At 39.6% G+C, this 124,617-nt stretch overlaps 5 protein-coding genes across 8 annotated transcripts in view; 2 read left to right on the top strand and 3 right to left on the bottom strand.

The window, feature by feature from the left end:
- Window positions 1-7,133: 7,133 nt before the first annotated feature.
- On the bottom strand, window positions 7,134-48,625 carry pcnx2 (pecanex 2). 2 transcript variants are annotated; one of them, XM_086259117.1, is made up of 40 exons: window positions 48,487-48,625; window positions 45,163-45,365; window positions 42,761-42,878; window positions 42,629-42,665; window positions 41,226-41,749; window positions 40,948-41,136; window positions 39,298-39,780; window positions 39,029-39,206; window positions 37,438-37,588; window positions 37,166-37,308; window positions 36,701-36,779; window positions 36,296-36,431; window positions 34,571-34,713; window positions 34,144-34,297; window positions 32,287-32,319; window positions 31,764-31,935; window positions 31,537-31,647; window positions 31,224-31,315; window positions 30,305-30,414; window positions 29,837-29,945; window positions 29,291-29,383; window positions 29,032-29,182; window positions 27,809-27,950; window positions 25,875-26,052; window positions 25,170-25,278; window positions 24,954-25,083; window positions 23,605-23,663; window positions 23,259-23,474; window positions 22,927-23,180; window positions 20,756-20,989; window positions 20,275-20,378; window positions 18,381-18,525; window positions 18,037-18,267; window positions 16,151-16,308; window positions 15,922-16,038; window positions 12,724-12,896; window positions 10,112-10,278; window positions 9,940-10,014; window positions 9,606-9,782; window positions 7,134-7,533 (listed from the first exon to the last, which is right to left on the bottom strand). In XM_086259117.1, exons 2-40 carry the CDS (start codon window positions 45,345-45,347, stop codon window positions 7,360-7,362), a joined length of 6,234 nt encoding a protein of 2,077 aa, XP_086115243.1. In that variant the 5' UTR covers window positions 45,348-45,365; window positions 48,487-48,625; the 3' UTR covers window positions 7,134-7,359. The 2 variants fall into 2 exon arrangements, with proteins under 2 accessions (XP_086115243.1, XP_086115242.1); XM_086259116.1 differs by lacking the exon at window positions 48,487-48,625 and adding an exon at window positions 46,669-47,134.
- Window positions 47,620-77,157, top strand: map3k21 (mitogen-activated protein kinase kinase kinase 21). 3 transcript variants are annotated; one of them, XM_086259120.1, is made up of 11 exons: window positions 47,620-49,345; window positions 65,487-65,667; window positions 65,805-65,953; window positions 66,375-66,550; window positions 68,318-68,558; window positions 69,146-69,268; window positions 70,101-70,196; window positions 71,590-71,740; window positions 72,927-73,021; window positions 73,121-73,951; window positions 74,040-77,157. In XM_086259120.1, the coding sequence occupies exons 1-11, from the start codon at window positions 48,553-48,555 to the stop codon at window positions 74,411-74,413; spliced, it is 3,210 nt and encodes a 1,069-aa protein (XP_086115246.1). In that variant the 5' UTR covers window positions 47,620-48,552; the 3' UTR covers window positions 74,414-77,157. The 3 variants fall into 3 exon arrangements, with proteins under 3 accessions (XP_086115246.1, XP_086115245.1, XP_086115244.1); XM_086259119.1 differs by lacking the exon at window positions 70,101-70,196; XM_086259118.1 differs by lacking the exon at window positions 70,101-70,196 and having other exon boundaries at window positions 73,118-73,951.
- Window positions 77,158-78,101: 944 nt separating this feature from the next.
- On the bottom strand, window positions 78,102-85,382 carry il22ra2 (interleukin 22 receptor, alpha 2). The gene is made up of 6 exons (XM_086259115.1): window positions 83,179-85,382; window positions 81,972-82,086; window positions 80,570-80,754; window positions 80,001-80,146; window positions 79,114-79,271; window positions 78,102-78,647 (listed from the first exon to the last, which is right to left on the bottom strand). The coding sequence occupies exons 1-5, from the start codon at window positions 83,240-83,242 to the stop codon at window positions 79,122-79,124; spliced, it is 660 nt and encodes a 219-aa protein (XP_086115241.1). The 5' UTR covers window positions 83,243-85,382; the 3' UTR covers window positions 78,102-78,647; window positions 79,114-79,121.
- Window positions 85,383-87,353: 1,971 nt separating this feature from the next.
- On the bottom strand, window positions 87,354-107,138 carry ifngr1l (interferon gamma receptor 1-like). Its single transcript, XM_086259114.1, has 7 exons — window positions 106,860-107,138; window positions 94,727-94,844; window positions 93,254-93,438; window positions 92,653-92,825; window positions 91,656-91,821; window positions 89,581-89,711; window positions 87,354-89,441 (listed from the first exon to the last, which is right to left on the bottom strand). Exons 1-7 carry the CDS (start codon window positions 106,918-106,920, stop codon window positions 89,064-89,066), a joined length of 1,212 nt encoding a protein of 403 aa, XP_086115240.1. The 5' UTR covers window positions 106,921-107,138; the 3' UTR covers window positions 87,354-89,063.
- Window positions 107,139-115,151: 8,013 nt separating this feature from the next.
- Window positions 115,152-124,617, top strand: part of LOC147316006 (uncharacterized) — an 11,596-nt gene continuing 2,130 nt past the window's right edge. The window contains exons 1-2 of the mRNA XM_086258078.1: window positions 115,152-115,225; window positions 124,269-124,617. The exon at window positions 124,269-124,617 is cut by the window's right edge and continues 2,130 nt beyond it. Of these exons, the coding sequence (XP_086114204.1) occupies window positions 115,152-115,225; window positions 124,269-124,617 (423 nt within the window). The remainder of the gene's footprint in view (window positions 115,226-124,268) is intronic.

Genomic DNA, 124,617 nt, shown 5'->3' with positions numbered 1-124,617 from the left:
TTGTTGCCAAAGTAGGGGTAGGCAGGTGTTTAAACAGCAGTAAGTGTTTAAAGAAAAATATATCCGTAGTTTTTATGATCTGAAAAAGAACTTCACTCCTGCATCTCCTCTGGGCTTGTGATGCCTGTGATAAAGAATTTTGATCAACTACAGGTCCTTACAGACCAAATCACACACGGGAGAGCTTTCCTTTAGTGCTTTAACTAAAATCTAATGAATTAAAATCTACTCGACTACTCAACTAAACAGTAACCGGAAACAATATCAAAGTGCTACTACAAAAAGACTTAAAGGCAAACTTCTCCCACTTCTGACCAGATTGGGTGAGTAGTACAAGACGAGGATGAAGAACAGCGGATAAGGTGGTACAATGGGCTAAGCCAGAGACTTAACGTTGGGGAATGTGAAACCAGAAGGGGAGTGACATACAACCATATTCCTATGCTCGACCTGTTAGTGGGGCTTGAAAGAGAGAGGGGAGAGTGGCAGGAGGAGGGATGATTTTTCTTTTTTTTTTATTCTGTAATTGTTTTGTCAACCCCCCCCCCCCCCCCCCTTTCTTTTTTTTTTCTTTTTTTTTCTTTTTCTTTTTAAAAAAATCCATATTTCTGCCTACTACAACTTCAGGGTTAAAACAAAATGTTGTTTAGAAGTAGCACAAGTCATAGAGTTAGCAAACACACTCAGTAATGTCAGTCGCACAGCAAGTTCGTTAGCAATAGCTAACATTAGCCACTTTGTCACAGAGGCCTAAAGACTGCTCGGTGAACGCTTGGCAAACTGATCGCTGTAGAAAAAAAAACTCTGATCAATTGGTGAGCAGTTGCTGGCCTGTATGTCTTTCAAGACATACAGGAGCTACATCTGTGTTGTATACGATCAATGGCTGAAGCAACACGTTTCAAAAGGTGCAGCTTTTACTTTGAAGGCGTTGCACTCTTTACAGTTTTAAAACCTCTTGGCGAGTAGTCGGCAAACGCAGACAAGTCAGTGTCACGCAAACTTAGGGCAACTGTAGCAATCTACTCATCGTATACTACTTTGCTATCAGTTTCAGAGATGGCAAGCAACATCCAGAATCCTCTCACACCTGGTTTGAAACTGCTCCTTTTTCCACTGTGACTGATGGTTGCCAAGTGGTCTCCAACTGGTCTCTACGCCTGTGTGACAGGAGTCTTAGTTACATCCAAACTTTGAGTATACTGAGTGGAAAGAGTTTGTTTTACTGCTTATGAATATAATTGTTTTATCTCTAAGGGTGAGACCGTGTTATTGACTCATTCAAAAGTTGCATAGTCTCACTTTATAAGGGCTTTGGAGCTGGCGCAAACATGGAAACAAGCTAGCCGAGTCAATGACAGTATCTGCCTTTGAAGTGTGCACTGTCCACACGCAAGTCGCAGTAATTCACTCTAACCATTCAAATAAACCCCGCTCACCATGAAGTATTCCATATTTTATTGTGATTATCTTTGTTGTTTGTCAGTAGACTCTCCACGAATGTTGTGAATTATATGATGAAATGAGTGGCAACACTGTGGCAACAGCAACTTATTTTTCTATTCTTCAACTTACTGTTCTTTTTGTAGCCACATCCAGTCAGACTATCACTGTGTTTATACAGTAGCATCGATGTGGAGCAGAAGTGGGCTTTGTGTTTGTTAAACACTCCACTAAGGCAAAACGATAGACTAGTCAGTTATAAGTTACTTACGGGACCATTTATTCAGCTCTAATGAGCCACTTTTAATGTTCAGTTGAGGTTTGATTCAGATCTAAATTATTTTTTAACTTTTTTTTTTTTTGTCAGGAAAATTTAGCTCCTTAACTGAAATGGAAGTGACAGTAGGGTGTGTGTGTGTGTGTGTGTGTGTGTGTGTGTGTGTGTGTGTGTGTGTGTGTGTGTGTGTGTGTGTGTGTGTGTGTGTGTGTGTTTTCCTTCTTTCCACAGTGCATCATGGCTAAAGAAAGGTTTATTAATTGATGTCGGTTTTGTGTGTTCCCTCAGTTGGATTTGGTGCCTCTTTATGCTTCACAACAGACCTCAAGATCTTGTTTTCTTGTCTGTCTCACTCTCCCCCTGTCAGGCTTACGCTTTCTCTCTTTGTGACATCACATATAAAACTCTGTTATTAGCCGTTAGTGGAGAGACGGGCCAATTTTACAGCAAAAAATTGCACTGATGTTTAATTCCTCCCTCATATTGTCTGTTTTGTACCTCTTCTGGAGGTGTTTGTGCTACTCTCGGAAAGAGATTTTGTCCGTGCGGGTACTGCTCGAAGTTGGTTCTCAACAGTTTTAGGCAATCACTTCTCTCTTTATTGATTTAGATGCCTAAGCCTCTTGCTTTATGTCATGCCTTTGTAGATAGATCACGGTCATCGAGAAATTATCTGCAGGTGAAAATGAAAAAAAGAATTTTACCGTCACTTTAGGCGATTAGAAAAGTGACATTTTTTTCTATTCAGCATGCTTTGTGCTAAATAAATGAAATAATTCAGTTATTTGCTATAAACGATACTGTATGAGTATGTATTCAAGTACTGCAGTATGCAGACAATTAAAAATATGAGAAACTCTTTTGAGAGGTTCATATTTTTCTTCTAGTATGTTTGACTATAATATTGATGGTTATGGGTACTTAATTCTTGTTTTGAGTGTCTCATGAATTACCCGAATGATTAAATGAACATCTTTGTAGTAACAGATATGGTCAGTTATTTCCACATGCATGATTTGAAGAGAGATTTACCAGGACAGTGCTTTTTAATCCAGAGTCAGGCTCAACTTTTCGCTGTTTTTCACTGGTTGCTTGACACGTCTCTTGAGCGAGATCCTGATTGCTTTATTTTGACAGGTGAAATTTAATCTTTGTGGTCACTAATGGTCCAGAAGGTGGTCTGGGGTGAGATGTATATTAAATTTGGAGCCTCATCCTGCCGCACTAAACAGATGTGACCTCCCTTTTCAGAATTGAAATGCAGAGATGAGAATAGTAGCCAGTTTAAGGGTGAAGTCTTAAGACAATAGAAAGCATCTCACTGTCTCCAGTCTTCAAGATGACTGCTTGTATGTATGACTTTGAAATTTATCAGAGGAAACTGATTGTCAGTTCTTAACTGTAGCATGTAAAGACTTTTATATCTTCTAGTTTAAACCCAACCTCATGTTGTAAAATAGCACTGGAGGGACTCAAGTCTTGTGGCACACAGTGATTTAAATCTGTAGTCCAAGAAAGAGAGAAAATTAAAAAGTATTAGGGAGTTTAGACTTTGTGAGAGATATTCAGTCATGCTTGTACTGGCATTTTTTTTGCATGATGGAACAAGACAGACAAAATATTTGCATCCAGTTTAAAAACAAACAAACTAGGTTTAAAGAAAATTGCAGGGAGGAGTGTCAAAAGGAAAACGGATGATATATACTTGTGTACTTTTTTTGGTGAGATTTATTTGGGAAGATGGGAAGAAACTGCAAGCCTGACCTGAGGTTATTAATGCTGCAGTCACACTAGGGAAAAACGGGGTTGGAGACTGAGGCATGACCAAGATTATTGCAACCGTGTGCCGTTTTGGTACCGTCTGCGTGTATTTATAAATTAGATGCCAATTTATTTGCAAACCAGAGTGACTCTAGTCAGCCTGAGTTGACTGCTGGTATTTCTTTATTTTCAATGCCCTCGCGTCTTGCTTTATGCCATGTTTTCTGCTGGTGAAATGGGTTGTCTGGTGGATGAGAGGCCGCTCCCCAATAGGCAACCTGTGAAATTGCCTCATACTTGAAAGTGGGTGCTGCAACCACTTGCAATCAGTCTCCAACCAATTGCAAAATATTCAGTGTATTCACCAGGGGACCATTGGTTTAGTTTTATTTTTGCCATGTTAATTTTTCCTCTAGAGTGACTGAACCATAAGCTAGAAATAAACCTCACATAAAACCATTTTTTTCTTTTTTTTGTAATAGCAGCAGGCTCCAGTTTCATTCTTGCAGTCCCTGTTTTACTCTCATCAAGAAAAGAAAATAAGCCTATTTGCTGAACGTCATACAGGTTTCTTTACGAATAAACAGCCTAAAAAAATATAGAGCTTTGTGGAATTCAATTAAATAAATAAAAAGAGGGAAACTCGAACTGCAAATGTCCAACTAAGTACAGAATGAGTATGTCTCTGTGGTGGATGAAATGTGCCAAAATAATAATCTACCTTCCACTTTAGTGGAACGGGGTGAAAAGAATTGTTGGAATATAAAAAGATCCTGATGAAACGCATTTCATGAGCTTTCTTTTCATGTTGCTGTTGTGGGTTTGTGTCACTTCTGAATCATTCACATGTAATCCAGCTACCCAACATGTAACCAACAAAACCATAATATAACGGGCACTGAACCTTTTGAGATGTGACTGATGTGGACTGCAAGCAACCAGGTCAGCTCCCAGTAAAATTGTACAACTCACTCACAAAAGAAGCTTGCTATTATTTTAATTTTATCTTTACTGTTGCTGTTAATTTATTCCAGTCAGAAGTTTTTCTGTCATTGTTTTTCTTTTTAATCTGAAAAGACACAAAAAAATGTTGTTCATCAGCCTTTAAGCATCATGTTTACACGGTGCTCAGTCTTGGTACACTTTGATCTACGGTTCTGTCTCTGTCTTTGTTTACACAATGACATCTTGCATTAAAAGAAAACTCCAACTTATGGTAACTGCCCTTGAATATCTGTAATTTAAATCGTGCTGCTAGAGAAAGAAATCTAAATGTAACAACTTACAATAAATACTTAATAGATTTTTGCCAAATGTGACTGTGTTTTTCTTTGAAGGTGTGGGAAATGAAGACTCTGATTTAAGGGACTCCAAATTGATTGTGTGAGAGACAAGGTCTGAAACAAAAGAAATATCCAGTGAGCAGCATTTGTGTGGACCAAAAGTCCTTGATGCCAGAGGTCAGGGTGATGATAGGAAGGCGGCTGTAACTCAAATAGACTCTCCTTCCAACCAAGGTATGCAGAAAAGCATCTCGTTGAACCTTCAAGCAGATGGGCTGCAGCAGAAGTCCGCAGTGGGCACCGCTGACGAGTGATCTGAGGCTACGATTGAGTTATCAAAACTGGACAATAGAAGATTGGATAAACGTTCCCTGGTCTGTGCCTTGATTTCTGCTGTGACATTTGGATGGTAGGATCAGGGTACATGATGAAGTGAGCGGCAAGTCGATGCATTTTTATTGTAATTTCCCTTTTATTAATTATGGCAGCAGGGTGTGGTTTCCCGACTCAGCTGTAGGAGGGAGAGAGGTGGGGCATTTACGGGGTGGCAAGGACTAAATTCAGTCTCTTATTTCATCAATTTATCATTTTAATCCAGAGTTAAATATCTTAAGTAACTATCAAGCAGGTGTACAGCCAATTGTGTGTAGGGATTCATGGATGAACTCCCTTTTGTAGATTTTTAAGCCTGTTCCTTCATCTTTATACCTGAAGCTGGCCAGTTTTCACTTGTCTGGTACAACAATACAAATAGTTTTCCAGGATCAATCAGGAAAAAAGGAACCATTTTAAAATCCAGACTGCAATCTGTCCACATAGGAAATTGTGCAAAAGTTTTAGGCCACCACTTATTTCTTTATATTTTTCTGGGGAAATGGGTGAAGCGGTTTGTTGAAACATGCAACGTATATGGAAATGCACGATATAAGGCAAAAACACAGTTTGTGCAATCCTAATGAGTTTGAAAGTCTATAATGGGTTTGACTACTTTTATTGTTTAACATAGCGTGAACTCTCTCAGGTCATCTGTCTCGTAATTTCTTCAAGTGGTCTTCAGGAATAGTTCTTAAGGCCTCTTGAAGAACATTCAAAGCTTTTCTTTGGATGTTGGCTACCTTTTGTTACATCCTCTGTAAAAATTATTGCAAATTGCTTCAATAATGTTGAGGTCTGGGTTCTGAGGAGACCAATCTATGACTGATATTGTTCCACTGTGTTTTTTCTGTCCAGGTATGATTTTAAGCCAGATGAATCAGCTAAAAGGCCAGATTCACCTCTCAGATCCTCTGCCTAGTCTTTGCTAGATTTCTTGTATTTTGCTTAAGGACACTGCTTTCAGATACTGGTCATTTTCTTGCATTTTTTTTTCTTTTTAGGTCCGATACTTCTTCTTTTATCCCCCACTTGGACAGCTTCCTCAATTTCTTTCAAGGACACGCTGCACACCCTGCAGAGGCTTTTCAGCTAATAGCTCTTAGTCAATCACCTTGTTGGTTCAAAAGTACCAAATTATGTCCATAAAATTGACCATAATTAAAAAAAATGTATTCAACAAAAGAAATGGGAACAAATTACATGCTTTTGCAGTGGTTGCTGGTAACAAAGTGGCTACACAGAAATTAAAATTAGTTCTTTGCTAAGATGTCACTGATTCAGCTCTTGAAGTAGATTACTTTTTTGTGCTTGAATGACTCATAGATCAGTATTAGGTGGTGCAGCAAAAAAAAAACCCAAAAAAAACATTCATCTGAAAATGATCAGGTAAAAGAACAGAACTGAAAAACAGTGAAAAAGCAGCCAATGACCAAAGAAAGACCTCCAGAAAGCTTGGAGAACCTGCTGGTCAGCACTTTTACATGGTGCTGTACATTTTAAAACCTTAATAAATAAAAATGGCCAAATAAGTCTTTTATTCAGATTTAAGGGCTGTTTAATCCTATGTTGTGTTATGTTTCTTTGCAGGCTACTCTTAACTTACAAACCAACCATTCAGCTGAGAACTGGAAAGTCCTTTTCAGGTTTCAAATCCATACCTCGCTCAAAACGAGGCATACATTATTTTTTAAATGGATTACGCATGAAGTCAAATAGTGTTTAACAGAGTTTTCGGGGAGATCATCTGACTAAAGGCCAAAAGGCTAGTAATCACATGTTGGACTCAGACATAATGTAGTTGCTTTTTTGAAACAATTCATGATCATTTAAAGTAAAATGTTTAAACAACCTAATACACGGGGGAGTTTTGGCATCTCTGAGTAAGACTATATAATTAACCTGTGGCATTTTGATAAACTATACTTCCAAAAATAAATATTTCCTTCTGACACCCAGATTTAAATGAGACCTGTTAACCACAGAAAGAGGCCACGTCGTTTAAAAATGTCTTTATTTTTATCCTCTGCATCAAAGACTGTGTTTTCAGACTTTACATTCAGACAACAGGGTGAGACCACATGCTGAGGACAGAGGAGGCAGGTTTGTGTGCATGGGTGCTCTCTCATACAATCTTCTTTATTTATGTGTGTATAACTCTTCATACAGTCCTGTCTGTATGTGGGCATGAGTATGGGCACTGTCACAGATGTGTTTTCTCTCTCAGACAGTCTTTTGATCAGTTGGGTCTGGAACTGTTGAGGCAGATGTTGAATCCTCCTGGGTCTTGTCTAATCCCTGGCTGCAGCCCTGCTCGCTTAACTGTGTGTCGTCTTTCACCGTGACTGCAGCGTTGGAATTGCTCGCGTCTATACTCTCATATGGCTCTGATGTCCACTGAGGAAGAAAGGAAGAGAGAGGAGGCCGGTTTCAGGCACAGGAGAGCATTCGCTGTTTGTATAAAGCAACTAGCATGTTCGAACACAACAAGAATATCAGACGGCAACTCTGATCGTACCACTCAAAAGTGTCAAATGATGCATGAGAGTAAAAATCTGATTTTCACTTTGTTTTTTTCCTCTATTTTAATTCTTGACTTCACAATTTGGGCTCCAGGAGTACAAAACAACCGAAATGAGTCTCACTTCTTCAACTTTTTTCAAAACTTCAAACAGTAAAAATATGGGACTCTCTCCACTGGAAAAAAAAAAAAACCCACACAAACATTTTTTGCCATGCACAAAATTTGGGGTTATGTTAAAATTTAGACTTAATAACTTAAATTTAAGATTCTTTTCTCTGAAGTTTCAGTTGGCAAGTCTAAATTTGGAGATAATAACCTGAAATGTTGACTTCTGAATCTTAAAGCAATTGTTTTTCCAGCTGCTGAAACAGGCTTCCACAGATTGATCGGTAGGTTTAGAGCAGCCTGAAGCCTGAACATTTGGCTCACAGAGACTCCTTGTAAATCCACTGACATCCTTATTTGAAACCCTGGTTATCTTTAATATGAGCATCCACCTGAATAACAGTGAATACATGGCAGAAAATAAGGAAAAGCAGAATACGGGACTGTGAATAAATATACGCCGCCCCCCTTCCTGATGCATTAGTTTTGTGCATATTTTCACACTGTTGTTTCAGACCATCAAACTAATTTTACTATTAGACAAAGTCATACAAAATGCAATTTTTAAATAATGATTTCATTATCAATCAACCATTTTTAAAAATTACCCCCTTGAGTGGAAGCTGAGTTCCATTTCACTAGCAACACCCAGGCCTGATTACTGCCAGACCTGCTGAATTTTTAACAAATCACTTAAATAGAACGTGTCTGACAAAGTGATGTAGATTAAAAAGTCTCAAAAAGTAACAAATCATGCCACGATCTAAAGAAACTCAACTATAGATGAGAAACAAAGTCATTGACATCTATAAATCTGAAAAGCTTAGAATAGCATTTCTAAGGCTTTGGGACTTCAGCAAACCACAGAACCATTTTCCACAAATGGTGAAAACATGGAACAATGGTGAACATTCCCAGGAGTGGCCGGCCTACCATAATTATTCTATATTCTATTCTAGAAGTTCACAAAAAAACTCAGACCAACATCTAAAGAACTCCAGGCCTCACTTACTACAGTTAAGGTCAGTGTTTGTGATTCAACAAAAAAGCAAGAGACTGGCCTTGGAAAACGTCCAAGGACAAAACCACAGCTGACCAAAAAGGCTCATCTCACATTTGCCCTAAAACATCCTTAAAAAGAGAAACTATTCTGTGGACAGACGCGACAAAAAATGTAGTTTTTTGGAAGGTTTGAGTCCCATTACGTCTGGAATAAAACCAACAACATTTTATAAAATTAACATGATACCAACAGTCAAACATGGTGACAGTTCTGTGAGGGTATGGGGCTGCTTCAGGACTGGGACTATTTACTGTGATTGATACAACCATGAATTTTGCTCAGGTTGTCCTTGAATCTCAAATATATTTGGATTATGCAGCAGCAAGTTCACCTCTGAATGGCTCAAAAAATCAATTACTTTTTCACACAGGGCCAGGTAGGGTTTTCTTTCCCTTTACTATATGAAATCATCATTCAAAAACTGCATGTCGTATTTACTCTGATTTTTCTTTGTCTAATATTAAAATTGTAAATCCAATTGAATCTTCTCAAACAATAAAAATGAGCTGTGCTTTTAGACAGACACTGGATGTGAGAGAAATATCAGTCTCTTATCTATTGGCAAAAACTGCAAACAAGCTCCTCAAGATGTTGAACTTTTCCCTTAGTATTTAAAACCTCTACAAAAGCAAGACAAGCAAGTCAAACTAGGAAAAAGTGTGCACTTGTTTTTCTGTATATGTGTACATCTAACTGCTGCCTACCTAGTCTAATCTGTGTTGTGGAAACAGTCTTAAGTGGGTGCAGAATTCAGACAGTGCTCTTTTCCCCACCCACCTGTGTGGCTCTGCTGCTGGACCTATGTGAGGGCCCGATGGCAATGTTGACACTGGAGGATGACTGTGTATCGGTGGTGTTGCCCCCTTCAGCAGCGGACAACCCGGAGATAACCAGGCCGCTGGAGAAGCTACGCTTCCCAAACAGCAAGCTGAGTGTGGATGAAGATGAGGAGACCTGGCACCACAAGGAACGGAGATATTGCAGTTCTGTTATAATGTCATACAGTAAACACTAAGGTGATTTATAGGAACATCAAGAATCTCAGTTTTCAGATCTTCCATCTGTCGGCCATGTGTTTAGGCATGCTGCATTAGGAGTGTACAGTTCCTACCTGACTGGAGCGCTGCTGATGCTGCGCTGCCTGAAGCTGCGCGCTGATGCCACCTGCTCCTGAGAGACGAGGGACCTGGAGACAGACAAAAATCCTCTTTACACTCTTAGTAAGGGAGCACAAAAGCAGCTGCAACCGAGAAAAGTAAGCTTTTTACAATGTGTGCGTATACCTGGGAGAATATAGAAGCTATGGAGGTGTTAAAGGACAGCTGACTGTTAGACAGACGCTGGACAATCCCGTTATTGGAGCCCGAGTCCAGGATTGGGCCAGACTGGCTGCTGACAGGGGGGCGCTGACTCTGGGGCTGCACTGATCGACTGCGGTACTCTCTCCTGGCTGTAGAATTAAAAACGTGAACATTTGTAATGAAACGCAAGATTTAATAACCTAATGTACAATTTAAAAAGCACGTTATATTTGACTTCAGGATTTTAGTTTAGCTATGTGGCTCTCTGTGGTCTCTTAAAAAATAAAAACACTGGTACATCTACGTATTTGGACACCACCATAAAAAAAACAACAAGATGTTAAATGAAGACTTTCATTTTTCATTTTAAAAGAGTTTAGCAAAAGCATTGCAGTGATGTGGTGATCAAAGTTGTTATAATGTTAACATAAGTAAATTGGGTAAATAACTTTCAGAGTTGAACTAAAACCATCTAAAACTATAGCCAGTGAAAATTTCAACGCAAACACATGTTTTGGGTTGTTGGAAGACAAAGCGATGACACAGAGCAGTTTTGCTGCTCACTGGTTGAGATTTTGTTCCAAAGAAAATTGTCTTTTTTCACGATTCCTTCCAGGTTGGTGAGAGTCCCAGCTCCAGATGCACTGAAGCATCTCTACAGCATAATACTCCCACCATGTTTCACTGTGGGGATGTTATTTGTTGGATTGTACGCCTCTTCCTTCCAAACATGTTTTCCAAACATGAGCAGCATCTCTGTGGCCAAAGACCTCTAGTTTTGTCTCATCTGACCAAAGGGCGCACTTCTAAAATGCTTGATCTTTGTCCAGGTTGTTCTTAGTGTACTTCAGTATGACTTGAAGGCTTCTCTTCTGAAGAAATCAAGATTTTCTTGCACCGAGTACATACCTGTGCAGGTCTCCATCGAGACTACAATTCCCAGCCGGTCTAAGTCATTTACTAATGTCTTGGCAGTTGTTCTGGCGTCTTTACACACATCTCTCAGTAGTTTTATTTCCAGAGAATTTAAAATCTTTTGCCTCCTATCTCTGCCAGGCTTGTTCTGTACTGTGTGGCTCTCTTTGTGTTTCTTGATGATACTTTTCAATCCTCTTCTTTACACTTGGAAAAAAGTGACAACTTTGTATATCCATCTCCTGCTTTGTGAGTATCGAAAATTATTTTTCTCAAGTTGAAACTGATTTCCTTTGTATATGGCACTATGACACTTTCTCAAGTGACAGCTCAAACCCTTACTGAAGTTTTTTTTTTTATACTGTGTGTAAATTGTGCTTTAGAGTTCAAAAGTTGACCTTATTTTTACCTCATAAGTAAGCAGCCTGGTCATTAGTTACATGCGAAAAACTGAGTTAATCCCATGCTTGTAGAAACACCTTCTGCTGCATGAGTGACTTTATCGGTTTCTCACATAATTGTGGAACAGTTTTGTCCCACTCTTCTTTACAACATTGCCTCGGGTTATTGAGGTTTCCAGAGATTCATTTTTGTCCCACACAGTTGGGTTGTAGTCTGGACTTTGTCCCATTTTCCTTAATTCTTTTCTTTTTCGGGCATTCTGTTGGAGTTTTGCTGCTGTGCTTAGGATCGTTGTTTTGTGGAAAAACCTAATTTCTTTCAAGTCATAGCTATTGGATAAAAAGCCTCATATTTGATTCCAGAGTACTTTGACACACAAAAGAATTCATAATGGACTCAAAAACCGCAAGGTTCCCAGGCGCTGTGGCTACAAAACACACCAAAATCATTACCTCTTCGCCACCGTGGTTAACAGTTGTTATGAGGTGTACGTTCTAATATGCTGTGTTTAGTTTTTGCAAAACATGGTGGTTTCGATTATGACCAAACATCTCCACTTTGTCCTTGTCTCTCTACAGGACATTGTTCTGGAAGTCTTGTGGTTTGTTCAGATGCAACTTTGCAAACTTAAGCTGTGCTGCCAGTCTTTTTCTAATCATACTGTCATTAACCTTAACATTTAACATGGTAAGTGGAGCCTGTAGAGTCTGAGATGTTCACTCGTCATTCACTCCTCGAAGATCGTGGCGTTGTGTTAACACACACCTGAAGGCTCCAGACCATCAAACTGCCAAAACATCTGCTTTCATAGAGGCAGCCACACTTGTTGATGATCAATTAATGAAATGCATTTGATTAACAGCACCTGGATCTACTCAGTACGACCTTAACGCTACTGGAAGCAGTGCAAGTGTACTTAGTTTTTCATGTGATTGCACAGAGTAGTCTTTCCTGCAGTGGGAAAACCTCTCCCAGTGAAAATTTAGTCTGATTGTATAGAACTATAGGAAAATGACCCTATTGCGTAATTCATCTTTGATGCTAGTAAACACTTTTCTGATAGGTTTATATTCCCTTTGCTTGTTTCAAATATAATATAAAACTACATATTATTTTATAAAGCAGGGTCAGAGGGTAGGCAATGTGACAGACTATCATTTAGGGTGGGGCTTAGATTTGAAAAGTTACATAGCTTGACTTTGGTTCGTGTGATTAAAAACAAACAAAACCCAAGCATTATTAGGTTTACATCGAGATTGTAGTAGAAGAATTTGTACCAGCGTTGCGGTGTCTGTGGCTGTGTGCCGTCCTGGCTCTGTGCTGGCTCAGGCTGTTGGATGTGACAGAGGATGGGCGGTTGTGGCTCAACGATGACGACCCACCGGCACCGCAGTCCACATCCTCCATATTCATGCCGCTGTTACAGCTGGTCAGGTTGTCCTTACGCACCCTGCAGAACACAAGCACACAGCTCTGATTTATTTATTCATGTCCACATCAGTGCAAGGGATGCACACAGGCAAGGGGGACGTTCAAAAATTTACAGAGCCTTAACTATCAGCACTGCTTAAACCACACACACACACACACACACACACACACACACACACTCAGAGATGTTACGTAACTGTGCTAACATATGTGGTGGTGGTGGTGTTCCTCGTAAATTAGTTAAATGTGTTCTGGCTGGGGAGGCTTGATCCATCTCCTTATCTCCTTTTCTACTTAGTCGAATTAAGACAACACCTTTCAGTCAAGGCGGATGAAACAGGCTTAACAAACTAATCTAATCTGAAAGCAAAACGCTGCCCCAAGAAGCTTAAGGGCGAACTGCGCAGTTACAAAGACACACACCATTAGCTGACCTGCAGAGGTTAATGCAGCGCCTGTACAATAAGCTCTACCGAAGGTATTGTGTAAATGATGGAGAGAGAAACAAAAGGCAGGATGAAACTGGGGCTGAAGGAAGAGAGAGCCAAGAGAAGGAGGTTTCTGCATAGCAAAGCAGAGAGTTAAAGCTTTCAGCTTCCCGCTTACTCTGTAATCCAGCTGTCTATTTCTCTCAAACATGCACTCGCACTGTCCCTGTACATGTATTTAAAACTACATCAAGTTGGCAGAGAAGCCTCTTCGCAGCACTGACTACCTCCAAGTCAATATCTGTAAATCCACAGAGCAGGCAAGGCTCCCACTAAGCAGGCAGCCAGAGCATTACACTGCAGTTTGCATCTTATCCAGAGTGATTTATACTAAATGCAACCAGCTGAATAAGAGCATTAGGAAGCTGGCATAAACTGCTTTATCCCAACTTTTTCCTCTTTTGTCCCGGAGACATAAGGCCTTCTGTAACAGCTCAGAAATATATATAGATATATATCAGATTTCTGATATGTAATCCAATCCAATCCAATCCAATCCAATTTTATTTATAAAGCACTTTAAAATACCCAGCACAGGAACAAAGTGCTGTACAGAAAATAAGTTAAAACAATAGAATAACAAAAAACAGCAAATTAAATAAATAAAACACATAAGACATAAAATTAAAACAGCCCTATGTTAAAGCAAAAACAAGATAAAACAGCATCGAATCACCTAAAAACAACTAAAATAAAAATAAAAAACCAACATCTCACGTGGTGTCAAAGGCCAAGGTAAAGAGGTGGGTTTTCAAGAGTGACTTAAAAACAGATAAAGAAGTGGCCTGTCTAATCTCTAAAGGAAGCTCGTTCCACCGTTTGGGAGCTGCTACAGCAAAAGCACGATCTCCTCTAAGTTTACGCCCAGTCCTGGGTATCTTCAGGAGCAGCTGATCAGCTGACCTGAGAGAGCGGGTGGGTGTATAAGGCTGTAGCAGCTCAGAGAGATAAGATGGAGCTAGGCCATGGAGAGCTTTAAAAGTAAATAAAAGAATTTTAAAATGAATCCTAAAAGAAATGGGCAGCCAGTGAAGTGAAGCTAAAACAGGGGACATGTGCTCAAACTTTCGAGTGCCAGTTAAAAGACGAGCTGCGGCATTTTGCACCCTCTGTAGATGACTAATATATAATGCACTGACCCCTATATAAAGTGCATTACAGTAATCCAGCCGAGTGCTAACAAAGGCGTGGATCACTGTCTCAAAGTGCTGCCGTGAAAGAATTGGCTTTATTTTTGCCAGCTGCCTGAGGTGAAAGAAGCTAGATTTTACCACGGCCTTAATTTGATTATCAAACTTTAGATCACAGTCCACTTTGACCCCCAGGTTTGTGACAGTTGGCTTAACATACTGTGCCAGGGAATCTACATACACATTGGGGGTCTCAGTGGGGCTGCCAAAAACCATCACCTCTGTCTTTTTATCATTGAATTTTAAAAAGTTAACAGACATCCAAGCCTTAATGTCATCGAGACACTGAAGTAATGGCTGTGTAAGGTATCTGCCTTTTTTCTTTAGAGGGACATAGATCTGACAGTCATCAGCATAAAAGTGGAAAGCAATGCCGTGCTTTCTCAGTACAGAACCAAGAGGAAGCAGATATAAAGAGAAGAGGAGGGGGCCTAGAACTGAGCCCTGTGGGACACCACACAAGAGGGGAACACACGGTGTGTGACTTACAAAATGCTATTAAGTAGATGATGCATTTTAGAAATCGCCTGGAGAAAAACAGAGAATATATACTTATTAGGAGTAACCACAATACTTTTGTACTCATCTCTGTTCTTATTCACCTCTTTGAAAGGCAGGCAGCTTCTGTGGCAAACTAAAGGGTTATCAAGGCAAATAAAAATACAGTCTTTGAAAACACAGAATAAGGAGACGATTTCAAACAACGAGTAAGTAAACAGTGCATCAAAACAATGGTCAAACTAAAGCAAAAGACAAAATGATGGTAAAAAGAGCTGCTGAGACTTAGAGGCATTTGTCAGTGAATTTCAATGCATACTATATCAAGAGGAAAATCCATAACATCTGCAACTGATGCACATGAAGCAATTGCACCGTCACAAACTGCAACTGTCCACTGGGCATGTGATGGGCCACACTGACCATGCACCGTGTGCCGGAAAACTACTACAACTTACTTTCTGCGGTCTTTGCAGCAGATAATTAGCTAGTCCAGAGATTCAAATCTTCTCTCCTGAAATGATTTTGTCCCAGTTTCAGAGATGAAATCAACTAGATGATTAGAAGAAATATGAAAGTTTTTGTCCTCCAAATATTCCAAATAAAGAGTGTGTTATTCAAGACTCCTCAGAGGCTCATGTTCAACCAGACTGAACCCATGACCTTCAACTTACAGCATCATCTTCTTACCCATCAGAGAGAACTAAATAAAGTCTGTTTTCTGTTTATCTTTAGCATGTGAAAAAAAACAACTAATTTTGAAGCACAGTCACAGGAAGAGATTTGGAAAAGGCTGAGCCTGGAAGGCAAGGATGAAAAAAGAATAACAAACTGCACTTTCTACTTAAGTGGGACAAAATGTACTGACCGCAGCCATTTAGAGCAGAGCCAGGAACGAATGGCATCCAGGCTTAAAGCCCCTCCTCCAATGCCGCGTAGTGTACCGTGTGTTCCTGCGTATGAAGTTGTCAGAGGTGACACGTACCTAAAAAACACAAAAAGAAAGAAAGTTAAACAGAGAAAACGTCTATGTGAGTGGGCTAAATACTTCTATTGAAGCAAATTAAGATTTTTCTGTGTAATAATTTGGCACGCACATGGGGTAGCCGAGTGGCTGGTCACAAGAAGAGTTGACCATGTTCCTCAGTGCTTGCTTTGAGTTTTGGATGCTGCCTCGCTCCGGGTTTCGGTTCCTTAAAAATATCAACTCCTGCTGCTGTCCTGCCCAGAGGCCTCGCACACACTCCTTATTGATCTGAAGAGGTACGGAAAAAATAGAAACAATCATACAGGAGTACAAAGTCCAAACACGAGAGAAGATCCAGAGAACATCTTGTTTGTTTTATACAAAAAGCAATGTGTGAATATGACAATGCTGTGGCCTTATAATTAGCATGTTTTAAGGTGCTTGTGTGAGGATTTTGTAACATTTGGGCAGCCTTGGGCCTTAGGGTCATGGGAATGAACTGTTCCTTTGTAATCATCATCTTATTTTAAGTGGTGTAAACTTTCAAATTGACCTATTATACTGATTTCTAACTCCATGTCAACCAGCCTCTGGAATAATTCTGGATATGTGACCACTCTTCTTGGCAGAATTTGTAGACTTCATTTACATTGGTTAGTTTCTTGGCACAGGACCTTCTTTGAAGTGTAGTCCACAATTTTTTAATACGGTTGAGGGCAGGGCTGTGGGAAGATTAATGTTAGCTTGTTTTATCAGTTCCAAAATGAGTTTTGATTTGCATTTGGGATATTTGTCCTGTTGGGACAACAAATTGTGTCCAAGTTTCAGTCATCCAGCTGTTGACATGAGATGATATAAAAATTGCAACAAAACAGCCCTAGACCGTGATGCTACCACCACCATGCTTGGCAGCTGGTACAGTGTTCTTGGGTTTGAAAGCTTCCCCTTTACTCCTCCAAACGTATCCCTTGTCGTTGTGGCCAAATAGCAGAATTTCTCTCTAACCATAAAACATTTTGTCAGAACATATTTGGCTTGTCCATGTGGACAGCTGTAAATTTCAGTTAATCATGAAGGTGCTGATTTTGGAGCAGGAGTTGGTCGGTGCCCTCAATTTACATGCAGTTTAGTGACAAGTTTGAGCCTCGGTGGTTCTTAGGATTTGCCTGAAATTCACGTTTTCTCTCATCTGAGGGTGACAGATTGGGTCTTCTTCAAGATCTTGGTAAAATAGTGATACCTGTACTTGTACAGTCTTGGAATCTGGAGACCTTCCCAACTTGTGTAAATCTACAATTCTCCTTCTTCACTGAGTTCCTTGGACTTCCCATTTTTTCTGAGTATTGGTCAATCCAGTGAGTGTTGTTGAACAAATCCTTTTTATGCTGGCAAAGAGAAACTAAGATATGTAGTCAACCATGATCACCAACGTGAAGTTAATAAGCTTTGGCCTAGTCGAGTTAAACGACGCTGAAGAACTTTTAACGCCACTGATTAAAATATTTAACTGAGTGTTTGCATATATTTGAGCCTTTATATATACTTTTGACCCTGTGTGGATTAGAGAAAATCCAAAATAAATTCATACTTCCAAATCTTGTTTTTTTTTAAGTCATTAAAGAAGTATGCTGTACAATCATTCCACCCTGGAAAAAAACAGCTCAAAGAAATCATTAAAAGCCCAGAAATACCATGAGATGATGAGTGTATGTTATCCAGATGTGCGCATTTTCAAAAGTCTGTTTGACATCCTGAAGGGAAAGCAGCAACTCCAGAATCAAAAGGAGTTTGAACAGAAGAAATTCAAATTTGCGTGATTTATTTACACTAAGATTAAAAAGCAAAAAAAGCCACGATTATGTTCTATCATACATTTGGAAAAGTGATAGTGTTGGTTTGTTTATTGTCAAACCTTTGAGACCAACCTTCTCCTCATAGGTAGGCAGGATGCTGTCACACTGTGCACACAGCATTTAGCTGTTTAGTCATTCAGCCAGAAAATTAAACGTATTTTACCTTGATGACCTTGAAGCTGAGGTGGCGTTTGTACAGCATGATGATCTTGTACTCGTCCGTGCCATCATCAATCATGTGTCTCAGAGTGAGCAGCGTGTCACGGCTTGACAGCACAGCCTTACGCCAAGCGGGATCGCTCTCGTGGCAGATTACGAGGTTGCTGCGGTAGTTTGTGATGGCTTCGTACAGGATAGACGCCTCCTCGGTCTCTTCCAGACAGGTAAAGTGATCCTGCAAAAGCAGGAAGGTCATCATGAAGTGTTGAAGGAAATGTTTTCTCTATAAGGTGTATTTCCAGTACAGTTTGAGACTAAAGGTTGAAAAGCTACATGCTCTCGCTTTACCTGATGCAATTTGAGGCTCATTCTGACTGCAGGAGCCACCACCTTCTGGAGGAGGTCGAGATCAGTGAAAACCCACTCATCCTTAGTGGCGATGCGGAAGTCGCCTTTAAACAGGGTGTTGAAACCGTACAGAAATGATTCAAGACTTTAAAGAGGAAGGGAGGGATTTGAGGGGGGGGGATAAAGGAAACACAAAGATAGAGAAATAAAGGATGGATTATAATAACATATTTTAGATTAGATTACAAGACATAATAACACTGCAGAGTCAGAGGTATGTTTGAATGACGGGGATGTTTAAAGATTTATCCACTGGCTCCCCCTTCTGGCGTTTCTGTTTAGCACCGGGTAATATGTACAACATGAGACAGACGTTCCAATAATTTGTGCATGTAATCTCAAATGCAACAGAAACATTTTTACTGTGTTTTAAGATCAATTTACCATAAGCATTTAATTTCATTGGTTTCCATTCATTTTATTTTAATGGAACAAGTTTATCTACTGCCAAAGTGCACAAAGGAGAGGAAGCAGACTGAAGAGGTCGACACTCTAACAACACACAGGGTTTTAAATTTAGATTCAGATTCAGATAACTTTATCAGTCCCGAAAGGGCAACTTGTTTGCAACTTACCCACAAAACCTACATATATGGTCAAACACACAATCTATAGTATATACACATTGTCAAGGTAGAGATCAGCAAAGAATGAGGTCAAAGCAAAACAGATTCTTAAAGAATAAATAAATGTATTAAAAATAAATAAATAGACAAAGAAGAACAAATGCCTAAAAATGAACAGTCACGGAAAAAACTCATCTAAATGATCCCTGCAAGTAATCTAATAGCTGAGGGAATGAATGATTTCACCTCCTAAGACCCGAACTCTTTCATGGCATGCATTTTATATTTTTCTTTGCTATTTGGGTTGATTAGGACCTGATGAATGTGAAAGCAAAGAATTACCAGATTGTTTTTTTACCTAATTTTTGTTTTTGAGAAAAATGAGATCCACATATGAGGACATTTGTTTCAAATTTTGATAGAACAGTGGCAGTATAATGTCCTCGTAAGTGGATATCAGGCCCTTGTAGAGAAAAATTAAGTATTGTGGTCTAGACATCCCAAAATGTGATGTCCACATATGTGGACACCAGGTCCTAGGAGGTTAAAGTATTTGTTAACAATTACCACAACATCACTGTTGACGGTGCTTTTCCAGTGTCCTAAAACACCCTTCAGCTAAAGAAATGACACATAGTAGCAAATAAACCAACTAAAAATTCATAATATTCCCATAGAAAAGTCACACCTGAATAGATTTTAAACACAGTCAAACATTTCTACATGTTTACAACTGAAGCACATTAAGCAGTTGTAACCGTCTTACTGTTACATGACGGCACCTCTGCCTTTCTTGTGTAACTTCAGCTAATGGAGGCACAAATAAACACTTTGCTCACACCGAGTTCTATGAAAGACTAATGGGCTACCAAATATTTGCTCAAAGTGATGAGCATAAGCCTATGCTGTATAAAGACCTTAATAATATTTCCACACAGCTCACTTCACAGAGGGATTTGCAGGCCAGCCAAACCAGTCACGCACTCTAATATTTCACTGGACTGCCTTCAGCTTTGATAGCCTATAACTGTCACAGCATTTATTTCTGACCACAGTTGGATTTATTTATTTATTTAGTCAAATTCTTTCATTGATGATGGGAGAGTCAGACTGCTGCATGAAGTCTTCTCTGCCAGCTGAAACATATTGATTAATGCAGTAATTATGCAACAGAGGGCTTTTATGTGTTCGCTTTGTTAAATCCAGGTGGTGACCATTTTTGTGGCCAGGCAGTGTATGTGTGCTGTTTTTGAGTCAGACAGGCTTACCTGTTGGACATGTTGTGTGACGCAGTGCCAAGGGATCTCCTCCCCAGGACGGAGAGAGCATAAGACAGAGTGACCAGAGGAGAGTCTTCATCGCTGTCCACAGGCTGGATATAAGCACAAACACACGGATGAAGGCAATGGCATATGGGCCAGAGATAAAAGTAAGTACAGATTCAAGCATTATGAGTGCTATATGGCAATTTGCAGCAGTTTATTTTCACTGTGCAACTCTTGCTTTCTTTCTTACTCATGTCAGATTTCTAAACAAGTAAAAGCAGAATGACAATAAACAAAATTCCTTAAAGGAGACGTAAAACATTACTGTTTCCAGCTTCTCAAATCTGAAATATATTCTAGTTTTTCTTCTTCTTTCAGCATTTTAAGCATTTGGGCTTGTGACTATAACCACATTAAGTTGCAGCAGAGTGTAAACTGAAACTCGCAAGACGATGTTTAATAGAACAGTGTTAAAGGGACGTACCGTCTCCATTTTCCCAGCACAGTGCTGGATCCACTCCAGGTAAACGTTGCAGAAGCTGGCACGCGTCACCCCCTGCAGGCAATGCACATAGTCCTCATCGATCTTCACGCTAAAGACCTGAGGGTCGCGCTCAATGTGGTGCCACTTGGTGTAGGACTGCAGCGCCTCCTGAATGGTGGCATCCTTGAGCCATGTAGACAGTTTGGGAGAGTGGACCAAGTAGTAGATGATACTCTGAAAAGGAGATTGAGAAAGAATGGGTCAGTAAGTAAAAACTTAATACTCACTCAAAAGGAAGACGTGCTCTTGTACGTACTGCATTGCTTAGGATGTCTAGAGTCCTTATTGCCATGCTGCTATTTGTAATGGTGATTAATGCATAAGATGCTAATTAATTTGTCATTTAAACTGCTTAACCTTTGTGCAGGCAACTCTTTAAGAGCCTTTTGAGACGAGCTGAATGTTCAATTTTCAGCCTGCCTCTGAAGTGAGGCTGACTGAATGCATCAGGGGTGAATGCATTATTAAACCGTGCAGGGTTCCCTTTAATAGCAGAGATTCATTTGAATTTATTTGACATGACAAAATCTGATCTTAAGTGGAAAGCAAATTCCCACGTAAGAACAGTGACTGCAGGTTTCTCTGGGGTCAGTCACATGTTGCTGTCAGCGAGCAGAGCCTTTTTGTCCATCATCAGTGTCTAACCTCACAAATATGCTTCTGGAAGAAGCATATTTGTGGGCCTGATCTCTGATAACAACGAGACGGCCTACCTGAAGGAGATTAGGAATCTGGAGAACTGGTGCCAGAGGAACAACCTCCTTCTAAACGTCAGTAAGACAAAGGAGCTGATAGTGGACTTCAGCACTAAGCAGGAGAGGAACTACCAGACCCCCGTCATCAACGAGTGCCCAGTGGAGAGAGTGGACAGCTTCAAATACCTCGGAGTTCACATCACGCAGGACCTGTCATGGTCCTGTCACATCAACACCGTGGTGAAAAAGGCCCGACAGCGTCTCTACCACCTCAGACGCTTGAGAGACTTCCAACTGCCCTCCAAGGTGCTCAGGAACTTTTACTCGTGCACCATAGAGAGCATCCTGGCGGGAAACATCTTAACCTGGTTCGGGAACAGCACCATGCAGGACAGACGAGCTCTACAGAGGGTTGTGCGGTCAGCTGAGCGCACCATCCGCTCCGAGCTCCCTGACCTGCACTCAATCTACAGCAGGCGGTGCTGGACCAAGGCCAGGAAGATCGTGAAGGACCTCAGCCATCCCAACAACAGACTGTTCTCTCTGTTGAGGTCAGGAAAGCGATTCCGCTCCCTGAAGACCAACACAGAGAGACTGAGGAGGAGCTTCTTCCCGCAGGCGATACGGTCTCTCAATCACACCACCACACAGTACTGACCCACACATACAGTTCTTACACACACACTGGACTTTCTGGACTTTGGTTTTGCACAACACTGGTCACTATATTCTTCATTTCCGGTTAATACTTGTACAGCTGCTGTTATTGTGTATATATTTATTTATATTTAGATTTCTTCATACATTCTTATATAGTTCTATATTGTGTATTGTGTATTTTGTTGTACAGTTATTTTATTTTCAACTTTAATTTATATATTTATCTTTATCTTATTCTTCCCAGTTAAATTTACCCTTCATTCTAATTTGTGTTGTACAGTTATTTCATTTTTAACCTTAATTTATATTTTATTCCTTCCTAGTTAAATTTACCCTTTTTAATTTTTCATATTTATTTCCTTTCTTATTCATAGCCTTTTCCTTTTTTTGTTTTCTTTAGGTCACGAGCAGTTGTCCAAGCATTTCACTACATATCGTACTGTGTATGACTGTGTACGTGACAAATAAAATTTGAATTTGAATTTGAATTTGAAGAATGTTCAAAAATTCCCATAAACACACTCCGAAATCTTGTGGAAAGCCTTCTCAGAAGAGTTGAAGCTGTTTCAGCTGCAAAGAGCGGGCCAACACCATATTAAACCCTTTGGATTAAGAACAGGATGTCATTCAAGTTCGTGTGCGTGTGAATGCAAGCGAGCAAACACTTTTTTAGCAATATAGTTTGAAATGTTTTGATGCCCTGTAAACGCACATACTCTGTGAATCTGGAAGCTTCAGGTTGGAGTGTAAATGTACCTTCAGGTAGTAGGTGATGAGCAGCTTTCGAAGATCGTACACTTGCAGCATGGTGGCAGCATTGTTCTCACTGATGCTGTAACCCTCCAGCAGGTACTTGGTGGCCATCACTTCCCAAGCCAGCCAGCGCAGGTTGAAAGCAGCGTTGCATGACAGCATGTGAGGCAAGTGGCCCGGCTCACAGCAGCAGCATGCGTCATCTTCCTCCACGCCCTCTGTGATGGCCTCCACCTCGCGCTGCTGACAGTACGTCCCTGGGATAGAGACATGGAGTCATAAGTAAAGCAATAAGATACCTTTGCCATGGACGCGATGGGATGGCTGTACTTTACCTCTGAACTCTAAACCCCTCAGCTGGAAGGTGACCAAACCATTGCCAATCTCTATGAGGTGGACTAGGGCGTTGAGGTAGTCAGAAGCCAGGATGAAACAGTCCCCAGCGCTATAGTTGCCCCATCGGCCCAGCATGAGGTCACCACAAAGCGAATGCTGCAGTGATCGAGTCAGGTACTCATAAAAGATGGAGTTTAGGTTGTTATCGTCGCAACCTGCAAAAGAAGAGCCAGAAAAACAGATCAAATGTGCTTGCTGCCTTATCTGATACTAAAATACAAGATGCTCTTTGTGTTGGGGGAATGAAAGAAATTAAACTGATTTGATAGTCCAGTTAAAGCTCACCTGTCTCCTTGTCCACCTGGGACACCAGCCTGCTGTTGGAGTTATCAATACGTTTTGTGCTGCAAGGAACACACAAAGAAGCATATCTGTGCAACACTGACCAAATGTTTTTCCCGTATGTGCTTATACATCAGGTTAAAAGCTGATAAAATATATCATGCAATCCCGTATGAAGTGTCTCACTATAAAACTACTGTATGCTTTTATTTCACTTTATTCCTGCTCTGCTGTGACTGTTCTGCTATACTTTCTGTGTCATGTTGCATTGCTGCTCATCTGAGCTTCACTGTGACAACTTGAGCAAACACTTCCTATTTCAACTGACTCCAGCTGAGGTGATGCTGTCAGTGATTTCAAGGTTTCAGGTCTAACACTGACAGTGTCACCTAAATATAGTCGTGGGGTAAGCTTGCACATGAAAGCTCTGGGAGTATTTCTGGCGTGCTCTCAGGGTGCTGAATGCGTGCAGTCTCTCACATCAATAAGTAAGAGGGAACAAAGACACTTTATTGTGTAAGCAGCTAAGTGTGAGACAGAAGGGGAGCTCAGTTCAAAAGACAAAGATTGATTGCTTCTTCAGTAAATAAAAAAACAGATGTGCAAATTACAAACTGGAGAAGGAAGTCACGACTCAGTATTTATCCTACCACGTAAGCCCATTTAACCACGTAAAAGCCTAATCAAAGACAACTTCTACATGAGCTATAGGGCCTGGACACCTTGTAGTCACTGAGTTGATCATGTGCTCCTCTATATATCAAAGTATTGTGGAGTCAAATGTGAGGCCATGTGCTGTAGCGTTCCAAAGTGAAATGCTGTGGGGGCACTTTAACAGAGTGGGCCAAAATTCCTCCACAGCAACGTGAAAGACTGACAAAGTCATACAGAAAATACCTCAAGTTATTGCTGCTAAAGGTGGTACTATAAGCTACTGAACCCTGAGGTACAATAAGCTTTTCAAAAAAATTGCATAGACATGTGAAAAATTGTTTTTTCACAACTGCAAATCATTTTTTTAACACAGCTGGGTATTGTAGTTTTTAATTAAAATGACTCTAACTGATGAGGACTATTTTTAGCCACATTTGCAGCTGGACTGTGCAATTCAAACGTGTAAAAAAAGGACCATGCAACAGAATACAAGTCTACCTCATTAGTTTGTTTTAATTAGAAACGACAGCTCTGCAGCACAGAGGGAAAAAAGGCTATTTTAGTAAAAGCTAAACATATTATTTATTTTCATGAGCTACACTAATAATGACCTGTTCTTTAATTTTCAAGAATTCCTTAATCTGGACCATTTGAGAGACTGACGGCACATTCACTTAATTTCCTCATCAGGCCCTTACTTGTAGTTTCTCTCCCAGAACTTAATGGGCCTCGGATAAGAGGAAATGAAGATGGCACTGCCCAGGAAGGGGGCGAGTGGAGTGTAGAAAACTGTGGTGAGCAGAGTCTGGAGCAGCAGCATGGCTGAGTCTAGACGCACACACACGCCAGTCAAGGAAAGAAAAAACAGGCACTGATACACTTTCACACACTTGCAGGTCTTAGAGAAAGGATACGAGGCACAGCAAATGGCTGAGCAAAGGCATGAAAAGCGCTGCCCCAGGCGATCTGCCAGGGAGCGATGTAAACCAGGATGAAATGGAGTTTCAGCAGCAGCTCGCGCATCTGGACAGAAAGGGAAGCACACAGTCAATCCTCTGAGAGCCGCACAGTAGCGACAGCCTTATTTAACTGCCTAGCTTCATATACGCTCTAATTATTCTGCAAGGTTCACGACAGGCACATATTAACAGAACACAAAAGGGAAGTCTGTTGAAGGTTTCATATTTCAGTCACACTTTCTTTGGTTTCTGTCAATGGCTGCACATAAAAACACACAAAAACACACCTTTCAATCGCAAATAAAAACATGTTTTTGTTGCTCTCAATCAGCTTGAAGTTACTATTTTTATTATATTTTTGAGAATCACTTTCAAAAGGTTTGTCAGCAGATTTAATTTTGATTATTGTATTTTCTCAGACTTTACCAGAGCATGACTAGCACTCTCTGTTATGAGTAACTACCCTTTGCAAAATTGATGAGTAAATTAGCAGTTAGCATTCAAGTCTCAGCTGTTGTGTATAACAGTTTCTTTGTGACCTTGTTTCTGCTTATCACAAATGTGTGCTTATTTCTATACCCACTAAGTATTGTATACGTGTAAGATAACCTCCTGCATTCTCTCATGTGGTCCTCCAGAAATCATCGGTGGCTCTTTTACCTTGTGGAACACAATGGACATGATGAAGAAGTCCAGCAGGAAGCTCTCAGAGGCACGTGGACAATCGAAGTGAAAGAAAATGAGTGTAAAGAGCAGAGTGAGAAACTGGAAGCTGGGGTTGCAGAAGGATGAGCGCAGGAGTTTCAGTCCAGCGACTGTCGTCAGGAGAACATCACAGCTGAAGAAAGCACAAACAAGGGCACAAAAAAACGATTAAATCCCCCTCCTTAATGGGCTCTGTACTATCTTTTCATTATCTAAGTGGATAAGCAGTCGCACCAAGCTGACTGTAAATTTTACCAGTTAACCCAGGACGTCACATAAAAGGATTGATGTTGGCAGAATCTGATCAATCAAAGATCTACCGTATAAATAAAGTAAATGCTGAACCTTGGCCATCTTTGCTCCAAGGATAGGGTTAACCCTTTGTATACTCCTTCGTCAAGTGTCAAGATGCAAGAGCATCTTCTTAAAAATGTTTGCTTTTACCTTCAGTGAGATATTGTGTGGCGATGGCTATCGTTTACGAACACTATTTAAGGCTGTGATGAAGTGTGAAGATAAATAACTTCTGTAGGTCTCATAGTGGACATCATGTTCAAAGAGTGCCGTGGTCCTTAGTAACTCTTAAAACCACAGAAAGCAGAAGCTCCATCATCAGTGCTTGTAGTCAAGGACTGGGTGGTGTTGGTGTGATGCTGTTGTTCCATGATGAGTGTGTCTCAGAAAAATGTGATGCTTGAAAACAGAATGGAGGAAACCTGATCAATGCATTTCAGCATGTTGACCCGGATGAAGGGCACAGGCCAAAATGCTGTTCTTTATACAAGTGACGCTGGAGACGTGACTTCTTTAGGCATTTGTTTTTCTCTATGCACCTTGGAATTAGGTGAAGTTAAGCTAGAAGCTTCCATTCTGTTCACAAGCCAAAATGGTGAATGTGTAAGTTAACAGAGTTTTCACTGTTACAGCTATATCGTTAAGATGTTGTTTTGACCTTGTCCTTTCAATTTGGACTGTAAATTAATTCTCATACAGCAATAAAATTCCTATAAAACTGTTTGCAGCCAACAGGGGAAAAAAATCAAGTTCCATCTAAGAATCTAGATTTATAATTGCAGCTCATCACGGAAACATAAAGGCATCAGACACTAAAACTTTAGACCCGCCTACTATCCCGAGGGGTCTCCCACAAAAGTTGATGTGATTTTTCAGAGAATTAATTGGTCAGTAGGAGGTTAGGTTCGGAGCATAAGTTACCATGGCAATATACCATGGTCAGTAAGAAGTGAACCACCACCTTTGTAGTCCAGCAAACCCAGGGTTAACCCTGAAGTTACCTGGTTAAGATGAAATCTTAACCTTCCCAGTGCATACTTCTGGATCCGGTCTATAATTGTAATAAAAACACATTCGGCACATCCACTGAATAAACCAACTACTACTACTGCGAGTATCATCACATTTTGTAGAGTCACAATTGAGAATTATTAGATTAGCTTCAATAACATCAGTGTCAGTCATTCATTGTTTTATGGCTGCTACTTGGTCTCCTATCTGCAATTTTAATTAGGTGGAATTGTCAAACAAATATTATTTGTTGCCATTTTTCAAATTCCACTGGACTTTTAATAAGCAAAAGGAAAATTATTATTATATTATATTATTATATTATTATTATATTTGAAAAATCTGCAGCCGACTGTCTGCCTGTTCTGCAAAGCCATGTTTTGAACCGGTCACAATAATACACATGCATTCAGTGACTCCTAAAAGCTGTGCTCTTTTCTAAACAGCAACTTGGTGAATGCCTGCGTGTGACCTCTGTAAACTGTAGCTACAAAAACATAGGTTACACTAGAAAATAATGATAATTAAAATCCAGAATGTGGAATCTTAAATGTGATGCTGTATGTTTTCTGTGGTCCACTTACTGGATTCCCAGCTTCTTGCGGTGACTGAGAGCAAAGCCATCATTAGTGAGCGCGCTCAGCACAATGGCGGGGTACACCACGTATTTCTCAAAGCACAGCAGTCCCACGTACAGGCGCTCAAACCACATAAGCACCGCGTCCTCTGCAACACATGACAAAATTGAAAAACCCATGAACGGAGCAGAAATCACAAGATTCCAGAGCACAGTTAGCGGGGACACATTTTAAGTTTAGAGTCTGACCCGCTGGTGGCGCTACAGCAAAATCCATCCACCCCGGCTCATTTCACAAAAACATAACGGCAAAGCAATACAGCAGTTATGTAGATGTTTCAGTGTGGGCTAACCAACAGACACAGCCATACTTTAGGTTTCACCACCATCGTGAAAAATCAGCGTGACTGTGTATAAGCAGGCAGGGTGTAGCAGTGCAGACCATTTCATTTATTCCCTCCATAAATTCAATTCAATTAATTCATATAGTGCCAAATCATAACAACAGTTGCCTCAAGGAGCCATCATTTAAAACCCATGTATAGCAAACGATATGACATAGTACTGGATCTGTTATTTCTCTTGTAAACACAAACTACTGACTGAAAATAAAGAATAAAAAACACGAAACAATACCAAAAAGCTACCTTTGTCTGCTTTCTTATTCAGCAGAGGTCATCACAGCGAGTAGCTCCATGTTTGATATGGCAGAGTTTTTTACACCCGTCTCAAAAATATTCTAAAAAGTGTCATCTGCTTTTGATTTTTAAACAAAGTTTCTTTTTTTTCCTTTCCTTTTGGCCTGCTCAAGCCATGCCTGGACTTGCACCACCTTACTTATCTGAGCTAATTGTGTATAGACCAGCAGGCCCTCTTCACTCTCCCAATGCTGATATACTTCCCTAAAGTGCTCTTATCTCCAGAGTGGCTTCCCATTACATGATTCTTTTTGAAGAGACTGAAAACCTGCCTTTATTTAATTCATTACAAGCCTTTACTCTTGGGCCCATCAGATTTCCACTTAGCTAATGTTTTTTAATGTGGTTGTGATATTATTTTAGCGGTATATTTATCCCATGTACTTGCATTAATTAGGTAGCGGGACCATGCTGCACACAGTGATTGTGCACTTTTATAACCGAGTGACTGATTGCTGTTACGCTAACTGTATGGTTTTGCTATTTGCACGCACATACTTCATTATTAACTACATGCAGTAGGGAAACTGACCTCTGGGTTCAAACTGGTAGTACTCCTTGGTCTTGAGGACTGGGTGGGAGATCCACAACCAAGGGTGATGCTTCCTGAGCTGGGGGATCAGGTAGTGGGTTACAAACCCCACAGTCCCCGCCAGAGCATACAGCACTATGGTCACAAAGGGCTGCACACATGGGTATATAATAAAAGAGACATAAGATGAAATTATTGTGCCAGAAGTAAAGATCAAATGTAGAAGGCAGTGTAAAAAGCAGAAAACAAGTTGAGCCACCTTGAGAGACAGAAACACGGTACTCGCGGTGATGGCGAAGGTTAGGATGTAGGCAACGGAGCACACAATGATGTCCGACAGCAGAATTTCTTTCTGCAGAGCACAAAAGTAAGGGACAGCTGCAGTCATTCATAATCCACATGAAAACGCATATCCAGCTCATTTAGGTGTGCGATTATTCCTGACTATCTGCGCTGAGCCGCCAGTTTTTGGAGATCAAAGGCACAGGAGCACGGGAAGAGTTAAGCTTTAGAATCTCCATTAATGCTGTAAAAGGCGACGGGAGGTTTGCGTTCTCTGATGCATAATTCCCTTTAATCACACATAGTGATTGCCAGCAAACACTGATTCATCATCTCACCTTTATGCAGTTTATGCCTGCTCACGCTGTATAAATTCAGAGATGCACAGAGATAATGAGGATTGATTTTCTGATAATTATTATCCCAGATTAACCTGAGCTAACAGGGACAGGCCTGTAATCCTGGGGCTGATAATAACCTGAACCTCACCATCTTCCACTAATATGAAGATAAATATTGTTACCATGGAATTCTGCAGTTTCTCAGGTAGAGGATCTTTGATGTTTGTATCATCCTCTTCCTCTTCGTCACTCTCCACAAGCGCAGGCATTATCTTTGACTTGATTAGAGATCTGAGAATAAGTATTTTACACATTTAGATTAGTAATGACCGATGATAATAGGCAGCTAATAATAACAGAATTTATTTATGAAGCTTTTTAACAGCTTCAAATAAAACTTCTGAAGAATACAAATAAAGTGAGTCAGTGACAGTTTTTTAAATAGTATAAGTAGTATCAGCATGTTTCATCGGAGTTATCAACCATCTGCTTCCAGTTCCTTGTGTCAATGATTTCAGCTTTTTCAGCTTTTTTTAAATAAAGAACAAGAGGCTGCTCGCAAGCAAACACACACCCACGCACACACACACACACACACACACACACACACACACACACACACACACACACACACATCGCGTGATACTTACAGAAGTACAGAAGGGTCACTGCTTTGTCGGCTGAGGTGATAGGAAAGCACCACTAAAAGGCCACAAAAACCAGAGAACAGGGCTGGGGTGTGCTGCTCATCCCATGGTTCCTATAAACACCAACAAACACACACACACAGCAATGTGAATTGTGAGTGTGTGTGACATGTGCTTGACTAGCAACACCTGTGTGTCACAGTCTTGGGTCATGCAACCCAGTGTTTTGAGTTTCACTGTATTTTGTTATTCATTTATGTTCTAGCTTAGCTTATCCAGTTATTTCTATTTTGCCTAGATTGCTGTTATAGTTCATTGTTTTGTAGATTCCCCTTGTGTTTTCACTCTGTGTTTTGGTCTCACTTACCATTCATATTGTCATGTCTGTCTCATCTTTTTTCCTGTTTTATTTTGAAAGAGTCTGGTGTTCTTTGTTCATTGTATTTAGTTTCACCTCCCCTGTCCCGTCATCAGGTTCATGTGTGTCAGCTGTGTCCTCGTGTGTCTCCACTTCTCATGATCACCTCGTGTGTGTATTTAAGTCCTCGTTCATTGTCGCGTCGTCTGTGTATCTAGTCAGCGTCTAGTTTATTTCTGCGTCTGTGCTTTCTGCTTTGTTTGCCACCTTTAATCCAGCAAAAATAAAGGCTCGCTTTTCGTTTCAAGTTCAGTGCTGTCTCCTCCACTGTGTTTGCACCTGGGTCCTCACACTTCCACACACAGTCTGCCCTCCCTTGCAGACCGTGACACTTTGTTTAACTGAAGATTATTTAAAAAATTCCTGTACCTGTACTACATGCTTCCCTCTACTCCTTTAACCATTTAGGTGAACACAGCATTAGTTCAACAGGAAAGGAAAAAAGTACGAAAGAAGAAGATAAGTAATGTTACATCCTCTAAGTGCTCTTCCTCTGTTTCCTACCTTGAGAGCGCCGAAGCAGAAACCGTAAAGCAGAGACAGAGCAACCAGACTACGCAAGATGCTGTACACTGCAGAGATGAGACTGGTGGCAGCTGAGACACACAAGTTAGAAAGGTTAAAAATACATACAGTGGTTTAAAATGGCAACAAACTAACTCAGAAGATACTTTTTACTCGATGGCCCTGAAAATCTGTTCTGTCTTTGTATGTATGTTTATGAATAAACAACCAAAAGTTACAGTTTATAGTGAAAATAGGAACTAGGATCTGAATTAGCTAACACGAGCAATGCTAAAATCAAGAGATTAGAAACCTGTTCCTCCAAAAAAGTGCATGTCAATCTGCTCCAGCAGGTAGATGGTAAAGGTGTTGATCTGAGGGAAAAGGCCCACCAGGAAGGTGATTGGGAAGCAGTAGGTAAAACCTGTTTAATGCATAAAACAAAAGACATTTTTATGTATTTATCAAAGGAAAGAAATACTGTTAGCATACTGCAAGCAACTGCATCTGCATGTTTTCTCCTGTTGCATTTATCCCTACCCACTAGGAGGTCTCGTAAGAAGCGCAGAACATCATAGCAGACGATGGTGACTCCATAAAGGCTGGAGACCGGCAGATCCTTCCTCCTCAGCAGCTGCTCCAGCACCCAGATCAGAGCACAGAAAATGCAGAAGTAGGCCGCTCGGCTGTAGGCCACCAGTTGGTTGTGACCCTGGAGACATAGAGGGATGCCACCTGTAGGGGTTTACCCTGATTTCCATCACAGTAAGAACTAAACACCTTCCTGTGTTTTCACAGTAATATGACACAACTACCATAGCGTCAAATAAGGCAGATCCTCTGTAGCCACTCTGCATGTTCACCAGTCAAAGCTCAGCAAAATTATTCACATGGAAAAAAGGAACTGTTTTGAAATTCATAACATCATATATCAAAAACTGCCACACTGAAGAGGAAGAGCAGTCACACGCACACACAACAAGGATGCACGTGTTTCCAAATTATTAGTGATTATTATACAATCTTTTCAGTATTTTTTTCAGTAACAAAGAAACAAACTTACATGGGTTGGTGAAGCTGCATCTGGTTGAACACTCTGCAAAACAAACCCATAAAAGCCAGTTTGAAAACAGCAGCAATAATACCAACTTTAGTCTGACAACATCCATCCACCAATCCTTTCATCTACCCATTCATCCATTTTCTGCTGCTTATCTGCGTCATTGGGTTATCTGTGTAAGTATCCACTGTAAAAGCTACGATTTAGAACCTCGACTTCACTTCAGATCAATCCTTGACTGCTGTTGAACTGGAGATGGCTGTTCATGTCTTCATCTCCTCCTACTTAAATTATTGTAATTCACTATTTTCTTATCTGTCTAAAGCATTTACCAATTTCCTTCAATCTTTCCAAAATGCGGCTGCAAAGCTTTTAACTCACACGCACAAATTTTGATCATATCAGCCCATTGTTAAAGCACCTGCAGTGGCTTCCAGTCAGGCTTAGGTTTCAGTTACAAACCTTGGTTCTTACTTGTATGGCCTTGGGTGAAGCCCCCAACTATATCATCAAATTACTCCACCCCTATTCACAATGCTGGATCCTTAGGTCCTCGGATAGAGGTTTTCTTGTGATCCCACATACTAGTCTGAAAACTAAGGAGGATTATGCATTTCAAATCTTAGCACCAAAACTGTGGAATAGCTTAACACTCTCTCTTCATGTTCGGGTCATGTTTTTGTGTTCTCTGTTGTTTTATTTGGTTCATGTGTGCTCATTCTGACCTCACATTAGCTGTCTTTTTTACCGATAGTCTGAAAGGCACTTTATGACTGCTTTCTTGCCTCAATAAATACATTTTACTTTTACTTTACTTTTACCCCCAGATCTTCCTCTCACTAACCAACTCCTCTAGCTTTTCTGGGGGGACAGCAAGGAATTCCAAAGCCAGCTTGGAGATGTAATCTCTCCAGCGTGTCCTGTGTTTGCCCCGAAATCTCCTGCAGGGGGGGACATGCCTGGAACATCTCACTTAGACTGTATCCATGTCAGATGCCTGAGCCACCTCAACTGGCTCCTTTTGATGTGGAGAAGTAGTGGCTCTACTCCTAGTCCCTTCCAAATAACCAAACTCCTTACCCTGTCTCTAAGGCTGAGCCCAGCCACTCTTTGGTGGAAGCACATTTATTCAGTCACCAAGCAGCAGAACACCAAAGCCTCTGCTTTTGACTACCACCTGACCAACAGGAGGGCTGGACCATAGGCCAGAATGAGCCACCTGGGTAGGCCCTGGCCACCAGACACTCACTGATGAGCTCCTCCAGCAGACCTGGTTCCTAGTATCCCCAATCCAGGAAAGTTAACATAGCCCAGTGTTGTTTTTTTTCTATAGAGATCCTATGAATCACAGTTAATCTGGCCATTCACTCAGGGCCTGTTTGCCTTTGGAGATCCTATATAGCACATAACTCCAGGGATCACCAGGACATACAAATCTCTCCACCATAATGAGAGGGCGATTCATGGATGAGAAAATATGCAGCATAACATAGTGGGAGTTTAGTGTCTGAGGTAGGTCATCATTTCCTTGTTTCTGTATATATCATATTTCATTATATTTGACTAAATATTCTCTCTGGAGGCTGGAGGGTCTATAAAGCAGTGACTGACTAAATTAGTGTGCAGGCTTTGCTGCATTTCAGCAGAGAGGAAGTGAGTGGGAGTAAACAGGAACTGGCAAGTCTGAGGTCAGTTTTACTTTTTGTCTATATTTAGTGCCCATGGCTAATATTTTGACCTCACACTTTATTCCTTAAACGCAGCACAAGCTGTACCTATTAATGTGGCAATTACATCATGTTGGATTTTGTCCTCAGTTTGATATACAGCATCTTTATCCTGGACTGAAGACTTTTTTACCTTCAGTAATGAATAGTGGCAGCTGGCAATGACCAGACAGAACTGGAAGATCCAGAAGTCTTTGAAGCACCCATGGTTGAGAAGCACAAAACCCAGAAAGGAAACCAGGAAGGCCATGAAGACTGCAACTAGATTCTCCAGAACATCCTGGTTTCTATTATAAAAAAAAGCAGCACATGCAAAAGGCAGAGACAGGTCACAGCAGAGCCTCTAATACCTTATTAGGAAGGAAGAGTGCAAAGAAAAGAAGTGACTCAAAGAGAGACCTGATGCTGAACAATGTTCTTCACCACACAGTGAAGGATACAGGAGATATAAATACTAACGTGACATACAAAAACTCATCTCTAAAATTTTGTATGTAAACTAGATTTTATTTTCAAAGTGTGAACAGCTGGAAGATCTTACAGCAGGTTTTGTGTGTTACCTGTCCAAAAGGGCGAGCAGTGTGAGTCGGTCATATAAAATGTTGATCCACTTCCCAGGAAACAGTTTGAGTTTGTAATAAATTTTCCTGGCCGGCTTCTCCTGAGTGGACGTCTCTGATGAGTCATCCAAAGAATCCTCTTCCTGACACATACACACACACATGCACACGGACATAAGCAGCTTACACCGACTGAAATTTCAGTGCAATAATACAGAAAACAAAAACAGTCTGCTGTTTGAAACCTACATGATCCCGCATAATTCAAAATGCAGTCTTTTTATAACCAGATCTCTGAAAATGAGGTGCAGTACCGATTCATTCACAAATCGTAATTTGATGTTTCAGCTTCAATAACTGATCCAGACAGCTTATGTCACTCTTGCTCGTCTGGGTCCAGATGCAATAAAGACTGATTCAGGATTGACCTTCTTGCTACTACAACAGCCTGACAGAGACAAGACATTAATTGGATTTAGCTAAGTTAAGTGGGCCATTCTAATGTGCATATAGAATATATATATTTTAAAATATATGCTGCCTAGCAACCTGTCCAGGGTGTAACCGCTGCTCACTCTATTACAGCTGACAGGCTCCTCCTAAGTTGAGGATGGCACGAGCAATCCTACCTGAATAAACAGTTAAGAAAATGGATGAATTGCTATTACTAGTAACCACACTGAGAAAAGTGTAACAACAGTAGAGACAAATAGCATATAAATATGGGACTGTTTATGTTTATGTACAACAAACTTAATTTAGATGTATGTATGATTAAGGGATCACGTCAACCATCCATTTTCTAAAAATGAGTGTACGCATGAAGTGTAATGAAAAACTGGTGTGTTTGTTCAATTGTATATACACCCGTGGAGTAACAGGGGACTTCATAACTTTCATAATGGTTGCACATTTACATCTATTATGGGTTATCTATGCATGTAAATAACGTACGTGACAAGAAGGCATACAATTACATGCTGGAAAAAAGCTACTCATCCAACATTAAACTTTTGATGTAGTCCGTAAATACACGACACTTGACTTCATAAGTTAAAATGTCTAATGTGGTAATAAAAATCTGAATTTGGAGACATCAAAACTGGTTGCATATTCAATTCAATATCTGCTAAATTAGATGCTATTGTCATGTAATTACAATTATGCTTTTATATGTGCATAAATGTTACAAATGGGTCATTTTAGCCTGCTGGTAGGTGGTTGCTAAGCAACGTGATGACATCCCAATAGTTAACATAAATATGAAGGATTTAAGTTGTGACTGTGCGCTAACTGTGGCTGCTCGACTGCTATGGTATAGGAGGAGTTTATAGAGAAACAGGCAGACACATATGGTGTGTTATATTAAGAGTTACTGTAAATTAAGTACGTGGATACAAAAAAAACCTGATAAATTTATCAATGGATTCATTTCATCACCTGGTTAAAGTACCTCAGGAGTTTTTTTTAAAGAAGGAAGCAGATGTGTTGTCAATCTCACATCATTTGGGTTCCTTATAAAACATTTACAAACCCCTTTTGTAACCTTGTTTATTCTCAGGCTTCTTGTTGACTCCCTTTACAACATTTCTTGAGATTATTTTCATATCAGATTTATTATAAATTTGATGTTACTGGGTTGCAAAGCATATATATATATATATATATATATATATATATATATATATATATATATATATATATATACAAAAAGGAGACAGACACCTGGAAGATCTCGGGGTGCGTTCTTCGTGGCCGAAGCCTGTGTGCAGGGATGATGCGTCGCTGGAAAGGGCAGTCACTGTGACCGCCCGCAAGGCCGTCCTGACACTCTGAGTTGGAGGAAGTCGACAGCAGGTCACTGAAGACACACACAGTGGAAGTTGATGTGAGTATGTGGAATATACTTGATTATACAGGCAGAGATTACGGTTTAGCAGAGGATGGAAACGGGCACTGACATAAGATGATGTTTAGAAAAGCTCATGGGAGCAGTTACAGACAGCATGCAGGTAGAGAAAGAAGGGAAAAAACAACAGAAAAATAAAAATTATTTATAACAGACAACTTGTTGCAGGCAGATGAAGAGGGGGACGGGTGGAGGGTGGAATGAAGATATAACAACAGTACCACATGTTGCCGGTAATGAGCTCTGCTCCTAGCGGCAGATTGAGAGCTCTCTCTGCATACAGCTTACGAGGCCTGTCTCCTGGTGACACAAACAGACACATTGAACTAGTCAGACACGCTCTATTTTGATAATAATAGCTTGGATTTGTTTAGCATTGCAGCCATCTGAGACTGAAGGGCTGAAAATCTTGGAGCCATTCCAGGAAATTGTCATATAATCTACAAGCTGCTATCATTGTGTGTGTGGGAAGCTGCTGGCAATGCTTCCCACACACACAATGTATTTGCACAGAAAATCATAATATTATTAGACCCCCCCAGATACTGACTGAGGATATTAACAGCACATGGTTGTTGATTGTGACTACAGGCAATTCAATTGTCTCCTGCATGAAACACATGAAATTTCTAAGAAGTAACAAAAAGATAAGGCAGTCTAAACGCTGGACAAGACTAGCTACTTACGGTGTACAGTATGAAAGGTGTAGGCCTCTTCTTTGTTGGTAGCCTCTGGTCTGCAGATGACCTGCAGCATGGAGCTCTCAGATTGAGACGTTTGCGAAGGAAGGGAATCGTAATCCGGATCCTTTTCTCTGTCTGTCTGTGGACTGCAGACAAGAAACAGAATCAGCCAGAGATCCTGGATGCTAATAGATTATATAAGTGCTGTAAACATGTGCTTATATCTGTGTGTGTGAAATCAGCTGAAACATGTGAGAAGTTAATGGAACGCTTACCTGTCAGGAGAGACTATTGGGATCTGTGTAGGTGGTATAGCCTGTAGTGTGTTGGTAGGCAGACTGGTGGGTGGTTTGGGTCTCTCTGGTTTGTTGTCAGTGTTGCTATCGGTTACTGTTTCATCTTGTTTCGAAGTTGCACTTTGATTTTCTGTACATGGATTAAAGGAAATCATTTTAATCAAATGCACTTTTCCAACCTTTTTCTTCTATCTATCTATCTATCTATCTATCTATCTATCTATCTATCTATCTATCTATCTATCTATCTATCACACCACCATCTCTCACCTGGAAGTGCAGGGCCGTTACGCCAGGCTGCTCTTTGTTGACTTTAGCTCTGCTTTCAATATGATACTCCCGGACAGACTAATAGTTAAACTGCTGGAAATTGGACTTCCTTCTACCACCTGCCGCTGGATCAGAGACTTCCTCTCAGACCGTGTACAGAGAGTTAGAGTGGGGCCTCATCTTTCCTCAGCCCTCAGCTCTCCACAAGGCTGTGTACTGAGTCCCCTACTGTACACTCTGTACACACATGACTGTGTTAGTTCCCACCCAGACAACACAGTCATCAAGTTTGCAGATGATACCACCGTGGTGGGGCTCATCTCAGGGGGAGATGAGACTGCGTACAGAGCTGAAGTTCAGAGGCTGTCAGATTGGTGTGTAGATAACAACCTGGACCTCAATACCACCAAGACAAAAGAACTGGTAGTTGACTTCAGAAGGAGGAAGTCCGAGCTGCAGCCTGTCAGCATCAACGGGGAGTGCGTGGAAAGGGTCTCCAGTTTCAAGTTTCTGGGTGTGCACATAGACACAGACCTCCAATGGAGCTCTAACACCTCTGCGGTCTTAAAGAAGGCCCAACAGCGTCTCCACTTTCTAAGAATCCTCAGAAAAATGGACCTGAAGAAGGAGCTGCTGACCGTCTTCTACCGCTGCTCCATTGAAAGTGTGCTGACATATTGCATCGGTGTGTGGTTCTCCAGCTGCACCACAGCACACCGAAAGGCACTCCAGAGGGTCATCAATATGGCCCAAAAAATCATTGGACATCCTCTTCCCTCCCTGAAGGACCTGTACAGCACTCGCTGTCTCAAGAGGGCACGCAGCATCCTACGGGACTGCACACACCCAGGACACCGGGTGTTTAAGCTGCTGCCGTCTGGCCGGAGGTTCAGGCTGCTGAGGTCCCGAACAAATAGACTCAAGGACAGCTTTTACAACAGGGCAATAGCCCTAATCAATGTAAATAGCTGACCTGACTGCCTACCTCCCTGGACGTTTTTAGGGGGGAGGTAACAATGTTTAAAATAATAACAATAATAATATTTATATTTATAACAAGGTGCAATAATAATTAATGTGCAATAATAACAGTGTGCAATACACATACACTTATTCTTCTTTTTTATACTAAGTTAATATACTGTGTTGTGTTGTTTGTTGCGTTGTGATGTGTCATTTCGTGTCGTGTTGTGTTATATGCAGTGCCGACGTAGGACAGTTTTCCAATTTCATTGTACTACTGTACAATGTATGACTGTGCAATGACAATAAAGAGTTATCTTATCTTATCTTTCTTTACCTTCGTCTGTAGCTTCAACTTCCTCTTTGTGCTCTGGCTTCTCCTCTTCTTGTGTACTGCCACCTCCCCCTCTGGTACTCAGGGATCCCAACAAGGAAACAAACTCCAAGAAGTTTGATTCATTGGGAATCTGGCCCTCCTTTGCCTCCAGGTCTGATTTGGAACTGGTCATGGTAGCCTGACAGACAATGAGAAATATTTGTGAGTTTTTTGGGCGGTCATTTCTCAAATGGACACAGAAATACAAAGGGGCAAATCTATCAACATACCGTGTTGTGTGAGCGGCCTGAAAGCAGAACTGCATCTTTCCCGCTGTCCATGCTCAGCCCTCGGATGTGAGTCCTCCCACCAGGTCCGTAGCGACCCAGAGTTTGGGGCAGGCGCAGGAACCCTTGTGAGTCCACGTTTGCTTCCAGAGAGTCCGTGTCATCTGGGTGGGAGTGGACGTCGATACCCGACGAGCTGTTATCATTTGTCAGCTGTGGACTAGGTGTGCTGTCAGCGGTGATTTGCAGACTAAGACGTTTCTGCTCTGGATCTGCGCACTCGAGCATGGTGGACTCAGAGCTGGTGGTTTCTCTGCATAAGTGGAACTCTTCACTTGGGCTTGTAGTCATGTGCTGTTTCGGGGTGGGGTCGTCCTCTGAGCAGATCACTTCCTCTCCCTCTTCCGAGTCCTGCTTCTCCTCCTCGGGGGAGTCGAAGGTGATGACAGGGATTTTGATGTGACTTTCTCCTGCATCCTTCTGAGCCTTGCGGGGTACACAGAGACATGTCACTTGTACTTTCCCTCGAACGTAACAACACCTCTGACATAAATCAACCGGCATTTAACAGCCGACAAACTGAACACTATAACACACACAGAATACAAAATCTGATCTTCTGCATATATTTGGAGACTTAGAAATATGTCTACCTAACAAACACTGTCAAATTCTTTTGCACTTTGAGTTTCATACAGCAGCTAAGAACCAAACAAATAGTAAAGGTACACAATTTCAAAGTAGATAAAATAATAAAGAAATACAATGAAAACACAAAAAGACATTTAGATGCTGAATCAAATTTGAATAAAGGTCTGATTTCGCTGGGAAAAAATGAGCTTTTATACTGTTTACTGCTATCTTTGGTCATCTACAGCATGAACCTGAGAGCACTGAAGGAGATTGGTTTAAAACAAACCACTAAGGAAATTACTTAGACTACTAAAACTGGGTTAAGAGCTGTCCAACACATTAGTAAAACCTGGGAGCAAAGCAGTGAACCACGATCTTCTGGAAAGAAATATGTTGGAAAAACATCTTCAATGATGAACAGAGATCACTTCAAAGTTTAGTGAAATCACATTGTGAAAAAAATCAACAGCAGCACTCAGGGTTAGTTTAATCGTGAAAGTAAGAGCATTTCCACACAAAGATAACTTAGGGATTGGGACTACATAGCTGTGGAGCTTTAAAGAAACCACTTATCAGAGAGGCTAGTCAGAAAGAAAGGTTTCAGTTTGCTAGGGAGCATAAAAATGTGACCCTGACTGGGTGCATCAGGGTAAGAAGAGGTGGATGAAGTGATGATGGGGGCTGTGTTATGATCTAGGGTTGGTCAAATCCAGGTTCAGCAATGATATTTCCCTTAAAAATGTTGTCAACTGACAACATTTGTTATTACAGTTCTCTTCAGCTGACCAAAAATGTATTTTAACACTTAGGAGAGATGCCAAGGTTTCTACAGGTTAAAAATATTGCTGGTTTTCAATGACCTGTGTGCCTGTGACATTTAAAATGATGAAGTCACCGTGATGCAACTACAGTTGGGTAGTGGAATGAGATCATTTTAACATTTTAAAAGCTATGTAAATAGGGACAACACCAAGACACAAACATTATGTGTTTAAAAGTAACTGAGTAATTGATTCTGACCTGTGCATTCTCCAAAAGGCTCTGCTTGACGCTCTCTTCCAACTGAGCAGCAGTCTGAGGATCACAGCTCATAGTGATGATGATCTTGACTGTGTCGCTGTCGTCCAAGTGAGCTGGCACAGGTCCGGGGCCAGAGTTGTCTACCAGAACCACTTCAATCTCATCAGAACAGTATGTCTCCTCCACAGCCTACTCATAAAGAAAAATACTCGTAATAAACCCGGCCCTTCAAATTCAAATTGATCAAACATGTCTTCTTACTCTTTTATGAGGTCTACCTGTGTAGGAGGTTCTGGGATTTCAATGACATGCTCCTGGTCCTCATGGGGAGTCTCCAGTGAGTTGTTGTTGGCATCTGAGGCCTGTTTATGCCCCTCACTCTCCTCCTCACTCTCATCTTCACTTCCCTTGGAAGAAGGGAAACCTTCATCGGCTATTTCTCTGTCTGCAGTCTCTTTATCCTCAGAGTCTTTTTCCTCTATTCTGTCTTGCTCTGACTCTTTCTCTGCTGTCCTTTCCTGCTCCGACTGCTCTTTGTTAATCCCTGTCAAAGATCCCTTAATGTCTATCCCTTCTTTCACAGGTTCAGTTTCAATTGTTTCTGTATCAGTTTTCTCTATCCCACCCGCAGATTCAGACTGGAGCTCCTCTTTTTCAGCTTGGGATGGGGGCCTCTGCTGGGCCTGCAGCAGGGGGGCAGCCTGATCGGGATTGGGGCTAGAGAGATCATCAGGAGATGGCTCTGGGCTTGGCTGCAAGCCTCCCTCCACAGGCCTCTCCTCTGCAGCAGTTCTGTCTTTCTCTGGAATGAAATGCAAATTCAATTTGTTGATTTTAAAGCGTAATATTAATAAAAGCCACAATAAAGCTTTAAATCCTACAGTGGAAATAGTATAATACCCATATTAGTTGGCTGCAGCAATAACACACACAATTCAAACTATTACAGTAGATATCTTCCCATTGGGGAGGAAGCTATAGATTCATCCTTCTACTATTAAAAACAAATGGCACCATTTTTGCACAATAATCTGGTGCATTGCACCCGAGGATTTGGATTTCTTTTTTTTTTCTTCCTTTTTCAATCAGCTGACTGGGCTCTTACTAATCACCAGTCCATTAGGTCATAACTTCACTGAAAGCAGTCAGCTGCTCTTGTTGGCCGGCTGCTAACTCTGTGATGTTTCCTTGGGAGGAAGTTGTCGGCCTGGATCGTGTAAGAAGCCATCCAATACAGTAGGGAAGAGGAACAGCTTTCTTTCAGCACAGACTGATTTTGACAACACACTAAACAGGAAACAGGTCTGTTACAATGAACCTTTCATGAGGGTTAAATGTGGAACTGCAGTTTTAAACTGCTGCATCCTGTCTTCACAGTTTTTGCATGCTTATCTCTTAGTCATATTGTTTGTGCCATTTTTAACATCCCAAATAACCACAAGGTAGTCTATTGGCATTGCTTCATACTTCATACTTAGTGTCAGTCTGACTAAAGTTTCACTAGGTTAAAAAAAATGAAACACTACAATTTGAGATGACTCGATCATTCCAAAACACAAAATCAATCTGCAGTTTACAAATAGTCACCATGGGGATGAATACAGTGCTATAGAAGAACCAGTCCATTTGTCATGTTTTTTTCCTTTATTAGTTAACTATCTGTATCTTAGATTAGCATTACCTTCCACGGTCTTCACCTCATCTGACTTTGAGCAGTCCTGTATGGAGGACAATTCAAAAGGTTGGGATTACAATTTAGACATAACACAGTATCCTCACACTGCCAGGTGTTAATATTTAAACCTTCTCTCACCACCCCAATCAGTCCCGGGTCAGTTTCAGTCTGTTTCACCGTCACCTGGATCACTGAACTGGGACGCTTCCGAGCCAACGTAGTCATGGCAACACTGTCAGGGACTGTGCTGCTCTTCCTAACGGCCAAAGACATGAGATGAAAACAGACACAGTTAAGTAAGAATGTGAATAATGTAGCACATTTTTTAAATACAGTGATGTACAGGTTAGAGATACAGATGAATAAAGAACACACAAATATACTGCTTTATACATGTAAATGAATTAAAACTCAATTTTAGTCCCAATGCAGTTAAAGGAAAACTCTAAAAACTGATGTAAAGACATTTTTTTGTTTATTTTTTAAAGCTGTTTACAGACTAACCCTAATGGTAAACACATAATCACCTGCTGATTTACTACGATTGTATGAGCTGGGTCACCAAGAGGTGGAGCAGGATTCAAAAGTGCAGAGACATAAGAAACGGCAACACTTTGAAGTGCTATATTTGTGATAAGCAATACTTTAAAATTAGAGAAAAGGAACCTTTGAAGAGCGTCTCAGGATTTCCGCCACAGAGAGGCCTAAGAGGTCTAAATTAAGTTCTAATAGAAATATATTACCCTCAAAAAGTCCCTTCTCAGCGGTCAGGGCTTTCTGAAAGTTCAAAAACTTGAGCTTGTGGAGCTCAAAGTGCCAAACAGTTCCAAAGGTCATACGTACAATTGCTAGAAAAAATATGCTTGATTATTTTAGAGGAGGTGTTTCAAACATTTTGTGCCCAAAGTCTACCAAAGGGCAAATCAAAATTTCAGCATGCATCGTATCTGCCTTAAACAGTATCTCTATCATCTAAATTCTTCTGTCTCTTTTGGACTGTACTGTACGACTAAGGAAATCCTGGAAGCCCATTTGAAGCATCTAGACTTAGCATAAAACCCCTTTGCAAGAGTGTTGCCTTTAAGTTTCTTTTGCTTTGCAATAAGCTCGACAAGCGTATGTCTTTCACACAATCAAGTATCCTTTGCTGCCCCCAATTCAGGTCCAGAGTTGTTTTGATCTTTCTCTAAGAAGGGATGTTTTTCTGCCTCACAGCAGACTGTTTGGGAACTGCTTTAAAGTGTACTGCAGAAATGGCTGATTACATTTTTAAACACAACATCACACTTTGCCCTCTCATTCCCAGTTCAACAAACCAGACAGAGAGAGAGAGACGGAGAGGCTGGAGAGTGGTAGTCAAGTGAAATAAAAGGTGAATGAACAGAGGGAGCAGCATTAATGGAAAATCAGAAGTAAAGCAGAAGTAAAATATGTTTTTTTTTATACTGGGTATGTTCTGAAATACAAATAAATATGCTCACACCTCCACTCAACCCTGCAGGAAGGTGCCAAATTGAGTGTGTGTGTGTGTGTGTGTGTGTGTGTGTGTGTGTGTGTGTGTGTGTGTGTGTGTGTGTGTGTGTGTGTGTGTGTGTGTGTGTGTGTGATTGTGTGTGTGTGTGTGTGTGTGTGTGTGTGTGTATGCATGCTGCTTGTCAAACAAACAGCCAAGATGTAACCTGGTCGCTACGATTTTATATAAAGTTTCACATGTAAAAGCCATAAAACAGCAATTGATACATCAGCGGACAGAGAAAAAATGAACAGTGTGAAGAAATCCTGCAAGTTCCTTGGGAGGGAAATTTCGAGGAACAAGTACCTACTAAAACGTTGCAAGATGTCAACTGATTTGGAGTCTATAGTTGACATAAGTTAGCAGAGACAGAGACAGTCTATGGAACTCATTACATCAGTGCACCATTTTTAAAGGTGTATTTTAAATTCTATTTTAAATTCTAAAACACACTGACTCTTACAGATGAAAAAGTAGAAAGAAATACTTTCGTTTGTATTTCCTTTTTCATCTCAACTCAATTAAATGTAACACATTCACACAGAGAACAAGATTTTTTTTGTCTCTGTGCAGATCAAGTGTCTCAGTGAAGGGGCTGACTGAAGATCACTGACCTCTCCTCATTAGCTCGCTCACTCACCGAAACTGTACTTTGAGTCTTTGAAATGAAGTAGAGAGAGTGCATCCCACTTTGAGACACTTGATCATGAAAGTAATCCCATCTCAGACAGAGGGAGAAAAGCACAGAGACACATAAAGAGAAAGAAAGGCGGGACTAAAATGGAGAGTGATGCTTGGCTATGTTTAGTATTGGTGGTATTATTTTAAAATTGGGTCTCAGGCCTAAATGTATAATTTCATGTTAATAATTAAGCTGTGTCATTAGGGATTTATACCTCTGGCCTAGATCTTGTGTTGGTTATCCGAGTAGGGGAGCAGCTCAAGGCACAAGGAAAATTTTTTCTTGGTAGTTAAATATTTACAGCTATTTCATATTTATCCCACTCACTGCATTTTTGGTTTTTACCTGATGCTGGGGGGCAGGCAAGAATCTGAGGCATTACTTTTCTTCTCCTGAGCTTTGCTGAGGTCAGAAAGGCTGCTGCGGACCACTGCCTCACCCTCGTCGAACATCAAGTGCAGCCGATAGTTGGCGAGCTTGATAAGGACGAAGAAAACAGTGATGGAGGAGCAGTAGATGCTCAGAGCCATTGTAGTGGGAGGCAAAGCCTGTGGAGAAGAAAGGAAGAGCTTAGTCATATTGAAATCAGCATTTCCTGAATCTCCTGACTCCACCAGGACAGAGTTTGATTTAATTCTTCAAGCTTTAGCACCACCAATTTCTTTTGATTTATATTGCAACACAGCCTCAGCACACTGCAAGATCTGATTTTGATATATTGGTAGATTAATAAAGTTTACTAGTCCACTGGGGAGAAATTGCCTGTAGCAAAGAACAGGAATATCAAAGGCAAAGTATCATGCCAATCATGAGTCATAATGTCCCAGAGAGAGTTCTTGCTGTTTTGAATGTTTGCTATTGTCCCTCAACTTCCTTCCATCATTTATCCTGCGCTGAATACGACCTTCACAAAAAACGCTAAAAAACTTGAAATTTGAAACACCTTCCCTTGGAAAGCTTGTGTTGTTTCTGCAGGGGAAGCAGTGGATGTTTTCACACAGTCTAGAAACTGTCAGCAACAACAATTTAATATAGAATCAGTGCCAAAGTGTTTACCGTCTGAGGTGTCAGTCACACATCACCATCTGCCTTAATAGCTAAGATATGTGACTGGCTAATTTCGGGATCATCAAAACAGATATAATCAGCAATATCTTATCTTTGATAAACTGCTTACAAAAATGTACTCTGTGTACAATAAGCTGCCATTGCACTGTTTGCACAATCAAGTCACATTACCCTTTCAGTATTTGTACTGTTTTGCCATAATGTCTCCTATTAATTGCCTATTCACAGGTTAATGTGTTTGACCTATAGGTAAGCTGTATGGCAGGAACACAGAGGTCACTGAAGATGTCCCTTCAAAGACGAAGGGGTCAAATTTGGTTGTATTGTATTGTATTGTAGTGGAGGTTGGGCAGTAAAAGTCGAGACTATATATAACTGGGCTTTCCGCCTCTATTAATCACCATATAGCATGAAGCATCATCAGCCCGTGTATTGTCACTGGGAGTAATGCAGCCAGTGTCGCACCTTTATCAAAGCCCATGGCATGAAAATATTAGTGAACCACATTTCACGCTTTCTGGCTCCACCACTGTCACATCCAGGAGCAGCCATGCTTTCACTTACTGCATGCGGGAGAAAAATACTGCGACAGTGCCCTTTTTCCTGGCCTTGTGTTTCCATCAGCTGCTACATTGCGTGATATTCCATTCTCCTACAGCTTGTGGTTGTTGTTTTTTTCTCCCAAGGATAAACAGGGGCATTATTACAATTTTACCTAGGTAGTGTGGGCACCTTACACCCCACGCACGGCCTTGAACGTCACGTTCCTCAATAAAAACTCACCAGATGGAGAGACAAGGGCAACATCAGGAGGAATATCCACAGATAGAGGTGACATGAGTTGTTGAATTTATTCTGGTCCGGGTCGTGGTACCAGCCCCCGGTCAGGGATGCCCAGACCCCCTGACGGAGGGTTTGCACAACCTGTGAGCCCATCTCCCCTCCTCTCCCCTCCTCTCCGCTCAGGTTGGACTGGCTGATGGTGATGATGATGATGATGCTGGTGCTGCTAGGCTACAATGAAATGATCTCCTCTATCTAATCATGCATGCTACTGTCGCTACGCCTCCATGTTGGCGCGACGCAGCTTGACTCTTGAGTCTTTCCTTTCATGGCTCGGTCTTCCTCAGCGTTGTCCTCTCGTCTGCCGTTTCCCATCCCAGTGTCGATGCGTGCATTGCTGCTGCTGCTGCTGCCGCGGTCCTCATCATGTTCGTCTCTATCCTTCCTCTCTCTCCTCTCAGGCTTGCCTGTACAGATGCGCAGCTCTGACCACCCCCTCCCTTCTGTCTTTTTCACTCCTCCTCTCTCCATATTCATCCATGTCCATTATGCGAGTTCCACCTTCAATCAAACACTTTGCGACATGCAATCAAGCCACGTTGTGCATTACATACAATGTATTTGTAGCCTTGTAGCCTGTACAGACCATGAATTGCGCACAGTATTTAAAGGTTTTAGAGCTTACGTTTAAAAATAATGTACAGCGGTGCAAACATGCAAAACATATTATATTATATTATATTATATTATATTATATTATATTATATTATATTATATTATATTATGCATGTGCACGTGTCTTTTTGTGGTCCACTATCGTTATAATTTCCCTGAAGGCGCGCTCTCTTCATGCATTCCTACAGTGACTCCTCCCCCTCCCCCCTGCTGCTGCTGCTTTGGTCACGTGTCAGGTGTCCACCAATGAGAGCACAGCGCAGCTTGCAACGGGAGCACCAGCCGTGTCCCCTGATCTTGTGTCCAGCCACTGCTGGGTCCGACTCCGTCTGGCGAGAACGTTAGCGGGATCTTGTTTTGATTAAAGTTGACGGATCTTTTTCAATTTCATATTTTATACCCTGTATTGTTTGTGTGGAAGTACAGGATATATACTGTGGTTCCCGAGTACTTATCCGTTGGCTGTTTTTTCCCCGCACATCACCGAAAGAGAAATAAACTTTGGAATTAACCGATCTCAAAGTGGAGAGGAGCAACTTTTCCAACAGGCTGACCTATGCTAAGCTAATCAGCTAAGCCAGAAGTCTGGAATGCAGTTGAAATTCCAGTTAAAAGTCCACAAAGGAGCGCACGAACCGTCCGTTTCACTATTCGGTGACTATATGAGATTTACTAGAGACTCTCACAGTGAAAGCTACTCCGCGGAGCCTCTCCGTATTTGGTCGGAATGGACGCTGCAGGTGCACCTCTTGAGGCACCTGCGAAAACTTGGTAACTTGAGAGCTAACTTTAGCCTTTTCACGTTAGCATTCAGCAGAACCAGACAGTGTTTTGTGATAGCTTTAAATTAATTTAGCTTGGCAGTTAATTGTTATTTTTCGCTTTACTGGCATTAACCAGGAGCTTTAAAAAGCGTCGTTAGCTAACCCGTATTTCGGCTAACTTAGCCGGCAACCTCGCTAGCTAGTTATTGACCCTCACACTTGTACCGGAGTGGCGACGTGGATACAGACGCGCTCTCCCACGGGACTTTGGACACAGTTTGACCACGGCGTGGAGTGCACAAGGATACCCCCTCCTCTGTTTTCATCGGATAGTGTCTTATATGTGACAGCATGAGGATTTCAAAAAGTTACAAGTTACCTTTTTAAAGTTTTCATTTTGTCCAAAAAGCGCTGCACCCTATGGTGTCGCTACGGCCACCGAGAAATGGATGTCTCGCAGGCCGCTTTCCCAAACGGTGAAGGGCGGCCGGGCGGCGGTGGGACCGGGGAACATGCTTGGGCAGAGTCCCCCTCAGTTCGGGCTTGGGCTCACTCTGCCCCGCTGTGCCCAACTCGATCCCTGTGGACAGCTGCTTATGACTACGAGGCGAGCGGCGAGGACGAACTCAGCCTCAGGCGAGGTGATGTAGTAGAAGTCCTGTCCAAGGACGCTGCGATCTCCGGGGACGAGGGATGGTGGACGGGGAAAATCAACCACAGGGTAGGGATTTTCCCTTCCAATTATGTCACCTATCAGCCCGCTATATACCGTCTCCCAGCTACAAGTGTGTCGACGGGGGTACCAGAGCGAGTCCCGAGCTCGCCCGTCCAGATCCCTTTTAGTGAACTGGTATTAGAGGAGATCATAGGCGTGGGTGGATTTGGTAAGGTTTACCGGGGCACATGGAAAGATCAGGAGGTCGCTGTGAAGGCGGCTCGGCAGGACCCAGATGAAGACATAACGGCAACCGCCGCCAGTGTTAAACAAGAAGCTAAACTTTTCTCGATGCTTCAGCACCCCAATATTATTAAACTGGAAGGGGTGTGTTTGGAGGAGCCTAACCTGTGCCTGGTCATGGAGTATGCCCGAGGCGGGACACTGAACCGGGCGCTGACCGGAAGGCGAATCCCTCCACACATCCTGGTCAACTGGGCTGTGCAGATTGCACGCGGGATGCACTATCTACACGAGGAGGCCGTGGTACCCATTATCCATCGTGACCTGAAGTCTAGCAACAGTAAGCAAAGATCGATGTGTGTGTTTGTGATTAAGACAGATAAATTGAGGTAACATAACTTGCAGAAGGATATTTTGCACTTCATCTTTTAGTCATTTATGTTATGTTAGTTATGCTTTGGTTTCATTCTGCTCTGTCACTCTTTAGGTGTTAACTAACTCTTTTAAATCACTTGTTTCATGTTTCCATCATCCCAGAATATGTGTCAGTGCTGTTTTGAAACTCCACATGTACCAACCTGTCACACAAATAATGATAGTTTACCATTTCCTTAGTCACATGACACATTTGGAAAGGTTCACTGTATGTTTATTAGTTATTTGGAAGCACAGCATTGTGACTGCAATATGAGGTTGCCTATTTCCCACAGCTGCCATAGTACTGCTCTGTACTCATGACGTCTTACAGTTTAAGAAGTTTGTGGTTTATGAAGTGGTGGGGGATGCTATTAAGAGGATGTGAAATGAAGTCAGTTTGCTCAGCTGGGCTGCTCCCTCTTGACTCATTCCTTATCCTTTGACTAACACACACACACACACACACACACACACACACACACACACACACACACACACACTTGCTTTCCAGACCCCTCTCCACCAGCAGGTGAAATGCTGTTCAAATAAATTCGGAGATTTAACAAACATATTAGGTAGACACAATCTGTCAACATTATCGGGCCATGTCCTTCATCACCACCTGGCAGTAGCAAAGTTCATAGGTGGAAAAAGAAATCATATGGAAGTTTGGTTTAGGCTTTTTAAGAAATATAACCTTTACGTAATGGATTTTCAACAGAACTACAACTGCTATAAACATTTGGTTTAGGAACAAAAATTCTTGAGTAGGTCTCACTTTTGAGCCTTTAAAAAATAACAGTTCATTTAGCTGCACTTGGTACAGTGTATTGGGCCAACTGTGCCGGTTCCACCATGGACTGGTAATTGACAACAGGCCAGAGAACTTTCCCAGGACTGAATAATGAATGGACAGGTCTTGATGAGAAAAAGGTTCTGACTCGCATACCCACTGACACAGGCTGCTCACTTCAACTCAGGTGTGTTTATGTGTGTAATTTGACTCCAAACACTTTTGTGACCGGAGACGCTTATCAACCCTGGGCCATGTGGGGAACCGCTCCAGTGCACTGATCCCTTATCTCCAGCTCTGGGAAGCAGTGTGTGAACACAGGGGCGAAACCTGTGAAATGTATACATACCAGGCCCTCTGTAATCATAGGTCAGGATTTGTGATTGGATTTTAAAAAGAACTGTGATGCACAAAGTCCCATGTATGCATGTATATGTTGTTATTGCTTCTGTTTCCAAATTTTTTCAGTTATTGGTATTATTAATTTTTAACAGCTTTATGATAAACTACTTAATATAAAATGTGCTGATTTGGGTCTCTCTGTGGTTCGAAGTTAGCAGATACCACTAAAGATGTGATAAACGTCACACTCCTCTCCGCTGATGTGACAACCACACAATCTTGTGATCTACTTCATTGGTCACAGGCATGGAGAGTCTCCTAGTCACAGAAATGCTTGAGCAATGTGGTATGTTGCGGTGGCATGCCGTAAAGGCTAAGACTATGGCAAATGTAAAGGGAAGTGACAAAAGTAAGAAAATTTGTACTAAAGTGCTCTAACTGAGGCATTTTTTTGCTATGGCAATTAAAAAAAACAAAAAAACTTTTAAAAAGTCATAAAAGCACAGCTCTGGCTTCCTCTAACAGTCCAGTCCAAAGACATGTTAACTTAAATTAACTTGTGATTCTGTATTGCCCGTACCCCGCCTCCTGGCCTATGGTAGCTGCGATGCCCCCCCCCCCTCTCCCTGCTCTGATAAGGGCAAGCGGAAAGACGATGGATAAAAGCACATAAGCTGTGAAATGCTACAATAATAACATACCAATGTGTAAGAGCGCTTCCCTACAAATACATATTTTCAATATATGCAATTTCAGTTCATGCTGTTTTGGTTGTTTCTATTGATAATCAATGTTGCCTATGGATACTGTTAACTTATTAATAATAATTTGGACTATAGCTGTAAAAAGAATTAAGTTACTAGCTTTTGTAGCCATCAGTAAAACATAATCATCACATTATTTTGAAATGCGTTTCATGTTGATGTGTTTTTGTGCATGTGACACACTTGATTAAATGTTATGAACAGTGTAGAAGAGCCCCACCCTTCAAGCAGTCTTATTTAGGATGAAGCTTTGTGTTAATTATAGGGCAGATGGAGAGAAAGGATTTAACTGCTGTTTAGACTGTTTGAGCTAATCGGATGTTTGGTGAACATGCACAAACAGACTCCTCCAAACAGGCACAGTGCTGCTAACGCAACTCTTTATGTTTGTCCTGCCACTTCACTGTGACCTAGATATAGCATAGGCTTTTAGGAGGACCGTTTAAACTAAAATTAGGAGACTTTGATTAGTGTGTTTCTGCAAAGTTGAGGTATAATGAAATTCTGAACTCAGATCTCTATCATATAGCTGAATGAAGAGCACAATAATAAGCAATGCCTACACTAAGAGGACAGAAAATTATGCCAATAGTCGATTTTTCAGAAGTCTGAAAATCTGAAGTCAATATAAAGTGTACTCTAAATAAACTGAGAATGGATGGCACTGTATGTGTTTGTTTAGAACTAGGGTAGCAAGTTCACAAAAGACTCTCTCCTAAACACAAATAGAAAAATGGCACCCTGGGGCGTGTTGGGTTGTTTTCCCAGTTACAAAAAAAGAGGGGGAGATCCAGCTTAGGAAAGTTGTTGCATCTGCTAATGTTCCCAGTTGTCTGTTTGCTTTGGCATTATGTGTGCTTAGGTCAATCAGAAAAGCATCTAAACATTTGTACTGATCCACATTAATGGCATTTGATACCTGTTGTGCAGTTTTTGTCATTTTTAATTCTGTTGTGTTTTGAGTTGTTGATTTTGAGACATTTTGTTCTGTCAGACTGTTTCATTGTCTTCTCTCAGTTTAAACCAGGACTTGTACAAGTATACACTAAACTTTTCCAGCTTTACTCAACTCTCTGTCTGTCATTTATCAACTTGGAGTGTACACATGCTCCACACAGGCAAACATACAGCTATTTGATCAATGATTAGCCTGTAAAGTAATATGTTGGAAGTCAGCAAGATTTGCCCAATCTCCTTTGTGTTTTTCAACCTAATCTGTAAAATCCCAGCCTGCAGGGAGGAATGTTGCTAATGAGGATAAAAGCTTAACATACGTTTACACAATGGACTGGTCAAGCAGCGGTTGCTAGGCTACTGTGGCCAGAAGAATGGCTAGGACTCGGAGGGTCTCAAAGCCCTCGTTTTGTTTTGTTCCGTTCATATTTAATCTCCCAGAGAGCAGCGGTACTCTTTTATTGCCACAAACTAAGGGGGTTTCCCTTGTTACTTCGTTATTTTCCTCCTTGCTCCATCCTCCTCCATCCACTTGCCACTTCTTATTTTTTGTGGCTGCATTTGAGCCAACATTTGTTTTTGTGGTTTTTTTTAATCTTTAAAACATTAGCGTTATAATTTAAGCAGAGAGTTCTTCTTTAGCTTTGTCCATGCTCACATCTGTGTGTACCATAGTTGCCTTTTCATCCACAAAAAAAGAAAATGGGGTTTGTTGTGGTGACATTTATGGAGTTTACTATGAAACAACCCTGCGGCTTGTTATGTGCACTGGAAATTTTCCAGAGTAGCTCTGTGTTGGGCATGCAACTTGCATGTTTAGGGTTTCTAAATGTAATTTGTACTGTATGTCCACTAAACAGACAGGGACTTTTCCTGGCTAAAACAGGGCCTCTGATGGTTTAGCATATATCTATTCAATTCTGGTCAAGAATGCCAAAGTTTTATGAGGATAAGTTTATGGCTAATTTTGGTTGGAATATTTTGCCGTTTTCACCCTTATTGTGCTTACTTTGTTTAGTATTATTCATTAGATTCATCCAGGTCCTCCCTTTTTGTGTTCTAGTCCACTATGACTTGCATAATTTTCCTAAAGTTTGAGCAGGTGGATTCCATAAAGCAGCAAATATGAGCAGGAAGTCACACTGAAACCTGGCCCTGAGCCAGCACGCATAATCATTGGAGTTTCACACATATTTTGGTGCAAGCAGTACTATGCCAGGAATGCATGCTTGAATGCCATTGAAACTGATAGAGTTCATTTGGAGCGTGTGCAACTGCATCCTCCCATCAGTCTCTGCCTTTTGTTAGACTTCAACACACTGTCTCTGTGTTCCCCTCCCTCTCCTTGTTTCTCCACACACTCATCTTCTGTAGATTAGTGAAGACCTGACAGATGCCACAGAAGCGCTGGAGGGATTTCCTTTCAGACCTGTACACTGAAAGTGGCACAGATGTAGCAGGCAGTGAAAAATTTAGAATAGCCAACACCACTGAAGGATAATATTGTGACAGCCACCAGATCTCAGTGCTTAGCCTTGTGCATAACAAGTGACCCTGTTATGTCCAGTGCTGTATGTTGCACACATAAATTATGGGCTTCTCAGCCAGGTTATAACTGGCTGGAAAATGCCTCAACATACATGGATTCAAGTAGAAAATGCAAGTTTTCCAGGCTTAAGAAAGGCAGTAAATAGGCCCTGTAATCATATTGTGAATAATAAATGTATCTGCCATGAATGTGTTTTTGCTGGAGCTAAAAATAGATTTGGAAGAAATTACTGAAGTAGAAAGCAGTGATTCACCTATCAAATATTTTGTACCGAGACTAAGAGGAATGGCTTACCGGCTTGGTGCACTGTTAGCTTTGTTAACTTTGAATAGCCTTTGCTATCATCCCTCGAAATCATCTTACTTCTGTAGGAACAACTTTTTAGACAAAACTTCTTTAAACTCTGTTTTTCTTTACTTGGTCACAATGCAAAGCGAAAACAGGCTTGAAGTAGCTCAGAAACAGTGTCCCTGGAGATAATCTTTTTTTTTTCTTCACTGTATTTTGTGTTATCTTAGTCTACAATTGAATAAGAAGAATATAAGCGAAAAGTTACCAAAGCTTGACTATGTGTTGCAGGGCAACTTTTCTCTGGCTTCCCACAATTACCCCTGGTGACACACAGACAGTTACTGCCTGTATTTTCTCTGACAAGAGAATGGGCAGAGGGGAGAGAGGAGGAGTTGAGATGCTTTCACTGTGTTTTTTATGACCTCTCCCTGACTGCACCTATTGTTGCAGGGCCGGGTGAAAAGGAAAAGGGCCCACAGCTGAGAAGAGCTGCCTTCCAAATCAACCAATCCCCTCCATTTGCCTCTGTAGCTCACTAGCACATTGATAGATGCTAGTGTAGACAAAAAAAAAACTAGCTGCATACTTCAAACATTTGATATGTTTAAATTGGCCTATTTAAAGGTTAATTCAAGCTTTTACAGACCCAAAGGAGGAGAGGAAGAGGATAGACAAAGAGCAACTGGCCCAGGGAGATGTGACCATGATAGATGGATTTAACCAGCCATTAGCCCTGATCCTTTTCCCATCGACCAGAATGCCTGGGGGCACTCTCCTTTCCACCAGTATAGACAGACCAGTCACTGAATATTTAGCAGCCTTGTTTCTGCTTACTACAGGAAACTCCCTTGCGCTCATGCTTAGTCAGTTGGCACGGTTACGAAAATACTGCCACATCAAGTTAGGAGACCACGCTTTAAACTCTGTAAATATTTTTACTGGCGCATCGGTATATGATTTCTGTTTAATAGCACCTCTAAATAGTAATATGTTACTGAATAACATGAGTTAACTTTAGAATGATCATGCAACTACGGCTTTTTGTAGTGTTTTTTTTTTTAATCTAGGTTTTGATTGTATTTTTTTTCTGGAAGTTAAAGAGTGCTTTTCTACTTTACTATGTGTTCATATATAGGACTTTTTATAGCCATGGATGACACTAAGTCTCATTATTCAGATAAATGCCATAGAAATATTACCTTAAATGCATTAAAAACACTAAGCACTAAGCTGCACCATCTCCCAAAACCGTTTATTTTCATGTATAACAAATTTGTTGCCATTGCAAGTGTTTTAGGGGTTTTTCAGTTCATTAGAGGTCCGAAAAGTGTACAGTTTTGTTTTTTTTTACCTTGAGGGGGAGAAAGCAATGAGAAGAAGCGTGGGATCTGCTTTGAACATAGGAGCTCTGCTTCTGATCTTCCCACTGTTCCAGTATGAAAGATGGGTCTGCCTCAAGATCCACTGTTGGGAAGGGAAATTAAATGGGGAGCTGGACTGAGGGTGGGGTCTGCCTTGGAGGCATATTCATCTCCAGTTGCGCTGAGGTGTTGTCTGTTTCAAAACATTTTCTTTTCAAAAGAGTGAGAAAAAAAGCCACAGACGAAGCAAACATACATTCTGAAATATAACCTTTGAAAAAGACGTCTTTAGCACAGACTACAAACTATTACAGGACCCTTGCAATGCTGATAACAGGTTCATATTATAAAATTGTATACACTGCCAATTGTTGTTCAGGGAAATAAAAAGGACAGTATCTAATCAATTGTTTTTATTACACTGTGGCCAGTTGCGTGTTACACCCAACTGTAATGATGATATGATTACAGATTACACACAGCAGCATTTCCAGATTTCTCCAATACTTTGTTACCTTTGGGGAAAGAGGTAATAATATTTGAAAAGTGCACACCCCCTGTTAAATAGGTCTACCTTTCTACATTTTCATTAAGCGATGTTTACAGGCTTGATTTAAATCAGAAAATTCAAATGATACATTTTTAGTGCTGTTTATATTTCTGTAATAAAACAGACAAGTGAACAGAACAAGTTAGGATATTTTGTTTAAAGAAATCACCCTAGTATGCTTGTAAAGCCTTCTATTTCTCCTGGCATCTATGTCTTTGAGCATGTGCAGTTTAGCGTTTCCACTGAACTGACCTGTGAACTGTGAACAATGCAGTTTAATAATTTGGTTTCCATTACTGCTAGTACCTACAGACCTTAGTTGGTCTGTAGGTACTAAATTGACCAATTTTTTTTTAATTTTTAATTTTTTTTGTATTAGAGCAGATGTAAGGGCTTTACATGTATTAACATTACACTTGCATCCAAAAATATGTTTCAAGTAAAAGGCTGGTTTGGCCTGGGGTTTGACTTTAAGTGGGATCCTTACAAGAAATCTACTCGAGTAGCTTTTTATTCCTTTGAATTGCATGTCCTCAACGTTGTTTAAAAATAAATTTAGCATCAAAGTCTCAAACCAATGCAGTGTTTTTAGTAGGGCTGTGCTATACCACATCATCTGCAATAATAATTTCAATGTTTTCAAAAAGTAGAGCAGATTTTCTTGAAATATTGTTATATATTTTTACTTTAGAATATGGTGAAGAGATCATAAGAGGTGGACTTCAATCAAAGATTGGTGATATGTGTTGCAGGTGAGCCATTAGTCATACAAAGTCATGTAGGCTTGTCCTTACCCATTTATCTCACCATTACTAATTTTACTAACAAATAAAGTGTCATCTCATGACTTCACAGGATAAGTTAGTACTATCCACATACCATAAGGCACACTGTGTGGCCCAAACACAGTAGTTTTACTGCTGTTCAGGGTAGTGTATTTCTCGCTTCCAGTACGAAGTGAAAGAATGTAGACCAATACAGGGATGGGCATTTCAAGCGAAAATTCTATACGACTTTCTTGGAAGAGAATCCCAAACGAGAACCTCTCTCAAGTGACAATGTGTAGTTGTTTCAGACTTGAGTCATACTAGCTGGTGCAGTTTTTTTACGTTTGTTTTTGAAGGAATTCCACATGAAACTTTGACAGCTGTCACACATGCTTTACCCGTCTAACACCTGAAAGTTAGCAACATGTTCAGCACAATCCTATTACAGAACAGAAGAAGGCAAGTATAGCTGTAGTCTAATCGGGTGTCACAAAGTGCACAAATATACAGCTTGCTTCAATAATTAGTTTAAAGACACATTTCACTTTTCACATACATGTTTGCAGACTAATGCATGTCCCACATATTATTTTGCTTCAGTAATAAAGAGATGCCCCAAAATATGTTTATATGAAAATATACCTTTGCTTCATAAAGGACATGCGAGCATCAGTTTTTAATCACTCCTTAGGTAAAGCAGCTAAGGTTTACATAACGTATGTTGAACATTAGTAGAGCTTTAAAAATTTCCTATAAAGAAGTTTGAGTTAACAGAGTGCCTGCAAATGTGTGCTACTTTAACATGGTAATGATTAATAAATTGAGATAAAATATTGTGTATACTGCCAGTTCTTCACGAACTTTACTCAAGTTCTTCAAAAAAGTTGAAATGAAACAAAATAATAGGAAAATTGTAATAGAAGGTTTCCTGAAGTTGAATTCGCAGTATTGCATTTGTGTAGATCAGGGGTGTCAAACTCCAGGCCTCAAGGGCTGGTGTCCTGCAGGTTTCGATATCACCCTGGGTCACCTTAATCAAATGATTAGTAATTACCAGGCCTCTGGAGAACTTCAAGACATGTTGAGGAGGTAATTTAGGCAATTAAATCAGTTGTGTTGGATCAAGGACACATCTAAAACTTGCAGGACACCGGCCCCTGAGGCCTGGAGTAGGACCCTCCTGGTGTAGATCATAATTTCCCTTCACTACAAAGTAGCTTCTTATTTATTATTGGTTCTGTGGTTTCCAGGAAAGGGGCTAAGCTAAAGAACCTAGAACAGCACCAACACAATTAAGGATAGCCCACAGAGCAGTTGTTGTTTAACAGCTACAACATGTAGCTCTGCAAAGCACCAACACAGTTATTCTGGTCCCATGCTTTCCAGGGCTGTTATATTCAAACCTTTTGTTCAAATGTGTAGCCAAAATTCTATAAATTTGTCTTCATTTTTATTGATTCCACTTTATGCTTGGTTAGAAGTATACATTAGAATAATGGTTCACTTATAGTAGTGCTTTACATCTGTGCACTGTAACATGTGCCTCCTCAGACCTGATGTAAAACTGGTACTAAAATGTCACATAAGCACAAGGTTAATAAAACAAACTATAACTAGCATGTTTATTTTGCTAATGAAATGGCTTGTATTCTTTCAGTGTAATGAGCAGTTTAAGTAATTTTTATAGTCTGTACATCTACATACAGGCTATGATTTTCAGATCTTTCTCCCTTTTAGTAAAAGCAGTTGGTAAACATTTATTAGTTCCAAGTCTGAACAATTCATACACACAAGGCCTGACTAAAATGAATACATAATCACCCACTATGATGGGTGCATAAATTACACCAGGTTAGCTACAATTTGTGTTTCTGATAGTAGCTGAGCTGCTAATAGGCTGACTGGCTGGGGGGTTTTACCATAACGTCAGCATGGAGTCATGTAGACAGGAGTTAGGTCTTTTATCAGATATTTCTAGAGGGCTGACACTGAAGGATCATGGAGCTACAAAGAAAGTATTTGGCATGATATTCTATAGTCCAATCAGAGTAGAAGGTTTTATCCCAAAGCCACTGCTTTCCCAGGCTGTGTAACTAACCCACCATAAGTCATTATAAACCTACAGAGTCTGCTGGGAGGAATCTATGGAATCACTCAGAGAGGAGTTGACAACAGGAAGTAGTAGTAGTATCATTGGTGTTGTGAAACCCGTTTGTAATGGAATTCCCATTGTTGTAGCCTGGGTAGAGGATCCCCTCTGTGCCTCAGGCTAGTAATGGTACCAATACACTATTAGTGGGAACCCAATGAGTCTCGTTACAGTTAAATTGCTGCAAAATCATTTATGCTGGCTGAAAATACTTGTGCATGCCAAAAATATTTTAACCATATCTCTGTAACTTCCTTCAATGAATTTAAAGAAAATAGATCCTAACCATTTGTTTTTGATAGGAAGTATTCTACAAGTAGGAATTGGCCCATTTGTTCCTTAAGTTAAACAGTGAATTGATTTCTTTCCCCTGAGTCTTACTTTAAGTGTTTGTGTAAACTGTTAGGGGAATAGCAACTCTAAAACCAAGATTTGAAACTAGAGCTGCAAACTATGCATGGCCATTTGAAGCAAAGATACTATTTGGCTATTCTTCAAAGGTTTCACTCCTAAAAGACTCTCAAATGACAGTGCATAGTCGAAGCAGACATGTGACATGCTGGACCTTATTTTCTTTGTTTGTTTATGTTGAAGGTGTTCCACAAAAGACTTTGATGGCTGACCAATCCAGTTTGTACTACATGAAGGGCAACAAAAGAAATTCATTTATAGTTCAATCCAAGTTCTTTTTTCTTTTTTTTTTTAACAGTGCATTTTCATGCAGCGTGCATCCAGTTAGGTGGACTGATGCAAATTTCACCCAGGTAATGTGAATAGAGGCAAGTTTTTGATTATGTAAGTTAAAATATTTAAACTGGGATGAAAAATTCGCTTCATTCTACATCACAAAAACCCTGGCATTTTCCCATAGATTGGATTGCTGCTGATGCCAGCAATAATCAGAAGTGGAGGTTAAGCCTATTGACATCATTTGAGGGCAGGTGGAGCTGTCTGGTTGAACTTATCTTTTATACAGAGATTTAAAAAAAGAAAAAAAGGAAAGTTTTGGAAAAAATTAATCACACCTTCATCTTAAGTTTTTAAAATGTCTTATTGTATCGATTGCCATCGTGCATGCATAAACGCAAGCATTGTTAAGTGTACCTTAGCTTCATGTTTGGTGTGAACAGACCATAATAAGGAAATTATGCTTCATTTATTTATTTATTTTTAACCAAGTGTACAGTTGGTTAACCCCAGAATGACCTTATTTGTATATGTGACTTTGTTCATACTATTTATTTATTTATTTATGTCTGGGATCATTCGTGACCTTGGAAACAGCTTTTTCTTTTTATATGCTTTGATTTTATTTTTATTTGTTGGTAAACATTCTTTAATATGACATCTAATTTGTTGCGATTTTCAGGTTTTTCAGTAGTATAAATATTGAAAATATTGTTTCCACAAAAAATACGAATGTAACATATTTACCAGTTTGTTTAGGTTTCCTTTTAAGCACAACTGTGGTAATAACAGGCACGGCTTTGTAACGGGCCATTGTCACCATGGAAACGGGAGCAGGATGATGACGCTGGCACAGTTAACGTGAAGCTGTTTGTTTACACACCACGAAGAGCAAAGAGGCGGAGCTGTTCTCGAGATGCTGAGCTCAGGTTTATTGAAAGAAAACATGTTTCTAGTTTCCAAAACAGCATTGCTGTTCCTGTGATTGCCATTAAAACCTTTACTGGGAATAAGCAAGTGGGAGGTCTTTATCAAAGCACCTGATCAACAAACTCTGTAGCTGCTCTGATCACCACCATTTGTTTTATGTGAAACAGTGAAAAGTCTGAAGTAAGCCTCTAGAAGTTTTATTAAAATATGCAGATTGACTGTTCACTTAGTCTGATTCCATGTTTAAATTATACTGCTTGCTGAAAGCTAACGGCAGCTGTCCTCTTTTACATGGAAGCAAACAGGGGTGAGTCTAAAGAGAAGTGTGTACTAGACCATATTTATTTCAAGGTTTTCATAACATTTTTCAGATTCAAAGTGAAATAATATATTACTGTGTCAATGAAATTGCATTAACATTTAAAAATATATATAAAAATTTTTTTTTTCACAAGCTAATAACAACGTGCATGGGCCAGTAAAACTCTGACCCTCTGACCTGAGGGATTTGAGGTTGGATATTGAATTATTGTTAATATTAATTAACATCTACTGTTACGTCCCGGTCTAGGGGTACAGGAGTGCAACAAAAGGGTTAAAAGGAAGGTGACCCTGTGACCCTGGTCCCCAAAGCCATACCTAGAAGCCAATTTACAAGTTAAGGTGTTACCAAACTGAACGCTTAAACTCCGGGGTGAACAAAGGCTGAAATAACAAACAAAACAAGTTATTCCAAAAAGGGAGGTGCTACCTAAACCCTGGGTGAAACAAATATCAAACAAAAGATAAGTGCTACCCCCAACTCCCTAATTCAATTCAATTTTATTTTATTTACAGCAACAGTCACCTCAAGGCAAATGAGAAAAAAGTACAGAAAATAATAAGGCAGTTCACCCCTCTACCTCAGTGCCTATTTACAAGTGAAAAGTATCTACACACTATATACAAGGCTTAGCAATTCTTGATCATGGAACCAATCAGCAGCTGCCAGCTCTGCAATTAGGAACGATCTGCAGAGACTCTTATATATCATCATAACAGCTTGTTTTAATGCATCACAAAAATTTTGCATCGCCAGCCAAACTTCAGATACTTCTGATATGCTCGCTTCTCTTCATTGCAGCCACCACATTCTTCTTTAAAGACTTACAGACACAAACTCACTCACTCGCACATTTTAACACACAGAAACAGATGTACAAAAACGTATAAAGCCTTCCAAGAAGACAGAGTAAAGAATACTTTTTCATTACAGCTTAAAGCAAAAAAATTGCATTTTCTAAAATAGAAACCAATGAGCAATTCATTTTAAACGACTTGTATTTGTTCCCCTTTAAATATTTGTTATTATTATATAACAAAGAAAATGTGTTACATATTATCTAAATGTGTTCTGTAATGTACTCCTCTGCATAAAAATGCTTAATCTGAATTTTTTGGGGGTTTGTTTATTCACTTATTTTACATATGAATATTTTAAAATATCACTCAGAGAAAAAGGAAATAGTCTAAGTGTTTACAAAAAGAGAGCTGTAGAGCTATAAAAAAGGACATTGTATCTTTTACCAACTAAAATTGTATGGTCACTTGAGTTTTCCCAAGGTCTCTAAACTTGTTTCTATTATCTGTTCTCCATCTAGTCCTTTCCACTGCTCCTACATCTTTCAGCAAATCTGGTCCAAGTTTGACACATTTACTGTGTCAAACTGAATATCTGTGTACTTTATCAGTTAACTGTGCTACTTGTATTACTTGAGCCTGAGATTTTAATAAAATTTGATTAGTAGTGTAATATAGGCATGCAGAAAGGATTTATGTATAGGTTTGTGTGCATGTGTGTTTGTGTTGACTTGTTTAAACATCTTTATGAGGACCAAACATTAGAAGCCCACTGTACTTGCAGGGACCAGCAGTCAGTTGTGGGGACTAAATGCTGGTCCTCACGAATTTGAAGGCATTTTTGAGGCTAAGAATTTGGTTTTAGAGTTAAGGTTACAATTAGGTTGTGGTTAGGGTTAGGAGTATGCACTGATTCCTAGTGGTTAAGGTTAGGATAAGGTTAAGCATTATGTCAATTTGATGTCCTCACTAAGGTGTGAAAGCGAGTGTGTGTGTGTGTTTATTGGCAAGTCTTGGTTGTGTAGTCGTGTGGGAGTAAGTCCAAGGTCATCGAGTGATAACAGCACAATGGTGCAACTGAGTGCCGACAAACATTACAAAGCCTTGGTTTACAAAAAAAATGCTGTTAACAAAGAGTCTTTAGACTAAATAACGTTTTTAAGTTTACATTTAGTTACAGTCCGTCAAGGCACACAAATGCCTTATTACCTTGAACACTTCCACTATCTATCTTTATCATGACGTTGTTTCTCCCTTGGAAAATATTCCCACAGAGTGTAAGTGGCAGCAACGTTCCATCCATCCACGGAGATATCAGGCTGTTTTTCTTAACAATAAACTCTCAACACTGATTGCCTCTGTCAAACCAACCAAAGGGGCATTTAGACTCTCGAGTTATTGCTAGCCTTTTGTTTGTTCTGTAGAATCAACACAGCTGATAGGACATGTTCAAATTGACCTGTAGTGTAAATAATGAAATCGAGCAGCTTTTAATGTGAGGAGATCTTGGCAAAAACACATTTTGTACATGATACAAAGAGAATCAAAGGATCAAAGACTTCATTTTGGCTACACCAGTTCATGGAAAAAGAGGCTTCATGTTATCAGAGGTATAATATTAGTTTTATTCTTGTTGAAATAAAACATTTAACATTAGAAGAAATGTGGCACAGGTTGAGAAAGCCCAAATGCTGGTTTGGTCTGCACATACACATTTGTTTTGGAAAACAAAGCTTTTTACGTGCACCGTTGCATTTTGTCCACATGTAAACAGCTTTATGCTAAAAATCAAGCTTTGAAAAAGTACTCTCAATGTGATCATTTTCAAAAACTGCATGTGCATTCATGTTTGGACAGGGATTACAGAGATTATGTGTTGCAACATCAGAGGTGTGTGTCTTTATCTCCATTGTTAACATCAGACTGGACTACGTGTTATTGTTTATAGGCTTCTGACATTTTTGTATGGTTAGGGTTACATTGCTTTGACATGCTCAAAGCAACAATGGTTTTTACGTTTTCACATGGACGATGGTGTTCATTAAAACGGTGCTTGTGAGGGAAAGGATTAAAAAACAAAAGCAGAATATTCTTGTTTTGAAAAATACCGTGTACAAGTGCATTTTCACATCTATATGTCATTTACTTCAGTCCATATCAGTTGATGAGCCTGATAGCTGAAACTTATAGTTATTCCTTTTACACACAGAAAAAAAACACATTCTTGCAATGTGTCACTAGAAACCATGTGAGAACTTTTTGTCTACCGATTAGGCAAATGTGTCTGGGTGGGAGCAACAAAAGTAACTAAAGGTGCTGTGTTCTGGCATGTTGGAACAAGGGAAACAAGGGATTTACATTACATTTAAGGGCTAGTTGCTAGCCTGTACTGACAATTTGTGTACACTGAACATCTGTGGTACCCTGCCACAATCCAAACTGCAAAACTTACTTGACTATGGAAAAGCATTTCGCTCAAATTTGCAGCATACACCAAGTAGTTGGTTCGTATTATGTTTACACCATAAACAAACAGCTCTGGAGTTTGGAAGTGGACCAAGACCACCTCCTCCAAAGGGTCTCAGGGCAGTTGTTTTTGTTCGCACCCAAGCAAAATTACAGTGTTCACCCCTGCATCCCTGATTGTGTAGTTTTAAAGTGATTTAAATGGACTAAACACCAGAGACCCAAAGTTGTTTTCATAAGCTCTGTGCTCCCTTTTTCATTTAGTTGTTATTTACGGTTTGTTTATTATTCTGGTTTGTTTATTTATTCATATGCTTTTCATCATGTTATTTCACCCTGAGTGTCTATTAAGTTTCAGTAAACAAGACATTTGAAGATGAGGCTGCAATTTTAAGTATTTTCTGTAGGTATTTGTAAAGATGTGATTAAGAATATCCAGTTGTGCCCCAGATTGCAAAAAAAAATCCTAAATCCAGATCTATATCTGGATGTGATTTCTTGTAAGATGGGCAAAGCCCTATCTTTGGTAACAATTTAATGCAAATGCAAATCAAACCAATCTCCCTTTGGTGGTAACTATTAGCAAATTATAGTCTATGAATACTGCAGCCCTTCATTTTACACCCACTTTCTTAGTGAACCACAGGTAACTGATATCATGAAGTGCATGCAATTTGACAGCTAAGCAACCAGAGGAGGCGGACAGGCTATGGAAAAACCTGCTGCTTTCAAGAATATTTAGGCCGTGTTTTTAGTCCATTTGCCCAGTACTTTATTCCTGATGCACACACAACACGTTCAGTGTGTGTAAACTGTATGTGTGTTTGTGTACGTCTTCAACTTGTGAATTTATTTATTTTATCCAGATCATGATGAACACTAAGGGTTTTGACTTCACACATTTTAGTTTGTGACTTCACTGTGGCAGCGCTCTCAGACCTGGTGTAGTGTTACCAGCAGGTTTGAGGGGTTCTTGCTCTCTTTAATGTGTTGAGCAGTTTTAGGACCCGAGGACAGGTGCTTTGTGGCACTGTCAGCCTTCTGTTTCTACAGTAATGAATGACCAGCATACTGCTGTTGGCCCTTTTTAAATATCTGCTATCATCTCCTCACCTGGACGGTCGCCCTTTTCTCTGTCGCTCACTCTTTGTATATCCCCCTTTCTTACATTTCACCTTTATTCTCCATCCCCTTCACATCTGTCACTTTCATCCCAGTCCCGTCTTTTCCTTTTTCCTTTTATCTCAGTTACACTGCTTTTTTTTTCTTTTCTCGAGCATTTTTTTTATCCTATGGTTTTTGTGCATCGATCTACCTAAAGTAAATTATTTTTCCTTTTCAGTTTTATTACTTGAAAAAATTGAGAATGATGACATTGGGAGAAAGACCTTGAAGATCACAGATTTTGGCTTAGCCAGGGAATGGCACAAAACCACAAAAATGTCAGCAGCAGGCACCTACTCCTGGATGGCACCAGAGGTCATTAAGTCATCTCTCTTCTCCAAAGGCAGTGACGTCTGGAGGTATAATGGATGATAATGACACATGAGGCCTTGACATTAGATTTAAATACTTACCTTTTTTTCATTTGTCTGTCATTGTTCTTTAAATTTATTTATCATTAGTTTACTTTGGGTTTTTTTTTTTTTTTTCTTTTCAGCTATGGTGTCTTGCTGTGGGAGCTGTTAACAGGGGAGGTGCCGTACCGTGGAATAGACGGCCTTGCTGTTGCTTACGGCGTGGCAGTTAATAAGTTAACCCTACCAATCCCTTCCACTTGCCCCGAACCCTTCGCTAAGCTCATGGAAGGTAAGTATGAGCAAATATCAGTGGAGCTGAAGCTGAGCTGAAGCTTTGTTTATCCACAGAAAATGTATGTGAGACTGGCATCTTATTCCAAGAGAGGCACAAGAAGCGACGCCACCTGTTCCACAAATAGGCCATATGGCACCAAATATTAGACTTTAAGTTTAATTTAATTTTATGTGTAGATTTGTACATGCATACATATTTCTAGTGGAAAATGCGTGCATGGTAATAGTAAATGCACTCTTAAAATGGCTAATGGCAAGTTTGCTGGTTTTTCCCAACTTTGTGAATTTCTGCTGATCCAGCTGACTCCTTTTTTTTCTGTCAGAGCAGTTCACTAGGCCCACAAATACAGTATGATGTAGATGCCCTGGTCACAGTGGTTATGAGTCCATCTTTTCACTGCATTGTATTTGTCCAGATTGCTGGGACCAGGACCCCCATGTGCGTCCCTCATTCTCCTGCATCCTGGAGCAGCTTTCAGCCATCGAAGAGGCGGTGATGGCCACCATGCCTCAGGACTCCTTCCACAGCATGCAGGACGACTGGCGTGTGGAGATCCAGGAGATGTTTGATGAGCTCAGGACCAAAGAGAAGGTAGAGCAGAAGGAGGAGATTCTTTCATACACTAACATCAATATGTTGAAGCCACTGAACACGGAACTATCCTAGCAGCTGGTTAAACACATGAAAGTAAACTTAATTTCCAGCATCCTCTCGTCTGTGTCGCACAGTGTGGGAAGTTGGACCCTGACGCCAAGTATGAAAGAAGACCAGTTTTTCATCTTGCTTCACTCTTTGAGTTTTAGTAATGATACACGCAGGCTAATCTATCATTACGTCTAACCCCGATGTATTGCCCTGGACTGGTTTCATGGGATAAAAATGTTTAATTGGTTACTTTCAGTGGATAAGGCTAAATCGCACGTTTAACAATCAAGTCATTAATGCCGAAGTGCTTTAGTGGACTTCCCCTTGTTAAAACCTTAATCTGCTTCCTGTATAAGTCTGCTGTTTCTGGCTTAAAGTGGGGAGAGAGGAGTTAATTAGTGTTTAGAGAAACAGCAGGATCAGCACACAGAGCTGAGTTAATGAATGGTGAACGGAGTTTTACACAAAATACAAAAGTGCACAGGTGGTGTTTTTATTGAGTTTTAATTTGTGCCTATTTTTGTATTGTGGATTTATGCTGTCTGCTTTGTTCTAGTTTTTCCAGTTCTGCTAATCCACCGTTTGAGCATGAGGTTTATGTTTTTTAAATCTTACAATCCCCAAATTAAACGTTTATCTGCACAGCTGGTAATTTCTGTTGCTTTACCATGCTATATTAAATTCAACCACTATGCAAAGCTCAAAGAATAAGGCTAATTTAGCTTTGAGTTTTCCCATCATAAATTTTACAAGATTAGGGAATTAGTCCCTTCATTTAAACAGATTTCCTGTAAAAAAATCTCACCGTAATCTGTGTCTAGGTGGGTGGCTGAAGTGGTTTGACTGTAAAGCTGCTTTATGGAAGTCATCCAGTAAGGATTATTATTACTCAACTGAGAGCGATTCAAGAGAAAATGGAGGGAGTGAAGAATGAGTAAGCAGTGGTGGGAGAGCATAACACTGCCTCAAAAAGAAGGCTACCTACTCCTGCCTATTTTAAAGATTTCAGTGCTCAAAAAACATGTCTAAAACCACACACGGAACAAATGTGACACAGAGGCACAACTTAAGAGTAGTTCTAAATATTGATCTAGCGAGGATGACATACATCCTTTCTGGATCTCTAAGGCACTTTTATTCATCCTAGTGTTATCCTTTAAATGTTGACTGTTCACTAAAAAAGTAGTTTATATAATTTACTTACTGTAAACTGCTTACTGTAGACTTGACTAGCTCTGCACTTGAAATTGTGCTTGCTCATGTTTTAGCTCATACAGTGTTGGCAAACAATGCCAACTTAGCTCACTATTGTTAGAGCAGCTATTGAGGTCTATAGAAGGTGCCTTAACCTCCTAGGACCTGGCGTCCACGTGTGAGGACATCACATTTTGGGTTATTTAGACCAAAATACTCAATTTGGCTCTACAAGGGCCTGATATCCACTCACGAGGACATTATACTGCTACTGTTCTATCGAAATTTTAAACGAATATCCTCATATGTGGCTCTCATTTTTCTTAGAAACAAAAATTAGGTTAAAAAAATAAAATAATTCTTTGTTTTTACATTCATCAGGTCCCAATCAGCCCAAATATCAAAGACAAATTAAAAATGCATGCCGTGGAAGAGTTCACGCCTTAGGAGGTGTCACCATCTGAAATCTTTCAGCCAGTTCTATAAATGCACTTACCTCTTAATACCTGCTTCTTCCAGGAGCTACGTTCCAGAGAAGAGGAGCTGACGCGAGCCGCCCTGCAGCAGAAGTCTCAGGAGGAGTTGCTGAAGCGTCGGGAGCAGCAGCTGGCAGAGCGCGAGATCAACGTGCTGGAGAGAGAGCTCAACATCCTCATTTTCCAGCTCAACAAAGACAAGCCCAACGTGAAGAAGAGAAAAGGCAAATTTAAACGTTCCCGCCTTAAACTGAAGGATGGGAACCGCATCAGCCTACCCTCAGGTGAGCTTGCAGACTGAACTAAGCTAAAATATTCCCACATCCAAACCTCACGATACAAATGAGCCTTCCTTTTTTTCCCCGTAATAGCACTTAAAAAAAATTGGATTGCAGTGCTTTAAAACTGGAGTTCTCGCTCTGGATGGATCCTCTCTGTCCCTTTGTGCCATCACTCAGTGGTACAAACAGAGTGAGATTTGCCCTGCCCACTGCCTGTCAAAGCTTTGAAGCTAATTTGCTATTTGAATTTCTTGGAATCTCCTGTCAAAAACAACTCCAGAGCTTGACAAATCATGTTTTCCCAGTATATAGTTCTTGTATGAGAATGGTGTATTTGCCACATCATTCCCATACATCTGTAGCAAAATAAAAAAGTTAAACCATATTGTATTTTCCAAGCTTTTAGCCTACACTATTCAGAAAAAATAAGCAAACTAACACGTCCAGATTAAATAATCACTCTGATGTTGTTGTGTTTGCAACATTTGAACTGTGTTGGAAAATCTAACTATACATATCAAACTGTAATCACTCAAACAGTAACTCCTCTGGGATTATAATAACTGTTTTACTTGTCCGGCATATTGCAGACTTCCAGCATAAGATCACCGTGCAGGCTTCGCCCTCCATGGACAAACGGCGGAGCCTTCACAGTACCAGCTCCTCTCCTCCCAGCAGTCCCACACTTATCCCTCGTCTACGAGCCATTCAGCGTAAGTTCAGTTTGTGTTTTTGCATATTAAAGAGTCCCTCAGGTTTTCTTAGTCGTGCTTACTGTCCTACCTTGAGTCCAGCCTGCTCAAATGTAAAAGAACCAAAGAAATCACATCAGCTCTGAGAATTTCACAGGAACTGGGAACATGGGAACAGTATCATGCACAATGACTAGAGCCATGTGAACAAAAGCTCCAGAGGCAGAGGCAGTTGTTTGAACAGTTTTAAAAAGATGTTAGTCACACACCAACGCCCCTGCAATAACTGGGACAAATTCCTCTTGTGCATTTATGGTAGGTGATAATACAGATAGGGGTCTTCTCTGTAACATAGGAGGCACTGAAAAATCAGAGTACTAGAAAAAAGACGTACATTTGTATACAGATCCATGTGTTTAAACTTAGTCTTAATTGATGCTTTGAGCTACAAGATTAGACAGGTCTGTGCTATCCAAGGAGGAGGTGTGTTTTAGAAGCCTGTATTTAGTGCACACAGGATTGTACACTTTATGAGGAATCATGTATTTGCAGTTGTGTACACTGATTTACTTCAGCATTTTATTAAATCTTTATGCATAGCCATATGATACATAACAATTGAATAACAGCCCTGTTGACATGGACACCTATTTCTTGCACATTTTAAAGTCAGTTTTATTTGCACCAGCCATAAATTTCATTCATACATATAAGTGTAAATGTTTATTCCAACAGATAAACATTTAGACTTATTTATGGCAGCACTGGCTGAAGTGCTCCACCTTCTGTTTTGTAGCATTAAATGCTCTGTTTCACAGTGCTCAGGCTGTAACATGTGCATTTCCCTCCTCAGTGACATCCCACAGGCCGAGGGACAGTTTGTATGTTTACCAACAGGATGCTGATTTGACCAGCGAGGTGTCAGCCTACTCTGGGTTCAGGAGGAAAGGCAAGGAGACTGGCTTCGCTCATGCAGCGTGAGGCGTTGCCAGTAGCACTGAGTGCTGTGTGTTACGTGTGGCTAACTTTAAGTGTTGAAAGTGGTTAAAGTTTCCAGTCAGTGATTTTTCTCTTGCAGATTGACAGCATTTATCTGAGGTGTGGATCATAACAAGACTTTGGTGTTTTCTACTTGTAAAAATGTTTTCATCAACCTTAAAATCAAATAAATTAGCTACACAGTTCATGCTGCAGACATGGGCCACGGAGCTGTTTCTTTTTTCTTTTTTTTTGTCTTTGAATTCTACAAATGAATTTGGTGGCAGCTTTCTTTGGCTCTTGTCTGATGCTGTGACATAATTGGTGGATGCTGCTTTTGCTGAAGTTCATGACAACTAACCAATACCAGTAAGAGGATCTTAAAACAACACTGCTATTGGTTGCTGTTGTTTTTCTTTTTGAATTGTTCTATGATTATCACTGTCACGATTATGATATTCACTCTGAATCTTCCTGAATCAGACATTAAATTAAAAGACTCGAAAGCCATCTAGTGTATAACTTTTGAACAACAGTACTCCAGGGGTTTGGTGTTTACCCAATGTTTTTTACCGTAAGTACAGCGGTCCCTCGCTATAACGCGGTTCACCTTTCGCAGCCTCGCTCTTTTCCTGATTTTTTTTTTTTTTTTTTTTTTTTTTTTGGTGCAATTTTGCATGGTTTTGTTTTTTTTCTTACAACGCTTTGTGTTCTGCGTCCTGATTGGCTGTAGACCATTGTCAATCAATCTCGTGCGGTGTCTCCTCTACAGTACAGAATGCGTTCAGCTTGTCAAATTTACATAAATCTTCGATCGCTAGCAGTGTGACTCTGAAGTGCTGTACTGTATGTCTGTAAGTTTCCCCCCCAACAAACACAACAATGTCAACAAAACATTTTGCACCATCAAAGGCAACCGCGGGAGCCTTTGGTGTCATTCTATAATACTGGACTTATTTTTCTACAAAGGTTTGAACTTTGAGAGTATTTAAACAAGAGAGAAAAGTGTGAAAATGTTCATATCTGTCTGAGAAAAGTGTATAAGGTGTGTAGCGAGGGGTTTTACAGCCTTAAAACATCTATAATAATTGTAAAAATAAAGTTGGCTACTTCGTGGATTTCAACTATCGCAGTTTATTTTTGGAACGTAACCCCCGCGATAAACGAGGGACCACTGTACTTCATAATGCTTCTATGGATTGATTAATACCAGGATTGTACAGATGGCAGAAAACATTTAATAATCCTACTAACATGTCTAGTCCATATTTCGTGTGAGGACTGTCTTTTGGTCAACAGCAGCTTGCAGGAGTTGATTGATTGGTTTGTTTATTTGTAAAACTTAACAATCGCTGCATTTACAGTTACTCAAGATGAGAGCAACCGTACGTGGGGCCGCAGCTCCCCCTTCAGGCCAGAGGAGTTTGATGACGTGAAAAAGGGAATCAAGAAGAAAGGAAGAACCTGGGGACCCAGTTCAGTACAGAGCAAAGAGAGGCCTGCTGCCGCTCAGAGGTGAAGTGTGTTTACACACAGGAAAAAAAGCAGGACAGTCACGTTTTACTCGCACTGTGTAGTTGAAGACTTAAAAACAAGCTTGTCTAAGTCAAATTTTCAAAGTGATGAAATAGTTTTTGACTCTTCTTTGTGTATCTGATTCATGCTACATTTACAGAGTCCAAAAAAAACTAAAGAAGTCATCATTTGTATGCTTCTCTAAAGGACTGCAGATGGTCAAACATCTCAAAGTCTCATACGATTTAAAAAAAAACAAAAAACGTTCTGTCAGAAAATGTAACATTGCATTCGCACAGGGATGGTGAAGTAGGGCTGCTCGATTATGGCAAAAATGATAATCACGATTATTTTCACTGAAATTGAGATCACGATTATTTGACGATATTTATTTAACCCTTTAAGACCTACTATAGAACCAAGTCCACCAGAGCTTATATTTATTTTTTACATGCTGTAGTGCCATTTGTGGGAGCATTTCAAGTTGCTATACATCAATACAACTGTTATAGCCCATATTTTAATAATATGTATGCATTAAGTCCATAGTAATTACATAAATTGCAAAAAAGTGCAATAAACTACAAAAAAAATTGAAAATCCCTTTTGTTTTGTTTACATATATTTCTACTTGGAGAAATTTAAGAGGTTTAAAATTCGATTAATTGAGCAGCCCTATGGTGAAGTGAGCATAATATATACAAAAATCTAAACAATTGTAATTTATAATCAATCCTTTTATAAAAATATTTAGATGTTAGTAATCTCTGTACGTGTGATAATGTTTGTGCAAAGTTTCGCTCAGATTGGCCAACCTGTTAAAGAGGCGATGAAGTATATACAGACAAATGATCATATGCTACGATCATTATAGTAAGAGGATGGAAAGTTTCATGCACTGTGCTGCACTCTGAAACTCATCCGTCCAATAATGGTTGGATCGCATGGGCACAGTGTGACACACATATGTGTCACAAATAGAAAAGTAGAATGACAGGAAGCCGATGCAAATAGCACACACGAAGACACTGTCGCCTCAAAAGATGACATAGTAATGATATGGAACAGCCTATGCAGCACTAATTTTGCTCGACATTGTGGTCAGCGTGGTGCATGAAAGAGCATCTTCAGTCTTTATATATGTAACTAATTCTGCAGTGTACCTCACTAATAATTCTTTTTATAGAGTGCGTCCTCTGTCAGATGGCAGTAACCCGTGGTCCACCAGCCTGGTGAAGTCCCAGAAGTCTGTCCCTCTTGCTGCCCTGTTTGCCGAACAAGGTGAGCTAAAACTGTGGTGACATTAAATTTGTTTAAATGGTGCTTGGATTTATAAGGAGCAGGTATTTATTGATATTTCCACTTCTGTGTTTTTAGCAGGGAACAGTAAAGATGAGACTTTCTCCCAGGAATGTTCTGACAGCAGCTCCAAACCAAAGCAGCTCAAGTTCCCCAACCAGGTGTACATCGATCTACCTCTGTGGAGGGACGAGCAGCAGACTCAGATTTGCCCTGGTGGAAACTGCGGGACAGGAGATGCTGGAGTGGGATTAGCAGGTCAGAGCGGCCAACCAGAGACTCCAGACGACCCATATACCACCACATCCACTTCATCCACCTCAACTACCCCACAGCTTACACCCACCAACAGCCTGAAAAGGACATCGGGTCGCCGCAAGACCGACGCTGTGCTGTATGGCTGCGGTTCGCTGCTGGCTTCGGTTGTGCTCGGTTATGACATCAGGGAAGCCCTGAAAAACTCAGCTGCTGGCGAAGACTGCGAGCCCCCGAAAGAGGAGAAAGAGAAGAAAAAGAAAGAGGGCCTGTTTCAACGCGCAACCCGTTTCCGCCGCAGCACCTCACCACCAAGTGGTCGCTCCCGTAAAGACGAGGGAACGTCAAACCACAACTCCCCCCAACCTGTCAATCTTATTTCCATGTCAGCCATCATGGAGTACAACTCCACCAAGTGTCTCTTACAGTCTGAAGCGGAGATGTCGGAGTCTAACCCTGTGAAGGCTGAGCATGTGGCTGTCAATCATCACACAGAGCCATCCAGATGCAGCCCAGCAGCAGTTCCAGAAGGCCAGAGTAACAAGACTGCAGCTAAAACGCAGACAGCGGTGCAAACCCAAAGCCAGCCGCCAGAGCAGACCAACCACAACCCAGCAGCACGTCTACGCAGAAAGAAATACACCACCAACCACAACAGTGAGTAACTAACAAAAAGTGAGAAAACTTGTATATACAGGTTTAAAAAGGATTCCCACTCCAAAAATGTATCTCCGTTTGTTCACAGCCAATGGCCTGCCCGCTCTGCCTCCTCCAGTCACACAAAAGAAGCAGGAGAAACAAGAGAAGGATGGAGGGCCAGAGAAGCCCTCTGGTGGAGAGGCCTTCACAAGACCGCGGCCAGTGTCACTCAGGGCCAAACCCCACACCTGGGCTCTGCTGCGAGGACGCAACAAAAGCTACTCCCTGGGTCACTATTCCGGAGAAAAGACGGCGCAGAACCTAAACGTGATGCTGTCCTCAGAGGTAGGGATGGGCTGCTCCCTGCTGGACATGGACACCGAGGGCCAGAAACGAGACTGCACCGTGCCGCTCTGCCGCATTCAAAGCTCTCCTGCACGGCCCTCTGTCTTTGAGCTGGACAAAGAGTTCCTCTCTTAGAAGTCTCGAGAAGCGAGCTGCTTGCTGGTGGTTGTAGCTTGTTGCTCACAGCCTAGAATGTTCAGAACTTACACACACAGAACTCCTGGAGGGTTTAGAAGCAGGCTGCCTTTGTTTCTATTTGATGAAGTTCTATACAGAGCGATAGAAACGGCTTTGTTGCAGTTCTAGCACATATTCTATGTTCTAGACTGCAGCAGAGTCTGAGGCTTTTAGAAAATTCCTGAGTCACAGGTGTTCCAGTGTGTTTCTTTCTAGTACACACACACGGGGTTCTGAAACCAAGGCAGAACTTTCCAGAGATGGATCAGCAGCTCTTCCTGTGATCATCTCGGTGCTTGACTGCTGCCTTTGTTTCCCCATCCTTTCCTCGCTCTTGTCACCCCCCCACCCTTTTCCTTTCTCGTTCTATCGGTGCAGCTAAACGTTGACCGCTGCTGCAGCTTTCTCAACACAATACCCTCACCTTTTTATTTATATATATATTTTTATAGGTAATTTAATATGAAGAGACTTGACCTTACCTTAGAAACCAACAGGACACACATTCCATGTCAGTTTCAAAAAAGTGTGATCACGCTTTTAGATTTTTTAATATTTTTTTTTGACTTAAAAATCATGCATGCATGTACCCTTAAAACATTGAACAAAAATATACTATGCCTTGTTTGTAAATATTTCTTTTAATCCTTTATCGGCCTAATGCTGGCAGTTTTGTTTTCTTTTATATGGCATTAATGCTGTTTCATGACTGAGGCAGCAATGCTGCAGTACAGTTTGTTCTTGGGCAATAGATTGGTGTTTTCGAAGAGTCCGTGGAGTAGTCGAGAAATGTGTCTGTTAATTTGTTTTCATGAAGAAAAATGTTTTCTTTTTTGTTTGTTTGTTTGTTTGTATGCACAAAAACATCTGCCACACAGTCTGAGGAGAGTTTATGATGAGGTTCATGATTACAAATTGTAGTGTAGTCCACCCTAGGAAGGGGAAGATGGTGGCATTCACTTAAGAGACACGATTCATGTTTGTATGGTTAAGATTCAGACCAAAATCTTAGGTTTAAACACAGATTGTGGTTTAGGTTCAAATAAAACAGCTGAGCCATGTTTTAAAGCTCTGTTACACTTCCTTTTGAAACACTTGAGTTTTGCAGTCGGGGTTACTGTCACATATTTAATTGCTGTCCGTGAGTACACAGGAACAGATCACATTTCTGGACTACGTCACGTGTTACCATGAGGCCACGCTGTCTCGAGGTAGATTACATACTGGACCCGGGTAGAGATGCATGTGTGTTTCCACCCAGAATTCCCTGAATGCGGGTAGAAAACTGGAAGTCCTTCAAAGCAGACCTGGAATCTTCTCGTTTAGGAGTTGTGGTCATGTGTTGATAATATGGAATATGGAGTATTTATAGATGTTTTTTCTTTGTTAAAATTGTCTTTATTTGGCACACTGCAGCAGAGCGGGAGGAACGCATCAGCCGTGAATGTTCATGTGAGGGAAAACCCAAATAAACTGCTTGGATGTTTAGGATTTCTACAAAGCCCATAAATGTGCACACAGGAGAGTGTTTACTTACTGTTTAGAGCATCAACTGCACAAAACTGCAATACTTGTACTGTAAACCTGATAAATGTGTGCCTTTCAGCTTTGTCGTTTAAAAGCTCGGTCACTCAGTCATAGAAATCAGCCCCAGTTTGGTTGGTTTGATTCTGTGATAGCGCTGTTACATGTAACTGGTTTTAACGTTTAGTTGAGTCAGGTTGTCGGTTGTATCTGTTTCTCTTTGTACACTTTTTATACAATGTTAAGCAAAAGGTTTTTGCATTTAGAAAATATTCCGAGTCAAGACACCGTTTGCCTTTCATGATCATGCTAGTTTTCCTCAGTATTCACAAAGGGCTTTGAATGTTGATTTGTCAACATGTTTCTTCCAGACTTGTGTGAACTTGACAGTATGCAGAGCTGATAATGAAGGATATATGCTGGACCCAATGCCACCTGTAATTGTTTAGTAAGTAAATTGAATATAAAAGTGGCCCACTCAAGTATTCATTTACTAAAAGATATGAATTTCCAAATGGTGTAAATATAACTGATTGCTCATGTGTATCTCACTGTGGCATTTTATCATTTCCTGTGTTGCTGTGTTTTATGACCACTGAATTCAGAGCAGCTCTAAACACTGTAAAGGGCCTTACTGATCATAGGGCTGTTAAAAGTGAAATAAATTAAGGGCATCTTTAAACACCAGCATGCACTGCTGCTATAACACTGCAGACCTGAAACATTCCCAGACACACATGCCAATATATTTTACAAACTGCAGCAATAATATTCGTGAATCCAGACACTGCACATTCAGGCTGTGTGGCTACAGGACCAAAATTCAGCTCTATCAGCACTAAGGCCTCTCAGTCCTCAGGACCAAAACTACTAAATGAACTAGCTGCTAGTGAGGAGTTCCTACAAAGAAGGCGACTCCACATGAAAACGCCACAAAGATCCTCAGTGTGAAGCACTGTAGCTGAAAGACCCACTGCCCTCCCAATCAAATGAGAACTTCCTGTTAAATGCAGTGCTTCCTTTAAATCACTGAACACGTGTCACGCTGACTGTGTCACATTGAGCTTAGAGTACGTCTGTTTCAGTGAGCGCTGTTTGATATCATTACAGTATTTGTCATTTCATGCCTGATTGATGAAGAGTATCCAGTTTATCAATGTTTTCAATAAAGTCTAAGTCGAGACTAATGTCATTGGTTTGTCTTTTTTTTTTTTTCCAAACACAGTTTAAAATATAATTTCAGTTTTTTGTGTCATCTGAAGATGATTTATGGGGATTCAATTCAACTAGTAGTTCAGCATCATGTTCAAAAGTTCCCGAAGATGCTGTGAAACCCTCAAAAAGCTGAAAGCTGCCTCTGCCTACAGAAGCAAACCCACCAAAGCGTGGCACAAAGACTGGATGGTTAAAGGACAGGGCCCAGATTCAAAGGCAAGACAGTAAAGTTCATGAGATGGTCTTTTTTTCACAGCTATGAATGGGAAAGTAGCAACAACACAAGACTAAAATAATTTCTGACGCAGTGAGGTGAAGCTACTGTTGGTGAAGACCCAAAGCCCAGACCTACACCATCAGAACATGGATTTGTATTATTATTATTTTCCAAAGTCCTGCCATTCAGGGTAAAAGAAAAAGTAATCATTCTTAGACAACCATCAAAAACACATGGTTTGAAGCTCAACTGCAAGTCAGTCACCCTTGATGACCTCAGAGGGTTCAGTCGCTACTTTTAAATCTTCCTTAACAAGCAAGCTAAGTGCACAGATTATATTATTATACGACACATAAGTATAAAAAATATCGTAGGGTTTTTTTTCCTATATTTCAAAGTATTATGTAGACTCCTAGCAAAAGTTAAAAAGTCTGACTCTTGAAATCTGAAGGCACCACTATGGTGACTCTGTCCTTTAAGTTTGTATTCACTGTCGTCTTGGAATAAATCTAAACTACAACAACAGAGTAACACCAGAAAAAAACACACTGGAATCAAAGTTGCTGTTTTTGCATATTACTGAGCTTTAATTTAAAAAACTATATATTCATGGCTGCACAAATGGGCGTAACACTATACCTTTGTAGGCAATAAAATACAAAGAGGAGAAGACGATGAGAAAACTGCGAAAACACCACCAGCTTTACTGTTTGTACAAAAAGGGTCCAACTTACAGGACAGAGGTCAATTTCAACAGTGGATTTTATTTGTAGTGTGATACATTTAGCACAGTACATTCTCATACAGTTTTCTTTTAGCAGAGTTTTTTTCTTTACAAAAAGCTCTCTTAAAGACGTTAAAGCAGCATTCGCTGATCCTCACTGCTGGACTGCGTGCGAGAGGTATGAGGAAACAGACATAAGTTGAAAATATATCTTGACCATGTGTGAACGAGCACACCAGATTGCAATAATATTTTTATGATTTATGGAGAGGAAAAGCTGCCTGTGAGTTCAGAATATTTTGCCATGAATAGAAAAAATTTAAAAAAATACTCTTTAAGTTTAAAAAAACAAAAGCAATCCTCTTCCGGTGAACGTGAAAGTTTGCCTTCATATGAGGCCTTTAATGCTTTGTACAATAAAGTGCATCACTTTTACTTGCACGGATGTGTGTGGCTGTGGCCGTCGAGGTAGCGATGGATATTTAAAGCTGAAGGGATGGCCGATGCTGTGTCTGCAGAAAAGAGAATAGAATTCAACTTTATTGTCATTGCACATGTCACAAGTACAAGGCAACGAAATGCAGAGAGAAGGAAATCAGCAAACGGAGCAGTTCTGTTTTGTCTCTCTAAAAGATCTAAATATGGTGAAAAGGGCGGGGTGAGCTGGGGTAATTACTGTCATCATGTACAGACTCATGATAGGAGGCGATTGTGATGTGACAAATGATACTAGACATCTCATCCGGGTGATCTTTTGTTGCAGCAGTATTGTTGGTCATCAACAATACTCTCCAACGGGTCGGTGTGCAGGCAACTAAAACACACACCTGCAACAGTTTCTCACAGATATGGCGGCTTTGCGCTGTGGCAGGAATTTGCATCAGTGGTGATCTACAGGAGCTAGACACGTCTCTACCCTGCAGCCGGCACGACATGATACGATGCAATGACGTGATATGAGGGAATGTGTTTTCATACCTGTGTTGTCAGAGGGTAGTGACGCATTTCAGAGAGCTGCGGGCGCTGTGCTTGCCCTGCAGAGGGAGGACGATCTGAGCTTGGAGGCAGTATTCTTCTCTGTGATTCAGGTCCTTCAGAGTCAGCTTGTGAGAACAGCACTTCATGTCAAACACCTCCTAAAGGAGAGAGAGATAAAGAGAGAGACAGTGAGTGTCCACCAGCCCTCAGCGGTAACGGGCGGCTGGAAGCAACAGGTGGTGCAGTTTGACAGAAAATTTCAAGAACTACAGGCGGAAAAAATGCAAATTGTTTTGTTCTTCTTTTTGTTGTTGTTCTTGTTTTGTCAATCATCTTTTGCTGCTCTTCCTCTTCTTCCTTCTCTATTTTGGAACTGTGCACCGATTCCACTGTAACCTTTCAATTTTATTTGTTCTAAGCTCCGGGAAAAAAACAAATTAATTTTTGCATACTGCTGTGACGGCAACTGTTTGTGTTTGTGGAAAAAAAACTGCACGCCACCTTCTCTAAAGTGAGTATTTGAGTGTCACAAACAGCGAGGAATGAATTGACAATGAATAATTTACTAATGTTTACAGTGAAACCTGGAGAAAAAAAGATGCAATCCGGTGCTTATCATAGAGAAAATGCAGTGATTATTGATTATTATTTCATTCTTAAATGTTGAAATGTGTGCTAAAATTGGGGAAATGTAGAGATTTCAGCATGTTCAGCTGTTCTGACTTAAATTCCCAATTAAGTGTGATTAATTTATCACAAGTGCACAAATCAAACACAGTTTTCCCATGGAATTACATTCAGGATGTAATGAGTCTAAAATAAACCCGGCCTAATCAGTGTGGAGATGGATGCGCAGCAGGGTGTTTGGTGTGAGTGTGTGTGCGTACTTCTTCTCCACTGGGGTGTGTTAAGTAGATCTTGTAGTACAAATTGCTGTGCAGCTTCCGGACCAGGTCTCGGGGGGGCTTCACTCGGACCACAATGGCTGGTTGTTCGGTTACATTCAGTCTCAGCACAGGGGGGCTGATTTTGGCTGCATGGGAAACAAATTTCTTTGAGCTTATCCGCAGAGCGATGAACACACAGTTGTGAGAGCGTGAAGCAACGCAGAGGAAAAGAGAGGAAGCAGCGGAGAGTATGCTGCTGTTGTTTTTAACTTAAAGAGGGAAGTCTAAAGAAGTCATGTGACTGTGATTGGATTGCAAGACAATGCAACCTGAACTTTGGAGCTTTTTTTTTATCTGACATTAGTTATATATAGTTTGGAGAGAGCATTTTTTAACTTAACTTAGATCTTTGTTATGCTCTATTTAAATAGCTGAACCAGCTCATGAGTGTCTGTGCACCTGGCTTCAGGCTGTGCTTGCTGCCATACGTTCCTGCATCAGTTTGGGGAAGTGAGAACGAACGGAAAGAGGATGCAGACAATGATGCGAGAAGTTGTGTAAACACTCACTGTCCCAACGCGGGCTGAATCTGGGGGAGAGGGCCCAGGCTGATTTGCTGCTGGTGGCCACAGACACAGCACCAACTCTGGCGTAGTACCACTCTCTGGGCTCAGAGGTCATGTCGCTGAGGTCACAGTGGTGCTTCCGGATCTTTTGACAGCCTGGCACATCGATCCACTCGGGCTCGCCATAACTGAGGGAGAAGACATAAACACAGAGGATGGTTATTTCATCCTGTGCAACCTACCCAGCATCCTACTGAGGGTGCTGCAATAATATTAACACAGATACTCTGACTCATTGAACCAACAGCAAGAAGATCAAAACTACATTTCAAGTTTGAAAAACGTCGTCATGAATTCCCTCTTACTTTTGCAGTTTTGCTTCCACCACCATAAAATCACACTTCCTCCACAGCTCTCTCTCTCGGTGTACTTCGAGACCGGTTTCCGATCTCAAATCTCAGTTTTCTGCATTATTCGCTGGCTTATTCGCACCAATCTACTGTTGTGTTCAGCGCTGTCGGCCGCTGTTTTGTTTAGTCTTTTTCAAAAATGACCGCTGACAAGAAAGCCTCATTTCTGCTGTTCAATACCGAAGAAATGTAAACTTTTACAAATTATGCCAAACTGCAAAGGCTTAGTTGTGTCTCTAATAAAAACCTCTATAACTTTGCTCTGCTTCACTTCAGCAGCATCAGGTAATGTTCATATATTGATTCGTGATTTTTTTTCTGTTTTTGATCTGCTGCAGATTATTTTAAGGCGGTTATCTGCTATAAAAAGCCAGGACTCGAAAATCTCCTTCATGTTTTTCTTTGGTTTATCCTCCGTTACAAAGGTGTCTGCTGTGATGCTTACACCTCCGATGAAGTCTGACAAGTGTCAGCTTTGTTTTTATACCTAGATATTAAAAAATATGGATATGTACTGACAAATGATCAGAATTATGTTTCTGACTGTCTCAGTGAAAATTGAATTGAATCAAATCGAATCGAGACCTTGTGAATCGAAATTGAATCTGTTATAGAAATCAAAATTGATACCCAGCCCTACTCCAAAACTCAGCAAAAAAAACTGTATGTCAGGAGCTTCGTGGCACGAGTCAATACTTTACTCCATGTAGTCTAACTCAGTAAGTTCCACCTTAACTGCAAAACACTTCATTTGCTGATACATCAGCAATAATGATACAATGATCAGATATAATGCAGAAGAGGCAATGTTTCGCTGCTGAATGAATGCTTTTATTTTGATATTTTCAATATCATGCAGGACTGTTACTTGTAAAAGAGTCTTGCTTCCTTTTTTGTAGTTAAAACTGTGCTCCTGCGTGTGTGTGTGTGTGTGTGTGTGTGTGTGTGTGTGTGTGTGTGTGTGTGTGTGTGTGTGTGTGTGTGTGTCTTCTCACATCTTCCACTGGACGTTGTACTGCAGAGAAGAGTTCGTGGTGGGTGGAGTCCAGTTCAGGATGTTTTTATAGTCCACTGAGTCAAACCTCACCTGGCTGGGTCGAGGCAGTATCACTGGAAGTGTGAAAACATAATGAAGAACAGTCTGGGTTTATGCAAAGACAATGTCCATACTAATGTGTATTATTCAGAAACATAGTAAAGATAATGATCACATACACAGAATAATAGTATAGTAAATACTGTAAAGGTAAATGACAACATATAAAATCTGTTAATTTTACACTCTGAAAGGCACTGAACCCCAGAATTTAGTAAGAGTTTTCTAAGCTTTTCACATTACGCTGCATGGATTTTATAGAGGGCAACTTGCAAAGAAGAAGATGCTTTTAACATTTCTAAAAGATCAACAGCAGCTCCTGTCCAAACTTAACACACTGCAGTTAAATTATTAGTAAAAAAACAAGCAAACAAACAAAAAAAACCCGAACACACAAAACAATACAAATAATTCTCATGGCAAAAATCATCTTTTTCTCACACCTTTGTCTGTTGTTCTTTCTGAACAAACACAGCAGCGTCGGACCAACTTTGTTTTCACTCCCAACAATAACATTACACTTCATTCTTTATTTCAACAAGTCTAGACTTTGATAGGGTAGGAGCAGGGGTAGGAGTTAATAAGTATGTGTATACTTCTTCCTACTCCTTTTCAGACCAAACAATTGTTATTTCATGTTAGACGAATGTGTTTTATTTTATTATATTTCGTTTTTGCTTGTCTGTACAAATACGTGTGTGTGTGTATATCTACACATATATTCGTATCCGTAAACGAAAGTACATGTAGACGAGTATATATTGGTTTTTTTTGTTTTTTGGTTGTTTGTTTTATTATGTCTGAAATAAATAAAGATACAATACAATCACTCAAAAATTGTGTTTCAGTTGTTCAGGATTTACTAATGAATTTTAGACTAGGGAAAAGGTAATGAAAAAGTAGATTTCTAGCAGAAGATGCTGTAAGTTCTGCTATTGGTTGGTTTGGTTTTCTGTGGCACCAGTAAAGTTATACTTCTTGGTTTTATTATGGGAGCAGTGAGGTGAGGCAGATGTAAATCAGCCTAACTTTAGATCAAGAACAGCCCTAAACCACATGTTTTACATGGAAATAAAAATACAGAGAAATAAATTCTAAGAAGTTACCTTGTGCTGTGACAGAGATGCCCAAGTTGCCCAGCAGCGCTGCTCCAAGCAGGAGAGATGTCATGGTGTTTATGTGGTTTGTGGACGACCAACGTGCAAATGTTCACAACGAGCCACACTGGACTGGTGCTGTTGGAAACACCCTTGCCTTTAACATGCCATCAACTTCCCCTGGCGTTCCTTATATGGCATTTGGACACAGATATAGGATATAGTGTTACTTATTTGATGTAATAAGATGTTTTTTTTTCCTGTGTTTTTTACAAATCGTACAAAAGGATCCAAAACAAAAAAGTGTCAGATCACGTTACTTGTGTGCCACCCTAATGTGTGCTAAAGTATTGAATATCATGACTTTTCTGGGTCATTCCTGCCGAAGTCAATTTTAAAACACAAAAGACACAAAGCTCTTACAATAGCAGTAAACCTGAGGATACTTGAGTCCCCCCTCATTCTTTGTATTCTGCTAGGAAAATGGGTTTACTGAAACTCCTTCTAAACTGCTTTTACTGCATTAGCAGTGTGTTTGGGATTTCGGTCATGCTTAAAAATTAAGCTGTTGCCAATCTGATGCTTGCGATGTATTGTTGGTACCACAATCTGATGGCACCTTTCTGTGTTCATTATTCCATTTTTTAGCAGTGCAACTTCTTTTTCAGCACTTATCCAGTTTCCTCAATTTTTTTAGGGACAGAAGTTTTCACCTTATAGCTCTTTACAAATCACTTTGTTGGCAGAAAATACCACTTTATGCCTACCAAACTGTTATCTTTGGCATCTTTGTATATTTACTAAAGAAATCAGATTGTATGCCTTTGTGATAGGCTGCCAATAACAAAGTGTAGAAGGCTCTGATTTAAAACTGGCTATTTGCTAAGTGTGGGCAGGTTCAAGGACTGGACTAAAATGTGAAAATAAAAAAAATTGCGTGAAAAACATCAACACAACTTAAAATTACAATATTTTGTTTGGCAAAATTGTGTCAATACAAGGACACCAAATATTGATATTTTATTAAATAAATTAAAATACTCTGGGAATACTACTCCTCCCGAGATAACATTAGCTAAGGAAACTTATTCGAAGCTAATGGCTTAGACACCCCAGCAAAAATAGGACAGCAACTTCATTGCATCTAGAATAAGTGGCTGCGTGGTGACTGTGTTGAATTTCTTCACATTCTGTGACAGATCGTGGCGACTAAATAGTTGTCCAAAGCCATTCAACGGGTTACCTGATAAGAGGTGAACTTTCCAAAAGAAGTCGCTGTCTGCCTTGGATTGACTAAAATCACTTTCAGGGAGATTGTTGAAGGTTTGCAAATAAATATGGTCTATTTTCTAAATGCAGACAGTTTTCTAACATGTTGCCATCTTTGTCAATGAGCACAACGTGAGGGAACTCAACTGGCTGGCTGTTGGTTGCATTCTGGTTACATTACTGTATAACAGGAAACTTGGTCAGCATATTGGAAAATGTTAAAAGTCACATTAATTTCATATTGTGAGTGAAATATTGTGCTAATAATAATAATAATAATAATAATAATAATAATAATGTGGGTGTCTGGTGATTCCCACCTCATCTAAAAATAAATGAAAAACCAGCCAATATTGAAGCAAAAACACAGACATGGTCATTTAGAAAGACTGGAGAATTTAAGTAATCTATTGCTCAAGATCACTTTCTTTGTTTGTTTGTTTGTTTTTTTAAATAAAAGAAACTCTGGCTCTTTAGAAGAATTGGGTTAACTCACTACTTTTGCACAGTTCTGTATAATGCAGTGCATTGTGTGAAAAGGTGCATTTCCCATTAATCTCAGTGTCAACATGGAAACACCTTTAGTAACCCAGATGTAGGTTACTCCTGCTAAGGCCTTTGTTGGTTCCCTGTCATTCAGGAGGATTACCACACTGCCCCATTTCTGGTCTACCCAGTTATAAGCAATGCTAATCCTTGTGTAAGAGTTTACTGGAAATCTGTTACATAATGATTTCCTATGCATGACCTGCCACTTTTCATCACACTTCATATTTCCACTCTGTGTTCATTATCAGGTATATTGCCACCAGTGAGTATTTATAGCAGCTGTTATTAGGTAATGCAGAACATGAACCTATGCAAATTACTTTATTATTTTATTTGACATTATTGCAGCTAGACTTCATCTTTTCTTTTTCTTCATAATTTAGCACAGGGGCAAACCCTTCAGCGGCCTTTCAGGATTTGAAAAATATTAATTTAATTTAAAACAAAACAAAAAAAAACGTTTTTTATACTAATTAACTGGTATACTGATAAGTGGTTACACTCTACTACATATTAAAGTAGTTGTGAAAAACGTAAGTCGAAATTAACATTTGAAATAGTTAAAAGTAATTGAAAAAAAAATCAAACATACTGTTTAACAACAAATTTAAAGTTGAAAGCTACAATTTGTGGATATGCAGATGAAAGTTTGAAAAAAGTAACAAATACATATCAAGCAGCTACATGGTATGTGTAAATGTTAAGCTCATTTAATTTGTTAGCTATTAATATTGAATGTGGTAAAAGTGTCATGGACAATATGTTCCTGGAAGTAATAAATAGGCAACAAATTAACTAAGTATGTAAATAAATGGCAAAATTTAAACATAGCAGTAAAATGTGTAAGCTTATATCTATTGAATCAAATAGTGTTTCAATAAACAAAGTATATGCAACACATGAGATAGCATCTAAAGGAAAAAAAAATAACAAAATAAAATAAGAAGTTGAATAAAGTAAAGGATAAATTCTGGATACTAGTAATAGATCAATGGAGAAAAGATGAAACGCATTTGGTAAAATATTAAAGCAGGTAAAACAGACAAACATACGCGCTTCAAAAGCTAATATTAGATGTCAGCAAAGTAGCCTAATAAGTAGCAAATAGTAAAAGCTTAAATGCTGTGGGTGAAAGGTTAAAGTAGCTGAGAGCAAGAAATATACAAATGTAAATTACATCCATTGAATTTTGAAGTTAAAAGCAAATCGAACACACCAACTCTGAAATCGTGATTAAAAAAACAAAACAAAACAAAAAAAAACCTCTTAAAGTATCTGAATTTATAAGTTTTAGTCATTCAGGCCTTTTTGTCTTTAACACATTCTTGCAGTCGAATTGGTGTGTCACTGGGCTTTATAGATATCTGCAGCTGGGTATCATTGCATATCAGTGAAGATGTACAACACTGCCTAAAATATGTATAATGTAAATACAACTGGGCCTGGTACAAAACCCTGTGGAACTCCTTAATTAACCTTAGGGTGTTAAAAGCTCCATTTATTTGAACAAGTCTAATGGAGTCTAATAGCTTTTTAAAGCTCTTAAGAATAAAGGCTATGAGTACTTGCTTCTAAAAGTAATGGTTAAATGGTGACACTCTAAGGTAGCAACAAGGGCCTAAAAGTAATGTGTGAAAAGTGCAGCAGGCAAATGGTTAAATGGGTGAAATTAATAGAGAATAAAAAGGCAACAGTAGCATTTAAATAAATGGATAAATGGTAAAGAGAGTTAAAAGTTACGATTAAAAGATCTGGTTATAATTGGTAATAGTGGCATTTTGTTTTAAGAAGAAGGATGAATACAAACAGGCTGTAATTGACATAAAATACATTTTGGCTATATCAACTTTGTTAAAACTAAATTTCAACTGAAATTGATTTCAGCACATAAAACACGTTTTTTAACTTGGATTTGGTTTTGCAGGAATTCATCTGATAAACCTGTGAAGACAGATAATGAAATCTGTTACGGGCAGAATAAAAAGGTGTCCATTTTACCCACACAAAGCAAAGAGGAAGGAAACACAACAGACACACAAACACAAAGGAGGTCCCCCGCCTGTTACTGGTGTTACTGGATGCCGAGGAACAGTTTGGGCAGCTTAAATGTCAAAATACCACAGGCATGAGCATTTCTTCCCTTACATGGTGACAAAAACTGATAAAGTGATTTATACTACTACTGTAGGCCCCACTACAATAAACAATCAACATAATGACACTGCAAATGTCAACTTCCCTTCCTTAATGCGTAATATCCACGTACAGTAACAGCATAAAATTGTTGCATGATGTTTGACATTAACGTCAGTTAATCTGTCACATAGATTAACTGCCTTTATAAGAACAGGACAGATGCAAATTCACACAGTTCCACAATTTATTGAAATTGCACAACGGAGACCAGACAAGTGCATTAAACGGCATTAGTAAAATTGGATATAATGACATAACCACATTGTATTACTTTTTATATATGAAGTATGTTATTACAAGGGATAATCAGATAAAAAGCACAGCATTATTGGGTATAGAGCATGTCACTGTAATGAGTTCTAGGTATGATTGTAGCTGGACCTTCACAGCATGCCATTTTCACTATTCTCCATTGTCTGTTTAAGAAAGGCACATTAAAAAAAATAATCTAGTGCAAGGGTTGAATTGTTTGGCAAGTTAAAATAAACAAACAATAAACAAAAACATCACATAAAAACAAACTGCAATCATACAGTCCCTTTAAACTGGTAATTAGACCCAACCTTTGTCATGTGAAATTTAAGGACAATACAATGTTGCAAAAAAAGAATAAACAAGAAAAAGCACATTCTTCCTGAAAATTGAAAAACCAAAGCAGAAAAGTGTTGTAAGTGCTTTTGTTTATTAGATCACCTAATGTAAGGTTCCACAGCTGTTCTGGTAGTAACTAAAAAACTTTTTCTATAACTGTTAGTCTACCAGTGTGTGGATGAGTAAAACGGCGAATTACAGTAACTGACTTGCATTACTGTACAGATTAATTAGTTTCAGTATTTGATTGTTATACCTGATTAAGTTCCAACTTTTCAAAGATGCCCAGTGTGCTGGCCCAAAGTTGGGTATAAGAACATGAGTTCAGTTTGTTATTTGCCTAATAAATAACAATATGATTTTTAGTTTTACATAAGTGTAACAAATTTATAAAAATGTGTGACTTCTAGTTTTTAATGACAGGTGGTCTAAGAAATTTGTTAAGCACCATTACATTTTTTGTTGTGCAACAAAAAGCATTTTACATTTGAATTTTTGTTGTTTGTAAAGAAAAAAAACAACAAATCATACATTTCCCATATATTCCCTTCAACCACATCTTCCATGAAGAAAAGCTAAAGCACACGCCTCATTTAATGTATAAATGTCATAATATACAAACTGATTTCTAACTAATATAACACAAGCATAAAAGGGAAAGAAATGAATCAGATAGAAAAAGAAAGTGCAAGTAATCATCAAGAGTCTCCAGAGCAAATCCAGTATTCTGACTACCTGGCTCAGTAACTGCCAAATATGCTTGTATATGAGATGCCCACAGATATATTGACTGTATTACAGAAATATTTACAGTGTGTGTTATTGTATAGGAGCCACCATTCATTTTTGGATGCGTCTGATTATTGGATGGTTTCTGTCACCCTGATGATCTATGATGTAAGGCAGGAATGTAAACAGGATTTCAATTTCCTCTTTACGTCTTTTAAGCCCAAAGTTCCCTGTAACATTTCAAGTGCTTCCACTACTGAGGCCTCGTCATCAGGAAAAAGATGAAATTAATAGTTTTACTTTACAATTCTTTTAAATGGGATTTAGCCTGTGCAGAAACATAACATAATGCATTCAGCTTTTCTATTAACCCTGACTAAGACAAATAACCCTTACAGGTAAACAGGTAGATTTCCAGCATAAGAAGCTCCTCAGTCTAATCGCAGATATGGGCACTCATACTGATCAGGCTTTTACACGTGTCACCAAGTCTTTTCACATTTTCAAAATGTGAGATCCTGTGAACAACATCTGGTGCTAACTTATATGTAGCCTTACATTTACTCAGATGTGACTGGGCCTCGGTAGCCCTTAGCCAATTCATCTGGACCCAGCGCCACCACCACTGTATCACGCCTCTCATAACCAGAACCAGGATCCTCATCACCAGAACCAGGATCCTCATCACCTAAATCGGTGTTGCCTACCATGTAACCAGGACCCTCCTCTATGACATTAGACATATCTCCATTGTCCGACACCCTGATGGGCAAGCGGAAGTCATAATCGGTAATTCCGGTCCTGTCCTCCTCTTCTGTCTGTGGGAGTAAAGGTGTGGGCGAGGAAGGCTCCACTTCATCACACCTCTCTAAACACTCCACAGGGTCAACAGTCACCGATTCGGGTGTACTCGTGGGCCAGATAGAGGGTTTAGGGACCTAGACACAAAGAACAACTACTCAGTATGTGCTGAAATTTAAATCCCCCTCCACCTTCAGTGGGGATACATTATTTTAACAACTACAAACTTTAAATAACTCCTGTGTAATGTAATTAGAACTGGTAGATTGAGATTACCCAAGGTTTGACAGAAGAAGGTTCGAAAGAAGAAGGTTCAGGCTTGGTAATTTTTTGGTATGCCATGAACAGGATCACCCCGAATGTAGCCACAGCCAGTATAAAACTCACGACGTAGACGGCGGTAAAATCTGGACAAGACAGAGAATTTTTTTTTTTTTTTTAAACAGTAAAACAGCTGTACATAAATACACACACACACACACACACCCCTGTGGTAGCTCCATAAAACGTATAAAATATGGATGTAGCTTTTGCATCTATAAAGTAAAGCCAGCGCCAAAGTGCCTTAAATCTGTGGTTGATACCTGTGGTTGTAAAAAGACTTCTGGTCCTACAGAAGACAATGGGAAACCAACTTTTCACTTATTTCCTGTTGACATACTGAATAAAAGTCCAATTTATAAATCCTGGTCGCACTATGAAACAAGCTTTATCCACAGAATTCCAACAGGCTGACAACTCAGGCCTCAAATGCCTGAATTGCTCAACTGACATCATGGTGCTGATTACATCTGATTATTCAAATAAAACGAGAAACTTGTGACTGATGACTGTTCATTCTCATTCTGACAGGATGAGCCCATGATGCTAACAAGCTCCCGCTTCCTCTGAAACTTTTTTTTAAGTTAAATAACAGAAAAGAATGTCATTAATCAAAGGTAGTCACTGCCTGGGGGATATATTTTGTACTTGTAAAAAAAGATTTGTGTGTGCGTAAAAAAGATTTGTGTGTGCGTAAAAAAGATTTGTGTGTGCGTAAAAAAGATTTGTGTGTGGACTTAGGAAAAAAAAACCCTGCAAGTTACAAGTACGGATTTTTGACCCTATTTTTCTTCCCTTCATCTGATTGGTCAATGTCATGTCAATCACAAATGTAACAATCCAATCAGAGAACAGATGGGTTTGGCTGTCGGAGGGGCGCTGTTTTGAACTGCAGGTCCTTGAAGGGTGATACCGTTTGAAGCTGGAGGATCGCTATATAAATATCCGATAGCAGCTAGGTCCCCTAACTTTCAGTAGCTGTTGAAAGGATAAAGTTGTGGTATATCAGTGGTTAGAAATAACATTATTACTTTAGGATTAGTTTAACACAAAGTCAGGGCTGACCCAGGACCATTGCTGTGAGTCACAGTGCGCAGCATAAAAGTCCTTTCACATCGGATGCAGGATACGCTGCTAATGCTAACTGCTAACTAAAAGCAAAGGATCCAGAATTTGTTACGCTGGCTGCTGGGCTCTGTGGGTTTTTGCAGCAGCTCTACCTGTACTAGATGCACCTGCTCCTTGTCTTTTTTATCTTTATGTCCTCTACAAGAGTTTTTTTTTTTTGCTAGTTCTTCAAATGTTCAATAAAAACATGTATGCTAATTCATAACGAAGAAAGCTTTGTAATGAAGACTGTCATTTCCAAAACACTGCCCGCCCCCACCCCGCGGTCCGCAGCGCTGTTGAAAAGGCTGTGGAAGTCCCTGTATTAAACACGTAGACCTGTGACATAAAAATCACCAAACTCGGACGACCACAGACTGTTTTCCTTCGTGGTGATGAAGGAAAATGCTGGGTTGGCATGTAAAAGGGCATTTATTCCCTTCAAAGACCTGCAGTTCAAAAACAGCGCCCCTCGACAGCCAAACCCATCTGTTCTCTGATTGGATTGTTACATTTGTGATTGACATGACATTGACCAATCAGATGAAGGGAAGAAAAATAGGGTCAAAAATCCGTACTTGTAACTTGCAGGGGTTTTTTTTCTAAGTCCACACACAAATCTTTTTTACAAGTACAAAATATTTATGACCACATTTTGAGCCCATAGTTGTTGCACTCACACTACAAACAACGTGCAGTCAGATGAAAAACAGCGTGATTGGAATTGAAGCCATGTTGTTAGAGGCTGTGTTCAGTTCTTCTTACCATCTCTTATTTTACACAAAAGAAAAGGTAGGCGTAAGAAATGTCAACTGTGCTCCCCACAATGGCAGTTTGAGTAAATCATAAATTGTTTACTGCTCTTAAGAAAAGCGACGAGAAAACCTTAAGAAATAAGAAAGAAAGAAAAGATTTTACTCAACTGCTTTGTAATGGTTTGTGGAATGGCTCATCACAGTACAGTTGTGTAGATTTAACCAATATTCCTTGTGATGTTAGTCCGGTGATGTTCACACAGTGTTCCTCTTGTGCTGCATCCACTGGCAGTGTCTTCTCACACACTCTTTCTTCACAGTTAAATGAGTAGGTCTGCACACACAAGAATTTTGAATAAAATATAACACCGACACAAACATTTTTACACGAGGCCAGGAAATGTTATGTGTATGGCTGACTATGAGAGCATGGGATAGCAAAGTATCGTATAATATGTATTTACTCTCCTTTTCAAATCCACCCAAAAAAACTAAAAGAAACAAAAAAACAAAACAATGGGATGTCTCATGGGATGTCATACCAACAGGCTAAGAAACAAAGACGTATTTATGAATTTGAGATCCAAAATTGAGCTTTTCAGCAGAAAAATATTTTGTTACAAGCAGGAAGAAGAAGAAATAAATCAAACATAAAAATGTCTATTTTATGCCACTATATTTCTGAGTTTAGCTGTGTTATAGTAAAGACATGACCAGTATTATGTTTTCAAAGGGCCTTAACAAAAAAACAAACCAAAATGCAGGAGCTTGCTTAGTGTTCTTCCTACAAAAAAATTTGGTGTGCAACAAAAAGCACTTTGCTTTTTAACGCATTCGTTATAAGTGAGATTTAATTGACTCTAGTTTAAAATACACACTATGAATTATGCTCATGCTACCTCCCCAAAGGCGCATTTCAAAACTGTTGCTAACATATTTCTAGCAGCTAACAAGACGAAACGATCTTCTGACATTGGTGAAATCCAAAGTTTCTGGATAGCTAGCAACATTTTCTTGGCATTAACTAGTGATGCAGCATCAGTATGTCCTGTTTCTGATGACCACATATGAAATTTTTTTTACTGTTTGTTCAACTTTGTAACAATTCCTTAATATGTTTGCTTTAAAGGAGAAAAGAAAAAGAAAAAAGGAAGACAGAACTGACCTGATTGAGGATCTTGACTTTAAAGAAAGAATCCAGGCTGTCATTGTCTTTAAAACATTTCTTTCTATTTTTTTTCATCTTTTGGCAATGAAAGAAAATGGGATTCTCAAAGCTGATATGGACCTTGTTATCTCGCTGGGCCGTGACGTTAACATGTGGAAGATCCAAATAACCTGGAAACCAACAAGTTTTAATCAGAAGTCACTTTTGATTACAAGTACGGTCAGAAGTTCAGCATTTGATCAAATGTTACCCATCCCTTCTTGAGCTATGGTGTTTAAAAATGAACCTTACTATATCACAATTAACATGACCTTTTGAATTTGAGATATTATGTCTGTGTGAAATTCTGTGATAGTGTGTGAACTCTTTAAGCTATGGCCAAAAACAATGCATAGTTGTTTATTTATTTTTATATAAATCTATATTTCTCTCTATTTAGAGATTCTTTATGTAAACACACATATATATGTGACAGATAAAGACAAATAAAAATAAATACATAAATATATATTGTCCTTATACACACACAGACAGACACATACAGACAGACAGACAGACAGACAGACAGACAGACAGACAGACACACACACACACTCACACTTTGTTCCAACTAGATTTTCGTGGAAATAGCTGAAAGTGATTCCATCGTGTGACGGGGCAGGTTCAGACTCACTACCGTTAACCACAGCAGTTACGGCGACATAATAGCTGTCTTTTGGGTGTGAGAGGGACGACAGATTGGCTTGAAGAGCTGGAGTCATCCACGTGTGACTGTCAGGGGGACTGAAGAAACAAATGAGAAAATGTAGTTAAAAACTTTGAAGAGACCTTAACAAGAAAATAACTCTTGAGTGACATTAAAAATGCAGTAGACTGCAATTAAAAGATAAAAAGAATTTATCTTTATTGCAGCTTGAAACACACTTCTGATTGACAGTGTATATATATACACGCTTAGGTTGATAAGTGAATAATGACAGATATTTGCCTCTGTACACCTCCTCAGTAGACTGAAGTGCACAATTTTAGTTTTATATTATGGGCTTTCACAAAAACCGTAACTGTTTTAAATACATTTTTATCCATTTTTTTTTCTTATACAAAGTTTTTGTATTATCACTGATAGTCTCTGAAGTAGAACCAGAGTATGTAATCCTATGAGGACAACTGTAGTCTACCTTTTTTAGAGGCTCAAAAAAACACTCTCAAAGTTCAAACCTGGTCTACAGCCAATCAGGACACAGAATACAATACACTGTGGGGAAAAAAGAAAGAAAAAAAAAAGCGTATAAAGTGTGTAGTGAGGGGCTTTAAGTCTTACAACATCTATAATAATTTCAAAAAATAAAGTTGGCTACTTCGCGGATTTCACCTATCGTGGGTTATTTTTAGAACGTAACTCCTGTGGAGTAAATGAGGGGCCACTGTATCCCATAACACAGAAACTGAAAATCTGCTATAGGAAAAACACAAAGGTTTTAGATTAAGACAACTCAAGTGGATTTAAAACTGATTTGATTGTTTTAACATTAAATTTCATGTAGATCACTCCTGTACTTTGAGTGTTCATCTAGGTTCAAACATATATTTCAAATTAAGACGTTCAAAATGCTGTACGATTCCTATGTACTTCCAGGGCCTATAATTTACATTTTTTATAGTATGAAGGTAAAATGTTGCCAGGGCTCATAATTAATATACTCTTCAACAGAGAAAGGCCATAGCACAACGCAAGGTATCAGGAGTGCTTATCAGCTGTAATGAGCATACACACAACTTAAGGTTTCTAACCTACCATTCTTGTTGTGACATAATAGTGCACCACAACCGCACCAATCTTTGAAATATTAATTATTTATATTTGAACAATTAAGATCCTCAAAACATGTTTTTCTCCCTCTGTATCCAATAACCAGCAAAACCAGCAAAAGCACTTTGATGATTTGTCTCCATCCGACTTCAATAATTTTCATAGTATGTGTAATTAAACTTAATTTTCAGAGTTGTTATTTTAGTTTGTATTAAAGCATCTCAAGACAGACTGGCTGGTAAGCAAAAGACAAATTCATACTATAGAAATGCGCCAATGTCCAATCTGAATTGGAGCCCAGTTGTGTCTTCAGGGTAGCTCCACTTCAGCACGTTATGGAAATTCCGACACTGAAGGGTTACATTCACTGGTGGCAGCACTGTGGAGAAAAAAAAAAGGCAAAATCAGCAAATCACTGTTAGAAATGTGTTGTTTTGGGAAGCATTAGCCTATTGATTCAACATTTACACCCCAATTGATGATTTTAGTTTCCCTATACATTAAAGACTTCATGAACATTTGGTTACTAAACAGTTTCTCTCTCAGCCGTCACACTGCCATTCACTTACACTCACAAACCACTAGAGGGCATAGTGTGAAAACTAGTGCACCTGATACTGCTGATGGAACAATTTCTGTGTGGTTTCCTTTGTTCTAATTTGTGCCTGTTTAGCTCCACTTGTCCTATATCTGCCTTCCTGAGAGATGATTCAATTCTTAAAATAAATCAGGAGGACGAAGGAGAGTGGAGGCCCCAGAGCCTCCTCCCGATGTGCCCAGAACATCTCACTCAGTAGGCTGCCAGGGGGCATCCTAGTCAGATACTCAAACCCCCTCAACTCGAACCTTTCAATGTGGAGGAGGAGCGGAGAGTAGGGCACAGCATAAATGACCAATCCAACACTTGCCATGACTGTAAAACAAGATTATTTTTAAACCGCATTTTAAGATTAGCTTAGTTAGAGGTGTTGAATAACTACACATAACAAATGTTAAGGAAATCTGTTTATATTTTGTGTGGGGAGTGCTAAGAAATAACAAGAGAATGCCAAGATGTAAACTGGGATATGAGAAAGAGCTGAAGGTCACTCTGACACAGTACCCCCCTTAACTGTAAAGACTGTCAGAAGCATACAGACAGACAAGGCCGTGAGAAAACAATGGTCAGATCTTCAGTGCCTTCTGCTAGTCATGTGCTAAGATGTGAGAACACACACACACACACACACACACACACACACACACACACACACACACACACACACACACACACACACACACACACACACACACACACCAGGAGCCTCCAGACAGCTATAAAATCAATAATTAGCTAAGAAAACTGCCAAAACAAAAGTGTATAAAAAAATATTTATGTCAGAGTGACAAATCAAAGTAAGGACGTCTTATGTTCCTGCTGCCTTGTGCCTCCATCTGCTTCTCGGGTGAGAGGGAGGGACTAAGATGGAACAAGAGGATGTGAAGATATAAACTAGGAAATGAGAAAGGATGAGTCACTCTGGCACAGTACCCCACATAACTGTGAAGACTGTCAGAAGCTCAAAAGATTGCGAGCAAAGTGCAGGACCGTACCAATGTTTATAAACAAGACCATCAAAAAAACAGAACAAACACTTCACTGATATAATCTGCAGCACCAAAAAAAGAAAACAAAAACAACAAAAAAAAGCATAAATTTGCAGCATTGCACAAAACTCGTTTAAAAGCATGACTAATTAAATCTCAATAGAAATTCTTTACCCAGAGCATGCTTATACAGGCCTGACACTTTACCACACCTACAACAGACATGCTTCATCACACTGCACGGTTAACCACACCTCCCTCCAAACGTCCATGCCAGCTACTAATAAATTAAGTTAGATTTATTTATAAATTATGAAGCATTTTCTGGTTGGAGGCATAAATGTTGTCAATTAGACGCACATGGCATGACGATGCTTTGAAGTCTGTTAATTTCCCTGACAATACAAATAAAGCTAGATGTGTTCATTCAAACAAGAGTTAAAAAAAAAAAAAAAAAAAAAAAAGGTCAGTGTTTGTGACTCAGATTCAGAAGCTGAAATTGGATTTTAAATCTCATGGGAGTTACTGAACATGCCACGAGAGTTATGAGTCACATTGTACATTTAAGAGGAGGAGGAGGAGAACCCCCCCCCCAAAAGAAAAATATATATAACACGTACATATCAGTTTCCCTTCCTCTGTGAACAGACATTCAATCACATTCACAAAGTAATACCCGCCCACGAAGGCAAATTTAAACGTTTAGCTGTGATGTTGAGAGTGAAAGAAAAATCACTGGTGGGAGCATACACACTGTAAAGAAGTGACAACCGCAACAGTAAAATTGGCGGCTGAGGGTTGTCACCACAATCTGACACGTGCACATACTAAGAAAATGAAATGAAAGTGTTTCTAACAGTTTCAACACCGTTTACAGATCTGACACTGAAAATGCAGAAGGCTTTTAGTATTGAGCACAGTATTGATAAATACCATAAGACACCAGCAACTTAACAGTTTTCACCAACAAGGCCACATCCCACTGCAACCAACCAAAACAAAACAAAAAACCCAAACCAAAGACATAAATTAAAGTAGAATAAAAAACACTGATTATGCAAACTGCTTTGCAAGCCCTGCTGTAGTCCCCACCTTCCATTTGTTCATTTAAAATTTGGATTTAAAAACTGTAAGACAAAAGACAAAAAAACAAAACAAAACCCTACAGCGGCTTTCCGGATGACTTCAAACCATACTGGGGGAAATTACAAGATTGAGTTAGTGAAGATAACATATAGAACAAACAGTAGCCAGCAGCGCTCACACACTTGTGCTTACAAAGCAAAAAATGTAGCAGAGGCAGGAAGAGAAAGCAGATGGCATTTGAACTGAAAATGAAGTTACTTGTGGTATGGAAAGTACAAAGTGACTGAAAACCTGAAGTGTGCTTTCAAATTTATTCAGAGAACAGTCATTCAAATCACGCAGGTTTACAGATACAGAGACTTCTTCATCTTAATTTTAGTACCCAACAGCATTCTGACTTTGCAAATGCACGTTCATTCCAATGAAAGCAAAGCTCACTTAGCACCTTGCATAACATCCAAACGCAGATTTTTTTTCAGCCAGAGGCACTGAACAACATCAAAATATTTTACAGGAGGAAAGAACGAAAACAGATAAAGAGATCGACAGGGTGATAGACATACTCTGAAACTGCTTTTTTTTTTCTTTAAAAGTCCCCCCCCAACACATACACATATATAAAACACATTTTAAACCATTTATCTAAATTACACAGCCCACATGGCTTTCCTGTCTGCAGAGTATCAGCCATGTTCATTTTGTCAACAAAAAAAACCCAAACAAACACTGCCAGCACTGCTGTAAGGCTTCATTACACCAAGGTGAAGTCAAGAACAAATACAGTTTATGCAAGTACTCTTGTCTTAAAATGTACTTTCCTTGTTTTAATCACCATCAGATACAAGTACATTATCATCTCCAGAAGACAGCAAAAATACAACTACAATATGTTTGGTGACCATTATTAAACAAGAGAAATAGAAGAACTTACTAACTATTCTGTGTTAGACTGGTTAAGTGTAGGTCAACAAGCAGGAGAAACAAGCCAAGCCGAAAATAACTACGTACAGCCACTAGGAGTCTTGCGTGGAAGTCGGTAATACAAGTAAATGAGGTCTAGTCTAAACTCCCTGGTTTTGGGTGGGATGCCATTTCAGAAGAATAGATCAGATTCTAGTGAAAATCAACTCAGTTTGTCATGATGAAATCCAGCTGGCTGCGTACCTCACAGATGTGGGAAGCAGTAATGACTTTTTTCAGGAACAGTGTTGCATCAGAGTAATGTTATTTAGGTATTCAATATAGTTACTGTCTGTTAGCAAATTACTGCTATGACAGTATTTCACAACATTTGACATTCTCCTAATACAAAGTTTTCCTACTGGCACGCTTTTGGACAAAATATACTCTGTGAATGATAAATGTATTGTTACCTAAATCTGATATCCGATCTATATGTTGGTCAAGCTTGAATAACTTTCCCGGAGAATCAGTTTTTGGTGTATGAAGAAGAAATTCATGACTTAACCATTGCTAAATGTCAGAGACAAAGGATCTGTAATCGGATCTGACTAATTATGATACCACTGTGAGTAATCATGAAATATGCAACAGAACCACAAAACCTACCAAATAACTTCTATACTGCTGCTCAGGTTTAACGCTAAATAAAAATCACGTCAACTGGTCCACCGCAAACATACATGCCTGCATCACTCCGCCAGCATGACATGTTTACTTTTTGCATATCAACACTTTGGTTATTTACTTTATTGTTTTTTTTTTTAATCAGTAAATAACAACAGATGGTCAGTATAGACTCGGCATAAGGGTTGTGACTTCTCTTTGTGGGTTTCTAACACAAATATATTCAGTCAAGTAATCCAAATAAAACTGTTTTACTAGCACTAAGCTGGGACTTCACAAGGTTGTATTGCTGCAAATACTCATTAAGCTATGAAAAAAAATTTCTCTGACTACTTTGTGTCTTACAGTAAATAGTTTTCCTTGCTTTAACTGGCACAGGGCAATGCACACCTTCCCGCCAGGACAGACAACATGCATGCACAAGATTGCACATGCACGTTGTTTGCCGACCGTCATTAAACACAGAAACAGAAGAATGGGCTAATGACTACTCTGCGTTTGACTGATTAAGTGTGGGCCGACAAACAGGTTGAAAGTTCATGATTAATACAGGAGACAGTTATTACGGTTGTGCTGATGGATGATGACATTGCATTTGAGACACCAATGCCCTTAACCTCCTCTTCAGTTGTGTGTGTGAGAAAGCATGGTGAAGAGTGGAGGGGAGACAACTGAGACAGATCAAAAAGTTAAGAGTCAAGCTAATTAATAATTATTATGCCTTTAGGTGTTTTGCTGAGATCCGTCCAATTTTGTTACCCACTTACTGCAAATTTAAAGTTTCCTGCTAGCTTGTAAACCTCATGCTGGAAATGAGAATCAACTCCCTTTGAGTGTTTATTGTCTTCGCACTAATGTGCTTTTTCTCTGTTTGGGGCCCATATTGTGCATAAGAAGAGAGGAAAGTACTTTCCTAATGCGTACACATAAAACCTTGCGACCTCTGTGACTCATCATCTGCAGTCACAGAGGGGGTGTCTCACTAACAGTACAGTAACACTAACATGTGACACGACATCCAAGATTCACATTTGAAACATTTTAACATCCCAGTTTCAGATTCCCCCCCCAAACACAATCTTTCAATTAAACAAATGTTCAGTTTAAACATGCAACCTTCAAAAAAACTAGAAAGCAAATTTCTATTTCAATTTAAAACAGGAACCCTCAATAAAGACTGGGTGAGCCTGCCTCAGATCATCTGCGAGTTTATGATGCGCCCATAATATTGGCGGAGGTAACGGAGAAGAAAATCAGTGAATATCTCAGCAGATGGCTTGGGTTGCCATGCAGCCTGAGCAGTACATCATTATGCAACTTCCATTTAAGTCCCCCTTATTGGAGAAGCACTCGAAGGACCCTTTAGGGAGCTGGAGATGCCAGAAAAAAGGCTGAGGCAAAGGCTGTTCAAAGAGCTTTCCAATCCCCCAATACAACAAGTTCCAGGGCAGGAAAGGTGGCTACTTATCTGAGAAGAGGAGAGAGCAGTAATGGCTAAGGAAAGAACCAGTAGGATGGCAGGCAGCAGGAAGCTTGAATGAGATGGGAGAATACAGTTGAATGAAGCCTCACTTTGATAGATCAGGTGAAGAGAGCATTAAAATTCCTAATCCAAGCTATATATGACTTTATCTTGTCTAACTCGGCAAAGCTCCAAATACCAGGGTCCTCCACAGGAAGTAGGCTGCAGAGGCTCTCTACAGAGCCTGTATAATTCAGAGCATGAGTTGGCCTGGTCTAAGATCAGCCATCAGGACTACAATAGAGGCAGCAGGAAGAGGTTCCAGGTGGTTGTGCAGCTGCAGCTTAAAGCTATTGAAACAAGTTGGGTCTTGATCAAACAAAGCTAGATCACCTGAGTAAAGATCCATGAGCACAAAAGTTTCTTCTTGTTGTATCAAAACAGTCAATAATTTTCTAACAAAAAAGATAAAGAGAAAAGCAGTATATTTTAAAAATTGCAGGAAATAAAATCAAAAGTTAACAGAAACTAACCTGACAGTCACCAAATGTTTGATCTCAGCTCAATAGTTTTGTATTAATTTCCTGTTTTCTACAAATTTTAGCATTTCACACAAAAGTTCTGCAGTTTAATTCCCAGCATTGAGTCTAATTCCTGTAAGCGGTCACCAGACTACAGTGAGTTTTTCTTTCACTGCTTATTATGCCCAGAGCCTGTTAGATCTGTTAGAAAAGAAAAATAAATGATAGAAGCTTAAAGTAAAGGTGTGGTTTGTGTGTGCGTCTGCTTTGTTTGTTTTAGGAAAGTCCCAGGCACAGTCACAGTGACTTATCACTTTAAACCAAGTTTCAGGACAATACCAAGCATTTCAAATAACTCCGTGGTTGGCAGACCATGTGGCTCCAGAGGTCAAAAGCAGGCTGTCCTTCACAGAAAACTGCCAATAACAGTCTTTACTCCCTAAAGAAATCTGCACTGTGTGAAAGCCACAGTGCCAAATCAAACCCCCAACAGCATGTCAATATATACCTGAGGTTCACACACTCGCCCACAAGACCCTTCTGAAATTGACAACATTCAGGGTGTACAAAGGGTGAACCGCAAAATACAGAACCATTAGTAAACGACAGGATAGCGACGCTGCACACAGTATCTTTTGGTGTTTTAGCATCCACGGTGGGTTCACAAATAATTCAGCATAAGGCTGGGCGTTATGAGGAAAATCTAATATTGTGATTTTTTGGGGGTTATATCACGACACACGATCACACTATTTTTAAATAACCTCCAAAAACAAATGTTATTTTCTTCCTTATAATGCTTAACATTTCACTGGTATACTCAATCAAATCAACCATTCCTTGTTTAGTTTTTTCTACTTTGAATACAAATTTTTTTTGAATTAATTAAAATGTTTTATTTTACAATTTTTTTTTATCATATCTGCCTTCACAGGTTTTCCCCAAATGACAATACTGTCACACAGTGTCTCTTTCTGTGGTTAACACTCGACCTTTAACAAATAAAAGATCATAACAATAAAAAAGTACATTGAGCTAGAATTCACGAGACAAAATCAAACAACTGAAAATAAAAAGGTCCGTTTTTGTGCTTATGACATATACATAGGGCTGCTCGATTATGGCAAAAATGATAATCGCGATTATTTTCACTGAAATTGAGATCTCGATTATTTGACGATATTTATTTAACCCTTTAAGACCTACCATAGAACCAAGTCCGCCAGAGCTTATATTATTTTTTTACATGTTGTAGTGCCATTTGTGGGAGCATTTCAAGTTGCTATACAACTGTTATAGCCCATATTTTAATAATATGTATGCATTAAGTCCATAGTAACTACATTAATTGCAAAAAAGTGCAATAAACTACAAAAAAATTGAAAATCGTTTTTGTTTTTTTTACATATTTTCTACTTGGAGAAATTTAAGAGGTTTATCCCTCAAAACTTTAAATACAAAAAAGTTGCAAAAAATAGTTTACAACAACAGGAAATGTATTTTGAGTGTCTTCATAGTTTTATTTTGGAGATACACCAATTTTTATATACTGCAGGAAAAACAAAAACAATCCTATGATGCAAATTTGCAAAGAAAACAGCATGTGCATCAAAATAAACTATTTCAGCAGTGCAATTCGAGTTCTAAGCATCCCAGAAACTATTCAGAAAAGTCAAACATGACCAGTATAGGCTTTTAAGGCCTACAAGTAAAAAAAAAACTACATTTTCCGCGAAAATGACATCACTTCCGGTTTCGGGCAGGAAATGGCGGACATGTGATAGTTAGCGGTGAGTCTGTTTCAATGTGCGAAGTGTTATGAACAGCTGATCGGATCGGCAAAGCGTGTTTCTGGAATATTATGTTTTTGTTCCTGCAAGCGCTTTTTATGCAATTTATGTGGAAGGAAACCGTGACCGAGGACAAGCTGATGGCATAAGATGTAAGTTTCATATGCAAAACAAATTATTGCGCTAGCTTACACGGTTCAGGTTCTACAGGGATTTAAAAATAGTTACACAAAACAGTGTGCTGCTCTGACTGGCTTTAAAGGGATAACAATGTATTGAATAATGACTTTAAAAAATAATATAAAATAGTGTGCAACACCACTGAAGGTTTTTTTTTTTGTTTTTTTTTTTTTTAAACCTCTCTTTTCAACCAATGGCAGTCACTCTCCTCTCTAAATAACTTCTGCTTAGCTTTCCGAGCTTCCCTCGGGTCCTCTTAATCAGCGGTCTCAACCTGTTTTTGCGCCACGGACAATATTTTCACGGACTGGCCTTTAAGGTGTCGCGGATAAATGAGGGAGGGGCTAATAATCGGCTCAGTCATTTTTAATGATCGTTGAAAGCCCAGATCGTAATCGTGATTAAAATTCGATTAATTGAGCAGCCCTACATATACAAATTGTAAAATAAAAAATGTGATGACCTCAAATTACAGAAACAAAAGTCTAGATAGTGAGTATGAAAACGACTGACCACGGACAGTCACAGGTATCACAGCTGATTTATTTAACATTTTCTTTGGTGTGTTGGAGACGTTGACTTGTGAAGTTTAAAGCGTCTTAATGTTGCAGTGGATGACTTCTCAGCTGATGGAAAAAATATGTGGTACTGCTACCCTGCAGCAATAGTTTTATGGCATGTTTTGTAAATTACCACATCTTTTTCAACATCTTCCTTGTGAAATCCAAACGACAGCGAGTCTTTTTCCCTATCTGGTAGGGCTCACCACAGTGTACCAGGTAGAAAATTGTCTGGTCGGGAGGGAGGCATGAATTATGCATTCACAGCATGTGGGAGAAAAAAAAACTCAGTGCATTACATGCACACAGCTTAATATTGCCATGGCAATTTATGCTCGATGGCAGGGTTGGGCAGTATAAATGGTATATGGTAGAAAAGATAGAAATTTGGCCAACAGTAGAGATTTTGACTATACCGCTCTACCGCGATAGCATCCTGCCATGCAATTGCGTCCAACTTTAGTAACCCTACAAAAATCTCTGCTGTTTAGTTTTCTGTCTTCATTTATGTTGGAAGTGATAGCAGAGCTGTATGTTTTACTTTTTTCAGAAATCTCTCAGTCAGAACATGTTATATCATGTTTAGTTGGAAACCAGCGAGCTAACTTCCTGCTAACTTCTAACTCCATTGAATTTAATAAATTGTTTTCATGGATGCCTGGATGTTAAAACTTAATTGTTATACCTGGTAAAGCAGCAACGCTGATCATTTTATTAAAGATGAAAGAATTTTGACAGTTTTTAACTCTCAGTGATGCTGCTGTGTTCATTTGACTTTGGGACCTGAAGCAGACGGAGTTTTGGACCCAGATTACTCTGCAAGGCTCCTGACTACGGCAGCTGTAATGCTCCGGCAATCCATCAAGCAGTACGGCTTCATAGCTTACCAAAGTCGCACTAAAACATTTTTGACAGATTTCTGCGTGCTGTGTAAAATCGGTTCAAGGTCAGTAAGCACAACCAGAATTCATACATAAGGTACACTGTTGATTTTTGAGAAAATGTAAGGATTTTAAGTGTGCCTTATAGTGTGTAAAATACATTATACAGAAGAATATATCACGATATATATCGTTACCGCATATGCTTCAAATTATACCATGATATGGATTTTAGGCCATTTCGTCCAGCCCTACTCGATGGTTACGATAAAGCCGTTTGATACGTGGAAAAACTTGCGATACACTGAGTATATTCGATATATCACCAACCCCTAATTCAGCACTCTTCACAGCTTCCACTATTTATTTTAAATGCCAAAGACTGCCATTTGATATAATCCATCAGTCTACACAGATGATGTCACAGAGGACTGAAGAAGTATGCCAGAGGTTGTTGTCAGGCCCCTTTTTTAAGAAATGTCCAAAAAAAAAAAAAGAAAAAGAAGAAAAGGGCATACATATTGCTGCCTTTTGCAACAGGAAGCATTGTGTTGCAAGTCTTAAAATATGATTCAGGTCATGAGTTGTTTTCATCAGAACCATGTTTCTGAATTGCCGTCAAAGGCATTCATGACTTCCTGCCGCTACACAACCAGAAAAGTTACTTTTTACACTGAAGAGGAACTTTTTTTTTTTTTTAATCAATGGTGTATTGGATGAGAAAAAAAATACATTTTCTGTGCATTAAAAAAATATTTCTGGTTTTAGAGGGCCTGGTGGCGCCAGTGTCCGGCAGCCTCGCCTCTGTCAGTGCACCCAGGGTGGCTGTGGTTACAATGTAGCTTGCCATCACCAAGTCCCCATTTTGTTGCCCAGCTGAAGAGTCTGGGTGTATCCAAACTTGTCCTATTTAAATACATTTTTGGACATTTGGGACACTTAAAGTTTTGCAAACATTTTTATACCCTTGACTCTGACCTCTGAATAAATTTAGCTGGAGACCACTTGATGCCCAAAACAACATTAATTATTTATAATGACTGAACCTTAAATTATAGATGAGCCATCTATTGAAGCTTACTTCATTATCATTGGTGCTTCCTTCCCTGCATTGTCTATGCAAACATAATTTCTACTTTCATTAACTTCACAGAAGTCAAAAGATGGATGTTAAGTTAGGATTTTTCTTCCTCTGCAGCCAAGGCTGAAAAGATTTCAATTCCTGTCACGATTTTCACTTCATGTGTAAAAAAACAGTGTATAACCAAGGAAGACACAATGCTCAATTAGGGTAATGCGGTTACATCTGTCACATTTCTCTGTGATGTGTCTACTTCTGGGAAATTAGCTTCCTTTGTTAGAACTGTCACACAGGTAGCAAAAGATCTGAGCTTGATTTATACAAAACAGATCCATACTCACAAAAATAACAGTTTATATTCTGTCCTCAATTTCAGTGATAACAGGGCTGCAACAATACATTATTTTTAATGAATGATAAGAGCGGGACAAATTTATACGAGGCCCTTTAAAGTAAAATGTAATTAAATTAATTGTTTAATGGGTCTTATTTTCTTTCAGCAGCAACATAGCTGGGTTTTATTCCTAACCCAAAGCAGGCAGGAAGGCATTTAACAAAAGACCATGACATGGTCATGCTGACTCTTTGACAAAAGATTAAATCCTTGAGTATTTATAGCAGCACACATACAACAAACATCACGCACTCATATAAATGAGGTGTAGATGTCTACAATTAATGTCTGTGTCTGTGCGCGTTTTATCGTCTTTGCAGACTGCACAGGATGGTGCCTTTGCAATCTGCCATTACCTCACCTCTATGATTTGAAGCAAACAAAGTTAGATCTTGACGTAACCTAAAATTTAATGTGGTGAGATCGTTTAAAACCAGAGTCTCCAACTCCAGTCCTCGAGATTCACTGTCCTGCAGCTTTTAGATGCACATCTACTCCAACACAGCTGAATGGTCACAAACACTGCAGAATACATAATGGGCTTCATTATCGCTTCCTGCCAAGAATTTTGGACAACTGTGGTGAAACACACTGCACAATGAAAGGACTGGGCAACACCTAAAACTACAAAGAGGAAATAAAGAAAAACCCCAGAAAGCTGAAGGGAATCCATTCAATGTCAGTGTCTGTTTTAGTTTGTGCAGTTTATACCCAGACTCATATTAATACCCACAATGAGGCCTAACAGCTAGTTTTAAGTATACCTAATAAGACTGGTGGCCACATATGGAAAAGCAAGAGAGATATTCAAAGATATATAGGCAAAAATAAACAGCTCATCGTGCTTTAAATGCACTTTGTTTCCAGCAACAGCTTCACAACACCGTCAATACACGACTACATGAAATAACTTGTAAAATGTAAAATCCAAATATTTTTAACCAGCTCAGGTCTTTTCCTGGCCCTCTGGTGTGGAGGCAACGTTGGACCTTGTTGGACACTTGAATGTTAGACGTGTAAGGTAAACTCTGTAGCCACAAGAACGAACCTCCTTTTTCCTGTAATCTTTCCCTGACAGTGTTAGCCGTTAGCCATGTACCGTGTTTTCCCTGATAACACAGACAGACAGAGAGAGAAAAAAACAAACGGCGAAAATATCTCCTGACAAATCATTTTGATTCACACGCTCCGATATCGACGTGTTTACAGTCTCACACGAACCATTTTAGTACATACTGTAGTTAGCAACTATCATAGCTACTCACCGCTGGAAGCTACCACCGTCATCCAGGAAAAATACAGAAAAACGGCGTGGAATGACTCCATTAGCCCGATTAAAACTTCTTCAGTGTTCCAACTTAGCACTCACAGTTCAGCCTACAGTCATACATATAGCTCGTCTAACGCTTTAACCAACAACAGCTTCACTGTGGAATAAGTGGGAGGAAAACCAGGACTACTGCGCTTGTCTGCGGCTCCGGTGTCATGGTCCCTTCACGGACTGTCGTTTCTTGTGAGAGAGGAAGCAACTTAGCGTAGCGAGAAACCCACAAAAACGCGTGACTAAGACTGGCTAAGTAGCTCATCTGTTTCCACTTTCATTTCACGTTGCTTTGTTTTTTTATGTGTTGTTTTAAGGAACTTATTTAAATGTATTTTCATCTCGAGAAGGGTTTTTTTTTTCAGGATTTTTTTTAAACTCCCAAATTGTGTTTTTCTTTCAGTCCAGCAGTGGGTGGAAATTACAGTGGTTGTGATGACGTCTAGGCCACACCTTTTCACTGAAAACAAGTAAACGTAAATATATTGAATGTAATTATTAAGTAATATTGCATGCAGTAAAAGCTGATGTTTTGGACTGCTTTTTCGTGCATTTTCAGTCTAGTCCTTGTACATGGCCAATTTTACAGGAATTTTGTTTTTGTGTTAAGCCACTAAACACCGGTATATAAATCCCTCGAGCATAAAAAAGACAAGGGATGAACTTGAGTGTGACTATGCATAGCAAACGATTTAGCAAAAAGCCATTTAAAATCATATCTTTTGGGACTTTGTTACTAGCAGCCTTCCACAAAAAGATACAATTTGTTGAATATAATTTGAAAAACATAAAATAGTCATTTTTGCACTAACAAGGCAACTCACAAATAGCTCTTAGTGAAAAAATTGGTATATGTGTGGCATGCAGTCTTCTTGGCGAGTGAGGGGATTTCTAAACCACCAATTCACACCTTCAGCTAATATTGTGATAACAGTTGACAACATTTGCAGGAAATCCCATGTTAAATATACTCCTAACAAACTGCCTAAATACATCTCAGTCTTGTCTAAAGCAAAGCATGTGATAAATCAGAAATCACTTCTCATTCTTTACTTTTCTGAGGTGTTACTATATTTAAACTGGAGGTCTGGAGAAAATACATATGACAGTTAATCAAAACCCCTGCATCTTCTGGGGGGGGGGGGGGGGCAATCTGTTGCCAAAGGTAGTCAGAAAGGTTTCTTTGAAGATACACAGTGTTTAAAAACTAGGGAAAGTTTTAAAGTTATTCATATTTGGAGTAAAATTGTAGAATAAACTAAGCTTTGCATTAAAGCCCAAAATGGTACAGGTCAAAAGCAACGTTTTTCTTGTTTACAGTGTACTTTCATTTTATTTACATGTTTGAAATCAATCAGTCTTCTTCTTCTTCTGTCCACCACTCTCTATTATTGTCTGCTTTCTTGTCAGTGCGGTGTATAGTCTTTTCCTCTCCCACCATCACTTGTCCTCTGGATATTGTTTGGACCTGACCTTACAGATATGATTGTTTTTAATAACACTACTGCTTCTTGTGGGTACACACATATGCAGAAAGGTGCATCTTTAGATGGGCCGATTTCGACTAACCCTATGTCTTGACTTGTCACAGTAGCCCATAACATGATCAAAAGTTACATATTAATCCTAATTATTAAATCTCAAAACAAGCGGTGTGGATCAACAGGTACTCATACAACTAGTGGTGCAGACTTATCATTTAAATGTGGATAATACTTGACTCAAATATATGGCTCTTATAGTTTGAATATGTAGGTTAAATGCTTAACATGGTGATTCCATTATATAAACACATTGTTGGTATACAGTGTATACAAGTATATATGATTATGTAGTACATTTGTCGAGTGTATGTATGTATATATATATATATATATATCCAATCCAATGTTATTTATAAAGTACTTTAAAATACCCAGCACAGGACCAAAGTGCTGTACAGAAAATACGTTACAGTTTTTTCTGATTGCTTAAGCACATTTTTTGTAACTATTGGCTAATTTTGCAAAACTCTTCACACAAATAAGAAAACCTGTCACCCAATCATCAAAACATTGTAGTTCTCTTGCAAAAGCGAACACAGCTAGATTAACTCTTCACACCTTCGTAAAAATGGTGTTTCCGTATCAAACAGTACACACAAGCCATCATCTACTAAGCACACAATGCGCCAACTGCACACTGATGGTATGAGTACAAAACACATCTGGCTTTTGCTTTCTCTGTGCACAAGGTAGGCTATGTCAGTTTGAGCTCATACTTCTGTCATAGATCCATAAGCATAGAGGGATCCAAACTTCAAGTACTGCTGTTTATTCAAACACATCAAAACAAACACAAGTGTTTATTTCCAAGTATAGGATTATTTGCAATCGCCATAATGACTATATGGGTTACTTGGTCTGCAGTGAACATGGGTTACAGTTAGGGTTTAAGCATTCAGAAAAAACTGTAAAAACAATAGAATAACAGAAAACAGCAAAATAAATAAATAAAACACATAATACATAAAAATTAAAACAGCCCTATATTACAGTTTTTTCTGAATGCTTAAACCCTAACTGTGATTCCTGTAGCACAATCTCTAAAACTATTCAGACTTATAGCAAAACCACTCACTGAGTTTGCAAAACTAAAAGCACAAAAACTGCTTTGCACTCAGTTTGCAATTTTGTAACACACACTTTGCAAAACTGCAGGCACAATTCACTGCACAACACTCAATTACCAAATTTCCAACACACTCCTAGCAAAAGTATACACATGTATGGCTATTATTAACACTAATTTGCCAACTGTCTGGCACACTTTCACATGTGAAAACTTTTTTAGATAATTAGTTCACTTTGCAATCAGCCTAAGCACTATAATACAGGTAAGCTGTGTGTGCGGAGTACAATGGAGGGAGCAGAAAGAGTGAGAAGTAGAGGAGGCCGAGGAAGAGGACGTGGAGGTGAAGAAGTAGGATGAAGAGGACGACAAGGACAAGGAGGAGCAAGAGGAAGACGAGGAGGGGGGAGAGGAAGATGAGGAGGGGGGAGAGGAAGGGTAGGAAGAGTAAGAAATAGAATTGCTGATGACATCAGAGCTACAATAGTGGGCCATGTAATCAACCGTGGAATGACCCTGAGGGTAGCTGGCCAACGGGTCCAGCTTAACTCGAGCCGCTACACTGTAGCAAGCACCATAAGGACATCTTGAAATGAGAATCGGTTAGTACAGTCACTTCGCACAAAGATTTGTAGCACTGCCATATGCTAATGAGAAACACACCAATACCATTGATGTAAAAATACTGAAATTGTTACTTTACAGAATTGCTAGATGACCAGATGCTGGTCAAGCATGTTCACTGCAGACCAAGTAACCCATATAGTCATTATGGCGATTGCAAATAATCCTATACTTGGAAATAAACACTTGTGTTTGTTTTGATGTGTTTGAATAAACAGCAGTACTTGAAGTTTGGATCCCTCTATGCTTATGGATCTATGACAGAAGTATGAGCTCAAACTGACATAGCCTACCTTGTGCACAGAGAAAGCAAAGGCCAGATGTGTTTTGTACTCATACCATCAGTGTGCAGTTGGCGCATTGTGTGCTTAGTAGATGATGGCTTGTGTGTACTGTTTGATACGGAAACACCATTTTTACGAAGGTGTGAAGAGTTTATCTAGCTGTGTTTGCTTTTGCAAGAGAACTACAATGTTTTGATGATTGGGTGACAGGTTTTCTTATTTGTGTGAAGAGTTTTGCAAAAAAATGTTACAAAAAATGTGCTTAACTCTAAACACAATTAGCACAGCATCGGTCTGTTGTGGCCATACCATTCACACATTTCATGTCGTGTTCACCCAATATGCAGTCAGTGAACACATTTCCACAATGCTCACATTTTCTTAACAGACAAGCTATACCTACCAACAAAATTATGGACTGTTTCTGTAGTATCTACGAATGTTAACACACAACATCCCACAATAGCAAAAACAATATTCCAAACCTTAGATACAGCATAAAAACCTCTGCCTCTGCAATGATATCAGTACAAAAACAATATCAATATCAAAAATATATCTCAGCTGATAATAAACAAACAATTGAATAATTGACACACAGCTGATTTATGTTGGGTAAATTGGGCCAACCACAGCTTCTTCCATTCTGGCTTAGACTCAGTGGGGTTTATAAGGCAAGACCTTGAGGAGTGATGTTTTTGGAAACAAAAAAAAGACAAACACTGTAATGTCTGGTCGAGGAAGAGTAAGAGCAAGGGGCCCAGGGAGAAGAGCAGGCCCAAGGAGAGGGCAAGGTAGAGGTGTAAGAATGCGTGGTGGTGGCATTCCAAGGGCTGCAAGAACAGTAGTCAGTGATGAAATTCGTGCCACTATCATTGACCATGTAATCAACCATGGTCTTTCACTAAGAGAGGCTGGTGAAAGAGTGCAGCCCAATTTGAGGCGGTCAACGGTTGCCTCCATTATACGCATCTTTCAACAAACCAACAGGTAAGTATTGCATTTTACAAGGATTGTTTCTATTCTCACTTGACATGTCAATATGGTCATACAGTAATGCATATGTTGAATTTTTTGTCTTTCTAAAGAATGCAACATCTTCCACCCTCTGGGGGAAGAGGAAAGCTCCTCAGTAATGATCAGGAGCTTGCCATTGTAGAAATGGTTACTGCAAATAATGCAATAAAACTGCGTGAAATTCAACCTAGAATTGTGGCGGACCATGAGATATTTGACAATATCGATAGAATCAGCCTCACAACCATTACGCGGACATTGTCCAAACACAGAGTGCGGATGAAGCAGCTCTACGCTGTTCCCTTTGAGAGGAACAGTGAGAGGGTCAAGGAGCTACGACGACAATATGTCCAGGTATAGTGTATATTCAATCCAATGTCCAGTTCTATAAGCTTTGCACTTTGCAAGTAGGTAACCTACACAATACTAGGTTACAGTACAGTATGGTATACAGTACTAACATGACTTACAGAAACTTTGTTTCAGAGAGTTATGGAATTGGAGGCCAACCAGGCCCCTCATGAATTCATATACATCGATGAGGCAGGATTCAATCTGGCCAAAAGGCGTCGACGTGGACGAAATGTCATTGGAAAAAGGGCCACAGTTGATGTGCCAGGACAGAGAGGGGCAAACATTACCATGTGTGCAGCAATTGCAAATGCAGGATTACTCCTTCACAGATGTCAGGTTGGACCCTATAATACAGAGCGCTTGCTTGCCTTTCTCAATGATCTCCACCAGCGCCTGGTTCCAGAGCAGGGTCAGGAGGGTGAAAACATGAGGACCTTTGTAATTACCTGGGACAATGTGGCTTTCCATCACTCGCAAGCAATAACAACATGGTTTGAAGTCCACCCAAGACTGGTAAGTCTCTTCCTTCCACCCTATTCACCTTTCCTCAACCCCATAGAGGAGTTCTTTTCTGCATGGCGGTGGAAGGTTTATGACCATCAGCCACATGACCAGATGTCCCTCCTTGAAGCCATGGATGCTGGCTCCAGGGACATCACAGTTGACGATTGCCAAGGGTGGATCCGACATACCATGCGGTTTTATCCCAGGTGCATCGACTTGGATAACATCAGATGGGATGTTGATGAAAACATGTGTCCTAACCCTGAAGATCGCAGGGATTAGATGCAAATTTGTTGCCTTTTTTTAGCCCCCCTCCCCCTCCCCCCCTTTTATCTTGGCTTTTTGCTGTTGTTTTTTTGTTCAGAATGCTCTTGTGTGTTTCATGGATATTTTGTTCACTGTAAGCAATACTGTAGAACTTTCTCTGTCCTACCATACCGTGTTTCTACTGTACCTCCTGTAGTAAACAGTAAAGGAACAAAAACTTGTTTGCTTTTTACTGGAATGCTTTTGAATGTGAACATTACTGTACATGTGGACATACAGTTACCAACCAAGACATTTCTGGTGTCAAAATGGTGGATTGCATGTTTCGCATGCAAATACCTGTAAAACTGAAACATAAAAGTCTATGCAGTTTTTGTAATGTCAATACAGTTTTTTCTGAATGCTTACAGTTTTTTTCAGTCGCTAACAAGCGTTTGTCCAAACAGTTGTCACATTTGCAAAACTCTAAACACAATTAGCACAGCATTGGTCTGTTGTGGCCATACCATTCACACATTTCATGTCGTGTTCACCCAATATGCAGTCAGTGAACACATTTCCACAATGCTTACATTTTCTTACAGTTTTTTCTGATTGCTTAAGCACATTTTTTGTAACTATTGGCTAATTTTGCAAAACTCTTCACACAAATAAGAAAACCTGTCACCCAATCATCAAAACATTGTAGTTCTCTTGCAAAAGCAAACACAGCTAGATTAACTCTTCACACCTTCGTAAAAATGGTGTTTCCGTATCAAACAGTACACACAAGCCATCATCTACTAAGCACACAATGCGCCAACTGCACACTGATGGTATGAATACAAAACACATCTGGCTTTTGCTTTCTCTGTGCACAAGGTAGGCTATGTCAGTTTGAGCTCATACTTCTGTCATAGATCCATAAGCATAGAGGGATCCAAACTTCAAGTACATCAAAACAAACACAAGTGTTTATTTCCAAGTATAGGATTATTTGCAATCGCCATAATGACTATATGGGTTACTTGGTCTGCAGTGAACATGCTTCCTCTGCCCCCAGCATCTGGTCATCTAGCAATTCTGTAAAGTAACAATTTCAGTATTTTTACATCAGTGGTATTGGTGTGTTTCTCATTGGCATATGGCAGTGCTACAAATCTTTGTGCGAAGTGACTGTACTAACCGATTCTCATTTCAAGATGTCCTTATGGTGCTTGCTACAGTGTAGCGGCTCGAGTTAGGCTGGACCCGTTGGCCAGCTACCCTCAGGGTCATTCCACGGTTGATTACATGGCCCACTATTGTAGCTCTGATGTCATCAGCAATTCTATTTCTTACTCTTCCTACCCTTCCTCTCCCCCCTCCTCATCTTCCTCTCCCCCCTCCTCGTCTTCCTCTTGCTCCTCCTTGTCCTTGTCATCCTCTTCATCCTACTTCTTCACCTCCACGTCCTCTTCCTCGGCCTCCTCTTCTTCTCACTCTTTCTGCTCCCTCCATTGTACTCCGCACACACAGCTTACCTGTATTATAGTGCTTAGGCTGATTGCAAAGTGAACTAATTATCTAAAGAAGTTTTCACATGTGAAAGTGTGCCAGACAGTTGGCAAATTAGTGTTAATGATAGCCATACATGTGTATACTTTTGCTAGGAGTGTGTTGGAAATTTGGTAATTGAGTGTTGTGCAGTGAATTGTGCCTGCAGTTTTGCAAAGTGTGTGTTACAAAATTGCAAACTGAGTGCAAAGCAGTTTTTGTGCTTTTAGTTTTGCAAACTCAGTGAGTGGTTTTGCTATAAGTCTGAATAGTTTTAGAGATTGTGCTACAGGAATCACAGTTAGGGTTTAAGCATTCAGAAAAAACTGTAAGTCGTATTTGCCTCCCTCATCAAATTTGAAAAAGCACAATGTAAAGATGCTGCAAACTTAAATTAAGTAGAGAAAAAGCTAGCAAATCAGTATGCTTTTCCAAATGCTGTCTGTTTACAGATCATCACCATCATCAGTCAAGATGCAATTCTTAGTGGCAGACAAAAAAAAAAAAGCATTTTTCTTCTAAAGACATTTTTCAAAAATCAGAAGTATAAAATAACTTAAAAAAATGAAGAAATTCACTGAAAATAACTTGAGTGTAGCTTTTCTCTCTTGAACTTCAAGACATTAAATTTTAGGTTGTTCCATCGAGATCAAGTCCAATTCTGGGATTTCCGATAGCACTTGAAAGCAGCAAACTTTGGATCCCTTCCATGTCTTTAACGGGAAATCACCCGTTTTCCCCCATGTGTCAAGCCAAAGAAAACCCTCCTCACAGCCATTATGTGTTATATTTACTGGCAGACAAAAATAAATAAAAAGCCATTTATGGAGCCGTCACATTATATAGCTTATTAATGAAATATGTTTTAAATCCAGAAACTTTAATGCAGTGATGACAAAAAAGTATATATAAAAAAGTAAACAATAGGATTCTTCATGGGTCACTTATATTCAGAGCAGACAGAACTTTATTGTATTGCACTTAAGGCTGAACTCAGTCTCTTCCAGATGTGAGTTACAGCTTCCTAAGTGGGATACTTCCCACATCTTGACGTCAGCTGGATGTTTGACTTTCCCTCCCAATTCCAGCCTCACTCTGACGCATTCGCATATCTGGTCCTCAGCAGCATTTTGGGGTAAGTTACACAGCAGAAAACCATGAAAAACTTTCTCTATGCTTACTAACGCTGAAGAGGATTTAGTGTACACTAACAGCTGTCAAATGTGTATTTTTGGGTCCTGTTGTTAACGCTATGTAAGGATCAGAAAGCCGAGCCCTATGTGCATTCTCATATTACATTACATAGCTTATGCATTCCTGGTAGTGTGCGTTATGTAACAGAAATATTCTCACAAATCTTTTTGGTGAAACAAATATGCTCATGATGCTGGATTATCAATCGAGAGTGCCTTTAATTCACTGTTTTGTGTCTCTTCACACTTTACTGCGAACCCCTGAAAGTCTTTCTTCTGAGACTGCTGAACAAACACGGATTTCACAGAGATTAAACTTAGGCTGTTAAACAGGACAGAAATTAAAATTAAACTCCGACCCAAAGAATACAGCCTGATGTTTGAATTTTATCAGTGAATCACTGCATTAACAGACTCTTGCTGGACAGCGATTCATGTTTTTCAAATATGGGGAAGAGAAAGGAAGACAGTGTTCCATCCCAAATATAGTCACGTGAAAAGAAAGGTTTACACAAACCTCTGTGTCTTGGGAAACACCAAGTACAACACCGTGATCCTTTTCTTTTTAAGCCATTCTGCTGTGCGTGGGATCACTGACTTGTTGCATCACCCAGTTTCAGCCAAGCTTTAGCTTTGCTACAGATGGATTCACCTTTGACCCCGGAATACTTTGCTATACAAAAGAGTTGATGGTGATAGCGCTGATGTGCTCTGTTTGTTTTTCACTGAACATAGTGCTGTGCATTATGACCAAACATCACTATCTTGTCAAAAGGACACTGTTTCCTAAGTCCTCCAATTTAATGAGATGCAACTTTGCAAAGAGAAAAGAAGCTTTCTCCTGGCAATGATTCCAAACAAGCCATACTTGGCAAGCACTTTAAACTTTTCTATACCAAGTCTAACTAAATGCTCAATTTGTAAACTACTGTGTAGTGTCTTCTGATGATTTATTTGGTAGCTCCGACTATTCCTCAGTAAGATATGCCAAGCACGTGTGATTAAATGTATTATCACTAAATGAGCTCAGCAAACTGCTGTCAGCCAGATTTTCTGTCACAGTCTTAAACACAGGGGCTGAAGACACAAGGGGAATCTAATAAACCATGAATAGTAACGGCAACCTAGGCATAAAGGAATGAACTTAGAGAACCTAAGAAACTTAAACTCAAACATAAACCATGAACATCAATGTATATATGAACTCAAAACAAGGGGTCAAAAGACCCAGGATGGTGACATCGTCCACGTTTCAGTGACCAGCTTTTCATCATTCATCACATTCAGACGTGACTACTGTGGAGAAGTACAACATGTGGACTCAGAAACAAATTTTCTTTATGTAACTTTGTCTCAAATGATTTTTTTTAAAAACTGCTAGGATTATAACTTTTCTTAACTGTTGCTACAACTCATCAGATATTTACAATTTCAATTATGAAAAGCTCCTGTAGAAAAATGGCAGTTACTAGCTATAAATCCTAATGTAACGATGGCTGTGTTGTGGTTCTGGGTCATTCGACTGCTTATTTTATTCCTTGTGATCCGTGGTTTGTTTAATCTTTATATTTATATTCTCTAGTGTATTTAGTTCTGCTCCTTTGTCTCAGTTGTTATACAGATCACTTCTTCTCTTAGCGTTTCACCGTCTTATGTCTAGTTCTTTGTATGCAGTTCATTCATGTCTATGTGTCTTCCCCTTATAGTTATAACGCTTCCTGTGTTATTTTGAGAGTCAGTGCTCCTTGCGTTTTGCTTTTAGTTTTGCTTCCTTCATCTCCTCGCCTGTGATTTACTCCACGAGTCTTCTGTTACCCATCTGTCAAATCATCTATTTCTGTTTCCTGTGTGGTTTCCTGCCTGTTTATTTCATTTTGTATTTTGTGTTTATTTCTCTAGTTTTAGGTTTTCAGTTGTTCTGGTTTTTTTACACTGACTCCTTTGGACTTTGTGTTTTGCTGGACTTTCTACACTTGTCTTGTCTTCTGTTCACCTTTGCCTCCCTAAGCGTTTCTGCATTTGGGACTCATAGATTTATGATATACTGAGATTTTTGCAGCCTTATAAGCCACTCTGCGTGACACAGCTTTAACAAACATGAGCAGAACAAGTATTTGTTTTTCCTTCTCCTTTTGGAACAGGAAATGGTCAACATTTTGTTTTTGTTAGTTTTCCTTGGGAATAGGATGGGTGTCGGTGATTTTGTGTTCATTTGATTTTTATTTGTGTAAATAGTTGTTCTTTATATGTTGTTGGTTTTGATGGCTGCAGACTGTAAAATGCTAATACATGCTCTGTCAAGCATGGATCCTATCCCTCCTCTCTTTGTTGTCGTGCTATATACCCTTTGACTCAGTCATAACAGCTGCTGGGGGAAACCTTTTTATTTCAAACCCAAGCATTTATTTTCCATTCCCTTTTGAGTTTGCTTTGGACTTTTCATATCAAGTTGATTACCCCCCTCGACATTTTTAGTGGTTGGTTACATTGTGAGATGGTCATTTTAAATTTCTAACACTTTTTCCCAGGTAATCTTTGAAAACAACACTGTTAGAAAGGCCAACTTTGAACCTCATGTCTAATTCTTTCATTGTTGGTCATATTTCATCTGGAGCAGCCCAGAATCTCGCTGTATATCTTGACACACTTTACCCTGTGTAGGGTGGGCAGACTTTAGTCCGTGTTGGCCGTGGCCACCTGTCGGCACCACTTTGCTCCAATCCTGAAGCAGAATTAGTCTGAACAAAAGGAAAACACTCACCCTTAAGGCCAATGTCTGTCTGAATGTCAAAATAAATAATTATTAAAAGCTGGTAATCATTACTCTCCACTTCTAGAATTTGCAAGCACAGAGCCAACAAGTTTCTTCTGTAAATGCAAAATTAAATAGGATTTCTCTCTCGCTTTATGTTCCTTTAAGACATTTAATGCAATATCCCAGCTCTTATGACAACCATTGCACTTGGTGGAAATGTTTGCTTTCTTGCAGAGAAAAGAAGCCTAATTTCTGTCTGGTAAATATAAAACCACAGGGAGCAGCTTTCAAGGTTAGCTTACCAGAAAGACAAGAAACAGACATTCAAAGTTGTATTTATTAGGTGGAGGCTGTATTTCAGTTGGTAACAGCAACTTTCCCAGTTGGCTGTCTGCAGATACCTACAGTAATGCACGTACGCCAAGTGCACATTGCACAGCTGTAATCACATTTTATCACATTTTGAGTGTATGTGTGTAAAGTCACACAGTTTTCTTATGTATCCAATTCTGCAGTCTCCAAAAATATTATGTTACAAAGAAAGAAAAATACAAAACGGCAATGAACCCTGAGATTTTATGTAAATCTCATCCATTGGTGAATAAGTGTAAGTACAACAACAACAACACTATAAGACTATTTGAAGTTAGATTGTCTTTTGTTTAATGTAACCCAAAGAAAGAATGTAGCGGTCAGCTTCATCCGGACTTCAAAATGAGGCTGAAAGTCATGTTTCTGCACTGATTGTATTGCCAAACCAGAAAATCTACCGACGGTCATAGAAACCACGATTTCAAAACAGTGTTTTCTCTGGAATCTCAAAGCACAGCTGTAATTTTCTAAGTGTGTTTGTCCATGTGAAATTCAATGTGGGCTTTCTGTGCCAAGCAATATATCCTTAACTGGGGTTCAAAAAGAGCACACCCATCATACATGTGTATGAGTGGGTGTGAGTGTGTGCGTGTGTGGGTCCTAATTCAAACCATCTGTAGATATCGTCCATATCGCCTCTCTTCATGTGTTGGTAAGTAAATATTTAATGCATTAAACGTACAGAGTGACCTCAGTCCATTTTATTTAGTCATTTATGAAAGCGGACCTGAACTGAAAGAGCTTTTTAAAAAATATAGATTATGTTTAAGTCACAACTATATTAGATTTTACTTTTCTCTCATTTTCTTGGCCTCTGTGATTAGTTCAGGTGTGTCTTGTTTTCCACAGCTGTATTCACTTTCACGATTGCCCTCCCTGTTTCCATGCTCAGTGTTCATTGTGCCTCTGGCAATAGCCTGCTTTTCACCTTTTGGATTTTATTTTTTGCTTTATGGATATTTTATGGATATTTTCAACAGCCTAATTAAATGACTCATTTTTGTTCAATCATACCTGTGTACAGTATTTGCATCTTGGGTCTTTCCCTCTACTCTACATAATCAGCAGATTGCGATGGAGTTAAGTTAAATTGGTTGGTTTCTTGGCATGTGCCTAGCTTTAAAGCATAGTCCACTAATTTTCAATTGGGTTGAGCTCAAGGCTGAGAAGGAAATCCTAGAAGCTTAACATTAGCCTGCTTTATTTAATTTGGATGTGTTTCTAGTGGAAGACCCGATTATGTCCATCTAGCTGCTGATTTGAGGTGAAGTTGAAGAATTTAGAAGTAGTCCCCCTCCTCCTTCTTGTTCTATCCACTTTGTGCAATGTACCAGTACTGCTGGAAGCAAAATAGCCCCTGAGCATGATGCTACCACCACCATGCTTGACTGCTGGGACAGTGTTCTTAGGTTTGAAAGCCTCACCTTTACTCCTCCAAACATCTGTTATCATTGTGACAAAAGGCACACAAATTGGAAATATACAGTAATTGTAGATTTACACAAGTTGGAACTGGTCAATTCAACAGTTACTCTAATAATTTCTCCTTTTTATGCTAACAACAAGAAACCACCAGCTGTAGTCAATTATAATCGCTAATGAGAACAGGCCATGATGCTGTCTTGTTACAATACATTGTAGATCAGCAACACGAATCAAGAGACTTAAATGAATGTATGCATATATTTGAGCCTTTATGTATACTTTTGACCCTGTGTGGATTGGAGAAAATCAAAAATATCATTGGATTTCTCCTCCCTCGATAAAAAAACTATTCTAATAAAGCTTTAAAAGCCCCAAATTACTATGACACTTATGCCCACCTAAGAACATTGTACCAACAGGCAAGCATGTTTGTAAACTTGTAACCACAACTGTATATTTACAACAAAAGCTTTCAGTGCAATATCATCGTGTGTGTCATAGTCCTCGGATTTCTATGCTTCTGTTTATTTTTGGATTTTGTGATTATTTTGAGGTTTTCTGTTACCATTTTTATGACGTTTTTCATGAGTTTCTTGTGTAAATTTACAAGATATTTCTCGAGTTGATAATGACTACATATCTATATCTCTGTATCAATATGTCTCCGATGTTCAGCTTTTGGCATATCATTTTGGTCATTATATGGCATTGAAATATTTAAGGTAAACAACAGGGCTGAGGTGTCTTTTACCTAAACTACACAGCATGAAACAAGACGCAGGCGAATAAGGCAAGTAAAAACAAAAACAAAGTTATTACAACAATAACATGCAAAATTAATAACTACCCTTCTTTCATCAGTGTATCCATCCATCTATTTTCTTTCACTTATCCAGTTCATGTGGGCAAGATAGAATGAAGTGTATCCCAGCTGTCACGTTATTAATATAAGATTTCATGATAACAGGCAGCCAACTGATATCCTTTACTTACAGTTTTTTCTGAATGCTTAAACCCTAACTGTGATTCCTGTAGCACAATCTCTAAAACTATTCAGACTTATAGCAAAACCACTCACTGAGTTTGCAAAACTAAAAGCACAAAAACTGCTTTGCACTCAGTTTGCAATTTTGTAACACACACTTTGCAAAACTGTAGGCACAATTCACTGCACAACACTCAATTACCAAATTTCCAATACACTCCTAGCAAAAGTATACACATGTATGGCTATCATTAACACTAATTTGCCAACTGTCTGGCACACTTTCACATGTGAAAACTTTTTTAGATAATTAGTTCACTTTGCAATCAGCCTAAGCACTATAATATGTGTGTGTGAATGGGTGGATGACTGGATATGTAAAGCGCTTTGGGGTCCTTAGGGACTAGTAAAGCGCTATATAAATACAGGCCATTTACCATTTACCAATACAGGTAAGCTGTGTGTGCGGAGTACAATGGAGGGAGCAGAAAGAGTGAGAAGTAGAGGAGGCCGAGGAAGAGGACGTGGAGGTGAAGAAGTAGGATGAAGAGGACGACAAGGACAAGGAGGAGCAAGAGGAAGACGAGGAGGGGGGAGAGGAAGATGAGGAGGGGGGAGAGGAAGGGTAGGAAGAGTAAGAAATAGAATTGCTGATGACATCAGAGCTACAATAGTGGACCATGTAATCAACCGTGGAATGACCCTGAGGGTAGCTGGCCAACGGGTCCAGCCTAACTCGAGCCGCTACACTGTAGCAAGCACCATAAGGACATCTTGAAATGAGAATCGGTGAGTATAGTCACTTCGCACAAAGATTTGTAGCACTGCCATATGCCAATGAGAAACACACCAATACCATTGATGTAAAAATACTGAAATTGTTACTTTACAGAATTGCTAGATGACCAGATGCTGGGGGCAGAGGAAGCATGTTCACTGCAGACCAAGTAACCCATAGAGTCATTATGGCGATTGCAAATAATCCTATACTTGGAAATAAACACTTGTGTTTGTTTTGATGTGTTTGAATAAACACCAGTACTTGAAGTTTGGATCCCTCTATGCTTATGGATCTATGACAGAAGTATGAGCTCAAACTGACATAGCCTACCTTGTGCACAGAGAAAGCAAAGGCCAGATGTGTTTTGTATTCATACCATCAGTGTGCAGTTGGCGCATTGTGTGCTTAGTAGATGATGGCTTGTGTGTACTGTTTGATACGGAAACACCATTTTTACGAAGGTGTGAAGAGTTAATCTAGCTGTGTTTGCTTTTACAAGAGAACTACAATGTTTTGATGATTGGGTGACAGGTTTTCTTATTTGTGTGAAGAGTTTTGCAAAATTAGCCAATAGTTACAAAAAATGTGCTTAAGCAATCAGGAAAAACTGTAAAGGGTTAGCGTTTGGCATCAGGACTTTCTGCTTGATTCGATTTAGGAATGGCATTGTGTGCAATCACATCCGTGCCTGTCAACCGTGTCTGCTAGAAAGCTTTGAATTCAAACCTTTCCTGTGTGTGTGTGTGTGTGCGTGTGTGTACTGTTTTTACTTTATTTATTTATTTATTTATTTTAAATTCTTGTTCAGGATCTATTACTCTAGTAATGACAAACTCAGTTCGCTATTTGTTATTTTCAGTGACTGAATAAATCAAACTATAAAAACGAACTAAAACTGCAAACAAAAAAGAGAAAAAAAATAAGAACATTGAAAGTCATTAATAAAATATGTTCAGACTGATGTCTCCCTGTTTCAAGCTCACACAGTCAATACAACTTTATCTGTTTGTTTTCTGGCATGGTCCCAATGTTGTGACCCAGGGTTGTGAGTTACAGTGGTGTGAAAAAGTGTTTGCCCCCTTCCTGAATTTGTCTTGTATGTTTGTCACATTTAAATGTTTCAGATCATCAAACAAATTTAAATATTAGACAAAGATAACACAGGTAAAATAAAAAGCAGTTTTAAAGTTGTTTTTTTTTTTTTTTTTTTAAATTAGGGGGATATTAGATCTAAACCTACATGGCCCTGTGCGAAGAGTGAAATATTCTACGGACTGACAAGGCAAAAGTTTTTTGGATCCACAAACTTTTTGATGGTGTGCATCCCATTTTGTTAAAATTAACAAAGCAGTGTGATGACTTGGGGCTGTTTTGCTGCCTCAAGACTTGGAAAATGTCCGGCCATCCGTCTAATCTCAAGATGAAACGCACTTGGGTTCTGTTGTAGTCCTTTATTCCTCATTAGGTGATGTTTCATTTTGTGCCCAGTCTTGCCCGTGTGAAGTCTGTCTTGTCTCTGTGTTTGGTTTCCTTCCTGTCTGTGTTTCTGTTCCTTCTGTTCCTTCTGGTTGAGTTTTGATTGTCTTGTGTGTGCTTGGTACAGTTTTGCTTCCCTTTGTCTCATTGGCTAGAATTAGTTCAGCTGTGTGTTTTTTCTTCAGGCATCTCGCCTCTGCCTTCCTCTTCTCTTGTCTATTTAAACTTGTGTTCTTTGTTGCAATCTTCCTCATGTTGTGTCCCATGCATTTTGTATTTCTTCCATAGTGCCTAATTTGTAAGTTCCTCGTTCCTGCCTTCTCAGTTTTTTGTTTGTTGTTTTGTTCCCATGAGTTTAGCAACAAAGCTGCTTTTAGCTTATTTCTCGATTTCTCAAGTCTGCATTTTGGTCCCACTCCTGTCTGCCTTACAGTCAGCCCTAAAGCTTTTACCACTGAAATGGATGTTTCTTCTTAAGTGCTGTACTATTTTATTATATGATCATTCCCATAATGTTATCATCCACTCTGGAAACTGAGCATTTATACTTAAACTTCTATATTATGGTGCATAGAAATATAATAACTAAGACACGAAAAAGAGAGCACATTACACCAGTGTTACGTTCATTACACTGGCTTCCAGTGCATTTTAGAATACATTTTAAAATCTTGGTACTGACTTTTAAAGCTTTGAATTGTGATCCCCCTGCCTACATTTCTGATCTTTTAGAACCCCACGCTCCTTCTCGCAGCCTGAGATCATCTAATCAAAGGCTGCTGGTAGTCCCACGAACACGTTTTAAGCCCGGAGGTGATAGATCTTTTAGAGCGGTGGCTCCCTCCATCACTACGTTGCCTTGATTGTATTTATTCTTTCAAAAAGCAGCTTAAGACTCATTTATTTAGATTGTCTTTTAATTAGATTTGTGCTGTATGTTTGATTTTCTTTTGTGGTTTTTATCCTGTGAAGAGGGCTATTTACATAAATTGAATTGAATTGAACTGTAAAAAACAATAAAAAACTAATTTAAAAAAAACTGAACAGACCGACTGTCTGTTCAGAGAATAGTAGCCTTTCTTTCTAATTGTTCATTCATTGTTCACCTTGATAATCATGGTCAGAATTTACTAAGACTGCAACAATAAGTGCGATTTGCTGATAATAATGTAATGTTGTGTTTAAATGCAGGACTGATGAAGATGCTCGAGACTCTTCTTCAGCAGTGATGGCTGCTTTCAGCCCCCCTGCTCCTTTCCTCTGTGTGCTGCTGTGTGTTTCGGTGGCTCTGCAGCGATCTGACTTGCACCTGGCTTATGTAACCCACAACAGCTTTTTGTACTACTCCTGCAGCCAGGACCCACAACCCTGCAGCATCTCATCGCTTACAGATTGCGTATGCAAGGACATCCAGCTCTCCACACTGCACCGCCTGCAGTCGCACTTGTCTCCTGTTTTCCAGATGAGACGCTTAACCGTTTGGTTCACGTCACCGTCAAATGCAGCACGTCTGCTCAACAACTCAGAGGTGAGGCACCTC

The sequence above is a fragment of the Aulonocara sp. 'chitande type north' Nkhata Bay genome, linkage group LG13 (assembly GCF_057382095.1).
Source record: "Aulonocara sp. 'chitande type north' Nkhata Bay isolate Kocher_YH1m ecotype deep benthic linkage group LG13, A_spYH_male_GT1.1, whole genome shotgun sequence".
Classification (NCBI taxonomy): domain Eukaryota; kingdom Metazoa; phylum Chordata; class Actinopteri; order Cichliformes; family Cichlidae; genus Aulonocara; species Aulonocara sp. 'chitande type north' Nkhata Bay.
Note: the sequence above shows the minus strand (reverse complement) of the source record. Positions and strands in the feature narration are given on the sequence as shown.

Excerpts from the sequence above, each read along its gene's own strand:
- pcnx2 (XM_086259116.1), bottom strand. The coding sequence starts at position 46,821 with ATGGGCTCACAGGTTGTGCAAACCCTCCGTCAGGGGGTCTGGGCATCC. Across the intron at positions 45,366-46,668 it reads TGCCCTTGTCTCTCCATCTG|GCTTTGCCTCCCACTACAAT; the intron begins GTGAGTTTTTAT and ends TCTTCTCCACAG. Across the intron at positions 34,714-36,295 it reads CGCACCCCGAGATCTTCCAG|GAAGAGGATTCTTTGGATGA; the intron begins GTGTCTGTCTCC and ends TGTATGTGTCAG.
- map3k21 (XM_086259120.1), top strand. The coding sequence starts at position 48,553 with ATGGATGTCTCGCAGGCCGCTTTCCCAAACGGTGAAGGGCGGCCGGGC. Across the intron at positions 65,954-66,374 it reads CTTCGCTAAGCTCATGGAAG|ATTGCTGGGACCAGGACCCC; the intron begins GTAAGTATGAGC and ends GTATTTGTCCAG. Across the intron at positions 70,197-71,589 it reads CTCTGGGTTCAGGAGGAAAG|TTACTCAAGATGAGAGCAAC; the intron begins GCAAGGAGACTG and ends CTGCATTTACAG.
- il22ra2 (XM_086259115.1), bottom strand. The coding sequence starts at position 83,242 with ATGACATCTCTCCTGCTTGGAGCAGCGCTGCTGGGCAACTTGGGCATC. Across the intron at positions 82,087-83,178 it reads CATCTCTGTCACAGCACAAG|TGATACTGCCTCGACCCAGC; the intron begins GTAACTTCTTAG and ends TCACACTTCCAG. Across the intron at positions 80,755-81,971 it reads TACAACGTCCAGTGGAAGAT|TTATGGCGAGCCCGAGTGGA; the intron begins GTGAGAAGACAC and ends CTTCTCCCTCAG.
- ifngr1l (XM_086259114.1), bottom strand. The coding sequence starts at position 106,920 with ATGGAGTCATTCCACGCCGTTTTTCTGTATTTTTCCTGGATGACGGTG. Across the intron at positions 89,712-91,655 it reads CCACAAACCATTACAAAGCA|ATTTTACCGCCGTCTACGTC; the intron begins GTTGAGTAAAAT and ends TGTCTTGTCCAG. Across the intron at positions 89,442-89,580 it reads CTTCTTCTGTCAAACCTTGG|GTCCCTAAACCCTCTATCTG; the intron begins GTAATCTCAATC and ends CTTTGTGTCTAG.